We start from the raw sequence: 120,543 nt of genomic DNA, 5'->3' as shown, positions 1-120,543 counted from the left end.
GAAAAAAAAAAACGAAAGGGATACCACTGTCTTTTTTTTTTTGGGTCAATTTTTTTGAGTTTCGATATCTCAGCTCTGGAAGGGTCTAGAGCTTCAATTTTTGTGGCCAGGTTTAAGTCTCATGGCCCTCTATCAGAATCCAGAGTTTTAAGAAGATTGGAGAAACTTAATTTTTCGCCCGAAAAAAAAACAAACGAAAGGGGTACCACTGTCGTTTTTTTTTTCAGGTCGAATTTTTGAGTTTCGATATCTCAGCTCTGGAAGGGTCTAGAGCTTCCATTTTTGCGGCCAGATTTAAGTTTTATGGCCCTCTATCAGAATCCAGATTTTTGAGTAGATTGAAGAAACTTAATTTTTCGCCCAAAAAAAAAAAACGAAAGGGGTACCACTGTCGTTTTTTTTTTCGGGTTGAATTTTTGAGTTTCGATATCTCAGCTCTGGAAGGGTCTAGAGCTTCCATTTTTGCGGCCAAGTTTAAGTCTCATGGCCCTCTATCAGAATCCAGAGTTTTGAGAAGATTGGAGAAACTTAATTTTTCGCCCGAAAAAAAAAACGAAAGGGGTACCACTGTCGTTTTTTTTTTCGAGTCGAATTTTTGAGTTTCGATATCTCAGCTCTGGAAGGGTCTAGAGCTTCCATTTTTGCGGCCAGGTTTAAGTCTCATGGCCCTCTATCAGAATCCAGAGTTTTGAGAAGATTGGAGAAACTTAATTTTTCGCCCGACAAAAAAAAACAAAAGGGGTACCACTGTCGTTTTTTTTTTTGGGTCGAATTTTTGAGTTTCGATATCTCAGCTCTGGAAGGGTCTAGAGCTTCCATTTTTGCGGCCAAGTTTAAGTCTCATGGCCCTCTATCAGAATCCAGAGTTTTGAGAAGATTGGAGAAACTTAATTTTTCGCCCAAAAAAAAACCGAAAGGGGTGCCACTGTCGTTTTTTTTTCGGGTTGAATTTTTGAGTTTCGATATCTCAGCTCTGGAAGGGTCTAGAGCTTCCATTTTTGCGGCCAGGTTTAAGTCTCATGGCCCTCTATCAGAATCCAGAGTTTTGAGAAGATTGGAGAAACTTAATTTTTCGCCCAAAAAAAAAAATGAAAGGGGTACCACTGTCGTTTTTTTTTCGGGTCGAATTTTTGAGTTTCGATATCTCAGCTCTGGAAGGGTCTAGAGCTTCCATTTTTGCGGCCAAGTTTAAGTCTCATGGCCCTCTATCAGAATCCAGAGTTTTGAGAAGATTGGAGAAACTTAATTTTTCTCCCGAAAAAAAAAATGAAAGGGGTACCGCTGTCGTTTTTTTTTCGGGTCGAATTTTTGAGTTTCGATATCTCAGCTCTGGAAGGGTCTAGAGCTTCCATTTTTGCGGCCAAGTTTAAGTCTTATGGCCCTCTATCAGAATCCAGAGTTTTGAGAAGATTGGAGAAACTTAATTTTTCGCCCGAAAAAAAAAACGAAAGGGGTACCACTGTCGTTTTTTTTTTCGAGTCGAATTTTTGAGTTTCGATATCTCAGCTCTGGAAGGGTCTAGAGCTTCCATTTTTGCGGCCAAGTTTAAGTCTCATGGCCCTCTATCAGAATCCAGAGTTTTGAGAAGATTGGAGAAACTTAATTTTTCGCCCGAAAAAAAAAAACGAAAGGGGTACCACTGTCGTTTTTTTTTTCGAGTCGAATTTTTGAGTTTCGATATCTCAGCTCTGGAAGGGTCTAGAGCTTCCATTTTTGCGGCCAGGTTTAAGTCTCATGGCCCTCTATCAGAATCCAGAGTTTTGAGAAGATTGGAGAAACTTACTTTTTCGCCCGACAAAAAAAAAAAAGGGGTACCACTGTCGTTTTTTTTTTGGGTCGAATTTTTGAGTTTCGATATCTCAGCTCTGGAAGGGTCTAGAGCTTCCATTTTTGCGGCCAAGTTTAAGTCTCATGGCCCTCTATCAGAATCCAGAGTTTTGAGAAGATTGGAGAAACTTAATTTTTCGCCCAAAAAAAAAAACCGAAAGGGGTGCCACTGTCGTTTTTTTTTCGGGTTGAATTTTTGAGTTTCGATATCTCAGCTCTGGAAGGGTCTAGAGCTTCCATTTTTGCGGCCAGGTTTAAGTCTCATGGCCCTCTATCAGAATCCAGAGTTTTGAGAAGATTGGAGAAACTTAATTTTTCGCCCAAAAAAAAAAATGAAAGGGGTACCACTGTCGTTTTTTTTTCGGGTCGAATTTTTGAGTTTCGATATCTCAGCTCTGGAAGGGTCTAGAGCTTCCATTTTTGCGGCCAAGTTTAAGTCTCATGGCCCTCTATCAGAATCCAGAGTTTTGAGAAGATTGGAGAAACTTAATTTTTCTCCCGAAAAAAAAAATGAAAGGGGTACCGCTGTCGTTTTTTTTTCGGGTCGAATTTTTGAGTTTCGATATCTCAGCTCTGGAAGGGTCTAGAGCTTCCATTTTTGCGGCCAAGTTTAAGTCTTATGGCCCTCTATCAGAATCCAGAGTTTTGAGAAGATTGGAGAAACTTAATTTTTCGCCCGAAAAAAAAAACGAAAGGGGTACCACTGTCGTTTTTTTTTTCGAGTCGAATTTTTGAGTTTCGATATCTCAGCTCTGGAAGGGTCTAGAGCTTCCATTTTTGCGGCCAAGTTTAAGTCTCATGGCCCTCTATCAGAATCCAGAGTTTTGAGAAGATTGGAGAAACTTAATTTTTCGCCCGAAAAAAAAAAACGAAAGGGGTACCACTGTCGGTTTTTTTTTCCGAGTCGAATTTTTGAGTTTCGATATCTCAGCTCTGGAAGGGTCTAGAGCTTCCATTTTTGCGGCCAGGTTTAAGTCTCATGGCCCTCTATCAGAATCCAGAGTTTTGAGAAGATTGGAGAAACTTACTTTTTCGCCCGACAAAAAAAAAAAGGGGTACCACTGTCGTTTTTTTTTTCGGGTCGAATTTTTGAGTTTCGATAACTCAGCTCAAGAACGGTCTAGAGCTTCCATTTTTGCGGCCAGGTTTAAGTCTCATGGCCCTCTATCAGAATCCAGAGTTTTGAGAAGATTGGAGAAACTTAATTTTTCGCCCGACAAAAAAAAAAAAAAGGGGTACCACTGTCGTTTTTTTTTTTGGGTCGAATTTTTGAGTTTCGATATCTCAGCTCAAGAACGGTCTAGAGCTTCCATTTTTGCGGCCAGGTTTAAGTCTCATGGCCCTCTATCAGAATCCAGAGTTTTGAGAAGATTGGAGAAACTTAATTTTTCGCCCAAAAAAAAAAACGAAAGGGGTACCACTGTCGTTTTTTTTTCGGGTTGAATTTTTGAGTTTCGATATCTCAGCTCTGGAAGGGTCTAGAGCTTCCATTTTTGCGGCCAGGTTTAAGTCTCATGGCCCTCTATCAGAATCCAGAGTTTTGAGAAGATTGGAGAAACTTAATTTTTCGCCCAAAAAAAAAAACCGAAAGGGGTACCACTGTCGTTTTTTTTTTCGGGTTGAATTTTTGAGTTTCGATATCCCAGCTCTGGAAGGGTCTAGAGCTTCCATTTTTGCGGCCAGGTTTAAGTCTCATGGCCCTCTATCAGAATCCAGAGTTTTAAGAAGATTGAAGAAACTTAATTTTTCGCCCAAAAAAAAAAAACCGAAAGGGATACCACTGTCGTTTTTTTTTTCGGGTTGAATTTTTGAGTTTCGATATCTCAGCTCTGAAAGGGTCTAGAGCTTCCATTTTTGCGGCCAGGTTTAAGTCTCATGGCCCTCTATCAGAATCCAGAGTTTTGAGAAGATTGGAGAAACTTAATTTTTCGCCCAAAAAAAAAAAAACGAAAGGGGTACCACTGTCGTTTTTTTTTTCGGGTTGAATTTTTGAGTTTCGATATCTCAGCTCTGGAAGGGTCTAGAGCTTCCATTTTTGCGGCCAGGTTTAAGTCTCATGGCCCTCTATCAGAATCCAGAGTTTTGAGAAGGTTGAAGAAACTTAATTTTTCGCCCCCAAAAAAAAACGAAAGGGGTACCACTGTCATTTTTTTTTCGGTTCGAATTTTTGAGTTTCAATATCTCAGCTCTGGAAGGGTCTAGAGCTTCCATTTTTGCGGCCAGGTTTAAGTCTCATGGCCCTCTATTAGAATCCAAAGTTTTGAGAAGACTGGAGAAACTTAATTTTTCGCCCGAAAAAAAAAAACGAAAGGGGTACCACTGTCGTTTTTTTTTCAGGTCGAATTTTTGAGTTTCGATATCTCAGCTCTGAAAGGGTCTAGAGCTTCCATTTTTGCGGCCAGGTTTAAGTCTCATGGCCCTCTATCAGAATCCAGAGTTTTGAGAAGATTGGAGAAACTTAATTCTTCGCCCAAAAAAAAAACGAAAGGGGTACCACTGTCGTTTTTTTTTTCGGGTTGAATTTTTGAGTTTCGATATCTCAGCTCTGGAAGGGTCTAGAGCTTCCATTTTTGCGGCCAGGTTTAAGTCTCATGGCCCTCTATCAGAATCCAGAGTTTTGAGAAGATTGGAGAAACTTAATTTTTCGCCCGAAAAAAAAAAACGAAAGGGGTACCACTGTCGTTTTTTTTTTCAGGTTGAATTTTTGAGTTTCGATATCTCAGCTCTGGAAGGGTCTAGAGCTTCCATTTTTGCGGCCAGGTTTAAGGCTCATGGCCCTCTATCAGAATCCAGAGTTTTGAGAAGATTGAAGAAACTTAATTTTTCGCCCAAAAAAAAAAAAACGAAAGGGGTACCACTGTCGTTTTTTTTTCGGGTTGAATTTTTGAGTTTCGATATCTCAGCTCTGGAAGGGTCTAGAGCTTCCATTTTTGCGGCCAGGTTTAAGTCTCATGGCCCTCTATCAGAATCCAGAGTTTTGAGAAGGTTGAAGAAACTTAATTTTTCGCCCCAAAAAAAAAACGAAAGGGGTACCACTGTCATTTTTTTTTCGGTTCGAATTTTTGAGTTTCAATATCTCAGCTCTGGAAGGGTCTAGAGCTTCCATTTTTGCGGCCAGGTTTAAGTCTCATGGCCCTCTATTAGAATCCAAAGTTTTGAGAAGACTGGAGAAACTTAATTTTTCGCCCGAAAAAAAAAAACGAAAGGGGTACCACTGTCGTTTTTTTTTCAGGTCGAATTTTTGAGTTTCGATATCTCAGCTCTGAAAGGGTCTAGAGCTTCCATTTTTGCGGCCAGGTTTAAGTCTCATGGCCCTCTATCAGAATCCAGAGTTTTGAGAAGATTGGAGAAACTTAATTCTTCGCCCAAAAAAAAAACGAAAGGGGTACCACTGTCGTTTTTTTTTTCGGGTTGAATTTTTGAGTTTCGATATCTCAGCTCTGGAAGGGTCTAGAGCTTCCATTTTTGCGGCCAGGTTTAAGTCTCATGGCCCTCTATCAGAATCCAGAGTTTTGAGAAGATTGGAGAAACTTAATTTTTCGCCCGAAAAAAAAAAACGAAAGGGGTACCACTGTCGTTTTTTTTTTCAGGTTGAATTTTTGAGTTTCGATATCTCAGCTCTGGAAGGGTCTAGAGCTTCCATTTTTGCGGCCAGGTTTAAGGCTCATGGCCCTCTATCAGAATCCAGAGTTTTGAGAAGATTGAAGAAACTTAATTTTTCGCCCAAAAAAAAAAAAACGAAAGGGGTACCACTGTCGTTTTTTTTTCGGGTTGAATTTTTGAGTTTCGATATCTCAGCTCTGGAAGGGTCTAGAGCTTCCATTTTTGCGGCCAGGTTTAAGTCTCATGGCCCTCTGTCAGAATCCAGAGTTTTGAAGATTGGAGAAACTTAATTTTTCGCCCGAAAAAAAAAAAACAAATTTTTGAGTTTCGATATCTCAGCTCTGGAAGGGTCTAGAGCTTCCATTTTTGCGGCCAGGTTTAAGTCTCATGGCCCTCTATCAGAATCCAGAGTTTTGAGAAGATTGGAGAAACTTAATTTTTCGCCCGAAAAAAAAAACGAAAGGGGTACCACTGTCTTTTTTTTTTTGGGTCGATTTTTTTGAGTTTCGATATCTCAGCTCTGGAAGGGTCTAGAGCTTCAATTTTTGTGGCCAGGTTTAAGTCTCATGGCCCTCTATCAGAATCCAGAGTTTTAAGAAGATTGGAGAAACTTAATTTTTCGCCCGAAAAAAAACAAACGAAAGGGGTACCACTGTCGTTTTTTTTTTTCAGGTCGAATTTTTGAGTTTCGATATCTCAGCTCTGGAATGGTCTAGAGCTTCCATTTTTGCGGCCAGATTTAAGTCTCATGGTCCTCTATCAGAATCCAGAGTTTTGAGAAGATTGAAGAAACTTAATTTTTCGCCCAAAAAAAAAAACGAAAGGGGTACCACTGTCGTTTTTTTTTTCGGGTTGAATTTTTGAGTTTCGATATCTCAGCTCTGGAAGGGTCTAGAGCTTCCATTTTTGCGGCCAGGTTTAAGTCTCATGGCCCTCTATCAGAATCCAGAGTTTTGAGAAGATTGAAGAAACTTAATTTTTCGCCCAAAAAAAAAAAACAAACGAAAGGGGTACCACTGTCGTTTTTTTTTTCAGGTCGAATTTTTGAGTTTCGATATCTCAGCTCTGGAATGGTCTAGAGCTTCCATTTTTGCGGCCAGATTTAAGTCTCATGGTCCTCTATCAGAATCCAGAGTTTTGAGAAGATTGAAGAAACTTAATTTTTCGCCCAAAAAAAAAACGAAAGGGGTACCACTGTCGTTTTTTTTTTCATGTTGAATTTTTGAGTTTCAATATCTCAGCTCTGGAAGGGTCTAGAGCTTCCATTTTTGCGGCCAGGTTTAAGTCTCATGGCCCTCTATCAGAATCCAGATTTTTGAGAAGATTGAAGAAACTTAATTTTTCGCCCAAAAAAAAAAAACGAAAGGGGTACCACTGTCGTTTTTTTTTCGGGTTGAATTTTTGAGTTTCGATATCTCAGCTCTGGAAGGGTCTAGAGCTTCCATTTTTGCGGCCAAGTTTAAGTCTCATGGCCCTCTATCAGAATCCAGAGTTTTGAGAAGATTGGAGAAACTTAATTTTTCGCCCGAAAAAAAAAACGAAAGGGGTACCACTGTCGTTTTTTTTTTCGAGTCGAATTTTTGAGTTTCGATATCTCAGCTCTGGAAGGGTCTAGAGCTTCCATTTTTGCGGCCAGGTTTAAGTCTCATGGCCCTCTATCAGAATCCAGAGTTTTGAGAAGATTGGAGAAACTTAATTTTTCGCCCGACAAAAAAAAACAAAAGGGGTACCACTGTCGTTTTTTTTTTTGCGTCGAATTTTTGAGTTTCGATATCTCAGCTCTGGAAGGGTCTAGAGCTTCCATTTTTGCGGCCAAGTTTAAGTCTCATGGCCCTCTATCAGAATCCAGAGTTTTGAGAAGATTGGAGAAACTTAATTTTTCGCCCAAAAAAAAACCGAAAGGGGTGCCACTGTCGTTTTTTTTTTCGGGTTGAATTTTTGAGTTTCGATATCTCAGCTCTGGAAGGGTCTAGAGCTTCCATTTTTGCGGCCAGGTTTAAGTCTCATGGCCCTCTATCAGAATCCAGAGTTTTGAGAAGATTGGAGCAACTTAATATTTCACCCAAAAAAAAAAAATGAAAGGGGTACCACTGTCGTTTTTTTTTCGGGTCGAATTTTTGAGTTTCGATATCTCAGCTTTGGAAGGGTCTAGAGCTTCCATTTTTGCGGCCAAGTTTAAGTCTCATGGCCCTCTATCAGAATCCAGAGTTTTGAGAAGATTGGAGAAACTTAATTTTTCGCCCGAAAAAAAAAATGAAAGGGGTACCGCTGTCGTTTTTTTTTTCGGGTTGAATTTTTGAGTTTCGATATCTCAGCTCTGGAAGGTTCTAGAGCTTCCATTTTTTTGGCCAGGTTTAAGTCTCATGGCCCTCTATCAGAATCCAGAGTTTTGAGAAGATTGAAGAAACTTAATTTTTCGCCCAAAAAAAAAAAACGAAAGGGGTACCACTGTCGTTTTTTTTTTCGGGTCGAATTTTTGAGTTTCGATATCTCAGCTCTGGAAGGGTCTAGAGCTCCCATTTTTGCGGCCAGGTTTAAGTCTCATGGCCCTCTATCAGAATCCAGAGTTTTGAGAAGATTGGAGAAACTTAATTTTTCGCCCGAAAAAAAAAATGAAAGGGGTACCACTGTCGTTTTTTTTTTCGGGTCGAATTTTTGAGTTTCGATATCTCAGCTCTGGAAGGGTCTAGAGCTTCCATTTTTGCGGCCAGGTTTAAGTCTCATGGCCCTCTATCAGAATCCAGAGTTTTGAGAAGATTGAAGAAACTTAATTTTTCGCCCAAAAAAAAAAAAACGAAAGGGGTACCACTGTCGTTTTTTTTTCGGGTTGAATTTTTGAGTTTCGATATCTCAGCTCTGGAAGGGTCTAGAGCTTCCATTTTTGCGGCCAGGTTTAAGTCTCATGGCCCTCTGTCAGAATCCAGAGTTTTGAGAAGATTGGAGAAACTTAATTTTTCGCCCGAAAAAAAAAAAACGAATTTTTGAGTTTCGATATCTCAGCTCTGGAAGGGTCTAGAGCTTCCATTTTTGCGGCCAGGTTTAAGTCTCATGGCCCTCTATCAGAATCCAGAGTTTTGAGAAGATTGGAGAAACTTAATTTTTCGCCCGAAAAAAAAAACGAAAGGGGTACCACTGTCTTTTTTTTTTGGGGTCGATTTTTTTGAGTTTCGATATCTCAGCTCTGGAAGGGTCTAGAGCTTCAATTTTTGTGGCCAGGTTTAAGTCTCATGGCCCTCTATCAGAATCCAGAGTTTTAAGAAGATTGGAGAAACTTAATTTTTCGCCCGAAAAAAAACAAACGAAAGGGGTACCACTGTCGTTTTTTTTTTCAGGTCGAATTTTTGAGTTTCGATATCTCAGCTCTGGAAGGGTCTAGAGCTTCCATTTTTGCGGCCAGGTTTAAGTCTCATGGCCCTCTATCAGAATCCAGAGTTTTGAGAAGATTGGAGAAACTTAATTTTTCGCCCGAAAAAAAAAAACGAAAGGGGTACCACTGTCGTTTTTTTTTTCAGGTTGAATTTTTGAGTTTCAATATCTCAGCTCTGGAAGGGTCTAGAGCTTCCATTTTTGCGGCCAGGTTTAAGTCTCATGGCCCTCTATCAGAATCCAGATTTTTGAGAAGATTGAAGAAACTTAATTTTTCGCCCAAAAAAAAAAAACGAAAGGGGTACCACTGTCGTTTTTTTTTCGGGTTGAATTTTTGAGTTTCGATATCTCAGCTCTGGAAGGGTCTAGAGCTTCCATTTTTGCGGCCAAGTTTAAGTCTCATGGCCCTCTATCAGAATCCAGAGTTTTGAGAAGATTGGAGAAACTTAATTTTTCGCCCGAAAAAAAAAACGAAAGGGGTACCACTGTCGTTTTTTTTTTCGAGTCGAATTTTTGAGTTTCGATATCTCAGCTCTGGAAGGGTCTAGAGCTTCCATTTTTGCGGCCAGGTTTAAGTCTCATGGCCCTCTATCAGAATCCAGAGTTTTGAGAAGATTGGAGAAACTTAATTTTTCGCCCAAAAAAAAACCGAAAGGGGTGCCACTGTCGTTTTTTTTTCGGGTTGAATTTTTGAGTTTCGATATCTCAGCTCTGGAAGGGTCTAGAGCTTCCATTTTTGCGGCCAGGTTTAAGTCTCATGGCCCTCTATCAGAATCCAGAGTTTTGAGAAGATTGGAGAAACTTAATTTTTCGCCCAAAAAAAAAAATGAAAGGGGTACCACTGTTGTTGTTTTTTCGGGTCGAATTTTTGAGTTTCGATATCTCAGCTCTGGAAGGGTCTAGAGCTTCCATTTTTGCGGCCAAGTTGAAGTCTCATGGCCCTCTATCAGAATCCAGAGTTTTGAGAAGATTGGAGAAACTTAATTTTTCGCCCGAAAAAAAAAAAATGAAAGGGGTACCACTGTCGTTTTTTTTTCGGGTTGAATTTTTGAGTTTCGATATCTCAGCTCTGGAAGGGTCTAGAGCTTCCATTTTTGCGGCCAGGTTTAAGTCTCATGGCCCTCTATCAGAATCCAGAGTTTTGAGAAGATTGGAGAAACTTAATTTTTCGCCCGACAAAAAAAAACAAAAGGGGTACCACTGTCGTTTTTTTTTCGGGTCGAATTTTTGAGTTTCGATATCTCAGCTCTGGAAGGGTCTAGAGCTTCCATTTTTACGGCCAGGTTTAAGTCTCATGGCCCTCTGTCAGAATCCAGAGTTTTGAGAAGATTGGAGAAACTTAATTTTTCGCCCAAAAAAAAAAAATGAAAGGGGTACCACTGTCGTTTTTTTTTTCGGGTCGAATTTTTGAGTTTCGATATCTCAGCTCTGGAAGGGTCTAGAGCTCCCATTTTTGCGGCCAGGTTTAAGTCTCATGGCCCTCTATCAGAATCCAGAGTTTTGAGAAGATTGGAGAAACTTAAATTTTCGCCCAAAAAAAAAAACAAAAGGGGTACCACTGTCGTTTTTTTTTTTCGGGTCGAATTTTTGAGTTTCGATATCTCAGCTCTGGAAGGGTCTAGAGCTCCCATTTTTGCGGCCAGGTTTAAGTCTCATGGCCCTCTATCAGAATCCAGAGTTTTGAGAAGATTGGAGAAACTTAATTTTTCGCCCGAAAAAAAAAATGAAAGGGGTACCACTGTCGTTTTTTTTTCGGGTCGAATTTTTGAGTTTCGATATCTCAGCTCTGGAAGGGTCTAGAGCTTCCAGTTTTGCGGCCAAGTTTAAGTCTCATGGCCCTCTATCAGAATCCAGAGTTTTGAGAAGATTGGAGAAACTTAATTTTTCGCCCGGAAAAAAAAAACGAAAGGGGTACCACTGTCGTTTTTTTTTTCGGGTCGAATTTTTGAGTTTCGATATCTCAGCTCTGGAAGGGTCTAGAGCCTCCATTTTTGCACTCAGGTCTAAGTCTCATGGCCCTCTATCAGAATCCAGAGTTTTGAGAAGATTGAAGAAACTTAATTTTTCGCCCAAAAAAAAAAAAATGAAAGGGGTACCACTGTCGTTTTTTTTTCGGGTCGAATTTTTGAGTTTCGATATCTCAGCTCTGGAAGGGTCTAGAGCTTCCATTTTTACGGCCAGGTTTAAGTCTCATGGCCCTCTGTCAGAATCCAGAGTTTTGAGAAGATTGGAGAAACTTAATTTTTCGCCCGAAAAAAACAACGAATTTTTGAGTTTCGATATCTCAGCTCTGGAAGGGTCTAGAGCTTCCATTTTTGCACTCAGGTCTAAGTCTCATGGCCCTCTATCAGAATCCAGAGTTTTGAGAAGATTGAAGAAACTTAATTTTTCGCCCAAAAAAAAAATCGAAAGGGGTACCACTGTCGTTTTTTTTTCGGGTTGAATTTTTGAGTTTCGATATCTCAGCTCTGGAAGGTTCTAGAGCTTCCATTTTTTTGGCCAGGTTTAAGTCTCATGGCCCTCTATCAGAATCCAGAGTTTTGAGAAGATTGAAGAAACTTAATTTTTCGCCCAAAAAAAAAAAACGAAAGGGGTACCACTGTCGTTTTTTTTTTTCCGGTTGAATTTTTGAGTTTCGATATCTCAGCTCTGGAAGGGTCTAGAGCTTCCATTTTTGCGGCCAGGTTTAAGTCTCATGGCCCTCTATCAGAATCCAGAGTTTTGAGAAGGTTGAAGAAACTTAATTTTTCGCCCAAAAAAAAAAAAACGAAAGGGGTACCACTGTCATTTTTTTTTTTCGGTTCGAATTTTTGAGTTTCAATATCTCAGCTCTGGAAGGGTCTAGAGCTTCCATTTTTGCGGCCAGGTTTAAGTCTCATGGCCCTCTATCAGAATCCAGAGTTTTGAGAAGATTGGAGAAACTTAATTTTTCGCCCAAAAAAAACCCGAAAGGGGTACCACTGTCGTTTTTTTTCGGGTTGAATTTTTGAGTTTCGATATCTCAGCTCTGGAAGGGTCTAGAGCTTCCATTTTTGCGGCCAGGTTTAAGTCTCATGGCCCTCTATCAGAATCTAGAGTTTTGAGAAGATTGGAGAAACTTAATTTTTCGCCCGAAAAAAAAAAACGAAAGGGGTACCACTGTCGTTTTTTTTTCAGGTTGAATTTTTGAGTTTCGATATCTCAGCTCTGGAAGGGTCTAGAGCTTCCATTTTTGCGGCCAGGTTTAAGTCTCATGGCCCTCTATCAGAATCCAGAGTTTTGAGAAGATTGAAGAAACTTAATTTTTCGCCCAAAAAAAAAAAACGAAAGGGGTACCACTGTCGTTTTTTTTTCGGGTTGAATTTTTGAGTTTCGATATCTCAGCTCTGGAAGGGTCTAGAGCTTCCATTTTTGCGGCCAGGTTTAAGTCTCATGGCCCTCTATCAGAATCCAGAGTTTTGAGAAGATTGGAGAAACTTAATTTTTCGCCCGAAAAAAAAAATGAAAGGGGTACCACTGTCGTTTTTTTTTCAGGTCGAATTTTTGAGTTTCGATATCTCAGCTCTGGAAGGGTCTAGAGCTTCCATTTTTGCAGCCAGGTTTAAGTCTCATGGCCCTCTATCAGAATCCAGAGTTTTGAGAAGATTGAAGAAACTTAATTTTTCGCCCAAAAAAAAAAAACGAAATGGGTATCACTGTCGTTTTTTTTTCGGGTTGAATTTTTGAGTTTCGATATCTCAGCTCTGGAAGGGTCTAGAGCTTCCATTTTTGCGGCCAGGTTTAAGTCTCATGGCCCTCTGTCAGAATCCAGAGTTTTGAGAAGATTGGAGAAACTTAATTTTTCGCCCGAAAAAAAAAAAACGAATTTTTGAGTTTCGATATCTCAGCTCTGGAAGGGTCTAGAGCTTCCATTTTTGCGGCCAGGTTTAAGTCTCATGGCCCTCTATCAGAATCCAGAGTTTTGAGAAGGTTGAAGAAACTTAATTTTTCGCCCAAAAAAAAAAAAAAAACGAAAGGGGTACCACTGTCGTTTTTTTTTTCGGGTCGAATTTTTGAGTTTCAATATCTCAGCTCTGGAAGGGTCTAGAGCTTCCATTTTTGCGGCCAGGTTTAAGTCTCATGGCCCTCTATTAGAATCCAGAGTTTTGAGAAGATTGGAGAAACTTAATTTTTCGCCCGAAAAAAAAAAACGAAAGGGGTACCACTGTCGTTTTTTTTTTCAGGTCGAATTTTTGAGTTTCGATATCTCAGCTCTGGAAGGGTCTAGAGCTTCCATTTTTGCGGCCAGGTTTAAGTCTCATGGCCCTCTATCAGAATCCAGAGTTTTAAGAAGATTGAAGAAACGTAATTTTTCGCCCAAAAAAAAAAAAACCGAAAGGGGTACCACTGTCGTTTTTTTTTCGGGTTGAATTTTTGAGTTTTAATATCTCAGCTCTGAAAGGGTCTAGAGCTTCCATTTTTGCGGCCAGGTTTAAGTCTCATGGCCCTCTGTCAGAATCCAGAGTTTTGAGAAGATTGGAGAAACTTAATTTTTCGCCCAAAAAAAAAAAAAACGAATTTTTGAGTTTCGATATCTCAGCTCTGGAAGGGTCTAGAGCTTCCATTTTTGCGGCCAGGTTTAAGTCTCATGGCCCTCTATCAGAATCCAGAGTTTTGAGAAGATTGAAGAAACTTAATTTTTTGCCCCAAAAAAAAAACAAAAGGGGTACCACTGTCGTTTTTTTTTTTCGGGTTGAATTTTTGAGTTTCGATATCTCAGCTCTGGAAGGGTCTAGAGCTTCCATTTTAGCGGCCAGGTTTAAGTCTCATGGTCCTCTATCAGAATCCAGAGTTTTGAGAAGATTGAAGAAACTTAATTTTTCGCCCAAAAAAAAAAAACGAAAGGGGTACCACTGTCGTTTTTTTTTTTTCGGGTCGAATTTTTGAGTTTCGATATCTCAGCTCTGGAAGGGTCTAGAGCTTCCATTTTTGCGGCCAGGTTTAAGTCTCATGGCCCTCTGTCAGAATCCAGAGTTTTGAGAAGATTGGAGAAACTTAATTTTTCGCCCGAAAAAAAAAAAAAAACGAATTTTTGAGTTTCGATATCTCAGCTCTGGAAGGGTCTAGAGCTTCCATTTTTGCGGCCAGGTTTAAGTCTCATGGTCCTCTATCAGAATCCAGAGTTTTGAGAAGATTGGAGAAACTTAATTTTTCGCCCGAAAAAAAAAACGAAAGGGGTACCACTGTCTTTTTTTTTTTGGGTTGATTTTTTGAGTTTCGATATCTCAGCTCTGGAAGGGTCTAGAGCTTCAATTTTTGTGGCCAGGTTTAAGTCTCATGGCCCTCTATCAGAATCCAGAGTTTTAAGAAGATTGGAGAAACTTAATTTTTCGCCCGAAAAAAAAAAACGAAAGGGGTACCACTGTCGTTTTTTTTTCAGGTCGAATTTTTGAGTTTCGATATCTCAGCTCTGGAAGGGTCTAGAGCTTCCATTTTTGCGGCCAGGTTTAAGTCTCATGGCCCTCTATCAGAATCCAGAGTTTTGAGAAGATTGAAGAAACTTAATTTTTCGCCCAAAAAAAAAAACGAAAGGGGTACCACTGTCGTTTTTTTTTCGGGTTGAATTTTTGAGTTTCGATATCTCAGCTCTGGAAGGGTCTAGAGCTTCCATTTTTGCGGCCAGGTTTAAGTCTCATGGCCCTCTATCAGAATCCAGAGTTTTGAGAAGATTGGAGAAACTTAATTTTTCGCCCGAAAAAAAAAAACGAAAGGGATACCACTGTCTTTTTTTTTTTGGGTCGATTTTTTTGAGTTTCGATATCTCAGCTCTGGAAGGGTCTAGAGCTTCAATTTTTGTGGCCAGGTTTAAGTCTCATGGCCCTCTATCAGAATCCAGAGTTTTGAGAAGATTGGAGAAACTTAATTTTTCGCCCGAAAAAAAAAAACGAAAGGGGTACCACTGTCGTTTTTTTTTTCGAGTCGAATTTTTGAGTTTCGATATCTCAGCTCTGGAAGGGTCTAGAGCTTCCATTTTTGCGGCCAGGTTTAAGTCTCATGGCCCTCTATCAGAATCCAGAGTTTTGAGAAGATTGGAGAAACTTACTTTTTCGCCCGACAAAAAAAAAAAAAGGGGTACCACTGTCGTTTTTTTTTTGGGTCTTGAAATTGAGTTTCGAAATTGAAATTGAGATATCGAAATTGAGTTTCGATATCTCAGCTCTGGAAGGGTCTAGAGCTTCCATTTTTGCGGCCAGGTTTAAGTCTCATGGCCCTCTATCAGAATCCAGAGTTTTGAGAAGATTGGAGACACTTAATTTTTCGCCCAAAAAAAAAAATGAAAGGGGTACCACTGTCGTTTTTTTTTCGGGTCGAATTTTTGAGTTTCGATATCTCAGCTCTGGAAGGGTCTAGAGCTTCCATTTTTGCGGCCAAGTTTAAGTCTCATGGCCCTCTATCAGAATCCAGAGTTTTGAGAAGATTGGAGAAACTTAATTTTTCTCCCGAAAAAAAAAATGAAAGGGGTACCGCTGTCGTTTTTTTTTCGGGTCGAATTTTTGAGTTTCGATATCTCAGCTCTGGAAGGGTCTAGAGCTTCCATTTTTGCGGCCAAGTTTAAGTCTTATGGCCCTCTATCAGAATCCAGAGTTTTGAGAAGATTGGAGAAACTTAATTTTTCGCCCGAAAAAAAAAACGAAAGGGGTACCACTGTCGTTTTTTTTTTCGAGTCGAATTTTTGAGTTTCGATATCTCAGCTCTGGAAGGGTCTAGAGCTTCCATTTTTGCGGCCAAGTTTAAGTCTCATGGCCCTCTATCAGAATCCAGAGTTTTGAGAAGATTGGAGAAACTTAATTTTTCGCCCGAAAAAAAAAAACGAAAGGGGTACCACTGTCGGTTTTTTTTTCGAGTCGAATTTTTGAGTTTCGATATCTCAGCTCTGGAAGGGTCTAGAGCTTCCATTTTTGCGGCCAGGTTTAAGTCTCATGGCCCTCTATCAGAATCCAGAGTTTTGAGAAGATTGGAGAAACTTACTTTTTCGCCCGACAAAAAAAAAAAAGGGGTACCACTGTCGTTTTTTTTTTTGGGTCGAATTTTTGAGTTTCGATATCTCAGCTCAAGAACGGTCTAGAGCTTCCATTTTTGCGGCCAGGTTTAAGTCTCATGGCCCTCTATCAGAATCCAGAGTTTTGAGAAGATTGGAGAAACTTAATTTTTCGCCCGACAAAAAAAAAAAAAAGGGGTACCACTGTCGTTTTTTTTTTTGGGTCGAATTTTTGAGTTTCGATATCTCAGCTCAAGAACGGTCTAGAGCTTCCATTTTTGCGGCCAGGTTTAAGTCTCATGGCCCTCTATCAGAATCCAGAGTTTTGAGAAGATTGGAGAAACTTAATTTTTCACCTAAAAAAAAAAACGAAAGGGGTACCACTGTCGTTTTTTTTTCGGGTTGAATTTTTGAGTTTCGATATCTCAGCTCTGGAAGGGTCTAGAGCTTCCATTTTTGCGGCCAGGTTTAAGTCTCATGGCCCTCTATCAGAATCCAGAGTTTTGAGAAGATTGGAGAAACTTAATTTTTCGCCCAAAAAAAAAAAACGAAAGGGGTACCACTGTCGTTTTTTTTTTCGGGTTGAATTTTTGAGTTTCGATATCCCAGCTCTGGAAGGGTCTAGAGCTTCCATTTTTGCGGCCAGGTTTAAGTCTCATGGCCCTCTATCAGAATCCAGAGTTTTAAGAAGATTGAAGAAACTTAATTTTTCGCCCAAAAAAAAAAAACCGAAAGGGATACCACTGTCGTTTTTTTTTTCGGGTTGAATTTTTGAGTTTCGATATCTCAGCTCTGAAAGGGTCTAGAGCTTCCATTTTTGCGGCCAGGTTTAAGTCTCATGGCCCTCTATCAGAATCCAGAGTTTTGAGAAGGTTGAAGAAACTTAATTTTTCGCCCCAAAAAAAAAACGAAAGGGGTACCACTGTCATTTTTTTTTCGGTTCGAATTTTTGAGTTTCAATATCTCAGCTCTGGAAGGGTCTAGAGCTTCCATTTTTGCGGCCAGGTTTAAGTCTCATGGCCCTCTATTAGAATCCAAAGTTTTGAGAAGACTGGAGAAACTTAATTTTTCGCCCGAAAAAAAAAAACGAAAGGGGTACCACTGTCGTTTTTTTTTCAGGTCGAATTTTTGAGTTTCGATATCTCAGCTCTGAAAGGGTCTAGAGCTTCCATTTTTGCGGCCAGGTTTAAGTCTCATGGCCCTCTATCAGAATCCAGAGTTTTGAGAAGATTGGAGAAACTTAATTCTTCGCCCAAAAAAAAAACGAAAGGGGTACCACTGTCGTTTTTTTTTTCGGGTTGAATTTTTGAGTTTCGATATCTCAGCTCTGGAAGGGTCTAGAGCTTCCATTTTTGCGGCCAGGTTTAAGTCTCATGGCCCTCTATCAGAATCCAGAGTTTTGAGAAGATTGGAGAAACTTAATTTTTCGCCCGAAAAAAAAAAACGAAAGGGGTACCACTGTCGTTTTTTTTTTCAGGTTGAATTTTTGAGTTTCGATATCTCAGCTCTGGAAGGGTCTAGAGCTTCCATTTTTGCGGCCAGGTTTAAGGCTCATGGCCCTCTATCAGAATCCAGAGTTTTGAGAAGATTGAAGAAACTTAATTTTTCGCCCAAAAAAAAAAAAACGAAAGGGGTACCACTGTCGTTTTTTTTTCGGGTTGAATTTTTGAGTTTCGATATCTCAGCTCTGGAAGGGTCTAGAGCTTCCATTTTTGCGGCCAGGTTTAAGTCTCATGGCCCTCTATCAGAATCCAGAGTTTTGAGAAGATTGGAGAAACTTAATTTTTCGCCCGAAAAAAAAAATGAAAGGGGTACCACTGTCGTTTTTTTTTTCAGGTCGAATTTTTGAGTTTCGATATCTCAGCTCTGGAAGGGTCTAGAGCTTCCATTTTTGCGGCCAGGTTTAAGTCTCATGGCCCTCTGTCAGAATCCAGAGTTTTGAAGATTGGAGAAACTTAATTTTTCGCCCGAAAAAAAAAAACGAATTTTTGAGTTTCGATATCTCAGCTCTGGAAGGGTCTAGAGCTTCCATTTTTGCGGCCAGGTTTAAGTCTCATGGCCCTCTATCAGAATCCAGAGTTTTGAGAAGATTGGAGAAACTTAATTTTTCGCCCGAAAAAAAAAACGAAAGGGGTACCACTGTCTTTTTTTTTTTGGGTCGATTTTTTTGAGTTTCGATATCTCAGCTCTGGAAGGGTCTAGAGCTTCAATTTTAGTGGCCAGGTTTAAGTCTCATGGTCCTCTATCAGAATCCAGAGTTTTGAGAAGATTGAAGAAACTTAATTTTTCGCCCCAAAAAAAAAACGAAAGGGGTACCACTGTCGTTTTTTTTTTCGGGTTGAATTTTTGAGTTTCGATATCTCAGCTCTGGAAGGGTCTAGAGCTTCCATTTTTGCGGCCAGGTTTAAGTCTCATGGCCCTCTATCAGAATCCAGAGTTTTGAGAAGATTGAAGAAACTTAATTTTTCGCCCAAAAAAAAAAACAAACGAAAGGGGTACCACTGTCGTTTTTTTTTTCAGGTCGAATTTTTGAGTTTCGATATCTCAGCTCTGGAATGGTCTAGAGCTTCCATTTTTGCGGCCAGATTTAAGTCTCATGGTCCTCTATCAGAATCCAGAGTTTTGAGAAGATTGAAGAAACTTAATTTTTCGCCCAAAAAAAAAAACGAAAGGGGTACCACTGTCGTTTTTTTTTTCATGTTGAATTTTTGAGTTTCAATATCTCAGCTCTGGAAGGGTCTAGAGCTTCCATTTTTGCGGCCAGGTTTAAGTCTCATGGCCCTCTATCAGAATCCAGAGTTTTGAGAAGATTGGAGAAACTTAATTTTTCGCCCGACAAAAAAAAACAAAAGGGGTACCACTGTCGTTTTTTTTTTTTGCGTCGAATTTTTGAGTTTCGATATCTCAGCTCTGGAAGGGTCTAGAGCTTCCATTTTTGCGGCCAAGTTTAAGTCTCATGGCCCTCTATCAGAATCCAGAGTTTTGAGAAGATTGGAGAAACTTAATTTTTCGCCCAAAAAAAAACCGAAAGGGGTGCCACTGTCGTTTTTTTTTCGGGTTGAATTTTTGAGTTTCGATATCTCAGCTCTGGAAGGGTCTAGAGCTTCCATTTTTGCGGCCAGGTTTAAGTCTCATGGCCCTCTATCAGAATCCAGAGTTTTGAGAAGATTGGAGCAACTTAATATTTCACCCAAAAAAAAAAAATGAAAGGGGTACCACTGTCGTTTTTTTTTCGGGTCGAATTTTTGAGTTTCGATATCTCAGCTTTGGAAGGGTCTAGAGCTTCCATTTTTGCGGCCAAGTTTAAGTCTCATGGCCCTCTATCAGAATCCAGAGTTTTGAGAAGATTGGAGAAACTTAATTTTTCGCCCGAAAAAAAAAATGAAAGGGGTACCGCTGTCGTTTTTTTTTCGGGTCGAATTTTTGAGTTTCGATATCTCAGCTCTGGAAGGGTCTAGAGCTTCCATTTTTGCGGCCAAGTTTAAGTCTCATGGCCCTCTATCAGAATCCAGAGTTTTGAGAAGATTGGAGAAACTTAATTTTTCGCCCGAAAAAAAAAATGAAAGGGGTACCGCTGTCGTTTTTTTTTCGGGTCGAATTTTTGAGTTTCGATATCTCAGCTCTGGAAGGGTCTAGAGCTTCCATTTTTGCGGCCAAGTTTAAGTCTCATGGCCCTCTATCAGAATCCAGAGTTTTGAGAAGATTGGAGAAACTTAATTTTTCGCCCGAAAAAAAAAACGAAAGGGGTACCACTGTCGTTTTTTTTTTCGAGTCGAATTTTTGAGTTTCGATATCTCAGCTCTGGAAGGGTCTAGAGCTTCCATTTTTGCGGCCAAGTTTAAGTCTCATGGCCCTCTATCAGAATCCAGAGTTTTGAGAAGATTGGAGAAACTTAATTTTTCGCCCGAAAAAAAAAAACGAAAGGGGTACCACTGTCGTTTTTTTTTTCGAGTCGAATTTTTGAGTTTCGATATCTCAGCTCTGGAAGGGTCTAGAGCTTCCATTTTTGCGGCCAAGTTTAAGTCTCATGGCCCTCTATCAGAATCCAGAGTTTTGAGAAGATTGGAGAAACTTAATTTTTCGCCCGAAAAAAAAAACGAAAGGGGTACCACTGTCGTTTTTTTTTTTCGAGTCGAATTTTTGAGTTTCGATATCTCAGCTCTGGAAGGGTCTAGAGCTTCCATTTTTGCGGCCAGGTTTAAGTCTCATGGCCCTCTATCAGAATCCAGAGTTTTGAGAAGATTGGAGAAACTTAATTTTTCGCCCGACAAAAAAAAAAAAAAGGGGTACCACTGTCGTTTTTTTTTTTGGGTCGAATTTTTGAGTTTCGATATCTCAGCTCAAGAACGGTCTAGAGCTTCCATTTTTGCGGCCAGGTTTAAGTCTCATGGCCCTCTATCAGAATCCAGAGTTTTGAGAAGATTAGAGAAACTTAATTTTTCGCCCAAAAAAAAAACGAAAGGGGTACCACTGTCGTTTTTTTTTCGGGTTGAATTTTTGAGTTTCGATATCTCAGCTCTGGAAGGGTCTAGAGCTTCCATTTTTGCGGCCAGGTTTAAGTCTCATGGCCCTCTATCAGAATCCAGAGTTTTGAGAAGATTGGAGAAACTTAATTTTTCGCCCAAAAAAAAAAAACGAAAGGGGTACCACTGTCGTTTTTTTTTTTCGGGTTGAATTTTTGAGTTTCGATATCCCAGCTCTGGAAGGGTCTAGAGCTTCCATTTTTGCGGCCAAGTTTAAGTCTTATGGCCCTCTATCAGAATCCAGAGTTTTGAGAAGATTGGAGAAACTTAATTTTTCTCCCGAAAAAAAAAATGAAAGGGGTACCGCTGTCGTTTTTTTTTCGGGTCGAATTTTTGAGTTTCGATATCTCAGCTCTGGAAGGGTCTAGAGCTTCCATTTTTGCGGCCAAGTTTAAGTCTTATGGCCCTCTATCAGAATCCAGAGTTTTGAGAAGATTGGAGAAACTTAATTTTTCGCCCGAAAAAAAAAACGAAAGGGGTACCACTGTCGTTTTTTTTTTCGAGTCGAATTTTTGAGTTTCGATATCTCAGCTCTGGAAGGGTCTAGAGCTTCCATTTTTGCGGCCAAGTTTAAGTCTCATGGCCCTCTATCAGAATCCAGAGTTTTGAGAAGATTGGAGAAACTTAATTTTTCGCCCGAAAAAAAAAACGAAAGGGGTACCACTGTCGGTTTTTTTTTCCGAGTCGAATTTTTGAGTTTCGATATCTCAGCTCTGGAAGGGTCTAGAGCTTCCATTTTTGCGGCCAGGTTTAAGTCTCATGGCCCTCTATCAGAATCCAGAGTTTTGAGAAGATTGGAGAAACTTACTTTTTCGCCCGACAAAAAAAAAAAGGGGTACCACTGTCGTTTTTTTTTTCGGGTCGAATTTTTGAGTTTCGATAACTCAGCTCAAGAACGGTCTAGAGCTTCCATTTTTGCGGCCAGGTTTAAGTCTCATGGCCCTCTATCAGAATCCAGAGTTTTGAGAAGATTGGAGAAACTTAATTTTTCGCCCGACAAAAAAAAAAAAAGGGGTACCACTGTCGTTTTTTTTTTTGGGTCGAATTTTTGAGTTTCGATATCTCAGCTCAAGAACGGTCTAGAGCTTCCATTTTTGCGGCCAGGTTTAAGTCTCATGGCCCTCTATCAGAATCCAGAGTTTTGAGAAGATTGGAGAAACTTAATTTTTCGCCCAAAAAAAAAAACGAAAGGGGTACCACTGTCGTTTTTTTTTCGGGTTGAATTTTTGAGTTTCGATATCTCAGCTCTGGAAGGGTCTAGAGCTTCCATTTTTGCGGCCAGGTTTAAGTCTCATGGCCCTCTATCAGAATCCAGAGTTTTGAGAAGATTGGAGAAACTTAATTTTTCGCCCAAAAAAAAAAACCGAAAGGGGTACCACTGTCGTTTTTTTTTTCGGGTTGAATTTTTGAGTTTCGATATCCCAGCTCTGGAAGGGTCTAGAGCTTCCATTTTTGCGGCCAGGTTTAAGTCTCATGGCCCTCTATCAGAATCCAGAGTTTTAAGAAGATTGAAGAAACTTAATTTTTCGCCCAAAAAAAAAAAACCGAAAGGGATACCACTGTCGTTTTTTTTTTCGGGTTGAATTTTTGAGTTTCGATATCTCAGCTCTGAAAGGGTCTAGAGCTTCCATTTTTGCGGCCAGGTTTAAGTCTCATGGCCCTCTATCAGAATCCAGAGTTTTGAGAAGATTGGAGAAACTTAATTTTTCGCCCAAAAAAAAAAAACGAAAGGGGTACCACTGTCGTTTTTTTTTTCGGGTTGAATTTTTGAGTTTCGATATCTCAGCTCTGGAAGGGTCTAGAGCTTCCATTTTTGCGGCCAGGTTTAAGTCTCATGGCCCTCTATCAGAATCCAGAGTTTTGAGAAGGTTGAAGAAACTTAATTTTTCGCCCCCAAAAAAAAACGAAAGGGGTACCACTGTCATTTTTTTTTCGGTTCGAATTTTTGAGTTTCAATATCTCAGCTCTGGAAGGGTCTAGAGCTTCCATTTTTGCGGCCAGGTTTAAGTCTCATGGCCCTCTATTAGAATCCAAAGTTTTGAGAAGACTGGAGAAACTTAATTTTTCGCCCGAAAAAAAAAAACGAAAGGGGTACCACTGTCGTTTTTTTTTCAGGTCGAATTTTTGAGTTTCGATATCTCAGCTCTGAAAGGGTCTAGAGCTTCCATTTTTGCGGCCAGGTTTAAGTCTCATGGCCCTCTATCAGAATCCAGAGTTTTGAGAAGATTGGAGAAACTTAATTCTTCGCCCAAAAAAAAAACGAAAGGGGTACCACTGTCGTTTTTTTTTTCGGGTTGAATTTTTGAGTTTTGATATCTCAGCTCTGGAAGGGTCTAGAGCTTCCATTTTTGCGGCCAGGTTTAAGTCTCATGGCCCTCTATCAGAATCCAGAGTTTTGAGAAGATTGGAGAAACTTAATTTTTCGCCCGAAAAAAAAAAACGAAAGGGGTACCACTGTCGTTTTTTTTTTCAGGTTGAATTTTTGAGTTTCGATATCTCAGCTCTGGAAGGGTCTAGAGCTTCCATTTTTGCGGCCAGGTTTAAGGCTCATGGCCCTCTATCAGAATCCAGAGTTTTGAGAAGATTGAAGAAACTTAATTTTTCGCCCAAAAAAAAAAAAACGAAAGGGGTACCACTGTCGTTTTTTTTTCGGGTTGAATTTTTGAGTTTCGATATCTCAGCTCTGGAAGGGTCTAGAGCTTCCATTTTTGCGGCCAGGTTTAAGTCTCATGGCCCTCTATCAGAATCCAGAGTTTTGAGAAGGTTGAAGAAACTTAATTTTTCGCCCCAAAAAAAAAACGAAAGGGGTACCACTGTCATTTTTTTTTCGGTTCGAATTTTTGAGTTTCAATATCTCAGCTCTGGAAGGGTCTAGAGCTTCCATTTTTGCGGCCAGGTTTAAGTCTCATGGCCCTCTATTAGAATCCAAAGTTTTGAGAAGACTGGAGAAACTTAATTTTTCGCCCAAAAAAAAAAAACGAAAGGGGTACCACTGTCGTTTTTTTTTCAGGTCGAATTTTTGAGTTTCGATATCTCAGCTCTGAAAGGGTCTAGAGCTTCCATTTTTGCGGCCAGGTTTAAGTCTCATGGCCCTCTATCAGAATCCAGAGTTTTGAGAAGATTGGAGAAACTTAATTCTTCGCCCAAAAAAAAAACGAAAGGGGTACCACTGTCGTTTTTTTTTTCGGGTTGAATTTTTGAGTTTCGATATCTCAGCTCTGGAAGGGTCTAGAGCTTCCATTTTTGCGGCCAGGTTTAAGTCTCATGGCCCTCTATCAGAATCCAGAGTTTTGAGAAGATTGGAGAAACTTAATTTTTCGCCCGAAAAAAAAAAACGAAAGGGGTACCACTGTCGTTTTTTTTTTCAGGTTGAATTTTTGAGTTTCGATATCTCAGCTCTGGAAGGGTCTAGAGCTTCCATTTTTGCGGCCAGGTTTAAGGCTCATGGCCCTCTATCAGAATCCAGAGTTTTGAGAAGATTGAAGAAACTTAATTTTTCGCCCAAAAAAAAAAAAACGAAAGGGGTACCACTGTCGTTTTTTTTTCGGGTTGAATTTTTGAGTTTCGATATCTCAGCTCTGGAAGGGTCTAGAGCTTCCATTTTTGCGGCCAGGTTTAAGTCTCATGGCCCTCTGTCAGAATCCAGAGTTTTGAAGATTGGAGAAACTTAATTTTTCGCCCGAAAAAAAAAAAACAAATTTTTGAGTTTCGATATCTCAGCTCTGGAAGGGTCTAGAGCTTCCATTTTTGCGGCCAGGTTTAAGTCTCATGGCCCTCTATCAGAATCCAGAGTTTTGAGAAGATTGGAGAAACTTAATTTTTCGCCCGAAAAAAAAAACGAAAGGGGTACCACTGTCTTTTTTTTTTTGGGTCGATTTTTTTGAGTTTCGATATCTCAGCTCTGGAAGGGTCTAGAGCTTCAATTTTTGTGGCCAGGTTTAAGTCTCATGGCCCTCTATCAGAATCCAGAGTTTTAAGAAGATTGGAGAAACTTAATTTTTCGCCCGAAAAAAAACAAACGAAAGGGGTACCACTGTCGTTTTTTTTTTTCAGGTCGAATTTTTGAGTTTCGATATCTCAGCTCTGGAATGGTCTAGAGCTTCCATTTTTGCGGCCAGATTTAAGTCTCATGGTCCTCTATCAGAATCCAGAGTTTTGAGAAGATTGAAGAAACTTAATTTTTCGCCCAAAAAAAAAAACGAAAGGGGTACCACTGTCGTTTTTTTTTTCGGGTTGAATTTTTGAGTTTCGATATCTCAGCTCTGGAAGGGTCTAGAGCTTCCATTTTTGCGGCCAGGTTTAAGTCTCATGGCCCTCTATCAGAATCCAGAGTTTTGAGAAGATTGAAGAAACTTAATTTTTCGCCCAAAAAAAAAAAACAAACGAAAGGGGTACCACTGTCGTTTTTTTTTTCAGGTCGAATTTTTGAGTTTCGATATCTCAGCTCTGGAATGGTCTAGAGCTTCCATTTTTGCGGCCAGATTTAAGTCTCATGGTCCTCTATCAGAATCCAGAGTTTTGAGAAGATTGAAGAAACTTAATTTTTCGCCCAAAAAAAAAACGAAAGGGGTACCACTGTCGTTTTTTTTTTCATGTTGAATTTTTGAGTTTCAATATCTCAGCTCTGGAAGGGTCTAGAGCTTCCATTTTTGCGGCCAGGTTTAAGTCTCATGGCCCTCTATCAGAATCCAGATTTTTGAGAAGATTGAAGAAACTTAATTTTTCGCCCAAAAAAAAAAAACGAAAGGGGTACCACTGTCGTTTTTTTTTCGGGTTGAATTTTTGAGTTTCGATATCTCAGCTCTGGAAGGGTCTAGAGCTTCCATTTTTGCGGCCAAGTTTAAGTCTCATGGCCCTCTATCAGAATCCAGAGTTTTGAGAAGATTGGAGAAACTTAATTTTTCGCCCGAAAAAAAAAACGAAAGGGGTACCACTGTCGTTTTTTTTTTCGAGTCGAATTTTTGAGTTTCGATATCTCAGCTCTGGAAGGGTCTAGAGCTTCCATTTTTGCGGCCAGGTTTAAGTCTCATGGCCCTCTATCAGAATCCAGAGTTTTGAGAAGATTGGAGAAACTTAATTTTTCGCCCGACAAAAAAAAACAAAAGGGGTACCACTGTCGTTTTTTTTTTTGCGTCGAATTTTTGAGTTTCGATATCTCAGCTCTGGAAGGGTCTAGAGCTTCCATTTTTGCGGCCAAGTTTAAGTCTCATGGCCCTCTATCAGAATCCAGAGTTTTGAGAAGATTGGAGAAACTTAATTTTTCGCCCAAAAAAAAACCGAAAGGGGTGCCACTGTCGTTTTTTTTTTCGGGTTGAATTTTTGAGTTTCGATATCTCAGCTCTGGAAGGGTCTAGAGCTTCCATTTTTGCGGCCAGGTTTAAGTCTCATGGCCCTCTATCAGAATCCAGAGTTTTGAGAAGATTGGAGCAACTTAATATTTCACCCAAAAAAAAAAAATGAAAGGGGTACCACTGTCGTTTTTTTTTCGGGTCGAATTTTTGAGTTTCGATATCTCAGCTTTGGAAGGGTCTAGAGCTTCCATTTTTGCGGCCAAGTTTAAGTCTCATGGCCCTCTATCAGAATCCAGAGTTTTGAGAAGATTGGAGAAACTTAATTTTTCGCCCGAAAAAAAAAAATGAAAGGGGTACCGCTGTCGTTTTTTTTTTCGGGTTGAATTTTTGAGTTTCGATATCTCAGCTCTGGAAGGTTCTAGAGCTTCCATTTTTTTGGCCAGGTTTAAGTCTCATGGCCCTCTATCAGAATCCAGAGTTTTGAGAAGATTGAAGAAACTTAATTTTTCGCCCAAAAAAAAAAAACGAAAGGGGTACCACTGTCGTTTTTTTTTTCGGGTCGAATTTTTGAGTTTCGATATCTCAGCTCTGGAAGGGTCTAGAGCTCCCATTTTTGCGGCCAGGTTTAAGTCTCATGGCCCTCTATCAGAATCCAGAGTTTTGAGAAGATTGGAGAAACTTAATTTTTCGCCCGAAAAAAAAAATGAAAGGGGTACCACTGTCGTTTTTTTTTTCGGGTCGAATTTTTGAGTTTCGATATCTCAGCTCTGGAAGGGTCTAGAGCTTCCATTTTTGCGGCCAGGTTTAAGTCTCATGGCCCTCTATCAGAATCCAGAGTTTTGAGAAGATTGAAGAAACTTAATTTTTCGCCCAAAAAAAAAAAACGAAAGGGGTACCACTGTCGTTTTTTTTTCGGGTTGAATTTTTGAGTTTCGATATCTCAGCTCTGGAAGGGTCTAGAGCTTCCATTTTTGCGGCCAGGTTTAAGTCTCATGGCCCTCTGTCAGAATCCAGAGTTTTGAGAAGATTGGAGAAACTTAATTTTTCGCCCGAAAAAAAAAAAAACGAATTTTTGAGTTTCGATATCTCAGCTCTGGAAGGGTCTAGAGCTTCCATTTTTGCGGCCAGGTTTAAGTCTCATGGCCCTCTATCAGAATCCAGAGTTTTGAGAAGATTGGAGAAACTTAATTTTTCGCCCGAAAAAAAAAACGAAAGGGGTACCACTGTCTTTTTTTTTTGGGGTCGATTTTTTTGAGTTTCGATATCTCAGCTCTGGAAGGGTCTAGAGCTTCAATTTTTGTGGCCAGGTTTAAGTCTCATGGCCCTCTATCAGAATCCAGAGTTTTAAGAAGATTGGAGAAACTTAATTTTTCGCCCGAAAAAAAACAAACGAAAGGGGTACCACTGTCGTTTTTTTTTTCAGGTCGAATTTTTGAGTTTCGATATCTCAGCTCTGGAAGGGTCTAGAGCTTCCATTTTTGCGGCCAGGTTTAAGTCTCATGGCCCTCTATCAGAATCCAGAGTTTTGAGAAGATTGGAGAAACTTAATTTTTCGCCCGAAAAAAAAAAACGAAAGGGGTACCACTGTCGTTTTTTTTTTCAGGTTGAATTTTTGAGTTTCAATATCTCAGCTCTGGAAGGGTCTAGAGCTTCCATTTTTGCGGCCAGGTTTAAGTCTCATGGCCCTCTATCAGAATCCAGAGTTTTGAGAAGATTGAAGAAACTTAATTTTTCGCCCAAAAAAAAAAACGAAAGGGGTACCACTGTCGTTTTTTTTTCGGGTTGAATTTTTGAGTTTCGATATCTCAGCTCTGGAAGGGTCTAGAGCTTCCATTTTTGCGGCCAGGTTTAAGTCTCATGGCCCTCTATCAGAATCCAGAGTTTTGAGAAGATTGGAGAAACTTAATTTTTCGCCCGAAAAAAAAAAACGAAAGGGATACCACTGTCTTTTTTTTTTTGGGTCGATTTTTTTGAGTTTCGATATCTCAGCTCTGGAAGGGTCTAGAGCTTCAATTTTTGTGGCCAGGTTTAAGTCTCATGGCCCTCTATCAGAATCCAGAGTTTTGAGAAGATTGGAGAAACTTAATTTTTCGCCCGAAAAAAAAAAACGAAAGGGGTACCACTGTCGTTTTTTTTTTCGAGTCGAATTTTTGAGTTTCGATATCTCAGCTCTGGAAGGGTCTAGAGCTTCCATTTTTGCGGCCAGGTTTAAGTCTCATGGCCCTCTATCAGAATCCAGAGTTTTGAGAAGATTGGAGAAACTTACTTTTTCGCCCGACAAAAAAAAAAAAAGGGGTACCACTGTCGTTTTTTTTTTGGGTCTTGAAATTGAGTTTCGAAATTGAAATTGAGATATCGAAATTGAGTTTCGATATCTCAGCTCTGGAAGGGTCTAGAGCTTCCATTTTTGCGGCCAGGTTTAAGTCTCATGGCCCTCTATCAGAATCCAGAGTTTTGAGAAGATTGGAGACACTTAATTTTTCGCCCAAAAAAAAAAATGAAAGGGGTACCACTGTCGTTTTTTTTTCGGGTCGAATTTTTGAGTTTCGATATCTCAGCTCTGGAAGGGTCTAGAGCTTCCATTTTTGCGGCCAAGTTTAAGTCTCATGGCCCTCTATCAGAATCCAGAGTTTTGAGAAGATTGGAGAAACTTAATTTTTCTCCCGAAAAAAAAAATGAAAGGGGTACCGCTGTCGTTTTTTTTTCGGGTCGAATTTTTGAGTTTCGATATCTCAGCTCTGGAAGGGTCTAGAGCTTCCATTTTTGCGGCCAAGTTTAAGTCTTATGGCCCTCTATCAGAATCCAGAGTTTTGAGAAGATTGGAGAAACTTAATTTTTCGCCCGAAAAAAAAAACGAAAGGGGTACCACTGTCGTTTTTTTTTTCGAGTCGAATTTTTGAGTTTCGATATCTCAGCTCTGGAAGGGTCTAGAGCTTCCATTTTTGCGGCCAAGTTTAAGTCTCATGGCCCTCTATCAGAATCCAGAGTTTTGAGAAGATTGGAGAAACTTAATTTTTCGCCCGAAAAAAAAAAACGAAAGGGGTACCACTGTCGGTTTTTTTTTCGAGTCGAATTTTTGAGTTTCGATATCTCAGCTCTGGAAGGGTCTAGAGCTTCCATTTTTGCGGCCAGGTTTAAGTCTCATGGCCCTCTATCAGAATCCAGAGTTTTGAGAAGATTGGAGAAACTTACTTTTTCGCCCGACAAAAAAAAAAAAGGGGTACCACTGTCGTTTTTTTTTTTGGGTCGAATTTTTGAGTTTCGATATCTCAGCTCAAGAACGGTCTAGAGCTTCCATTTTTGCGGCCAGGTTTAAGTCTCATGGCCCTCTATCAGAATCCAGAGTTTTGAGAAGATTGGAGAAACTTAATTTTTCGCCCGACAAAAAAAAAAAAAAGGGGTACCACTGTCGTTTTTTTTTTTGGGTCGAATTTTTGAGTTTCGATATCTCAGCTCAAGAACGGTCTAGAGCTTCCATTTTTGCGGCCAGGTTTAAGTCTCATGGCCCTCTATCAGAATCCAGAGTTTTGAGAAGATTGGAGAAACTTAATTTTTCACCTAAAAAAAAAAACGAAAGGGGTACCACTGTCGTTTTTTTTTCGGGTTGAATTTTTGAGTTTCGATATCTCAGCTCTGGAAGGGTCTAGAGCTTCCATTTTTGCGGCCAGGTTTAAGTCTCATGGCCCTCTATCAGAATCCAGAGTTTTGAGAAGATTGGAGAAACTTAATTTTTCGCCCAAAAAAAAAAAACGAAAGGGGTACCACTGTCGTTTTTTTTTTCGGGTTGAATTTTTGAGTTTCGATATCCCAGCTCTGGAAGGGTCTAGAGCTTCCATTTTTGCGGCCAGGTTTAAGTCTCATGGCCCTCTATCAGAATCCAGAGTTTTAAGAAGATTGAAGAAACTTAATTTTTCGCCCAAAAAAAAAAAACCGAAAGGGATACCACTGTCGTTTTTTTTTTCGGGTTGAATTTTTGAGTTTCGATATCTCAGCTCTGAAAGGGTCTAGAGCTTCCATTTTTGCGGCCAGGTTTAAGTCTCATGGCCCTCTATCAGAATCCAGAGTTTTGAGAAGGTTGAAGAAACTTAATTTTTCGCCCCAAAAAAAAAACGAAAGGGGTACCACTGTCATTTTTTTTTCGGTTCGAATTTTTGAGTTTCAATATCTCAGCTCTGGAAGGGTCTAGAGCTTCCATTTTTGCGGCCAGGTTTAAGTCTCATGGCCCTCTATTAGAATCCAAAGTTTTGAGAAGACTGGAGAAACTTAATTTTTCGCCCGAAAAAAAAAAACGAAAGGGGTACCACTGTCGTTTTTTTTTCAGGTCGAATTTTTGAGTTTCGATATCTCAGCTCTGAAAGGGTCTAGAGCTTCCATTTTTGCGGCCAGGTTTAAGTCTCATGGCCCTCTATCAGAATCCAGAGTTTTGAGAAGATTGGAGAAACTTAATTCTTCGCCCAAAAAAAAAACGAAAGGGGTACCACTGTCGTTTTTTTTTTCGGGTTGAATTTTTGAGTTTCGATATCTCAGCTCTGGAAGGGTCTAGAGCTTCCATTTTTGCGGCCAGGTTTAAGTCTCATGGCCCTCTATCAGAATCCAGAGTTTTGAGAAGATTGGAGAAACTTAATTTTTCGCCCGAAAAAAAAAAACGAAAGGGGTACCACTGTCGTTTTTTTTTTCAGGTTGAATTTTTGAGTTTCGATATCTCAGCTCTGGAAGGGTCTAGAGCTTCCATTTTTGCGGCCAGGTTTAAGGCTCATGGCCCTCTATCAGAATCCAGAGTTTTGAGAAGATTGAAGAAACTTAATTTTTCGCCCAAAAAAAAAAAAACGAAAGGGGTACCACTGTCGTTTTTTTTTCGGGTTGAATTTTTGAGTTTCGATATCTCAGCTCTGGAAGGGTCTAGAGCTTCCATTTTTGCGGCCAGGTTTAAGTCTCATGGCCCTCTATCAGAATCCAGAGTTTTGAGAAGATTGGAGAAACTTAATTTTTCGCCCGAAAAAAAAAATGAAAGGGGTACCACTGTCGTTTTTTTTTTCAGGTCGAATTTTTGAGTTTCGATATCTCAGCTCTGGAAGGGTCTAGAGCTTCCATTTTTGCGGCCAGGTTTAAGTCTCATGGCCCTCTGTCAGAATCCAGAGTTTTGAAGATTGGAGAAACTTAATTTTTCGCCCGAAAAAAAAAAACGAATTTTTGAGTTTCGATATCTCAGCTCTGGAAGGGTCTAGAGCTTCCATTTTTGCGGCCAGGTTTAAGTCTCATGGCCCTCTATCAGAATCCAGAGTTTTGAGAAGATTGGAGAAACTTAATTTTTCGCCCGAAAAAAAAAACGAAAGGGGTACCACTGTCTTTTTTTTTTTGGGTCGATTTTTTTGAGTTTCGATATCTCAGCTCTGGAAGGGTCTAGAGCTTCAATTTTAGTGGCCAGGTTTAAGTCTCATGGTCCTCTATCAGAATCCAGAGTTTTGAGAAGATTGAAGAAACTTAATTTTTCGCCCCAAAAAAAAAACGAAAGGGGTACCACTGTCGTTTTTTTTTTCGGGTTGAATTTTTGAGTTTCGATATCTCAGCTCTGGAAGGGTCTAGAGCTTCCATTTTTGCGGCCAGGTTTAAGTCTCATGGCCCTCTATCAGAATCCAGAGTTTTGAGAAGATTGAAGAAACTTAATTTTTCGCCCAAAAAAAAAAACAAACGAAAGGGGTACCACTGTCGTTTTTTTTTTTCAGGTCGAATTTTTGAGTTTCGATATCTCAGCTCTGGAATGGTCTAGAGCTTCCATTTTTGCGGCCAGATTTAAGTCTCATGGTCCTCTATCAGAATCCAGAGTTTTGAGAAGATTGAAGAAACTTAATTTTTCGCCCAAAAAAAAAAACGAAAGGGGTACCACTGTCGTTTTTTTTTTCATGTTGAATTTTTGAGTTTCAATATCTCAGCTCTGGAAGGGTCTAGAGCTTCCATTTTTGCGGCCAGGTTTAAGTCTCATGGCCCTCTATCAGAATCCAGAGTTTTGAGAAGATTGGAGAAACTTAATTTTTCGCCCGACAAAAAAAAACAAAAGGGGTACCACTGTCGTTTTTTTTTTTTGCGTCGAATTTTTGAGTTTCGATATCTCAGCTCTGGAAGGGTCTAGAGCTTCCATTTTTGCGGCCAAGTTTAAGTCTCATGGCCCTCTATCAGAATCCAGAGTTTTGAGAAGATTGGAGAAACTTAATTTTTCGCCCAAAAAAAAACCGAAAGGGGTGCCACTGTCGTTTTTTTTTCGGGTTGAATTTTTGAGTTTCGATATCTCAGCTCTGGAAGGGTCTAGAGCTTCCATTTTTGCGGCCAGGTTTAAGTCTCATGGCCCTCTATCAGAATCCAGAGTTTTGAGAAGATTGGAGCAACTTAATATTTCACCCAAAAAAAAAAAATGAAAGGGGTACCACTGTCGTTTTTTTTTCGGGTCGAATTTTTGAGTTTCGATATCTCAGCTTTGGAAGGGTCTAGAGCTTCCATTTTTGCGGCCAAGTTTAAGTCTCATGGCCCTCTATCAGAATCCAGAGTTTTGAGAAGATTGGAGAAACTTAATTTTTCGCCCGAAAAAAAAAATGAAAGGGGTACCGCTGTCGTTTTTTTTTCGGGTCGAATTTTTGAGTTTCGATATCTCAGCTCTGGAAGGGTCTAGAGCTTCCATTTTTGCGGCCAAGTTTAAGTCTCATGGCCCTCTATCAGAATCCAGAGTTTTGAGAAGATTGGAGAAACTTAATTTTTCGCCCGAAAAAAAAAATGAAAGGGGTACCGCTGTCGTTTTTTTTTCGGGTCGAATTTTTGAGTTTCGATATCTCAGCTCTGGAAGGGTCTAGAGCTTCCATTTTTGCGGCCAAGTTTAAGTCTCATGGCCCTCTATCAGAATCCAGAGTTTTGAGAAGATTGGAGAAACTTAATTTTTCGCCCGAAAAAAAAAACGAAAGGGGTACCACTGTCGTTTTTTTTTTCGAGTCGAATTTTTGAGTTTCGATATCTCAGCTCTGGAAGGGTCTAGAGCTTCCATTTTTGCGGCCAAGTTTAAGTCTCATGGCCCTCTATCAGAATCCAGAGTTTTGAGAAGATTGGAGAAACTTAATTTTTCGCCCGAAAAAAAAAAACGAAAGGGGTACCACTGTCGTTTTTTTTTTCGAGTCGAATTTTTGAGTTTCGATATCTCAGCTCTGGAAGGGTCTAGAGCTTCCATTTTTGCGGCCAAGTTTAAGTCTCATGGCCCTCTATCAGAATCCAGAGTTTTGAGAAGATTGGAGAAACTTAATTTTTCGCCCAAAAAAAAAAATGAAAGGGGTACCACTGTCGTTTTTTTTTCGGGTCGAATTTTTGAGTTTCGATATCTCAGCTCTGGAAGGGTCTAGAGCTTCCATTTTTGCAGCCAAGTTTAAGTCTCATGGCCCTCTATCAGAATCCAGAGTTTTGAGAAGATTGGAGAAACTTAATTTTTCGCCCGAAAAAAAAAATGAAAGGGGTACCGCTGTCGTTTTTTTTTTCGGGTCGAATTTTTGAGTTTCGATATCTCAGCTCTGGAAGGGTCTAGAGCTTCCATTTTTGCGGCCAAGTTTAAGTCTCATGGCCCTCTATCAGAATCCAGAGTTTTGAGAAGATTGGAGAAACTTAATTTTTCGCCCGAAAAAAAAAACGAAAGGGGTACCACTGTCGTTTTTTTTTTTCGAGTCGAATTTTTGAGTTTCGATATCTCAGCTCTGGAAGGGTCTAGAGCTTCCATTTTTGCGGCCAGGTTTAAGTCTCATGGCCCTCTATCAGAATCCAGAGTTTTGAGAAGATTGGAGAAACTTAATTTTTCGCCCGACAAAAAAAAAAAAAAGGGGTACCACTGTCGTTTTTTTTTTTGGGTCGAATTTTTGAGTTTCGATATCTCAGCTCAAGAACGGTCTAGAGCTTCCATTTTTGCGGCCAGGTTTAAGTCTCATGGCCCTCTATCAGAATCCAGAGTTTTGAGAAGATTAGAGAAACTTAATTTTTCGCCCAAAAAAAAAACGAAAGGGGTACCACTGTCGTTTTTTTTTCGGGTTGAATTTTTGAGTTTCGATATCTCAGCTCTGGAAGGGTCTAGAGCTTCCATTTTTGCGGCCAGGTTTAAGTCTCATGGCCCTCTATCAGAATCCAGAGTTTTGAGAAGATTGGAGAAACTTAATTTTTCGCCCAAAAAAAAAAAACGAAAGGGGTACCACTGTCGTTTTTTTTTTTCGGGTTGAATTTTTGAGTTTCGATATCCCAGCTCTGGAAGGGTCTAGAGCTTCCATTTTTGCGGCCAAGTTTAAGTCTTATGGCCCTCTATCAGAATCCAGAGTTTTGAGAAGATTGGAGAAACTTAATTTTTCTCCCGAAAAAAAAAATGAAAGGGGTACCGCTGTCGTTTTTTTTTCGGGTCGAATTTTTGAGTTTCGATATCTCAGCTCTGGAAGGGTCTAGAGCTTCCATTTTTGCGGCCAAGTTTAAGTCTTATGGCCCTCTATCAGAATCCAGAGTTTTGAGAAGATTGGAGAAACTTAATTTTTCGCCCGAAAAAAAAAACGAAAGGGGTACCACTGTCGTTTTTTTTTTCGAGTCGAATTTTTGAGTTTCGATATCTCAGCTCTGGAAGGGTCTAGAGCTTCCATTTTTGCGGCCAAGTTTAAGTCTCATGGCCCTCTATCAGAATCCAGAGTTTTGAGAAGATTGGAGAAACTTAATTTTTCGCCCGAAAAAAAAAAACGAAAGGGGTACCACTGTCGGTTTTTTTTTCCGAGTCGAATTTTTGAGTTTCGATATCTCAGCTCTGGAAGGGTCTAGAGCTTCCATTTTTGCGGCCAGGTTTAAGTCTCATGGCCCTCTATCAGAATCCAGAGTTTTGAGAAGATTGGAGAAACTTACTTTTTCGCCCGACAAAAAAAAAAAAGGGGTACCACTGTCGTTTTTTTTTTCGGGTCGAATTTTTGAGTTTCGATAACTCAGCTCAAGAACGGTCTAGAGCTTCCATTTTTGCGGCCAGGTTTAAGTCTCATGGCCCTCTATCAGAATCCAGAGTTTTGAGAAGATTGGAGAAACTTAATTTTTCGCCCGACAAAAAAAAAAAAAAGGGGTACCACTGTCGTTTTTTTTTTTGGGTCGAATTTTTGAGTTTCGATATCTCAGCTCAAGAACGGTCTAGAGCTTCCATTTTTGCGGCCAGGTTTAAGTCTCATGGCCCTCTATCAGAATCCAGAGTTTTGAGAAGATTGGAGAAACTTAATTTTTCGCCCAAAAAAAAAAACGAAAGGGGTACCACTGTCGTTTTTTTTTCGGGTTGAATTTTTGAGTTTCGATATCTCAGCTCTGGAAGGGTCTAGAGCTTCCATTTTTGCGGCCAGGTTTAAGTCTCATGGCCCTCTATCAGAATCCAGAGTTTTGAGAAGATTGGAGAAACTTAATTGTTCGCCCAAAAAAAAAAACCGAAAGGGGTACCACTGTCGTTTTTTTTTTCGGGTTGAATTTTTGAGTTTCGATATCCCAGCTCTGGAAGGGTCTAGAGCTTCCATTTTTGCGGCCAGGTTTAAGTCTCATGGCCCTCTATCAGAATCCAGAGTTTTAAGAAGATTGAAGAAACTTAATTTTTCGCCCAAAAAAAAAAAACCGAAAGGGATACCACTGTCGTTTTTTTTTTCAGGTTGAATTTTTGAGTTTCGATATCTCAGCTCTGGAAGGGTCTAGAGCTTCCATTTTTGCGGCCAGGTTTAAGGCTCATGGCCCTCTATCAGAATCCAGAGTTTTGAGAAGATTGAAGAAACTTAATTTTTCGCCCAAAAAAAAAAAAACGAAAGGGGTACCACTGTCGTTTTTTTTTCGGGTTGAATTTTTGAGTTTCGATATCTCAGCTCTGGAAGGGTCTAGAGCTTCCATTTTTGCGGCCAGGTTTAAGTCTCATGGCCCTCTATCAGAATCCAGAGTTTTGAGAAGGTTGAAGAAACTTAATTTTTCGCCCCAAAAAAAAAACGAAAGGGGTACCACTGTCATTTTTTTTTCGGTTCGAATTTTTGAGTTTCAATATCTCAGCTCTGGAAGGGTCTAGAGCTTCCATTTTTGCGGCCAGGTTTAAGTCTCATGGCCCTCTATTAGAATCCAAAGTTTTGAGAAGACTGGAGAAACTTAATTTTTCGCCCAAAAAAAAAAAACGAAAGGGGTACCACTGTCGTTTTTTTTTCAGGTCGAATTTTTGAGTTTCGATATCTCAGCTCTGAAAGGGTCTAGAGCTTCCATTTTTGCGGCCAGGTTTAAGTCTCATGGCCCTCTATCAGAATCCAGAGTTTTGAGAAGATTGGAGAAACTTAATTCTTCGCCCAAAAAAAAAACGAAAGGGGTACCACTGTCGTTTTTTTTTTCGGGTTGAATTTTTGAGTTTCGATATCTCAGCTCTGGAAGGGTCTAGAGCTTCCATTTTTGCGGCCAGGTTTAAGTCTCATGGCCCTCTATCAGAATCCAGAGTTTTGAGAAGATTGGAGAAACTTAATTTTTCGCCCGAAAAAAAAAAACGAAAGGGGTACCACTGTCGTTTTTTTTTTCAGGTTGAATTTTTGAGTTTCGATATCTCAGCTCTGGAAGGGTCTAGAGCTTCCATTTTTGCGGCCAGGTTTAAGGCTCATGGCCCTCTATCAGAATCCAGAGTTTTGAGAAGATTGAAGAAACTTAATTTTTCGCCCAAAAAAAAAAAAACGAAAGGGGTACCACTGTCGTTTTTTTTTCGGGTTGAATTTTTGAGTTTCGATATCTCAGCTCTGGAAGGGTCTAGAGCTTCCATTTTTGCGGCCAGGTTTAAGTCTCATGGCCCTCTGTCAGAATCCAGAGTTTTGAAGATTGGAGAAACTTAATTTTTCGCCCGAAAAAAAAAAAACAAATTTTTGAGTTTCGATATCTCAGCTCTGGAAGGGTCTAGAGCTTCCATTTTTGCGGCCAGGTTTAAGTCTCATGGCCCTCTATCAGAATCCAGAGTTTTGAGAAGATTGGAGAAACTTAATTTTTCGCCCGAAAAAAAAAACGAAAGGGGTACCACTGTCTTTTTTTTTTTGGGTCGATTTTTTTGAGTTTCGATATCTCAGCTCTGGAAGGGTCTAGAGCTTCAATTTTTGTGGCCAGGTTTAAGTCTCATGGCCCTCTATCAGAATCCAGAGTTTTAAGAAGATTGGAGAAACTTAATTTTTCGCCCGAAAAAAAACAAACGAAAGGGGTACCACTGTCGTTTTTTTTTTTCAGGTCGAATTTTTGAGTTTCGATATCTCAGCTCTGGAATGGTCTAGAGCTTCCATTTTTGCGGCCAGATTTAAGTCTCATGGTCCTCTATCAGAATCCAGAGTTTTGAGAAGATTGAAGAAACTTAATTTTTCGCCCAAAAAAAAAAACGAAAGGGGTACCACTGTCGTTTTTTTTTTCGGGTTGAATTTTTGAGTTTCGATATCTCAGCTCTGGAAGGGTCTAGAGCTTCCATTTTTGCGGCCAGGTTTAAGTCTCATGGCCCTCTATCAGAATCCAGAGTTTTGAGAAGATTGAAGAAACTTAATTTTTCGCCCAAAAAAAAAAAACAAACGAAAGGGGTACCACTGTCGTTTTTTTTTTCAGGTCGAATTTTTGAGTTTCGATATCTCAGCTCTGGAATGGTCTAGAGCTTCCATTTTTGCGGCCAGATTTAAGTCTCATGGTCCTCTATCAGAATCCAGAGTTTTGAGAAGATTGAAGAAACTTAATTTTTCGCCCAAAAAAAAAACGAAAGGGGTACCACTGTCGTTTTTTTTTTCATGTTGAATTTTTGAGTTTCAATATCTCAGCTCTGGAAGGGTCTAGAGCTTCCATTTTTGCGGCCAGGTTTAAGTCTCATGGCCCTCTATCAGAATCCAGATTTTTGAGAAGATTGAAGAAACTTAATTTTTCGCCCAAAAAAAAAAAACGAAAGGGGTACCACTGTCGTTTTTTTTTCGGGTTGAATTTTTGAGTTTCGATATCTCAGCTCTGGAAGGGTCTAGAGCTTCCATTTTTGCGGCCAAGTTTAAGTCTCATGGCCCTCTATCAGAATCCAGAGTTTTGAGAAGATTGGAGAAACTTAATTTTTCGCCCGAAAAAAAAAACGAAAGGGGTACCACTGTCGTTTTTTTTTTCGAGTCGAATTTTTGAGTTTCGATATCTCAGCTCTGGAAGGGTCTAGAGCTTCCATTTTTGCGGCCAGGTTTAAGTCTCATGGCCCTCTATCAGAATCCAGAGTTTTGAGAAGATTGGAGAAACTTAATTTTTCGCCCGACAAAAAAAAACAAAAGGGGTACCACTGTCGTTTTTTTTTTTGCGTCGAATTTTTGAGTTTCGATATCTCAGCTCTGGAAGGGTCTAGAGCTTCCATTTTTGCGGCCAAGTTTAAGTCTCATGGCCCTCTATCAGAATCCAGAGTTTTGAGAAGATTGGAGAAACTTAATTTTTCGCCCAAAAAAAAACCGAAAGGGGTGCCACTGTCGTTTTTTTTTTCGGGTTGAATTTTTGAGTTTCGATATCTCAGCTCTGGAAGGGTCTAGAGCTTCCATTTTTGCGGCCAGGTTTAAGTCTCATGGCCCTCTATCAGAATCCAGAGTTTTGAGAAGATTGGAGCAACTTAATATTTCACCCAAAAAAAAAAAATGAAAGGGGTACCACTGTCGTTTTTTTTTCGGGTCGAATTTTTGAGTTTCGATATCTCAGCTTTGGAAGGGTCTAGAGCTTCCATTTTTGCGGCCAAGTTTAAGTCTCATGGCCCTCTATCAGAATCCAGAGTTTTGAGAAGATTGGAGAAACTTAATTTTTCGCCCGAAAAAAAAAATGAAAGGGGTACCGCTGTCGTTTTTTTTTTCGGGTTGAATTTTTGAGTTTCGATATCTCAGCTCTGGAAGGTTCTAGAGCTTCCATTTTTTTGGCCAGGTTTAAGTCTCATGGCCCTCTATCAGAATCCAGAGTTTTGAGAAGATTGAAGAAACTTAATTTTTCGCCCAAAAAAAAAAAACGAAAGGGGTACCACTGTCGTTTTTTTTTTCGGGTCGAATTTTTGAGTTTCGATATCTCAGCTCTGGAAGGGTCTAGAGCTCCCATTTTTGCGGCCAGGTTTAAGTCTCATGGCCCTCTATCAGAATCCAGAGTTTTGAGAAGATTGGAGAAACTTAATTTTTCGCCCGAAAAAAAAAATGAAAGGGGTACCACTGTCGTTTTTTTTTTCGGGTCGAATTTTTGAGTTTCGATATCTCAGCTCTGGAAGGGTCTAGAGCTTCCATTTTTGCGGCCAGGTTTAAGTCTCATGGCCCTCTATCAGAATCCAGAGTTTTGAGAAGATTGAAGAAACTTAATTTTTCGCCCAAAAAAAAAAAAACGAAAGGGGTACCACTGTCGTTTTTTTTTCGGGTTGAATTTTTGAGTTTCGATATCTCAGCTCTGGAAGGGTCTAGAGCTTCCATTTTTGCGGCCAGGTTTAAGTCTCATGGCCCTCTGTCAGAATCCAGAGTTTTGAGAAGATTGGAGAAACTTAATTTTTCGCCCGAAAAAAAAAAAACGAATTTTTGAGTTTCGATATCTCAGCTCTGGAAGGGTCTAGAGCTTCCATTTTTGCGGCCAGGTTTAAGTCTCATGGCCCTCTATCAGAATCCAGAGTTTTGAGAAGATTGGAGAAACTTAATTTTTCGCCCGAAAAAAAAAACGAAAGGGGTACCACTGTCTTTTTTTTTTGGGGTCGATTTTTTTGAGTTTCGATATCTCAGCTCTGGAAGGGTCTAGAGCTTCAATTTTTGTGGCCAGGTTTAAGTCTCATGGCCCTCTATCAGAATCCAGAGTTTTAAGAAGATTGGAGAAACTTAATTTTTCGCCCGAAAAAAAACAAACGAAAGGGGTACCACTGTCGTTTTTTTTTTCAGGTCGAATTTTTGAGTTTCGATATCTCAGCTCTGGAAGGGTCTAGAGCTTCCATTTTTGCGGCCAGGTTTAAGTCTCATGGCCCTCTATCAGAATCCAGAGTTTTGAGAAGATTGGAGAAACTTAATTTTTCGCCCGAAAAAAAAAAACGAAAGGGGTACCACTGTCGTTTTTTTTTTCAGGTTGAATTTTTGAGTTTCAATATCTCAGCTCTGGAAGGGTCTAGAGCTTCCATTTTTGCGGCCAGGTTTAAGTCTCATGGCCCTCTATCAGAATCCAGATTTTTGAGAAGATTGAAGAAACTTAATTTTTCGCCCAAAAAAAAAAAACGAAAGGGGTACCACTGTCGTTTTTTTTTCGGGTTGAATTTTTGAGTTTCGATATCTCAGCTCTGGAAGGGTCTAGAGCTTCCATTTTTGCGGCCAAGTTTAAGTCTCATGGCCCTCTATCAGAATCCAGAGTTTTGAGAAGATTGGAGAAACTTAATTTTTCGCCCGAAAAAAAAAACGAAAGGGGTACCACTGTCGTTTTTTTTTTCGAGTCGAATTTTTGAGTTTCGATATCTCAGCTCTGGAAGGGTCTAGAGCTTCCATTTTTGCGGCCAGGTTTAAGTCTCATGGCCCTCTATCAGAATCCAGAGTTTTGAGAAGATTGGAGAAACTTAATTTTTCGCCCAAAAAAAAACCGAAAGGGGTGCCACTGTCGTTTTTTTTTCGGGTTGAATTTTTGAGTTTCGATATCTCAGCTCTGGAAGGGTCTAGAGCTTCCATTTTTGCGGCCAGGTTTAAGTCTCATGGCCCTCTATCAGAATCCAGAGTTTTGAGAAGATTGGAGAAACTTAATTTTTCGCCCAAAAAAAAAAATGAAAGGGGTACCACTGTTGTTGTTTTTTCGGGTCGAATTTTTGAGTTTCGATATCTCAGCTCTGGAAGGGTCTAGAGCTTCCATTTTTGCGGCCAAGTTGAAGTCTCATGGCCCTCTATCAGAATCCAGAGTTTTGAGAAGATTGGAGAAACTTAATTTTTCGCCCGAAAAAAAAAAAATGAAAGGGGTACCACTGTCGTTTTTTTTTCGGGTTGAATTTTTGAGTTTCGATATCTCAGCTCTGGAAGGGTCTAGAGCTTCCATTTTTGCGGCCAGGTTTAAGTCTCATGGCCCTCTATCAGAATCCAGAGTTTTGAGAAGATTGGAGAAACTTAATTTTTCGCCCGACAAAAAAAAACAAAAGGGGTACCACTGTCGTTTTTTTTTCGGGTCGAATTTTTGAGTTTCGATATCTCAGCTCTGGAAGGGTCTAGAGCTTCCATTTTTACGGCCAGGTTTAAGTCTCATGGCCCTCTGTCAGAATCCAGAGTTTTGAGAAGATTGGAGAAACTTAATTTTTCGCCCAAAAAAAAAAAATGAAAGGGGTACCACTGTCGTTTTTTTTTTCGGGTCGAATTTTTGAGTTTCGATATCTCAGCTCTGGAAGGGTCTAGAGCTCCCATTTTTGCGGCCAGGTTTAAGTCTCATGGCCCTCTATCAGAATCCAGAGTTTTGAGAAGATTGGAGAAACTTAAATTTTCGCCCAAAAAAAAAAACAAAAGGGGTACCACTGTCGTTTTTTTTTTTCGGGTCGAATTTTTGAGTTTCGATATCTCAGCTCTGGAAGGGTCTAGAGCTCCCATTTTTGCGGCCAGGTTTAAGTCTCATGGCCCTCTATCAGAATCCAGAGTTTTGAGAAGATTGGAGAAACTTAATTTTTCGCCCGAAAAAAAAAATGAAAGGGGTACCACTGTCGTTTTTTTTTCGGGTCGAATTTTTGAGTTTCGATATCTCAGCTCTGGAAGGGTCTAGAGCTTCCAGTTTTGCGGCCAAGTTTAAGTCTCATGGCCCTCTATCAGAATCCAGAGTTTTGAGAAGATTGGAGAAACTTAATTTTTCGCCCGGAAAAAAAAAACGAAAGGGGTACCACTGTCGTTTTTTTTTTCGGGTCGAATTTTTGAGTTTCGATATCTCAGCTCTGGAAGGGTCTAGAGCCTCCATTTTTGCACTCAGGTCTAAGTCTCATGGCCCTCTATCAGAATCCAGAGTTTTGAGAAGATTGAAGAAACTTAATTTTTCGCCCAAAAAAAAAAAAATGAAAGGGGTACCACTGTCGTTTTTTTTTCGGGTCGAATTTTTGAGTTTCGATATCTCAGCTCTGGAAGGGTCTAGAGCTTCCATTTTTACGGCCAGGTTTAAGTCTCATGGCCCTCTGTCAGAATCCAGAGTTTTGAGAAGATTGGAGAAACTTAATTTTTCGCCCGAAAAAAACAACGAATTTTTGAGTTTCGATATCTCAGCTCTGGAAGGGTCTAGAGCTTCCATTTTTGCACTCAGGTCTAAGTCTCATGGCCCTCTATCAGAATCCAGAGTTTTGAGAAGATTGAAGAAACTTAATTTTTCGCCCAAAAAAAAAACCGAAAGGGGTACCACTGTCGTTTTTTTTTCGGGTTGAATTTTTGAGTTTCGATATCTCAGCTCTGGAAGGTTCTAGAGCTTCCATTTTTTTGGCCAGGTTTAAGTCTCATGGCCCTCTATCAGAATCCAGAGTTTTGAGAAGATTGAAGAAACTTAATTTTTCGCCCAAAAAAAAAAAACGAAAGGGGTACCACTGTCGTTTTTTTTTTTCCGGTTGAATTTTTGAGTTTCGATATCTCAGCTCTGGAAGGGTCTAGAGCTTCCATTTTTGCGGCCAGGTTTAAGTCTCATGGCCCTCTATCAGAATCCAGAGTTTTGAGAAGGTTGAAGAAACTTAATTTTTCGCCCAAAAAAAAAAAAACGAAAGGGGTACCACTGTCATTTTTTTTTTTCGGTTCGAATTTTTGAGTTTCAATATCTCAGCTCTGGAAGGGTCTAGAGCTTCCATTTTTGCGGCCAGGTTTAAGTCTCATGGCCCTCTATCAGAATCCAGAGTTTTGAGAAGATTGGAGAAACTTAATTTTTCGCCCAAAAAAAACCCGAAAGGGGTACCACTGTCGTTTTTTTTCGGGTTGAATTTTTGAGTTTCGATATCTCAGCTCTGGAAGGGTCTAGAGCTTCCATTTTTGCGGCCAGGTTTAAGTCTCATGGCCCTCTATCAGAATCTAGAGTTTTGAGAAGATTGGAGAAACTTAATTTTTCGCCCGAAAAAAAAAAACGAAAGGGGTACCACTGTCGTTTTTTTTTCAGGTTGAATTTTTGAGTTTCGATATCTCAGCTCTGGAAGGGTCTAGAGCTTCCATTTTTGCGGCCAGGTTTAAGTCTCATGGCCCTCTATCAGAATCCAGAGTTTTGAGAAGATTGAAGAAACTTAATTTTTCGCCCAAAAAAAAAAAACGAAAGGGGTACCACTGTCGTTTTTTTTTCGGGTTGAATTTTTGAGTTTCGATATCTCAGCTCTGGAAGGGTCTAGAGCTTCCATTTTTGCGGCCAGGTTTAAGTCTCATGGCCCTCTATCAGAATCCAGAGTTTTGAGAAGATTGGAGAAACTTAATTTTTCGCCCGAAAAAAAAAATGAAAGGGGTACCACTGTCGTTTTTTTTTCAGGTCGAATTTTTGAGTTTCGATATCTCAGCTCTGGAAGGGTCTAGAGCTTCCATTTTTGCAGCCAGGTTTAAGTCTCATGGCCCTCTATCAGAATCCAGAGTTTTGAGAAGATTGAAGAAACTTAATTTTTCGCCCAAAAAAAAAAAACGAAATGGGTATCACTGTCGTTTTTTTTTCGGGTTGAATTTTTGAGTTTCGATATCTCAGCTCTGGAAGGGTCTAGAGCTTCCATTTTTGCGGCCAGGTTTAAGTCTCATGGCCCTCTGTCAGAATCCAGAGTTTTGAGAAGATTGGAGAAACTTAATTTTTCGCCCGAAAAAAAAAAAACGAATTTTTGAGTTTCGATATCTCAGCTCTGGAAGGGTCTAGAGCTTCCATTTTTGCGGCCAGGTTTAAGTCTCATGGCCCTCTATCAGAATCCAGAGTTTTGAGAAGGTTGAAGAAACTTAATTTTTCGCCCAAAAAAAAAAAAAAAACGAAAGGGGTACCACTGTCGTTTTTTTTTTCGGGTCGAATTTTTGAGTTTCAATATCTCAGCTCTGGAAGGGTCTAGAGCTTCCATTTTTGCGGCCAGGTTTAAGTCTCATGGCCCTCTATTAGAATCCAGAGTTTTGAGAAGATTGGAGAAACTTAATTTTTCGCCCGAAAAAAAAAAACGAAAGGGGTACCACTGTCGTTTTTTTTTTCAGGTCGAATTTTTGAGTTTCGATATCTCAGCTCTGGAAGGGTCTAGAGCTTCCATTTTTGCGGCCAGGTTTAAGTCTCATGGCCCTCTATCAGAATCCAGAGTTTTAAGAAGATTGAAGAAACGTAATTTTTCGCCCAAAAAAAAAAAAACCGAAAGGGGTACCACTGTCGTTTTTTTTTCGGGTTGAATTTTTGAGTTTTAATATCTCAGCTCTGAAAGGGTCTAGAGCTTCCATTTTTGCGGCCAGGTTTAAGTCTCATGGCCCTCTGTCAGAATCCAGAGTTTTGAGAAGATTGGAGAAACTTAATTTTTCGCCCAAAAAAAAAAAAAACGAATTTTTGAGTTTCGATATCTCAGCTCTGGAAGGGTCTAGAGCTTCCATTTTTGCGGCCAGGTTTAAGTCTCATGGCCCTCTATCAGAATCCAGAGTTTTGAGAAGATTGAAGAAACTTAATTTTTTGCCCCAAAAAAAAAACAAAAGGGGTACCACTGTCGTTTTTTTTTTTCGGGTTGAATTTTTGAGTTTCGATATCTCAGCTCTGGAAGGGTCTAGAGCTTCCATTTTAGCGGCCAGGTTTAAGTCTCATGGTCCTCTATCAGAATCCAGAGTTTTGAGAAGATTGAAGAAACTTAATTTTTCGCCCAAAAAAAAAAAACGAAAGGGGTACCACTGTCGTTTTTTTTTTTTCGGGTCGAATTTTTGAGTTTCGATATCTCAGCTCTGGAAGGGTCTAGAGCTTCCATTTTTGCGGCCAGGTTTAAGTCTCATGGCCCTCTGTCAGAATCCAGAGTTTTGAGAAGATTGGAGAAACTTAATTTTTCGCCCGAAAAAAAAAAAAAAACGAATTTTTGAGTTTCGATATCTCAGCTCTGGAAGGGTCTAGAGCTTCCATTTTTGCGGCCAGGTTTAAGTCTCATGGTCCTCTATCAGAATCCAGAGTTTTGAGAAGATTGGAGAAACTTAATTTTTCGCCCGAAAAAAAAAACGAAAGGGGTACCACTGTCTTTTTTTTTTTGGGTTGATTTTTTGAGTTTCGATATCTCAGCTCTGGAAGGGTCTAGAGCTTCAATTTTTGTGGCCAGGTTTAAGTCTCATGGCCCTCTATCAGAATCCAGAGTTTTAAGAAGATTGGAGAAACTTAATTTTTCGCCCGAAAAAAAAAAACGAAAGGGGTACCACTGTCGTTTTTTTTTCAGGTCGAATTTTTGAGTTTCGATATCTCAGCTCTGGAAGGGTCTAGAGCTTCCATTTTTGCGGCCAGGTTTAAGTCTCATGGCCCTCTATCAGAATCCAGAGTTTTGAGAAGATTGAAGAAACTTAATTTTTCGCCCAAAAAAAAAAACGAAAGGGGTACCACTGTCGTTTTTTTTTCGGGTTGAATTTTTGAGTTTCGATATCTCAGCTCTGGAAGGGTCTAGAGCTTCCATTTTTGCGGCCAGGTTTAAGTCTCATGGCCCTCTATCAGAATCCAGAGTTTTGAGAAGATTGGAGAAACTTAATTTTTCGCCCGAAAAAAAAAAACGAAAGGGATACCACTGTCTTTTTTTTTTTGGGTCGATTTTTTTGAGTTTCGATATCTCAGCTCTGGAAGGGTCTAGAGCTTCAATTTTTGTGGCCAGGTTTAAGTCTCATGGCCCTCTATCAGAATCCAGAGTTTTGAGAAGATTGGAGAAACTTAATTTTTCGCCCGAAAAAAAAAAACGAAAGGGGTACCACTGTCGTTTTTTTTTTCGAGTCGAATTTTTGAGTTTCGATATCTCAGCTCTGGAAGGGTCTAGAGCTTCCATTTTTGCGGCCAGGTTTAAGTCTCATGGCCCTCTATCAGAATCCAGAGTTTTGAGAAGATTGGAGAAACTTACTTTTTCGCCCGACAAAAAAAAAAAAGGGGTACCACTGTCGTTTTTTTTTTGGGTCTTGAAATTGAGTTTCGAAATTGAAATTGAGATATCGAAATTGAGTTTCGATATCTCAGCTCTGGAAGGGTCTAGAGCTTCCATTTTTGCGGCCAGGTTTAAGTCTCATGGCCCTCTATCAGAATCCAGAGTTTTGAGAAGATTGGAGACACTTAATTTTTCGCCCAAAAAAAAAAATGAAAGGGGTACCACTGTCGTTTTTTTTTCGGGTCGAATTTTTGAGTTTCGATATCTCAGCTCTGGAAGGGTCTAGAGCTTCCATTTTTGCGGCCAAGTTTAAGTCTCATGGCCCTCTATCAGAATCCAGAGTTTTGAGAAGATTGGAGAAACTTAATTTTTCTCCCGAAAAAAAAAATGAAAGGGGTACCGCTGTCGTTTTTTTTTCGGGTCGAATTTTTGAGTTTCGATATCTCAGCTCTGGAAGGGTCTAGAGCTTCCATTTTTGCGGCCAAGTTTAAGTCTTATGGCCCTCTATCAGAATCCAGAGTTTTGAGAAGATTGGAGAAACTTAATTTTTCGCCCGAAAAAAAAAACGAAAGGGGTACCACTGTCGTTTTTTTTTTCGAGTCGAATTTTTGAGTTTCGATATCTCAGCTCTGGAAGGGTCTAGAGCTTCCATTTTTGCGGCCAAGTTTAAGTCTCATGGCCCTCTATCAGAATCCAGAGTTTTGAGAAGATTGGAGAAACTTAATTTTTCGCCCGAAAAAAAAAAACGAAAGGGGTACCACTGTCGGTTTTTTTTTCGAGTCGAATTTTTGAGTTTCGATATCTCAGCTCTGGAAGGGTCTAGAGCTTCCATTTTTGCGGCCAGGTTTAAGTCTCATGGCCCTCTATCAGAATCCAGAGTTTTGAGAAGATTGGAGAAACTTACTTTTTCGCCCGACAAAAAAAAAAAAGGGGTACCACTGTCGTTTTTTTTTTTGGGTCGAATTTTTGAGTTTCGATATCTCAGCTCAAGAACGGTCTAGAGCTTCCATTTTTGCGGCCAGGTTTAAGTCTCATGGCCCTCTATCAGAATCCAGAGTTTTGAGAAGATTGGAGAAACTTAATTTTTCGCCCGACAAAAAAAAAAAAAAGGGGTACCACTGTCGTTTTTTTTTTTGGGTCGAATTTTTGAGTTTCGATATCTCAGCTCAAGAACGGTCTAGAGCTTCCATTTTTGCGGCCAGGTTTAAGTCTCATGGCCCTCTATCAGAATCCAGAGTTTTGAGAAGATTGGAGAAACTTCATTTTTCACCTAAAAAAAAAAACGAAAGGGGTACCACTGTCGTTTTTTTTTCGGGTTGAATTTTTGAGTTTCGATATCTCAGCTCTGGAAGGGTCTAGAGCTTCCATTTTTGCGGCCAGGTTTAAGTCTCATGGCCCTCTATCAGAATCCAGAGTTTTGAGAAGATTGGAGAAACTTAATTTTTCGCCCAAAAAAAAAAAACGAAAGGGGTACCACTGTCGTTTTTTTTTTCGGGTTGAATTTTTGAGTTTCGATATCCCAGCTCTGGAAGGGTCTAGAGCTTCCATTTTTGCGGCCAGGTTTAAGTCTCATGGCCCTCTATCAGAATCCAGAGTTTTAAGAAGATTGAAGAAACTTAATTTTTCGCCCAAAAAAAAAAAACCGAAAGGGATACCACTGTCGTTTTTTTTTTCGGGTTGAATTTTTGAGTTTCGATATCTCAGCTCTGAAAGGGTCTAGAGCTTCCATTTTTGCGGCCAGGTTTAAGTCTCATGGCCCTCTATCAGAATCCAGAGTTTTGAGAAGGTTGAAGAAACTTAATTTTTCGCCCCAAAAAAAAAACGAAAGGGGTACCACTGTCATTTTTTTTTCGGTTCGAATTTTTGAGTTTCAATATCTCAGCTCTGGAAGGGTCTAGAGCTTCCATTTTTGCGGCCAGGTTTAAGTCTCATGGCCCTCTATTAGAATCCAAAGTTTTGAGAAGACTGGAGAAACTTAATTTTTCGCCCGAAAAAAAAAAACGAAAGGGGTACCACTGTCGTTTTTTTTTCAGGTCGAATTTTTGAGTTTCGATATCTCAGCTCTGAAAGGGTCTAGAGCTTCCATTTTTGCGGCCAGGTTTAAGTCTCATGGCCCTCTATCAGAATCCAGAGTTTTGAGAAGATTGGAGAAACTTAATTCTTCGCCCAAAAAAAAAACGAAAGGGGTACCACTGTCGTTTTTTTTTTCGGGTTGAATTTTTGAGTTTCGATATCTCAGCTCTGGAAGGGTCTAGAGCTTCCATTTTTGCGGCCAGGTTTAAGTCTCATGGCCCTCTATCAGAATCCAGAGTTTTGAGAAGATTGGAGAAACTTAATTTTTCGCCCGAAAAAAAAAAACGAAAGGGGTACCACTGTCGTTTTTTTTTTCAGGTTGAATTTTTGAGTTTCGATATCTCAGCTCTGGAAGGGTCTAGAGCTTCCATTTTTGCGGCCAGGTTTAAGGCTCATGGCCCTCTATCAGAATCCAGAGTTTTGAGAAGATTGAAGAAACTTAATTTTTCGCCCAAAAAAAAAAAAACGAAAGGGGTACCACTGTCGTTTTTTTTTCGGGTTGAATTTTTGAGTTTCGATATCTCAGCTCTGGAAGGGTCTAGAGCTTCCATTTTTGCGGCCAGGTTTAAGTCTCATGGCCCTCTATCAGAATCCAGAGTTTTGAGAAGATTGGAGAAACTTAATTTTTCGCCCGAAAAAAAAAATGAAAGGGGTACCACTGTCGTTTTTTTTTTCAGGTCGAATTTTTGAGTTTCGATATCTCAGCTCTGGAAGGGTCTAGAGCTTCCATTTTTGCGGCCAGGTTTAAGTCTCATGGCCCTCTGTCAGAATCCAGAGTTTTGAAGATTGGAGAAACTTAATTTTTCGCCCGAAAAAAAAAAAACGAATTTTTGAGTTTCGATATCTCAGCTCTGGAAGGGTCTAGAGCTTCCATTTTTGCGGCCAGGTTTAAGTCTCATGGCCCTCTATCAGAATCCAGAGTTTTGAGAAGATTGGAGAAACTTAATTTTTCGCCCGAAAAAAAAAACGAAAGGGGTACCACTGTCTTTTTTTTTTTGGGTCGATTTTTTTGAGTTTCGATATCTCAGCTCTGGAAGGGTCTAGAGCTTCAATTTTTGTGGCCAGGTTTAAGTCTCATGGTCCTCTATCAGAATCCAGAGTTTTGAGAAGATTGAAGAAACTTAATTTTTCGCCCCAAAAAAAAAACGAAAGGGGTACCACTGTCGTTTTTTTTTTCGGGTTGAATTTTTGAGTTTCGATATCTCAGCTCTGGAAGGGTCTAGAGCTTCCATTTTTGCGGCCAGGTTTAAGTCTCATGGCCCTCTATCAGAATCCAGAGTTTTGAGAAGATTGAAGAAACTTAATTTTTCGCCCAAAAAAAAAAAACAAACGAAAGGGGTACCACTGTCGTTTTTTTTTTCAGGTCGAATTTTTGAGTTTCGATATCTCAGCTCTGGAATGGTCTAGAGCTTCCATTTTTGCGGCCAGATTTAAGTCTCATGGTCCTCTATCAGAATCCAGAGTTTTGAGAAGATTGAAGAAACTTAATTTTTCGCCCAAAAAAAAAAAACGAAAGGGGTACCACTGTCGTTTTTTTTTTCATGTTGAATTTTTGAGTTTCAATATCTCAGCTCTGGAAGGGTCTAGAGCTTCCATTTTTGCGGCCAGGTTTAAGTCTCATGGCCCTCTATCAGAATCCAGAGTTTTGAGAAGATTGGAGAAACTTAATTTTTCGCCCGACAAAAAAAAACAAAAGGGGTACCACTGTCGTTTTTTTTTTTTGCGTCGAATTTTTGAGTTTCGATATCTCAGCTCTGGAAGGGTCTAGAGCTTCCATTTTTGCGGCCAAGTTTAAGTCTCATGGCCCTCTATCAGAATCCAGAGTTTTGAGAAGATTGGAGAAACTTAATTTTTCGCCCAAAAAAAAACCGAAAGGGGTGCCACTGTCGTTTTTTTTTCGGGTTGAATTTTTGAGTTTCGATATCTCAGCTCTGGAAGGGTCTAGAGCTTCCATTTTTGCGGCCAGGTTTAAGTCTCATGGCCCTCTATCAGAATCCAGAGTTTTGAGAAGATTGGAGCAACTTAATATTTCACCCAAAAAAAAAAAATGAAAGGGGTACCACTGTCGTTTTTTTTTCGGGTCGAATTTTTGAGTTTCGATATCTCAGCTTTGGAAGGGTCTAGAGCTTCCATTTTTGCGGCCAAGTTTAAGTCTCATGGCCCTCTATCAGAATCCAGAGTTTTGAGAAGATTGGAGAAACTTAATTTTTCGCCCGAAAAAAAAATGAAAGGGGTACCGCTGTCGTTTTTTTTTCGGGTCGAATTTTTGAGTTTCGATATCTCAGCTCTGGAAGGGTCTAGAGCTTCCATTTTTGCGGCCAAGTTTAAGTCTCATGGCCCTCTATCAGAATCCAGAGTTTTGAGAAGATTGGAGAAACTTAATTTTTCGCCCGAAAAAAAAAATGAAAGGGGTACCGCTGTCGTTTTTTTTTCGGGTCGAATTTTTGAGTTTCGATATCTCAGCTCTGGAAGGGTCTAGAGCTTCCATTTTTGCGGCCAAGTTTAAGTCTCATGGCCCTCTATCAGAATCCAGAGTTTTGAGAAGATTGGAGAAACTTAATTTTTCGCCCGAAAAAAAAAACGAAAGGGGTACCACTGTCGTTTTTTTTTTCGAGTCGAATTTTTGAGTTTCGATATCTCAGCTCTGGAAGGGTCTAGAGCTTCCATTTTTGCGGCCAAGTTTAAGTCTCATGGCCCTCTATCAGAATCCAGAGTTTTGAGAAGATTGGAGAAACTTAATTTTTCGCCCGAAAAAAAAAAACGAAAGGGGTACCACTGTCGTTTTTTTTTTCGAGTCGAATTTTTGAGTTTCGATATCTCAGCTCTGGAAGGGTCTAGAGCTTCCATTTTTGCGGCCAAGTTTAAGTCTCATGGCCCTCTATCAGAATCCAGAGTTTTGAGAAGATTGGAGAAACTTAATTTTTCGCCCAAAAAAAAAAATGAAAGGGGTACCACTGTCGTTTTTTTTTCGGGTCGAATTTTTGAGTTTCGATATCTCAGCTCTGGAAGGGTCTAGAGCTTCCATTTTTGCAGCCAAGTTTAAGTCTCATGGCCCTCTATCAGAATCCAGAGTTTTGAGAAGATTGGAGAAACTTAATTTTTCGCCCGAAAAAAAAAATGAAAGGGGTACCGCTGTCGTTTTTTTTTTCGGGTCGAATTTTTGAGTTTCGATATCTCAGCTCTGGAAGGGTCTAGAGCTTCCATTTTTGCGGCCAAGTTTAAGTCTCATGGCCCTCTATCAGAATCCAGAGTTTTGAGAAGATTGGAGAAACTTAATTTTTCGCCCGAAAAAAAAAACGAAAGGGGTACCACTGTCGTTTTTTTTTTTCGAGTCGAATTTTTGAGTTTCGATATCTCAGCTCTGGAAGGGTCTAGAGCTTCCATTTTTGCGGCCAGGTTTAAGTCTCATGGCCCTCTATCAGAATCCAGAGTTTTGAGAAGATTGGAGAAACTTAATTTTTCGCCCGACAAAAAAAAAAAAAGGGGTACCACTGTCGTTTTTTTTTTTGGGTCGAATTTTTGAGTTTCGATATCTCAGCTCAAGAACGGTCTAGAGCTTCCATTTTTGCGGCCAGGTTTAAGTCTCATGGCCCTCTATCAGAATCCGGAGTTTTGAGAAGATTAGAGAAACTTAATTTTTCGCCCAAAAAAAAAACGAAAGGGGTACCACTGTCGTTTTTTTTTCGGGTTGAATTTTTGAGTTTCGATATCTCAGCTCTGGAAGGGTCTAGAGCTTCCATTTTTGCGGCCAGGTTTAAGTCTCATGGCCCTCTATCAGAATCCAGAGTTTTGAGAAGATTGGAGAAACTTAATTTTTCGCCCAAAAAAAAAAAAACGAAAGGGGTACCACTGTCGTTTTTTTTTTTCGGGTTGAATTTTTGAGTTTCGATATCCCAGCTCTGGAAGGGTCTAGAGCTTCCATTTTTGCGGCCAGGTTTAAGTCTCATGGCCCTCTATCAGAATCCAGAGTTTTGAGAAGATTGGAGAAACTTAATTTTTCGCCCAAAAAAAAACCCGAAAGGGGTACCACTGTGGTTTTTTTTTCGGGTTGAATTTTTGAGTTTCGATATCTCAGCTCTGGAAGGGTCTAGAGCTTCCATTTTTGCGGCCAGGTTTAAGTCTCATGGCCCTCTATCAGAATCCAGAGTTTTGAGAAGATTGAAGAAACTTAATTTTTCGCCCAAAAAAAAAAAAACGAAAGGGGTACCACTGTCGTTTTTTTTTTCGGGTCGAATTTTTGAGTTTCGATATCTCAGCTCTGGAAGGGTCTAGAGCTTCCATTTTTGCGGCCAGGTTTAAGTCTCATGGCCCTCTATCAGAATCCAGAGTTTTGAGAAGATTGCAGAAACTTAATTTTTCGCCCGAAAAAAAAAACGAAAGGGGTACCACTGTCGTTTTTTTTTTCAGGTTGAATGTTTGAGTTTCGATATCTCAGCTCTGGAAGGGTCTAGAGCTTCCATTTTTGCGGCCAGGTTTAAGTCTCATGGCCCTCTATCAGAATCCAGAGTTTTGAGAAGATTGGAGAAACTTAATTTTTCGCCCGAAAAAAAAAACGAAAGGGGTACCACTGTCGTTTTTTTTTTCAGGTTGAATTTTTGAGTTTCAATATCTCAGCTCTGGAAGGGTCTAGAGCTTCCATTTTTGCGGCCAGGTTTAAGTCTCATGGCCCTCTATCAGAATCCAGATTTTTGAGAAGATTGAAGAAACTTAATTTTTCGCCCAAAAAAAAAAAAACGAAAGGGGTACCACTGTCGTTTTTTTTTCGGGTTGAATTTTTGAGTTTCGATATCTCAGCTCTGGAAGGGTCTAGAGCTTCCATTTTTGCGGCCAAGTTTAAGTCTCATGGCCCTCTATCAGAATCCAGAGTTTTGAGAAGATTGGAGAAACTTAATTTTTCGCCCGAAAAAAAAAAACGAAAGGGGTACCACTGTCGTTTTTTTTTTCGAGTCGAATTTTTGAGTTTCGATATCTCAGCTCTGGAAGGGTCTAGAGCTTCCATTTTTGCGGCCAGGTTTAAGTCTCATGGCCCTCTATCAGAATCCAGAGTTTTGAGAAGATTGGAGAAACTTAATTTTTCGCCCGACAAAAAAAAACAAAAGGGGTACCACTGTCGTTTTTTTTTTCGAGTCGAATTTTTGAGTTTCGATATCTCAGCTCTGGAAGGGTCTAGAGCTTCCATTTTTGCGGCCAGGTTTAAGTCTCATGGCCCTCTATCAGAATCCAGAGTTTTGAGAAGATTGAAGAAACTTAATTTTTCGCCCAAAAAAAAAAAAACGAAAGGGGTACCACTGTCGTTTTTTTTCGAGTCGAATTTTTGAGTTTCGATATCTCAGCTCTGGAAGGGTCCAGAGCTTCCATTTTTGCGGCCAAGTTTAAGTCTCATGGCCCTCTATCAGAATCCAGAGTTTTGAGAAGATTGGAGAAACTTAATTTTTCGCCCGAAAAAAAAAACGAAAGGGGTACCACTGTCGTTTTTTTTTTCGAGTCGAATTTTTGAGTTTCGATATCTCAGCTCTGGAAGGGTCTAGAGCTTCCATTTTTGCGGCCAGGTTTAAGTCTCATGGCCCTCTATCAGAATCCAGAGTTTTGAGAAGATTGGAGAAACTTAATTTTTCGCCCGAAAAAAAAAAACGAAAGGGGTACCACTGTCGTTTTTTTTTTCGAGTCGAATTTTTGAGTTTCGATATCTCAGCTCTGGAAGGGTCTAGAGCTTCCATTTTTGCGGCCAGGTTTAAGTCTCATGGCCCTCTATCAGAATCCAGAGTTTTGAGAAGATTGGAGAAACTTAATTTTTCGCCCGACAAAAAAAAACAAAAGGGGTACCACTGTCGTTTTTTTTTCGGGTCGAATTTTTGAGTTTCGATATCTCAGCTCTGGAAGGGTCTAGAGCTTCCATTTTTACGGCCAGGTTTAAGTCTCATGGCCCTCTGTCAGAATCCAGAGTTTTGAGAAGATTGGAGAAACTTAATTTTTCGCCCGAAAAAAACAACGAATTTTTGAGTTTCGATATCTCAGCTCTGGAAGGGTCTAGAGCTTCCATTTTTGCACTCAGGTCTAAGTCTCATGGCCCTCTATCAGAATCCAGAGTTTTGAGAAGATTGAAGAAACTTAATTTTTCGCCCAAAAAAAAACCGAAAGGGGTACCACTGTCGTTTTTTTTTCGGGTTGAATTTTTGAGTTTCGATATCTCAGCTCTGGAAGGTTCTAGAGCTTCCATTTTTTTGGCCAGGTTTAAGTCTCATGGCCCTCTATCAGAATCCAGAGTTTTGAGAAGATTGAAGAAACTTAATTTTTCGCCCAAAAAAAAAAAACGAAAGGGGTACCACTGTCGTTTTTTTTTTCGGGTCGAATTTTTGAGTTTCGATATCTCAGCTCTGGAAGGGTCTAGAGCTCCCATTTTTGCGGCCAGGTTTAAGTCTCATGGCCCTCTATCAGAATCCAGAGTTTTGAGAAGATTGGAGAAACTTAATTTTTCGCCCGAAAAAAAAAATGAAAGGGGTACCACTGTCGTTTTTTTTTTCGGGTCGAATTTTTGAGTTTCGATATCTCAGCTCTGGAAGGGTCTAGAGCTTCCATTTTTGCGGCCAGGTTTAAGTCTCATGGCCCTCTATCAGAATCCAGAGTTTTGAGAAGATTGAAGAAACTTAATTTTTCGCCCAAAAAAAAAAAACGAAAGGGGTACCACTGTCGTTTTTTTTTCGGGTTGAATTTTTGAGTTTCGATATCTCAGCTCTGGAAGGGTCTAGAGCTTCCATTTTTGCGGCCAGGTTTAAGTCTCATGGCCCTCTGTCAGAATCCAGAGTTTTGAGAAGATTGGAGAAACTTAATTTTTCGCCCGAAAAAAAAAAAAACGAATTTTTGAGTTTCGATATCTCAGCTCTGGAAGGGTCTAGAGCTTCCATTTTTGCGGCCAGGTTTAAGTCTCATGGCCCTCTATCAGAATCCAGAGTTTTGAGAAGATTGGAGAAACTTAATTTTTCGCCCGAAAAAAAAACCGAAAGGGGTACCACTGTCTTTTTTTTTTGGGGTCGATTTTTTTGAGTTTCGATATCTCAGCTCTGGAAGGGTCTAGAGCTTCAATTTTTGTGGCCAGGTTTAAGTCTCATGGCCCTCTATCAGAATCCAGAGTTTTAAGAAGATTGGAGAAACTTAATTTTTCGCCCGAAAAAAAACAAACGAAAGGGGTACCACTGTCGTTTTTTTTTTCAGGTCGAATTTTTGAGTTTCGATATCTCAGCTCTGGAAGGGTCTAGAGCTTCCATTTTTGCGGCCAGGTTTAAGTCTCATGGCCCTCTATCAGAATCCAGAGTTTTGAGAAGATTGGAGAAACTTAATTTTTCGCCCGAAAAAAAAAAACGAAAGGGGTACCACTGTCGTTTTTTTTTTCAGGTTGAATTTTTGAGTTTCAATATCTCAGCTCTGGAAGGGTCTAGAGCTTCCATTTTTGCGGCCAGGTTTAAGTCTCATGGCCCTCTATCAGAATCCAGATTTTTGAGAAGATTGAAGAAACTTAATTTTTCGCCCAAAAAAAAAAAACGAAAGGGGTACCACTGTCGTTTTTTTTTCGGGTTGAATTTTTGAGTTTCGATATCTCAGCTCTGGAAGGGTCTAGAGCTTCCATTTTTGCGGCCAAGTTTAAGTCTCATGGCCCTCTATCAGAATCCAGAGTTTTGAGAAGATTGGAGAAACTTAATTTTTCGCCCGAAAAAAAAAACGAAAGGGGTACCACTGTCGTTTTTTTTTTCGAGTCGAATTTTTGAGTTTCGATATCTCAGCTCTGGAAGGGTCTAATGCTTCCATTTTTGCGGCCAGGTTTAAGTCTCATGGCCCTCTATCAGAATCCAGAGTTTTGAGAAGATTGGAGAAACTTAATTTTTCGCCCAAAAAAAAACCGAAAGGGGTGCCACTGTCGTTTTTTTTTCGGGTTGAATTTTTGAGTTTCGATATCTCAGCTCTGGAAGGGTCTATAGCTTCCATTTTTGCGGCCAGGTTTAAGTCTCATGGCCCTCTATCAGAATCCAGAGTTTTGAGAAGATTGGAGAAACTTAATTTTTCGCCCAAAAAAAAAAAATGAAAGGGGTTCCACTGTTGTTGTTTTTTCGGGTCGAATTTTTGAGTTTCGATATCTCAGCTCTGGAAGGGTCTAGAGCTTCCATTTTTGCGGCCAAGTTGAAGTCTCATGGCCCTCTATCAGAATCCAGAGTTTTGAGAAGATTGAAGAAACTTAATTTTTCGCCCGAAAAAAAAAAATGAAAGGGGTACCACTGTCGTTTTTTTTTCGGGTTGAATTTTTGAGTTTCGATATCTCAGCTCTGGAAGGGTCTAGAGCTTCCATTTTTGCGGCCAGGTTTAAGTCTCATGGCCCTCTATCAGAATCCAGAGTTTTGAGAAGATTGGAGAAACTTAATTTTTCGCCCGACAAAAAAAAAACAAAAGGGGTACCACTGTCGTTTTTTTTTCGGGTCGAATTTTTGAGTTTCGATATCTCAGCTCTGGAAGGGTCTAGAGCTTCCATTTTTACGGCCAGGTTTAAGTCTCATGGCCCTCTGTCAGAATCCAGAGTTTTGAGAAGATTGGAGAAACTTAATTTTTCGCCCAAAAAAAAAAAACGAAAGGGGTACCACTGTCGTTTTTTTTTTCGGGTCGAATTTTTGAGTTTCGATATCTCAGCTCTGGAAGGGTCTAGAGCTCCCATTTTTGCGGCCAGGTTTAAGTCTCATGGCCCTCTATCAGAATCCAGAGTTTTGAGAAGATTGGAGAAACTTAATTTTTCGCCCGAAAAAAAAAATGAAAGGGGTACCACTGTCGTTTTTTTTTCGGGTCGAATTTTTGAGTTTCGATATCTCAGCTCTGGAAGGGTCTAGAGCTTCCAGTTTTGCGGCCAAGTTTAAGTCTCATGGCCCTCTATCAGAATCCAGAGTTTTGAGAAGATTGGAGAAACTTAATTTTTCGCCCGGAAAAAAAAAACGAAAGGGGTACCACTGTCGTTTTTTTTTTCGGGTCGAATTTTTGAGTTTCGATATCTCAGCTCTGGAAGGGTCTAGAGCCTCCATTTTTGCACTCAGGTCTAAGTCTCATGGCCCTCTATCAGAATCCAGAGTTTTGAGAAGATTGAAGAAACTTAATTTTTCGCCCAAAAAAAAAAAAACGAAAGGGGTACCACTGTCGTTTTTTTTTCGGGTCGAATTTTTGAGTTTCGATATCTCAGCTCTGGAAGGGTCTAGAGCTTCCATTTTTACGGCCAGGTTTAAGTCTCATGGCCCTCTGTCAGAATCCAGAGTTTTGAGAAGATTGGAGAAACTTAATTTTTCGCCCGAAAAAAACAACGAATTTTTGAGTTTCGATATCTCAGCTCTGGAAGGGTCTAGAGCTTCCATTTTTGCACTCAGGTCTAAGTCTCATGGCCCTCTATCAGAATCCAGAGTTTTGAGAAGATTGAAGAAACTTAATTTTTCGCCCAAAAAAAAAACCGAAAGGGGTACCACTGTCGTTTTTTTTTCGGGTTGAATTTTTGAGTTTCGATATCTCAGCTCTGGAAGGTTCTAGAGCTTCCATTTTTTTGGCCAGGTTTAAGTCTCATGGCCCTCTATCAGAATCCAGAGTTTTGAGAAGATTGAAGAAACTTAATTTTTCGCCCAAAAAAAAAAAACGAAAGGGGTACCACTGTCGTTTTTTTTTTCGGGTCGAATTTTTGAGTTTCGATATCTCAGCTCTGGAAGGGTCTAGAGCTCCCATTTTTGCGGCCAGGTTTAAGTCTCATGGCCCTCTATCAGAATCCAGAGTTTTGAGAAGATTGGAGAAACTTAATTTTTCGCCTGAAAAAAAAAATGAAAGGGGTACCACTGTCGTTTTTTTTTCGGGTCGAATTTTTGAGTTTCGATATCTCAGCTCTGGAAGGGTCTAGAGCTTCCAGTTTTGCGGCCAAGTTTAAGTCTCATGGCCCTCTATCAGAATCCAGAGTTTTGAGAAGATTGGAGAAACTTAATTTTTCGCCCGGAAAAAAAAAACGAAAGGGGTACCACTGTCGTTTTTTTTTTCGGGTCGAATTTTTGAGTTTCGATATCTCAGCTCTGGAAGGGTCTAGAGCCTCCATTTTTGCACTCAGGTCTAAGTCTCATGGCCCTCTATCAGAATCCAGAGTTTTGAGAAGATTGAAGAAACTTAATTTTTCGCCCAAAAAAAAAAAAACGAAAGGGGTACCACTGTCGTTTTTTTTTCGGGTTGAATTTTTGAGTTTCGATATCTCAGCTCTGGAAGGGTCTAAAGCTTCCATTTTTGTGGCCAGGTTTAAGTCTCATGGCCCTCTATCAGAATCCAGAGTTTTGAGAAGATTGAAGAAACCTAATTTTTCGCCCAAAAAAAAAAAACGAAAGGGGTACCACTGTCATTTTTTTTTTCGGGTCGAATTTTTGAGTTTCGATATCTCAGCTCTGGAAGGGTCTAGAGCTCGTGAGCTTAGAATTATAAGGTTCTATCTCCGTTTAGGGTAGTTCTGAGATATTGAGCATCAAAGTTTTTACATCCCAGCTGGCAAAACTGTTATGTAGTATAATCTTCTATTATAGCTCAACAAGACCATCACCCTACAGGTACTTTGTGAATAAAATATCAAAATCCTGGCACATTTGGAAATGGGATTTTTTAAGATGACCCCAATGGAGATAGAACCTTTTAAGTCTGAGAGCTCTGATTCTGTTTGAAATTATAATGTTCTATCTCCACTTTTACAAATAAAACCCCACATTTCAAAGAATAATTGTATAGAACCATTGATCATATAATATAATAGTATAGTATCAAAGCCAAACAAGCAAGTTTGTAAGAAAAAAAAATATTTTCAAAGAACATGGACATGGAGTAATTACACAATACTACACCTCACTCCTCTGTACTGTAAAAAAAAACATTTAGGAAGCATCTTACATTAAAAACGTTTAATTTAGTAGATTAACACAAAATATTGTAACATCATGAAAATTATGTTTTCATCTCTTATTATTCTGTATGTCTGTTTTGTTATGTATGATGTACTTCGTTATGTAATTTATGTTGTCATGACTCTTTCCAACCTTCTATCTTTACTTTCTAAATACTGCCTTGTAGTAGCCTATGCTTTGTCAACTGCAGGCATGTACTTGAACATGGATAAATATTAGACAGATTAGACAATGGGACCCACTGAGGCACTGTCCAGGACTCAACAGGATAAACAGTCACAGTTGCATTGCTTGGATATTGAATCTACTGGAGATAGAACCTTATAATCCCAACTTGGTTAATGTTTTGTGAGATGGAACCTTTGTATTTTATTAATAACTACTAACAATTTTTTTTATTTTTTTTACAAAAATAACACCACACAGGCATTAATAAACACCTAATACCTGACAATTGCATTGCTTAGTACCTGCACAGTACTTCCTAAATTGAAGGGTGTTTTTCGTATAAAATTATTTTCTCTGTAGTTGTCTTTATGCCACATTTTCTATCTGTGCCGTTGGTTTCAGATACTTTTCCAGTACCGCAAAACAAAGCAGTGTTTATACAAAACACAATCTTACTCACAATCTTGTCAGGCTACAGAGCTAAGAGGTGGGTTTTGATTGGTCCGTCCGTGTTCATTCAGGGTTTTGATTGGATATTGAATCTACTGGAGATAGAACCTTATAATCCCAACTCATTTTTTTTTTTGTGAGATGGAACCTTTTTATTTTATTAATAACTACTAACAAAATATTTTTTTTTTTTTACAAAAATAACACCACACAGGCATTAATAAACACCTAATGGATCAGATTATGTCAAAAACTCAATTTCGACCAAAAGTGGAGATAGAACCTTATAATTCTAAGCTCACGAATTGTTGATTTTCACTAATCTTTAATGAATTGATGATTGAAAGATGACCAAGTGCTTTGAGTGGTTGTGGATGGAAAGTTTTTTTTGCCATTCCAATAAAACACTTTGTTCATCGCGCCCTGTTCGGTGTAGCTTGTACATTTAATCCAGTCCCTTCAAATTCAGAGTCAACAGAACAACCAGGGAGTATTTGGACCCAAAAGCTGAACCAAGCACATCTAAATCACTCACTAAAGCACTGAATTTGAGATGAAATTGAAGGCATCCTCCTCCATGGTGACTCCAATGTGCAGTGGCTACCAAAAATATACATTAAAGTTGCATCTGCAAACAAATAATGCTAGACATTCTTTCAGAACTAATTTCTTAAAGTAACCACAGGAGTCATTTGTCACATTAATAGGATATTTCCCAACCTGAAAGTGTATAAATACCTTTTACAGTTTATGTATCTTTGATGCCTCTGTATACATTTAATACAGTATAATATATTTTCCTGTCAGTGGAGATCATTGCACAAATACTAAAACACTAAAACTTACAGTATTTTTAGCTAAACTCAAATGTTGTAGACCCTTTTTCTGATGTCTACATTGACAACAGGCTTTCAAAGATTTGAGACTGGACAGAAAAAAACATTCATGGACATAAATGGTTTATACATTTCCAAAGTTTATGCATTACAAAAATAAGCAATGCACAAAAGGCACAACTGATTTATAAAGAGTTTATTACCAATACTCTCTCTCTCTCTCTCTCTCTCTCTCTCTCTCTCTCTCTCTCACACACACACACACACACACACACACACACATATTCACAACCATGCTCACTCACACTGAACTATACAGTACACGTTCTTTTCTTTCTCTCCCCCAGTCCATCTTTTGATCCAAAATATTCCTAGAAGTGTATTCATTGGCTTTTGTATCACCCAGCAAATAACTTCTGTCCCCTGATTGGTCAGCCCTGATCTAAATGTTGATCAATACACCCTACAAGACAGACGATGATTGAAATGAGTCTTGCAAAATGTCACAATCTTTTTGAATGTACTAGGTAAGAATTAAATAATAAAAAATAAAAGGCTTTCACTGATTCATATTGACAGCTAACTTCCTCTGACTGGCTCAACTGCCATCCAATCACTGATATGGTTACCCAGTGTTCAGTGGCACCGTGAGAAGAAAGCTTTAAATCCTACATGGCTGGCTAATTAAGGCCACCAGTGAGATTTGCCTCTCATGTATTAATAAAACAATAATAATAATCATACCTAAGAGGCAAACAATCAATGTTTACAGGATACAATTTGAAATATGTCCCACAGGTCCAATGCCAAAAGCATTTTTATGCTACGAGCAACCCTTTGACTGATCTAGAGTGCCACCAGCTCTTCTTCCCTCTATACGATTTAAGTTCATAGAGAACAAATATCAGCCTTTGTAAAAAAACAACAAAATTTTTTTTGATCTTATCAATAACTATTTATAAAGTCATATAAAATTAAATAAAAACATTTCTTCCTTGAATTTCCAAGGCAATTACTCTGAAAACACTAATTTGAAAAGGCTGCTGTCATTTAAATAATGCATTAGTCCATTTCTTTTCTACCGTTTTGCTTCCCTGGTGCTGATTGGATACATTATCGCATGCCAATCACAGTGGTCTGAAATGGCTACTGAATGCCACAGGTCCCCTTTCGAAAAAAAATCAAATTCCACTCTGTGAAAAAAAAAAACTAAACCGGTGACCATATTTTCTCTATACAGAACAATTTACACATTTATGTCAGATAAAAATCTTTTTTTAAAGGCAAATCCGGTCCTTTGCCGTCACACCAGTTATGTGTTACAGCTCCTTACTGATGAAGAGTCTTGAAGTTCTATTATGTCATGGCTTGAAAGGCCCCCCATGATCCTCCTCCTCATCCTACATGTCATATCCAACCAAAACCTGCTGGTCAGCATTGATTTCTATTTTGAAAAAAAAAAAAAAAAAATCCATATCTTTCCCTTGGGCACCAATGAGTCTGCCACACGTGATTTTCTCCGCTATGTTGGTGAAGAAAAAAAGTCCAACACCAGCTCTCTCACACCGATATCTCATAAGTGGTCCCTCCGACGCCCGTCACCTTCTTCACCCCACCTCCAGGCTTGTGAGCGGGGCTCTGAGAAGAGCCAGCACTGGAATATGCCTGACCTGGGCGAGTCGACACGCTGGCAGGATGAGAGGGGGACGAGGGGTTAAACGGTGGCTTCGGCTGCCCGTTCGTCCGGCTATATGACTTCATCTGAATCTCGTCCCTAAAGCAAAGAAACAGAGAAAAACTTGGAAATTAGAGAAGTGTTTGCATTAGTATGTACATTTGTATAGTAAATACACTACTGTTCAAAAGTTTGGGATCATAAAGTTTTTATATTTTTTAAAGAAATGACAAGTTTTATTCAGCAAGTTTGATCAAATGCCAGTGCTGGCTTTATAGCCACTTAGTTAGCTATGCTATTTTGTGTCTATGACAAATCCGTACAAACATTTTGGACCTGAATTTGTATATAGAGCCAGACCGATATATCGGCAGGCATTTTCCAAACTATCGGTATTGGCAATTATAATGGCCGATAAATGAATATTTCAAAAATAAAATAAAAAACGGAGGAAACACACTTGAACCATGTCATGAGTGTTGGAGTTGTATACTTTGTCCACCAGAGGGCACTCTACACAGTCCCTGTTGGCAACACTCGTTGAGTTGGTCACAAGACATAAATTGCTTAAATACCAATTAAAAGAACATCTGCATCAGTTCTCTTAACTCAAACAAAATTTGTGACTATCATGTCCAGTTTTGCTGCTGTTAAATAAGCCGAGAGTGAAGCGGAATTAGCTAGTAATAGTTTCGTTATGTTGTTACGGAGTAGTCCTTTTAAATTTTGACAATGTGACTGAAGTATTTCTTTAATAGCGCGTGACAGCTATAGCAATGAGACGCATCATCTCTCCTTGGCCTGTTATATTGAAAATGTATGTTTTACAATTTGTTGCGCATTTCTGAAATAATAATTAAAAAAATATCGGGCGATATATCGGAATATCGGATTTTAAAACCAATAAATATTTGTATCGGTATCGGACTTCAAAATCCTATATCGGTCGAGTTCTATTTGAATATGTACTAATGTTGTAAATTTATTTTTCATGTATATATACTTAATGAAATAATTTTTCGATTTGATCAAGAACATAAACCAGTGCCAGCGCCGTTTGTGTATATAGTAGCCAGTTATTTGGATGCTATTTTGTCTAAGACAAACGTGTATAAAGTAAAAAAAAATAAAAAAATATAGGCTTTGTAATTGCAGCAAACTTCAGCTGCTGTTATCAGTGTACAGTATGGTTTTAACACAGTTGCCACATGTAGGGTTACACCTAAATAAAACGATACACTGAGTAAACTAAGTTTTGTGAATAGATAAACGGCTGTTCATCATATCAATAAAACAACTTTAAAAAACATTTATTCAGTTATATTAAATGTTTAATCAGGAGAAAACCGTAATACCATTCAGAAAACCATTCTCGTTTTTCCAAAGCGCTAGGGCGGTTGCGCTCCAGTTGGTTCTTGTCACGTGACCTACTGTGCGCTTATGGTGTGCTTGCGGCATTCTGAAAAGTTGAGATGTTTTTATCTCGATGTGGCACGGACGCGACCGTGTCGCTTCCATTATGAGCGCGCATACCGCGAGCCTACATTTGAAATAACGAACTTGAGCGCGCAAAAGACACGATATGTGAACAGGCCTTTAAATTGCGGGAAAAAAAATGACGAATTTGACGATTTAAAAATAAACTTAATTCATCAAAGAATCCCAAAATGGATCACAGTTCCACAAAAAAACATTAATAATCATAATAAATGTTCAAATAAAGAATCTTGATGTTAAATGTGTTGTTTAAGAGTGATCATAAGTCATCATAAGAGTGTCATTTGCAAGTTTCACTGCCACACAAAAAAACGAAAAAGAAAAAAAAGATTAAAGCGCTACAATACAAAATTACAATCAACAGTAAATCACAACACACAATAAAGAACTGCAATGGTAAATCAACAAAGAAATGCATCACAGGATATTTCAAATTCCCGTGGCTATGACAAACAAATTATAGTTAAAAGCCTCCCAGAATAGGTCTCAGTTCAGAAAACAGCGGTAAAAATAGTTTAGCTGAAGTGGCAAATCCAGCCACGCCTGCCAGTGAATTTCAATTTCTCTGCCGCACAATTTGGAAAGGAAATCATTATCTCAAGCACCGAAGCACTGCAGGTTTATTATAACCATCAGCTCTGCCTATCAGGATGCCACTGAAATGTCTGTAAATGATGAGGGCTCACTGTCTGTGCCTTGGTTTGTTTCCAAATAACAATAGATACATGCTAACTTTGGTTAATTAATTAGATTCCTTCTCTGCTTCTTAGTGGAGACCAAGTCAATTATGTTGCCTTTAAAATGCTGACTATTAACTAAGCAAAGCATGCTTTTTCCAGACCTCTATAATGAGCAGAGTGATGAAGCACTCTGTCTGGCTCTGGTCATTTTGCCAGTGAAGAAATTGGGTTTGATTATTCTAGTGTAGACAATATCCAGTTTTATCTTCAGAAGCAGCAGCATAATGTCAGGACACTTCTAGTTTTCTATCCGCTCTTTCCATACAGACGTGCTTTATTTGTTTCTTGGCTCACATCTTGCCAAGGCACTGAACTTAAGGTATATGAGACAACAGAGGCATTACTGTATTTTAAACATGCATACATTAGTCTGAACCGTCACTCATTCATGACGTTAGTCACATTCTGTCAGTCCAAATCCACTTATGTGTGTATCCGATTGGAATCTGATCTAAAATATTGACGGTCCACGCTGGCTACGCTCACATGCTTAACCAAATAATCGGCCCAGTCGGACTGAAAAGCCTTCATATAAACACCTTTACTGATCCAATTTTGGTGTAGACCTTTTATAGTCTGATCTAAAGGACATGTAAACACTTCATCAGAAAACCGAAATTAGAAATTACTGCGCATGTGCAATGACGTAGAAATTGTGTAATGACGTATGGAGCGAGCTGTTGTCATTTTGAATGAAGTGTCATAAATGATTGTCGTGTCATTCTACAAATTCTCCTACCACTTATTGTCTGTGAAGTGCTGCAGGACAGTGTTGTCCCATCAGCCCTCACTTCACACTCTCATTCACAGATGCTTGTTTTCGGCTTGGGAAGAGGCGTTTTTACTGCTTGATAAATATAATCCCACGGCACAACGGTTCATTTGTACGTTGTCTCTTAATCAGGACCCGAAACAGATAAATATTAAATCAGTCCTTTAAAACAAAGAAAAACAGCAATGCAGGAGAATAGAATAGTATGTGCAAACAGAGAGAAACTGTAGTGAGCGCATGTCAAAAAATCAATTCCGATTTGAAGCTAGTGACATATAAACGCGCATATCAATCACTTTATTTAGCGTTCATGTAAACACTACGTTCAGATTCATCAATCGTAATGAATGAATTCCGATTGAACCAAAAGGTGTCTATGTAAACGTAGATCTAGTGTATCGCGATTCGCGACTGTTCGGATCTGATTTGTGCGTCCCGTGGCCGTGGTGCTCTTTCGTTTTCCGGAATATCTGCATTAGTTTCTATGGCAATGACTTTGCGTTTATTAGGTATAAGGTAAAAACCACAACAGCAGCAACATGGAGGTGTTTGCAATACAGATGTTGTCTTATTTACAACGGGACAACGTATAGCCGCCGCACTGGGCTACCTTGATTCAGCAGGAACTTTCAACAGGTTTCCTATAACAACGTCTAACACATTTATGGTTTATGTGGCATGAGAAAGTCGCAAACCCTGCAAAATCAGACCGGTCAAACTAAAATGGATTTCCAGAAATGTAATTTGAATAGGATTTCAGACAATATATATATAGCTTGAAATATATGTAGCACGAAACCAGTGTTGGGTAAGTTACTCTAAAAAAGTAATTAATTACTAGTTACTAATTACCTCTTCAACAGTGTAATTAGATTACTGTACTAATTACTCTCTCTAAAAAGTATTTAATCACTAATTACTTTAAAACCCCATATCCATCTCAACCAGCTGAATAATACAAGGATAGACATGAATTTGTTTAATTCTTTCAAATAAATACTATAAAATAACATGAATTACCCTAACACTGACCAAGATGGAGAAGGTTACATTATAAAAACATACTTTTTAACATCAGACAATACATTTTTGATGTTAAACTCACTATTGTTTTACGTCTGATCTCATGACATTTCACACTTTTTTCATACATATTTTACAAGATGGCTAATTTATATTTGTACGAATTTCGACACCTCATAAAATGCATACGAATCGCTGTGAGATCGGATTGATCTTTACCTCAATTACATCACAAGTAACTGTAATTAAATTATAGAAAAATTAAGAGTAATCCCTTTACATTAATTACATTACATTTTCAAGGGAAAAGAAATTAAATTACAGTAACTAATTACTTAGTAATTAGTTACACCCAACACTGCTCGAAACTGATCTGTAAATTAAAAATAAATCACATTTTATGTGACATTTTGCTAAATACAATCGGATTCCAATCGGATATGAACAAAAAAGATTTGGACTGAAAGTCTGGCCGAGGCTATAATGTCCTGAATGGAATTTAGAATGGAAAGAATTGTATGCTTAAATTTTGATCAACAAACATTCAACACAAAGAAACCAAGTAGCAGAAAGTATAAAATTACTGAAGGAGTTTAGACTAGTGGGAAAAAGATGTAGGAAGAAAGAAGTGAAAGAGATACACTCACAGGAGTCTGGGAGGAGGAGGAGGAAGAGTAGGAGGAAGGAGGCAGTGCTGCGCAGAGCGTCGTAAGGTTGTGGGGGAGTTACTCACTTTGGCGCCTGTATGCCCCCTCCCCCGACCGAGGCCGAGGCTTTGCGGACCAGGCGGTACTGCATCTCTGCAGCGGCAGCGCTAGAGTAAGACAGGGACTTCCCCAGTGGCGGGGGGTGTGGCGAGAGTGGAGGGTGGGTGGTGGTTGGCAGGGGCGTGTCAGTGGAGCGTGTGCGGTATGGATACGAGGGCTGAGACGGGCCCGAGTCAGAGAGCAGTGGAGGTCGAGAAAAGCGAGGAGGCCGGTGGTGATGGTGGTGATGGTGGTGGTGGTGGTGGTGGTGGTGCGGTTGCGAGTCGTGCAGCAGGCGTTCTCGCTCGCGTTCAGGCGGAGCGGGAGGGGAAGAAGTGGAGCCATGTAGATAGACGGCATGCTGTGGAGAGGCGAGGAGGACGGTGCTGGAGGCAGACGGCTGGTGGAGTTCAGCCTCCCGTTGCTGGGAGATCTGTGCTGACAGGAAGGGCGAACTGTATCCAACTACTGGCGCGCGCGGTCGCCCTGGCGTCATCTCTGGTGCCGCGGATTCAAATTCTGGGCTTTCGGAAGGTGTGAGCAGACTATCGTACGAAAGACTGCCGTTCCGATGAGCCGGTGGTGGCGTCTGATTGGCTAAGCTTTTGTAGCTGGTGGAGGTGGTAGCCTCAGATGGTGGGGCATTGTGGGAAGAGCGAACACTGGAGGACCGAGAGGCCCCTCCGGCGAGCACCGTAGGATCAGAGAAGGAGGGGTACGAGCGCCCTCCTAGAGAGTATCCTGGGATCCCTGAGGATGGAGGTCCTCCAGGGCCCCCACCTGTTCGCTCGGCCCCGCTTCGCTCCGCTCCGCCCACCTCACACCCATCCAGACTGGGCTCAGAGCGATAGCCTGACTGCTGACTGGACTGGAGGAGAGAGGAAGAGGACTCTTTAAGACTGTCCCCACGACTCATCTACAGAGAGAGCGAGAGAGAGACAGGAAGCAGAAGAGTTTATAAAGTTACAAGAGAAATCTGAAAGCCAAATTCAAATGGGAGATATAGGACAAACTCCATTATAGGATCATGTGGGCCACTGGGGACAGATGATTTGGTAAAGTGTATTCTATAGCTATAATAAAGAGCCAGCATTACAGAAAAGCGAGGCTAAGCTTGGAAAGCAGGGAACACTGAAGGATTGGCAACGAACTTGGAAGCACTAAGGGCAGAGCACTGTACACGTCATTTTTGCCTTTTGTCTCAACAAGGCACACCACATGAGCAACCATAAAAAGTCAAAAGACCACAACATCTACTGGGAGGTGAATAAGCCCTAAGGCCTCATGTATAAAAGATGCAAGCAAATTTGACATTTACCCTGTTGTTGTTTTTTATTTTAGACCTGAGTGACTGGATATTTTTTTATCCATTTAACTCGCAGGTATATTATTTCACTAGGATTGGGTACCGAAACTCGGTGCCAATAGGGAACCGGTTCTGACGTAAACGGTAGTAACCAGACCGAATTAGAATGAACATTTCGGTGCCTGATTTGAATGCCTGAGTCTGTGGCATGAGGCGCAAACACGCAGTCTCTCGCTGTCTCCCTCACCGACGTACGCGCACTATACGGAAGCTTGTCGGCAGCGCGAGATATTTGGCAGCGAACGCAGCCTCTCGTTCCCTATTCAGAGAACGTGGGTTACACAGAGACGTTCTCTTTCATATGTTTACTCAGCCTACATGACTAGTTAAAGCAGACAAAACATGGAAACCTTTAGCCATGTCAATATTATATTACCCTGGTAGTAATCTCTATTAATCTCCAGGATAATTACATTGTTTAATATAATATTGTTTTATTTGATATTTTGTAAATATGAACTTTTATTTTATGTTGGTTTATTTATTATTACCATATGTTACTTGTATTTATATTCTAAGTTAATATTGTGTCCAGTTTGGCCCTGAAAATAAAGGGGTATTATTATTTTTTTTGACAAAGTGTGTGCGGTTTCGTTTGAAAGTACCGTTTCAAGAACCGTTTAGGCATCGGAACCATTTAAAAAATACCGAGTAGGTACTGGTATCAGATAAAACCCAACCGATACCCAACTCTATATTTCACAGAACATAATATAGTTCTGCACATTAATTTCAAGTTTGTTTTACTACTAAATGCTCAACCAAAATGGAACCATTTAAACGAGTAGTTAAACTTTAAAAAACTTTTGCTGATAATTCACTCACCCCCATGTCATCCAAGATATCCATGTCTTTCTTTCTTCAGTCAAAAAGAAATTCAAAGGGCTTTAAACAATTTCAGACAATGAATAAGGGTCTTATCAAGCGAAACGATCGATCATTTAATAATAAAAAAAAAAAGTTTACGTTTTATAAGCTCAAATGGTCGTCTTGCTCTGTTCTGTGATGCGCGTTCGTGACTCTCCTGTTCGAACTCGTTGATCAAAATGAACAAAATTTTCAACTCGTTCATTTCGTTCATTGACTGAACCAAATGACACGAAAATAGATTCCTTCATTTTGATGAACGAGTTCGAACAGGAGAGTCACGAACGCGCATCACAGAACAGAGCAAGGCGACCATTAGAGCTTATAAAACTTATGTTGTTTTTTTTTAAATGAGCAATCGTTTCGCTTGATAAGACCCTTATTCGTCGTCTGAAATTGTTTAAAGCCCTTTGAACGGTTTGCAGTTTGCAATGAAACTGTCTTTTGGACCTTGAACCATTTGGTTACCACTGAAGTCCATTATTTGGAGGAAAACCCTGGAATGTTTTCATCAAAAACCTTAATTTCTTTTCGACTGAAGTAAGAATGACTAAGAAATACTATTTTATAAATCTAAACTATGTGCACACAAACTTTTAGAATGGAATGAAAGCTCACAGTAAATGTTTATTCATGAGGCCTCTGGTCTTTCAGAATCAATTAAATTCACATTACGTAGTGTGTTTCTTATCTAATCTATCTTAATCCAGCACCACAGTGCCAAAATTGACACACCCTCAGAGCTAAAACTAGCAAAACGTTTTGCACAGCCACTCTGTGAGGACAGATGGGTTGCTTGTGTTGGGTTTATTAACACTACTTGAGTTTAATCACACAAATGGGACAGATTACATTTATTATTTTGTTTTAGAAAGGCAATATTTGACTGTGCCAAATGTTATGTATATGCTGTGGGCTTTTGAGAAAGTAGTATCTTTATATAATATAACCCTAGAGACATGAAATCCATACTATGATGATAAACTAAATAGTTGGAGAATCAAAATACAATTACAATTAAATAGAAAATTAGCAAGATTAACAAGCTGCATTTATAAAATTAATTGATGTGTACAAAAAGACAAATATTAGAGAAAGGAGAAGAACATTAACAATAACACACACACACACGGACACACACAAACAATGAAGTACAGTGTAAACTTACTGATACTGTTCAACTGAAAGCCACTGAGTCAACCAAATTGAAGGGGAAAAAACAATATAATGGATTGAATAAAATGTTAGAGGAAAAAGAAAGGTTTAAAATATGCGGTAAAATGAAAATAATAACGGTCATGCAAAAGAATGTGAATGACGTCGCATCAACAAATTAAATGCAGTGAATCACCACCACCACCACAGACTGTGAATGATTAAATTTGGATAAACAATACATACATCCACACGGAAAAGTTACCTGGTTGGCATATGCATGTGTAAGAGCTGTGTGGTTCTTTCCCGGACTGCTGTAGGTGGGTCTGTACTTGAACATGGTGGGGGTGGGCGGAGCTTTATTCAACAGACTACTCTCTGCAAACAAAAAAGTAAAAAAAAAAGTCCATGAGAAATCAGATTCAGAGTTTTAAACACATTTTAGGACACATTAAGCAGATTAAACCAGCAGGCAATTGCATTCTTATAAACCATTCCAAAAATTAATTCTTTATTCCTAAATGGCTAAATATAATCACAATTCAGCATGAAAATACAATTATGACATCATTGCTGTTACATTTTGAAACCTTGAATGAACACTATTGACTGCTAGTCAAATAGTCATTTTGAAAATTGTAATCAGAAGTTAAAAGAATTAGCTAAAAGAGTTTAATAAATAAGGCAGAAAAGATAAATGTTAATGATAATGAATCAGAATCATGCTGGTTGGCTCTAACCCTCAGGGTGTCCGCCAGGTCCTCGTGACAGGCCAGGGTATCTGAGCTCTGGTTTAGGTGGAGGCGGAGGCTCGGCGTCAGCAGATTGACTTTCCATCATCTCCAAACTGCTCTTAGACTGAAATATTGCAAGAGAAGGGATAAAGCACCAGTGGCAGTGGTTAATTAAATAAAAGAAACAGACACAACAGCAGACAACACACTAAATGTAGAAACAAGGACTCAGATACAGCATCCAAACATTGGAATTAAGGAAGGAGTTGTGCTTCTAATGGTTATATCTAAATCTAATATAAGAAAAATGGAAATGTAGCCAATGTAGTCTTCAATGCTTTTCATCATGCTGAAGAAAAAGGTTCAAGATTTGGGGGAGTATTAGAATACAAAGTCTTTTATGAACGACGTCACTTTTTAGTTTGAGGCCATTGATTTGGCACTGGGGTAAGATTGATACAGAATTTTTGGGACAATATCACCAACTTGACCAGATTATATATATATATATATATATATATATATATAATATATTAGCAGTAGTGATGGTCGCGTAATGCAATTATTCATACTTTTTTTGGTAACATATTCAGTGAATCCCAAACATTTATGCTTCAAAGTTGCATTGCCTGAACTGCCAAACTGAACACTGTACTGGTCAGGTGACGAAATTTGCTAAATTATATATTGTAAATATTTTGGTACTAAGGTACTTGCTTTGTATTGGTGTACCATGCAATCCTACTTGGTATAGTTAAATATGTTGCTGGGTGTAGAAACATGAACACACTTTAGTCTCTGGACCATTTGTCGTGCCAACTCTCTATGAGTTACTAGTTGCAGCAGAGACATCTCCAAAAGATTCAGCAACCTTATCAGAGATATAAAACCAGGACTTCTGAAAAGTGATTGCACATCTCTTTTACTTGGTTACTTTCGTTTCTGCACAGTGGATCAAATTTATCAAGCAGCTCTCTCTGCCCCACTGTACCTTCGTTCTCCCACTTGCTATCAGAGCTTACAACTCAGCAAGCTACAAGTTGAGCCTCTCATTTTAGAAATCATTAATGCAGAAACCCATCTACTGCCAAAAATCGAACACATTTTTCTCATAACTGCATGTTACAATGTTAAAAAATGTCAGAACCCTGTAATAAAGTGCTCCAAACAGATAGAAAGTTCCTGTAGTTCTTCAAGAACATAAATCAAAAGACATTTCAGAACACAACCTTTCATTAAATGAACAAGAAATTATTTTTGACGGTTTAAAAGCCGGTCTACATATCTGCCATATTATTGCAAGCCTGTCTGTGTCAGCTGTCCTCAATCACAAGGTAAATGGCACAAACAGATATTTTTTAGCTTCATCTGCCAGAGAGCGGGAATTGGAGCCAGTTGCTTGCAAAATAGTCTAGTGCACTCTCTGACCTAGGGATTTGAGCAGCGACAGGAACATCTGCATCTAAAAAGGCAGTGGTAATGCTCATGGCCAAATATTCCTGAGTCATTTAGAACAATATGTGATTCTGTTTGACCAATTTGATAGAAAGAACAAATCTGTGGTTCTGTGGGAGGAAAACGTTTAACGTGTAATTAAACGTGTTGCGGTCATATTCTGGGCTCATCTGCTTTTCTGTAGGCTGTATAGTATGCTTTATTAATAAGGTGTGTACAGAATTTGATCTTTAAACATAACTGTCTTAGGACATTAAGCCGTTAAAACGCTTTTCACGTTAAGCATTTTAGAATGTATTTTATCCAATTTGAAAAGACTCAAATGGACACAGGCAGAGTGAAAGACTGGATTTTGTTTCTCGATCAGGTATGGGTACAAGTGACAGAACATTTCAGCTGGTTCTAATTTGGATGCTGTAAACATGTTTAGCTAAAAAAGACTGCCGCTCCAGTTCATTGTTGTTTCTGCAGTTAAAAAGACAAAGTTGACAATTCTGGCTATACTTTCGTCATTTTAATTTTATTTATTGATCAATCAGGGTTATCTAATTTAACTATTTGTGGCTTGTGTTTTGAATATATGTTCCCCTGCACTTTTGCACACATTTGTTCTGTATCTTGTGACTTGAGTCTGACTTATTTAATTTTGCACTTTTATTTATTACAAAGGTAGGCTATGTTCTGGATAAAATGAATTCTGTAAATTAGTTGTTTCTGTAAATTTTTTCAGGGCATCAATGTGGCGCTGTACTCGCAGAGGCAATTAAGCCGATTCAATTGATTTGCATGTGAAATGCTAATCCTGTCTGCAGTTATTTATGTTATTTCCTAGTTTTATTGATCCGAAATGTTTTTTACATTTTCTTCAATATCTTTGTGTGATGTCATGTACATCACAGCTTTAAAATGTTAAAGACACACTACAAAGACTCATTTATATGCAAAAACCATATAAAAGTGAATTTTGCATCCGATGACCCCTTTAAGGTTGGAGAGAAGCAGACAGAACATTGAAGATAAGAAGTAAACTGGGATTATTTCCTTTACCCGGTGTAGGTCTCCATGGATTCCGTTGTCGAGCACCTTGGCTGCCAGTTGAGCCTCTGTAAGTTGCGGTCGGAGAAAAGGAGGCTGAACAGACACCGTCTGAGCCTTCTTCTTTCTACCCAGATATCTGAATACAACACTGAGTTAGAACCTCAATCAGAAAATACAACACAGCTCAAAGTTAAGAATGTAGTTGAAGACATACCTGGGTGCCTGTGAGCTGCACAGAACATGCGAGACGTTCCTGAAGCAGCCATTTGTGAAGGGGTTCACACCTCCCCTGAACTTCCCCGTCACCTACAAACAAGGAGTTGACCATTAAACAATAACCTTAAAAGGTTACTTTATCAGTTATTTGACAGTTGAAATTTGGCACTAGAGAAAAATAGTGAGACAATAAGATACAAAAGTGTGGTCCACACAAAGAGGAGGAGAGGTGGGCAGAAAGAAAGCAGCAAAATGATTTGGGAAGAGGATTATGATGAGATTACAATCTAAAGGAGGGCTGGGAGAAGGTCATATTTTGTAGGATTATAAAACTGCTTAATATGGATTTTAATCCCAGTTCACCACCACCAACATGATTATTGACAGGAAAACAAAAACAAACAAGGCAGCATAAGATTATGATTGCACATGTCACAACCTGCTCATTGGTGGTTCTGCCTCTTGCCACCAGAACGACATGGAAACCAGTGAGGCCTGCTACTGGAATGAAGAAAAGTCCGGCGACACACATGACAGCCATACTGATAAAAAGTCAAGGAAGTAAAAGCACAATACAAATTGTATCAAGTAAAGCTTTCAATCTAAAGACACTGCACAGAGTGAGATTACTGTGCTGAATTCTTCCTCAAATGTTTGCCAAATTTCGATAATCGATTAATCGGATGATTTTTCTTTTCTTATTTCGATTAATCGAACAATTATTTTTCTGATTAATCGGATGAAAAAAATTCTGTTTGCTTTTAGGTTTATTATAACTAAATAAAACCCTAAATCAGGGTTGTGTCGAGCAGGACGAGGCAGAGTCAAGCCACCGGCCTCGCGGCGCTCTCTCACATCCATCGGCCTCGTCCTGCTCGCCACAAGGGTCTTTATGTGTAAAAGACGTACTTTAAAAAGTGCAAAAGCCACAAATTGAGTTTTACTAATATCAATATTTGCATTGTTTTTAATGAGAATTGCTGATGACAAGTTGACAACCACGATTAATGTAATATATATATATATATATATATATATATATATATATCCAACATATTATGTTTTAACATAATTTTTGTTAAAACAAATGTATACATTAACAAATTTACACATTCAGATGTGAAGATATAAACTAAAAACATCTCAAATTTATAATTCATTTAATTTTTATTTAAAATTAATTTAATTATTAGGATAAATTGATCAAATAAATACAGAAAAACTGAAAACAAGCACTTGAACGTAGAGCCGCAGTAAATCGCGTTTGAAAAACAATTCAAACTTAAGACAAATGCAATAAAAAGAGAACGAAATAGAGGTAATTTATGCATCAATCTAACACGCTTGATTAAAAGGACAGGAAAAATTATGCATTAGTGCAAAAGCATTCACTGAAAACCACCGAGTACAGTGACTAAAAAACAATATTTTACTGCTGCTGTTATTAACGGCCTTTATATTTAGTGCTTCACATTATAAACATTGTTTTAATTTAACCTATTTCTGCGGTGGCGCTATTTTAATCCATCACTTAAGTTGCGAGAGTGAACTGATTGCCCAACCTGATGCTCGAAACAAAATACAGACATCCCAAGTCTCCTGGAAGTTCCGGAAGTCTGCCGCATTTTGATAGCGGCTCCCTGATGCCCACAAATTGGTTAAAACTCACAGAATCAAGAGCGAGCTTGCGAGACAGACGATAATGTGCTTCAAACCGTCCGTGTAGCGCGCGAGTGAAGTGGCAGAGATTGGCCCGTTTCAACCAATCACCAGTAAACAATATCTGTGACGAAATCAGACCAACTAATCAATAATGACATTTTTTTCATAATCGAATATAATCGATTTTATCAATTAGTTGTTGCAGCCCTAAAATAATAAAAAAAATGTTTACGTGGTTTTAAAAGGATACGTGACAGCCGAATGCACTCTATCCAGCTGCTGGGTGTGGTAGAGAATGAAGAGCAGGCCGAAGCCAAACACGCCCATTATGTGAGCCGTCAAAGAGATGAGGAACAGGAAAAAGTAACGGTAGTTTCTCCGGCCGATACAGTTGTTAACCCATGGACAGTGATGATCAAAATCCTGTAGGGGGAGAGATAGATAGAGTGAGAGAGAGAGAAGCTTAAGGGTGTCCAAAGCACACACACTTCTCTACTTAATTAACACAAATCGATAGGTTTATTCAGCAAAGCATTAGTCAGAGCAAGAGTGGACAGACTGATTAATGACAAAGATTGCCCTATAGAGAAAAAAAAAATACAAGACCGTAAAAATAAATGCAAAGATGTCACATTTTTATGTAAATGGAATTGCTATTTATTGTAATGTTTTGTTTATTTAAGGCTCACATTGAGGTCACAGCTTAACACAGTCACTAGAATAAGGTGTGTGTACCTCTACACAGTTGTCACACACGGAGCAGTGTGAGCAACGTGGGGGTCTGTAGAAACGGCATGTGGAGCACCACTTCATCCGTACTTGAATGCCTCGAATCTCCACAGTCTTATAGAGAGGAGCCCGGAAATCATCCTCTTTATCTTCATCCTCCTCAGCTACAACACACAGACAGACACACACAGTGTTTTACATTCCTTCCACAATGGATAAAATTAAAGATATGAGCATATATACACTATGAAAGCAATCCGTTCAAATGTGTTTTCGACTACTGGAAGTGATCGAAAATGGACAAGCTCAAAACGTTTTAACCCTAAAACTGTATTCTGGACAAATGTGGGCAAAATAGTTTTGATATATTTAAAAAAAAAAAATACTTCCCTTGATCTGAGTGGTACAAGACTTGGCTACTTTTCCTAAGTTTGCCTCCTGAACACACACAATTGTTTTTGACTCAATTCCACAATGTTAAGTGGGTGAAAAAAAAACTCCTTAATCTTGTATTTGGGTCAAAAATGGGCAACCATACAGTAGAAATGAATGGGAAAAACTGTAATTTAGAGCATTCTAAAATAAGCCAAAATAAGACACCAGGTGATGGCAAAGTCACTTCATCTTTAGGTTTTAGCTCTAAGAACTTATTGGAATGATATTTTAATGTAGTTAAAAAAAAAAACTTGTTATGTACTTTTTGAAGTAAATAAATTCAAAAATACCCCCAAAATTTAAAAAAAAAAAAAAAACACCATAAATGGATAGACAAAACTTTATCGAAGACAGTGATTACATTTATAATAAATAAAAATTAGGATCACACCCGAGTCCTCTGTGCCCACATTTGTCCACAATTACAGGAGTAAGGGCTATAAAGTGAATACAGTTTGAGGGCTACACCCTGTTTACTTCTATATTTAGCATCATCCAATCTGAATACTATGTGTAAACAGGGCCTAAGAATATTAGGATAGTAAAATGCACTTGGTATGTTTTCACATGAACTTTATGATAAGTTTTATTATAGTATCTTTATATATTATAACAGTATTCATTAATATTTCAAAATTATCCTTTAGTTTTAAATTGTCATTTTTATTAGTTTTGTGTCTATTTAGAACTCATTTATTTTCATTTCAGTTTAAGTAATTTTACTATTTCATCTTCAAATAATTTTATTTCAGTTAGTTTCCAAGGCAACATCATTTTTCATCAAATGTTTATATTTCATTTTAAGTTAAACTATACTTTTAGCTGGGAAAGGGGAAAAATACTCAAATTCAGTTAAATTCCTGTATTTCTGCACTCAAACAGTCTGGTTTGTTTTTCCAATAAAGCAGCCACTAAGCCCACATTCTACTAAAGCTGTAATATTTAAGCACATAGATACATCATATTGTTTCACTACCTCTGGGGAAGATGCCAGGATCCATAAAGGTGGCCATACAGAAGTTGGCCAGAACAAACAGAAACATAATGCCATTGTATATCGGCACAGCAACAGAAAACTGCTCGGAAAGCCAAGGGCACCTGAAAGAAAGAAAGGTATTAATGGGACACAGGATGAGACAAATCACACACATCATGTTTGCTTCTATGAAGGCACATACGGATCAACTATGATCCCTATACTTGACATTGCATGTCCTGCAATGCGACTCTCGCATTGTGCACATCGCATTATTGATGCTTATACTATATATCGTTCAGGCCTATTGTCAACCTCATAATTCTGCTCATTCTCAGGCTATAGAGAATCGTTACAGTGACAGGATTTCGCGAGTAGCCTATAAACAGTGTTTCATGCGCTGCTGTAAATGACAGAATTAGACATTAACTACACTAAAGAACAGCTTTTTGTGCTCGTTTAGCTCTTTATTAATAACATTTTTATTGACATTAAAGTGAAATTACTAAACTAAAATATAGGAACCTGATACAAATGCTAATTTAAAAAGAAAAAATGTCAGACACACTTAGGTTTTTGCATTTGAAGTCTTCATATTGTACATTTTCTGTTAATTTAAGGACTGTTTTAGAAGCATGTTTTACTACTATACAAACTATATAATCAAATGCAGATTACAACACAATTTCACAAGGTTACGACCAGAAAACCTGCAATGTAGGAAGACAAAAAAAAATGGAGAATGGAGAAATGAAAGAAAAAATTGAGGAAGGTAGTACTTCATGACAGATGTTGGCCTATTTTCATTGCGTTTCATTGTTTAATCTGAGGGGTTGGTGAGAAAAGAGGGATCAGAAGGGGCAAATGACACGAATGAACAGACGTGACACAGCATCTGACTCAAGCCCCCCATATTTACTCTTGTGTGCCAACTGGAAGGACTGTATTTTGGCATGATGACCGTTTCTGTTATGTTCACAGGTCACGACTTACAAAATCCAGAGCACAAGAAGTCAACAGGAAGTTAATGTGATTTCTCAACAGCTCTGACTGACTTAAATGATGATACTTTATAAACCTTACCAGTTTGTGCGCACAAGCAATTCTGCGCAACATTAAGGAGCTTATCATGTGAGATTTACATAAACATCAAACTCATGTCTATTACAGCTTCCCTAGGTCAATCTATTAACTCCTTGCAGAAAGACTTATGTGAGGGTTTTGCTGTAAATAAAAACTACATAGGTCTGATGCATGCCTGCTCTGCTATTTTCTTGTAACTTTGTACACTAAATTGTAAGTCACATTGGTAGGAAGTTATGTGACTCCTAAAACCAGAAATGCTGTATTAGATTTGCTAACTATGTGCTTTCCAAATGCATCAATCATGAGTAGAAAAAATATTTGATGTTGCCTCATCTAAGACATGACCTAGGGTGTTAACTTAAGACTGCAAAAATTTAGATTAAATATAGATAGATTATTAAGCAGAAAAGCCTTTAAACACAGTACAGCAGCCAAGGTAAAATGTGATATTCTAAGCAGTGTGAAAAATCCTTCTGACATTCAAGACAGCCCGCTGTATTAAACATTAACATATTCTGAACTGAGGATATTATTAGACGTGCATTCTTTAAAAGCAGGCCGTCAACAATAATAATAAAAAAAGAAAAAAATGAGCCACATCTAAGAATGTAATAGTCTCAGTATTAAAATAACTGGAGTAATGCTAAAAAGTGACAGCAGTGACATTCACTATACTGCTACTACACTTGCAACATTGTCGTCATCATCAGACAACAAGAATTTGCAATTTTCTCATGTAATTTTATGGAACTTCTGTTCCGAGTAGATTTAGATGTACAGAAAGAAACTAACCATATAGCGTAATGTTGCTGTTGTTTAGCAGTGATAACATGAAATACTAAATACCATGTAGCTATTGGTTTCTTGGATATCTTTTATCAAAAGAAACATAACTTTTCAACATCAAAATATCTTTATACAAATTTATTTTTTGCAAAAAAGCAGAACTGTTGTGCTTCTTCGAGCATGCAAATTTGGTTCAGTCCGTAGATTTGAATTTGAATTAATACAATACTGCATGGCTTTGTGATACTACTTGGTTTCATGATAAATCAGCTGGTAGTACTTTAAGATGCGTTTATGGTATTGTGTCAACCTTAGTTTACACAAAAAAACTTATGAACTAGAAAAGATTAATTCCACTACACTACTTTTCCATTTTTTTTAATGTGCTAGACAGACGCCGCTGTGTTAGCATCTTTTACGGCTCAAAGAACACCAACATTTGTTCAAACTAATGTTACCTCATTTAAGTTTTGATTCGGGTCACAGACATACTCCTAGAGTAACGCATATGCAAAGTAACAATACCAAACATTTACAAAAATGTATTTCATTTATTAACATTATTTCACTCTCAAATGGTTGTATGACGCCTGAAATGAATAATGTAAAAACATTTGACTATTTCTACCTCAATACCACGGTTACACTTAGCATTACTACATTAAATCAATGGTGAAAGTTGGTGATTTGAGGACTGGAAAAGCTATAAATTAAATAATGAGAAAGTTTTTCCTGGTTTCCACATTAGCGCTACTTGATCTGATATGGTTTGACATTTCTGCTCTGAATTTGAATGCTTCTCACAAGACTCACAGTGATGTTATTAATTCGGCAGCTAATTTAAATGCTCTCTCACTGGATCTCCCAGCGTTGTGTAGTAACCTTATCAGGTGATCAAAGATAGTCCAACCTATTACAAACCTATTTGTGAGCTCGAGCTGCGCTGTCTATTATTGCTCCGAACTGATAAACGGTCCATGCTGCACAGCTCAGAAGAGAGAACGGTTTCGTTCTGCTTTTGTTTTCTTTGCCGATTGAGGTTTCTCATATGCAACAGAAACAGCAGCTCCTATCAGTTGTGCAAAATTTAGTTGCACCGACTGGGAAAAAGGTCACAAAATGCAAGCATTTGGTCATGGTCAGCAGTCCAGGGAATGATAGAATATCGTTAACTGCTCCAGTGAAGATCAGTCAAGTTAAAAAGAAATTGGGAATTATGAGCGGGTTCTAGAAAAACACATGGCATTGTTCAATCCATTGTGCAGCAACACACTGTTATTCATCAGGTCCTGTTGACTCATACATCATAAATGATTGCAACAATAAATGTTAGTGAATGTGTGTGTACTCACGTGAAGCAGAAGAAGAGTGTGGTTGATCCAACCAAGAAGGCCGTTGCCGCTGAGACTGGCACGTAGCGACTAGGCCGCAGAGGCCTGGATGGAACGGTGGGCTGGGGTGGGGATGTGGGTCCAGACACGCCCCCACTCATGCTGCCGCTCGGCATCACCCAGGGGGCAGGATGGCAGCACGCCCCGGAAAATTATCCGTTTGGGAGTGTGTTTGTGTTGTTGAGACAGCAAAAATGCAAAGAAAGACTAAGGGAGAAGTCGTTGTCCTTTTAGCAATATAAAAAAAGGCCACAAGATGAGCATTGTTTTAACAGTACCATAAAAAAAGAGAAATCCTTAAAAGAGAGAATTTGGAAAAAGTTAAAAAATAAATATTTCAAAAAGAAATTTTGGGTTTCAGCAAATTCTTGAATTAAAGTTTATGATGTTTGGACGCTTATAAAATATTAAATGTATAAAGCCAATTACAGAACAAAATTTGCTCAAAATTTCTATATTTTCTCAAGTCTAAATATTACTATTTTGATCATGTAAAAGAATTATTGAAAAAGCAAACTTAAAAGGCTTAGGGAAATGCCAAGAAAAATGACTGGAATATGGGAATTGCTTCTTTTTTTAAAAATCCTCAAATGTCTAACCACTTCGAAGGTTTAAATCTTCAGTAATGCTTAAAAATGTAACAAAAATTTCAGAAAGATTTGGTGGTACTGTATGAAATAAGAGGTAGAGGAGAGTAATGTTTATGAACTTTTCTTTTTGTGATGCTAATAAATATTTTAAATATATATTATTTGAGTTTGATGTTTTGACACCCAGCCCTGTTGTCAATTTAAGGATTTCAAAAGTTGGCAAAATGTTTTCTTCTGCTGTGAATGAGAGTTGAATAGATCACCAAAATATACATAAAAAATGAAAAGGTGAGAGCCAAAGAAAGGTACAAGAGGATGTGTCTCAGTTTTGGGGTAGTTCAGTTTTGAAGGGAGCAACGACAATGAAGAAATCAGACGGCAGTCACAACCTTTAACAGTTTTCCCCCACCGTCCACACTTTCAGAAAATATAAAAATGTCTCTCCTTCATTTCAACCAACGTGTACTACACTGCATCTTAAGAAATGGAGCCCCGTGTGTCTCTGAGTCGAAGCATTGCTGATCCACAGGATAGTTATAAAGAACAGGCCAGTATCTTCAAGTAAACAGGCTCACACCTGCATGGCTGATTAGATCAAATTCTCGCTCTTTGAAGAATGGTCCGGCAAAAACACCTTCCTTGATGGAGCTTGCAGAGACAAAAACAGGTGAGAAGAGCAACACTTCACTCACACACCTCAAATCTCCAGGGAATTGATCCAGGTCAGTAGAGCAATTGTGAAATGAAAATGTTGGAGCGCGGAGGAATCCCAGGATGTACAGGTGCTTATGTGGGGATTGTGGGAGGAGGGGTTCAAAACAATGGACAAGAGTTCAACTTCTCTCTTGGGACAGTTCAGGGACTTCCGTAATCGTGTTTATGTGTGTGTATCAGGCCCAGCTGATATCTATTAGCAGATGAGGAGGCATTACATAAGAATCTCAGGGGGGCGCGGCCTCAAGGGAGTGCCTTGAGCCATGTCGACACCTCCTTTTCTGACTCTGTGGAGTTATCTCCTCTTTCAGAAGACCATATGCACACTCACACATCCAGAGGGTGTGCTGGAGAATGAAAATAAACTCCACCTGAAAAGAACAAAAGAGGGAAAAAATTGATTTGAGAGCGAAAAAAAGACTTGAGCATCAAATTTTAAAAAGACAAATTTGGCAAATAATGTGCCTAAGGTTTATTTATAAAATGAGAACATGTCAGTTTATTTCATTTATTCTATAAGTTGTGGGTGAAATGTACATGAAAAAGGTTTGGTTAATGTAAAAGCCACAAATATAAAGTGGAAATTAAATAAGATTATCAATTATAAATAATTACATTTTAGTTGTCCTCGTGCTGCACACAAAAATAAACAAACCATGTGATATATATACAAAACGTAAATTCGTAATTAATTTTGCTATATGGATTATTTTCTCATCCAATTTATTCCTCGGAAGAAAAGCCCCTGATGGGCCCTTATGTAACGTTATCACCACTGCGTACGCACAAAAACACAGCATACACCAACTTTCACGTTCACGGCCAGATGTACTAACAGTAAAATTAACGTAAGAATGTGCGTTCCTCCATGCAGACTTCATGCCTGGCAGTGGCATATGTACATTTGTTGTGATTTTTGTCTGTTGGCCGCTCAGAGGCAATAAAGTGTGAAGTGGAATAAAGTGAATCGGCAAATATTACACTACGAATTGTTCTATTGCACCACCAGCTGTCAGATATTGCTTATAATTTGTAATTGATAAATTATTTGACACATTATTGTCACATGAGTCTTATTAAAATATTCTATTAATTATGCAATTAAGTAAGAACATATATAAAGCATGTGCAAATGGGCTATATGCACGCATAAGTTCCGCATTTGACGCAAGGATGCTCGTCCATTTCCGGTTGTGGAGATTAAAGCGGAGGAAATCCGAGGAAAACGGGATTATGGCAGAGTCTTCAAAATTTACTGTCCTCCCATCTTTGAAACAAAACGTGCATACGTTTAGATGTAATTTTATATATAGTTATGTTTATTTAATATAATCTTAAAAAAGAAGCATTAACACAACAAGGGGTGTCTGTTTTATCTGTTTTTGTGCCTAACGTTTCTTTAGTATAACCATGGAGTATAAAATTCAATATAAATTCTCTGTATTGCATTGGACTCTACGATCAGCGAGTATACCGCCGTGCATAGAGCCCATTGATACAACCCGTCTAGCAATGGCAGTGTTGGCTTTATTAGAGGACATTTTCAATGGACGAATCCAGAGAGAACGATTTTTTAGGGACCACAATGATGACTGGCTTATCAGCCGTTTCAGATTTCCAAGGGCTCTACTCTTGGAGCTCTGTGCTGAGTTGGGACCGAATATTGAAAGAGAGACAGTAAGGAGCCACACATTACCCGTTCCATTACAGGTTCTTACTACACTTGGTTTCCTGTCAACTGGTTCTTTCGAAAGAGAACTGGCAGACCGCTTGGGAATTAGCCAGTCATGTTTGAGCTGTGCAAACGCAGCTGTATGGCACGGGATCATCCGCTTGTATACCAGGTATTTAACGTCTCCATACGATGCAGGTGACCAGCCAAAGAGCAATTTGCAGCAATAGTGGGTTTTCCTAATGTAATCTGAGCGATCGACTGCACACATATTGCTATAAAGGCACCATCTGAAGAAACATTTGCATGCGAATTGGAAACATTTTCATTCAAATAATGTGCAGATTATATGTGATGCACAAATGCGCCTAACAAATATTGTGGCAAGGTGGCCCCATAATTCATATATCCTTACAAACAGCATGGTTGGGATGAGACTCCAAGCTGGCAGGGTGCACGATGGGTGGCTACTTGGTAAGTTATGCATTTAAATGTATGGTCCTATCTAAACGTTAAATTTTTGTGTGTGTAATTATTCAACTGCCCATCAAGAGACAGTGGTTATCCAACTAAAGCCTTGTTCACACTACATGATTTTTTAAACGTCAGGCTGAACTGTGCGGTTCACACTACATGACTTGCTCGAGTGAAATCAGGAGTGTTCAAGTTGTTTAGCTGTTCACACCACACAACACAACGTGATTGATCCACAACAGGAGGTAACCCACTACGCGAGTTGACAACGCACTACATAGAGCAGACTGATCTCATGAAGTAGCGTGTGTATGACACGCCAATTCGTATTTCCATTTTTGGCGTGCTATCAAGATGCATAATCGCCTTTCAGCGTGTTTATGAACACCGTTGACTTAACGTTATATAAATATATGACTTACCTCAACCCCGTCCCTAAACCTAACCGTCACTGGGGTTAATGGCATTTATGACTGTTCCCTTACCATCCTAGGTATAAAAAAAAAAGATATGACTTACCTCAACCCCATCCCTAAACTTAACCGTCACTGGGGTTAATGGCATTTATGACTGGAGATTTGACTGCGTGTACAGACACGCGGAATGACGCGGACGTTAATGGCGTAGACATATACGCATACACACGGATAGCTCAAAATGCGTAGAGATAACACGCCACCTGACTCGAAAGTGGCGTATATGTTTACGCAAAAGTCATGATGTCGTGTTGCATAGAGATACAACCACGATCGGATGATAAGAGCAAATCATTTATGACTCAATGAGAGCTGTTTCAGTACTATGTTACGGTCTAAATCCTGAAAATAATCAAATAAATAACGAGTTGACAACAACTGTCACCCAACGATTCTATCTTGTCTACACACCACGTTTTGTCACAAAAAAACGTGCAATAAAATGAACCAGAAATTACGTGAAACAGCACATGCGCCAATACCCAGTGAAGAAGAGAACACAACACGTGAATATGGACGTCAGACAGAAACTAGTCCTGCACACTGTTTGCGCGACGATCTGCTCTGACAAAAAAAAATGCAAAAAACTAAGATTTACCTGGTGTCCTCAACCCATGTGTTGCTATGTTTGGCTTTACTCATGACATCACTGAGTTTGAGCCGCGCGACAGCTCTGAATATCTAGCAGGGTAGATATTTTTCTGGGCTCTGCGACGCGTCTGCGAGCGTTTTCACTGCGTTTTTGGCTCTTTCATACTAACAGATTGGCAAGCGTACATCGTCTGCTAATCCCCCGCGATAACACCCTGACCTGTCGGCGAGCTCAACGATTTGCAAATCGGGCATAAATCGGGCTTAAAATCCTGTAGTGTGAACTTGGCTTAAAGACGTGGCTGTTAACCCCCCTCACCAACCCACAAACAGACGAGAGCGCAGATACAATGATGACCATTCTCACACTCGGTCAGTTGTGGAGCGGGCGATTGGACAGCCGAAATGTCGGTGGCACTGCCTTGACAGGACCGGGGAGATTCTGTTATACCGCCTTGACAAGGTTTGCCGCATCATACTGGCCTGTGGAGTGCTGCACAATGTCACGCACAGGCATGGCATACCCCTTGGTGAGATGGGGGCACCGCCAGATGACCCTGACCCAGGACCAGTATATGTGCAGCACAATCAACAAGCCATTCAGACCTATCAACGTGTAATTGCGACATTATAAAGGTACTCAGACATAGTTCATTTTTTGACCAATTCCTTTAATGAGTTGCTTATTTCTGTGAGTGCGTCATTTACATTTTTCCAGCGACTGTTAATTTCTCCAATGGCCCTAACAATTTGCTGTTGTGGCTCCAGAACAGCAAGTGTCAAGACGCGGCCAGAAGCATTTGAGACATCGGAGACGCTGGACTGAATGGGCTCTGGCTGCATGGGTGGTGCGGACCCTGAATGCGTGCCAGTGGACGTTCCTGCAATGTTTTAGTATGAATTCAACGTAAGTCTTTGTACATGAGGCCCCTGATCTGTAGGGTAATCCTCAACCAGTTTCTGTTTGTTAACCAAACAGAAATTTGTTGTAGAGATGACATTACATAAGCTTTCACTAGCAAATGTAATGTTGAAAAAGGTGTCTGGATGTTTTCAAAGCCTCAAGGTTTTGTCTCTGTGTGTTCATTCTGTGCATAATATCATAACTGAACTGTGTGCACCTGTACAGATTGTATTGTCAAGTAAAACCTTTGATGTCATGGGTCTTGATTATCCATAAAACTAAACTTAGTCGGTCTGACAATGACATTGTTAATTTTTAACTACACAATCACAACAGAGATGTGACACTGCAAATGAAGATGGGTGAAAAAAGGAGGAGACGTTAAAAGTAACAGCAGTTAGGTGGTGGTTGACAGATGTCCTCATTAATTAATGAATAAAGGGGTGAAGGTGCAATTCAGAATTGAAATTTAATACCGTAAATAACTCTTCCAGCGAGACACCTGTTACTGCGTCTAATCTTAAAAGGAGTTAAAAATTAAAAATAAGATATCTTGTGATGATTTTTATTTTTAGGCAGGGCAGGGTGGTATATAGAGTTTGTACGATATTTCGATTTATTTTTTAGAAACGATATGGAATGAGGCAATACCGTTTATATCAATACAGTAGTTTGATACAAGCACTTCTGAAAAATAGCAGAGGTTGCAGTGTGAGCTGCTGCAGTGAAAGTAGCTACATAGTACAATTTATCTTAAACATGACACAATCTTATATTAAGGGATTCAAAATAACTGGTAGCCTAAGATATAGTTAACAAGTTTAAAGCAGCTTGTCCTGTCAGATGCTCTGCCAGATACTGTTGCTGACTGACAGATAAATACTTGCGGTTTAATGCGTTTGAGATGTAGTGCCTTCCTCAGTGTTCAACTTGCATTTCACAAGTATATTCTCCATCTGTAAATGTTAGAAAGTAAAACAAATGTGTCCATTTTACTGTCAGGAGAGGACTAATTGAATCTCCGTTAAAATTCAAGCTTCCGCGAAGGAGAGCCACCGTGCCCATGCACACCAAACAGAGGGAGCACAATTGAATAGTAGCGCAATTCTGACTAAAATAAACATATTGCTAAAATATTTGTTGTTGGAGACAATAAATGTGCCATATGTGGAACTTTAAACCTACAATATTTTTATTTAAGTGATTTTATTATAATGGGTTAATCAAATGCAGGCTAATATAATTAGTTTGTGCTTTTGTTTTTATTTTCATTTTTAGTTTAGACAATAGTCAATATAAAAACAAAATCTTTTTGCACATAATATATTGTATAGTCTATATTACATTATATATTTGTTTCCATATCCTTCAATATCATGTTTGTAGGATATCGTTGGGCAGAATGTGAATTTTTTTAAAATATACAGATTTACAGATTATTAAATGCCTAAATTACCATAACTGAATTTCAGCTCCAGAGGCTTAATTTCGTTAATGAAATCTATTACGAAAAATGTTCGTTGACAACATTATTTTCCCATGACTAAGACGAGGCAATAAGATGACACCAACAACATAAAACGATAACTGTGTGACTATATCAACATGCATTATTGTTGATGGAAAGAACGAGACTAAAATTTTTGGTAAAAAATAAAATCGCCCTAAATAACTCTGTTTTTGTCGAATAAAAGGAGACAAAATATATCACAATGTTTTTAACAAGCCACTATAAGCTTTTATGCTTACAGTTGCCAGATTTCAAGAATTGAAATCCCCCAATCAGAGCTTTTCTGTTAAAAGAATGCGCAGATGATCTGAAAACCAACAAATGAGCCACTTGCACTATATTTGAGATTGTAGTTGCTGAAAAAATGCACTTACTTATACACCTTCTGTGGGGTTTCGTTCATGTAATTTGGAATATTGGATTTCTAGGAATTTCACTGAGAAATTTCATTTTTGAGAGAAGTTTCTTGTACATAGGAAGCAGCCTAAGTCCAATTCAGAAAAAAAAAAATATATATATATATATATATATAACCTAAAACCGTGACAAACCAAACCTGTGAGTCCTTTAAACCATTACACATCTAAAATATTTGATGACAGCTCAGTGACATTTTGACATTTTATAACATTCAAACAAGTCTTTCACTAGGCTATACCTACATACAAATATGTATATAAAATTATGGGTAGCATTTTGTTAGTCATATAATTGATGCACCAATCCTGATGTATTGTTATACCCCTAGAAAAGATACATTTGATCATGTGTTGCATTTGGTTAGGACATGGTGTTACAGACAATCTGGCGGTTATTCAACATGCATAGGTCAACATTTGTGACATCAAAATTACAATAATTGTGACAGAATAATAATAATTTCATATAACCTGGTTTTGTTGCAATGTCATTTTTAGAATATGTATGAGCTGATTTTTGTAAACATGTTTATGAATGAGAATTCATTTAGATTTGCTCCAAATAGATTTTTCTCTCCTGACACTTTTGGATTTTACAAAACCTAAGAATTAGGTGAAATAAGGCATTGCGGTCTGACACGTTTCGAAATGCAACAGCGCAAAATCACGCTTGCATAGGGATGGGAATGTTCAATTATGTGAAAGCATGTTTCTGGTCTAAGTCAAACACACAGTGTACATATTCTTTCCTCCACTTCATTAATCCCTTTTTATGTGAATTCCCTCTCTTCTCCTCCTCACTGTCCGCTAACACAACAGAATGATGAAACCTAAAGCCATGTGGCATTACACTCCCTGCCAACTGAGGCAACTTGCATTTCTTACAATCCAATAAATGCCTGCCAATTTCACATGGTGAGAGTGAAGCAAAGCATCTCTTTGATTCTATAAGGAGAGAGGGAGAGAGAGACATCTGTCACCCTTTTGAACTTTTCTATTTTCCAGTCTTCCCTGACACACCCCTCTGCACTTAAAATGGAAATAAAGATTAACACCAGACCTAAACTGGCACACCTTTATGCGTAATAGTAGAAAAACAGACAGACTACGGCCAGAAAACATTTGATTTTCACGTGCACAGCTCAAATTCAGCACGTTTTCATTCATACGTGAGTCACTGATTGTATGTGACACGGTTTGTGCACGGTCTGAATTTACAATAGGTGATCTGATGAAGCAGAATGACTCCCGTGTGACTAAAATACAAAACGTGCAGAACTAATAAACATGATCTCATTATGCTAAGGTGGCACGATTAAATAGCTAAAAGGAAATTAAAAAGCAGTGCGGCGTTGTCTTACACACTTTGAGGCGGTGAGTGTATCTTTTTGGGTGTGTTTCGCTGCAGCTGCACTGTTTAGGCCCCGACATGAATCCGCACGACGCCGATACCGAGCGCGCGGTCAAGGCTTTGGCGTCGCGCGAAGCACAACGGGGCCTCGATCGATTACCTCAGTAAAACCGAATCGAAAATGCCATTTAAAACACACATTCCAGGCTTTAACCTTAACACTGCAGCGACTACATGTCAATATAAAGTCAGTGTGTAGTCACACCCTTGAAAACACGACTTATTCTGCTACACGGGGAATGACAGCAAATAACATGCACAGAATAAATTACTCGTGCTTAAGGAAATCAATAAATAAATAACATGGAAGCGTTAGATTGACATTATCCTAACTAGTTGTAGCACAGCTGGGCAGGTCTATTAGCATGACAGCTAGCATTATATAGCTTCTTTTTCAAAACAGTGTTTACGTTGAAATAAATGTAACACCACTGGCGACCTACCTGTCAGTTCATTGGCGTCGCTGCTTTAGAGGATTGGTGTGTGTGACATTGGTTATCCTCTTTAATAGATTCGATGATGGCTTTAATCTCCGTTTCAATCTTTGGGTGGTGGGGTCTTGCCGACGGCTCACTTAGCCAGTTAGCCTGCGTCCAAACTATGAATCTTTTGCCTTTTTTTTACACACTCGAGTTATTAAAATCTGGGCGTTCTCGATAAGCGTTTAAATCTATATTCTGTCGCATATGACTTGATAAAGCTCGCGTAGCTTAAAGCTAACGACAGGTTTAACGTATTTTCACCTCGCTCAGCTCAGCGCAGCGGCACGAGCTCCAGTCCACATCCTCGAGCCTCCCAGAACAGTCTGACGTCCCCGCCCTCCTGTGAGCTCATTGGCCGAGAGCTGCTGTCGCTCCATCCGGAGCTACCAATGAGAAGATGCAAGGAAGCGTTTGACGGGACTTGTCAAACTCACTCTTTCGAATCTCAGGTGTTTGGGTGTTTGTGAAAGAGCGTGACCTATATGAGTGTGACGGACACTTGAACAAACGCTGGTGTATAGGGGAGAAGCAGTGGTAGGACTTCCAAACGGTTTATATGTTAATAATTTTAGTAATGAACTGACATACATAAACAGCTTAATGAAGGATAAAAAGTGACACAGTGACATATTAAATACGTGTGTCTGAGAGGGAGGCAGACAGACAAGACGCTTGTGTTGCTCTGAGGATTAAAGGGACAGCAGGAGTTTTACAGATAAGCGTCTCCCCCACCCACAATAATATCCCCACAAATCTGACCAACATCTGTCACACCACCTCTTGTAGACCAAATAACACAAATCTACTGCTCAGTGAACAAAAACATATTTCACAAGAGTAGCCTGACAGATGCTGGGGTTAGACTGTAATTTACTGGGAAACATACAGGAAAACATCAACTCTCTGACATGCATAGATATGGCCTAAATGACATAAGATATGGTAAAAATAAAGTAGCCAATAGAATACAGTGTCTGGCAATGGAGAATGCACACTATATCCTACATGATGTGAGACCTTTCAAACAAATTCATCATAACAAATGCTGATCTTTCAGTATTCCTGTAAACAGACTCTGAATTTGGGCGTTCATTCAATTTTATTTCATGATCCCCAAGTTGAACAACAAGGCAATCCGTAATGTTGACATTCTGGACTCACATAAAGAAATTATAAATTCATTATTACTTTCAGAGATATTTACATGCACATCATGAGATGGTAACTCCTGTCCATAACCTTTTAAATACTCGACCTAGTTCCATTGCTTAGCAACGGGAAGAAACTCCAGTAACTTCAGTGCCCAACCCGTATCACGACAAGACGTGAAATAATCACGTTGGTCCAATTTGGAAAACGTTTAGATGTCACGGTTTAGTTTAAACTCAGAACCATAAATAGGGCTATACTGCCCTCTTGTGTCAAATTATTTTTCTATATTTATTTTTCCAACAAATAAAACTAAACCCGCAATAGATGCAGTGGCTCAGTTGATAAAGCGTTGGCCTTTAATCAAGAAGATCTGAGTTCAATTCCCATATTTGCATTAAATTGTTGTGATTATATCAAACAAAGTGCCCTAAACAAAATTTTTCAACCCGTTTTTTTACAGTCTATGATCTAGACGCATGACTTAAACGCAGGCAGACACAGCAACAGATGTAGGCTAGTCTCGCGTAGCCAGACCTTCAGACTGACGGCTGAAGGTCTGGAATTCATAGCAGCTTTCTTTGGCCAAGGCCCGCCCATAAGGCCGTTTGACCGACATGTCAAACAACCAATTACAGTTCGTTTCATTCAGCGTCACGTTTCGGGGCGTGGAAATGTCCCCACAACATCAGACCGGCGTGCAACAACAAGTCAGTCACTCAGCAGCAGTCACCGGAGGCGCTCGTTAACAACGGTCCGCGTTATTAAATTCACCCACGAACTCGCGCTCATGTCCATCTTATGCCCGCTTTGTCACACGGCCAGTTCAACCTCGTATAAATCAGGTTATGTGTGTAAATCACGTGCTCACGAGCGCTCACTCAGACACACTGTCCCCGGCGCTGCTCGTGCGTCACAGTTATGTTCATAAAGCGTTAGCTGTTAACGTTAGCTGTCAGCGAGCCGCCGCACATTGAATACTCGCAGTCAAACGTTTGACTCTGCAGTATCTTATGCACCTTATAATCCAGTGTGCGCCCTATGAATACTGAATCTCGGCCAGCTGCGATGTCAGCGTCTGTTGTTTCATGTTTGCCCACAAACGCGGCTGATATCCCCTTCGCAATTAAGTACTTCACTTGATCTTCCATAATTGATAGGAGGGGACATACAACTACGTTTAGCTGATCTTGATTAATGCTCATTGTCACTCATAAACACAACAGTTTTTCTTCTGCAATCACACTTCTGCGCTTTGTTTCCCGGCGGACCGAAAATAAACGCGACACTGACGCCCCCCGGAAATCCGATAAAATTCAACCAATCAGATGACGACTTCGACATTCCTGAAGTGTTTCCAGTTAAGTGTACCATATGCATCAGACGTTTAGCCAACGTTCCGTGGGCGTGACGTCTGAGGCTGAGACTAGATGTAGGCTAACTTGTAGGCAGGCAGGTATATTGATCATTAAATCAGAGTTTTGTTGTCTTGAATGATTCATTCAGTCATTTTCATTCATTCATTGATTTATGTCACTTGTTTAAGTAATCTAAAAAAAAATAAAAATAAAAATAAAAAATAACCCCGATTAGGGGGCCCCCTGGTGGTCAGGGGGCCCTAAGCGGCCGCTTAATTCGCTTATGCCTCGGGCCGGCTCCCTGAGCTAATGTAATGCTAAGGTGAGGTGAGCACAAGGAACTAGATGAATACTAAAGACAGAATGTAGAATCCAAGTGTGATATATTTGAATAATTGGAAATCCAATGAGGATAATCAAAATTCAGTGACTAGATCGAAATACAGATGACTGATGTTGATCACAGAATATAAAAAAAGCAAATAAAAGGAAAAAATTTCACATTGACAAAGAACCTCATGATTTTTAAACAAGACATGAATGAGACTTGATCAAATAGGACAAAATAACAACAAATTGGGGTGCTAATCATATAGGGCAGGAGCCTGGAAGCCAGCCGAATTCGGTGTGGACTTGATCCATTGTGAAGCAAGTATCCCCAAACCAAAGCTATTCGGACCAATCAACCATAACGTAATCATAAAGAGTGCTTGGGTTGAATTTGTTTACAATAAAGAAACACAGTTGTTTATATTATATTTACATTTATAATATTTATAAATTTGTTACAACAAACAGTTGTCAGAATTCATACAATTTCAATTAGACCCATTTACACAACACATTCCAAGACATCCATAACCTTGTTTTGTCATTTCATGAAGGAGATTTAGTTTGGTGAAAAAGTTGTCATGTAAAAAGATACACCCTGAAGGAACTTCCTCTTGTTCGGCTAGCCCTCTATGGGCTAGACCAAGGACTTTGGCCCTGGACATCAAGGAGATGTTTGTGTGTGTGTCCACTCATTCAGTGCACTGAAGATACTTTGTAGAAAGGCTTGTTTGTGTGGGGCACACCAAATGGTTCTCATGAACGTCTGCCTCATCCTCTAGATATTTCACCTCTGCGTCGCCATTCAATAATCCACCTGGGCAAATATAGACCCTCTAAAGAATATACAAATTATGATAGTTCTATCTGTTAATTAAGGTGTTTCACATACTACTTTTTGTCTAAAGGAAGAAATCTTCTTTATGTGCAAGCAGGAAGTAAACTGATCTGTTCATTTGACCTTTCACACTAGGCACATGACATACATTTTAATCAAGACAATTTATTTTTCATTTGAAAGTTGAATATCTTGCCCAAAGCCAATTACAACACTTTTAGAGCTTCCAGAAAGAAGAAAAAAGATGCAGTCACAATTGTGACCAGTGGGATTAAACGTAAATATGTTCAACAACGGTGTGCACAGGTGTGCTATGGGTTTGAGATACGTTTTTGGTGGGTGTGTCAGAACTGCCGTCCAATCAACAGCAACATGTATATGAAGCACGGAGTATTGAAGTAAAGTTTTCAAGGAAAGTAATTTACAAATGTAAATTACATGTTTGATGCAGCTCGGTAGCCTATATGCAACAACTGGATATTAGGGATTATTGTAAAAATATAGGATATCAACATGATGTAGCTGTTTATGTTTAGCTTCAATGCAAGTGTATGACATTTGGTATAGAAATAAACAATGGTACTGTAATTAAGTGATTTTCCAAAAAATGAGAAAGAAAATACAGGGTATTAAAACACTACAACAAATAAAGTCAGTATATGAGGCTAAATAGAATGTGTTTTAGTCTGAATTAGGTAAAATGTGTGCTCCCAGTTTCCACAAATCCCTTCACTCGATTGGGATGTTCGATTGTGTAGTAAGTGCAGTAACTGTAACATCAGGCATATTTTGTAGCAAATACATAAACACATATTTATACCGACTTCATCATGCTCCGAAAATTCTTCACAAAGAATGGCCTTTCCAGCTGCCATAGTTGCAACTCTTGCGTCATCAGAACAGTGTGTTCAACGCATTACCGTTTCTGTTTAAAAAATGTTGTGCAACGTTTTGTCGGGGCTGAACGCAGCCATGGCCTGTGTTTTGGACTATGTGTTTGCGTTGTCTTGTGTTTACCTTTTTACCACACCCCCCTGTTCTCCTCGTTGGTCTTGATTGTTCATCGGTGGTGTCACCCTTGCCCTGGTGATGATGATGTCCCTTTTAGGCCCCATTTACACGACAACGATTCCGGTGAAAACGTAAAAATATTTTATCGGATGTGCCTTTCGTTTACACGGCGACAGTGTTTTTGAGGCTTAAAAACGCAAAAAAGTGAAACCACCCTACAGAGTGGAAATCTTAAAAACGCTCCACCGCCGCGTTCCAATGTAAACGGTAAAAACGCAAAAGTCTGCTTGACAGTGAAGGTTGTACGCAGGCGCATGGACTTGGTGTTGTTGTAGTATGCACTCCCAGCCCCCTAAAGTGCATACTGCATTGAATTTCACACACTTTTGCGTCACCATTTGCACGCGGATTTCCCACCCAAAACGCTCGTCTAAACGCAGAATAAAAAGTGATGACGCAACGCCACTTTTGTGTTTTTTCTTCAGAATCGTTTCCGTGTAAACATTGCCTTTGGTAATTTGGGGAATGATGTCCCAGGTAATTTGGGGAAACCACTTGAAACATTTGTTGTGCTGAACTATGAACCAGCCCACCAACTGGCTGTGGTTGAGACGGAAAGATTCTAGCTGGCTATGTACAGGCCGACACCTTACGTTTTCATAGAATTCTTGAAGAGTCTGTTTGTATAGGTTGCACTGAAATTACAGTCATTACGTTCCTGTGTATATTGTTTGAATGACGGTGGTTGGCCAGATATTGTGGTTTGCGGTAGGTGGTATGCCATACGGAACCGTTTGCCACTGAAACTGCTTTATAACGCACCAGTGGGGTTCGACAGCCATTATCAAACGGGTTGGCGCGTATGGTTGGGTTGTGTGCGATTGTGGTTAGGTCTCTTTAGAGGTCAGTAAGCTGGCCTGAGTTGAGTGGGGGACGGAGGGGGGTGACTCTAGGACGCCAGGGTCACTGTCGAGCCCTCTTGAGGTGTCGTGGGCTAGTCGACGAAAAACTGAGGACGGAAGGTGCCCACTTGAAGACCCTATGTCCCCTACTAGGCTCAATCCAGACGGTTGTCGTGCTGGTCCACTAGGGAGACCACACTGTAGTTGCAGCCGTCGTGTCTGCTGACGCGGCAAGTACACTGCAGCCGTTAACGCTGGACAGAAGGGGAGTCACACCACCATATGGAAAGAAGCGTAAATGGATGGAGAAGCATAGTTTACTATAAAGCTACGTCTTAGCTTACCTTGGCGAAAGCCAAGTATAAATCAGCATGAAGTTTTAACATCTACTTTCGTGTAATGGAAATAATTCCAAATTACTTTTGTTTGATTTGACCATTGCAAACTGCTGAAAGTCTGTAAATTTTGCCAATTTTGATCACAACACTCATCTAAAGGCTTATTAGGAACACCATAGTAATACTTTGTTGGACCCCCTTTTGCCTTCAGAACTGCCTTAATTCTACGTGGCATTGATTCAACAAGGTGCTGAAAGCATTCTTTAGAAATGTTGGCCCATATTGATAGCATCTTGCAGTTGGTGGAGATTTGTGGGATACACATCCAGGACACGAAGCTCCTGTTCCACCACATGCCAAAGATGCTCAATAGGGTTGAGATCTGGTGGTTATTTGAACAATACTGCCTTCTGGTGTCCAGAATTTGTATCTCATTTTGTGGGAAGGTATATCACAGATTTTTGGGGAGGAGAAGCAGCCACTCTCAGATTTTTTTTTCTAAAAATTGTACCTTTACGGGTCACTTTATCACTGGAGCTAAAAGGTTATTTCACAGTATGCTACTCCAGTACAAATATTTAGGGTAAAAGAAGGTACAAAGATGGCTTTTTAAGGGTACTGCCCCAGTGACGAGCTGATTTCCCCCTTAAGGTACAATTATTTACACATCTTTTCTGTAAGTGTACTGTATTAATTCCAATACGGATGTGCTTTCCCCACAAACCAGTTAGGGTATAGGTGGGCAGGGTTAGGCAAGTTCAGTCGTAGAGAGCCGCTGTCCTGTAGTAGAGTTTGGTTCCAACACTGAAAAAACCTCACCTTTCTATAGCCTTAGTTATCCTGAAGACATTGATTAGCTAGTTCAGGTGTGTTTGATAATCAAATCAATTTATCAATGTATTAATTTAACAAATCAATTTAGTTCCAACTAAATTCTGCAGGACAGAATTCTCTTGGACCGAATTTGCCTACCCCTGGTTTAGAGCTTAGTGTCTGTTGTAGCATTAAATAGGCAATCAACACTGTGATTGAACGGAGTAATGCAATTTTAGAACAGAGTGGGGAATAAAAAAGCATGCGTCCACTACGTATTGGATTTAATGCAGTACGTCATCACTATCTGGATACCAGCCAAACTTAGCCCCGCCCATAACATTTGAGGTCGGGAAGTTCGGACTGGACTTGAAGCAAGAATGCCCGAACCAAAGCTGTTCGGACCAATCAAATTGTCAGGGCGGGCTCAATACGATAATGGACAGATGATCAACTGTAACGTAATCAGCCACGTCACCAAAAAGCAATTAATCTGAAACTTAAAAAATATTTTAACCTTTTATTGATAAAACCATCACTGACAATGATAATCTGTACAAATAGGAGTCTTTACACTTTAGCTAAAACTTTTATATGCCATCAAAATTTGAGTAGCCTATTTTTATTTAGTTATTATAGTTGTTGTTGTTGTGATTTTAAATCTCGTTATAGGCAACACAATTATTGGTTATGGAATAAACAGACATGCAGATTATAAACAGCCAAAGCATTCCCATAGACCTAATCAACAGATTATTATTAATAGAAGTTATTATTAATAAAAAACAAACTGAGCAGAGGCAAATCTGAGTCATTGGATAACTCTGTTGCAAACCTTTACCTCTTGAGGGCATCAGAAGCCCACGGAAACTACAGTGGTCAGGATCAGATGCTGAAGCAAAAGGATTCAATGTCCTAAAAGTATGCAGTACATTTTCAAGGTGTCTACATCTCCTGTCTCAAACATTGGGTGTCTGTCTGTCTGTCTGTCTGTCTATCTATCTACTGTATGAAGAAGATTGCAAAGTCTGGCAGGCAGATGATTAGAGAGGCAGCGGATGACTCATTATCGTCGGCCATCTTGAGAGGGATGATAGGGGATCCGCAAGTGTCCCAGGGCACAACTCTGCATCTGTCCTGGTTTATTTTTGACTCACTGAGATCCTTCTACGCACTGCCGAGACAAGCAAGAGCAAAATTGACTCACTGAGATTCTTCTACGCACTGCCGAGACAAGCAAGAGCAAAAATAGGATGAGGCGGGAATTGGAACAAAGAGCGAAGGAGTTTGAAGAAGACACGTGAGAATGGGTGTAAAAGGAGAAGAGGCATGAATTTAAACAAAAGAGATTAGAATGACGAAAACAGCAGTAGGGAGGACGTAGACAAGATGATGCAGAGAGCGACAGTGTGCGTGCATTGAAAGATGAGGGACAGAAATTTGAGAAGACTTGATAATGAATGCAGGAAGGAAGACATAAATATGGGCATAGACATGTGATTATTTAAAATGGAAAAGTTTATTTATTTATTTATTTGAACCTTTCTTAAAAACATTTTTTGTATCATATTTTTTGAAATATTTGACACAAGTGTTTTATAGTGTATATGCTATAAGAGAACATGTATGTAATAAGCTAAAATATGTGATTTATGGCAGTTGGATATTTATATGGTCAAAAAGTAAGAAGAAATTCTGATTGTTGGTTATATAAATCAATAAGACCTTCATTACAGTATAGCTGATGAGATTACTTGCATAAAATGCATCAGTTGTCACTCTATCTCCCAATAAAATGCAAGATGATATTTAAATGTTTAGTTTCATGAAAAAAAAGCTCTGTAGTTTTTATTGTGGGGGCAAAATGTTTGTAACTGAAGCAGATGCAGGAAGCGGGATCCATGTGCAGCAGTGATTTTAATAAATAAACTAGAAATTAAAAAAATACAGACATGGTAACAAGACTCGGGAACAGGACAGCCAACATATCACGTTACGAACCCATAGAGGTGAACAGGCCAGTAAAAGAGCATGGACAAGATGTTTTCCAAAACTCCAGCTAGGATGATAAAATGGCATAAGGGAGTTGAGTGGCTCGGATAGCCCTCCATGGAAAAAAAATTATATATCTGTTAAATCAAACAGCCAAATGTGCCAGTACTCTTCAATGGGCTTGTCTCCCTGATGGAGTCACATTATCTGATTCTGTACTGGGTCCATGTTTTGATGGGTTCTTTTGTAATGATGTCATGTTGTTGAATAGGAGGAAGCAGGATCAAAGTGCAGCACACTCTAATTAAATAAACTCAAAACTTCTCAAATTCAGACATAGACTCAGGAACAAAACAACCAACATTACAACATCAAGAACTCACCAAGACTTGAACTACACAGGGCTTAAATAGACAGGAAAACAAGATAACTAGGGGGCGTGGCTAATCAGGAACAACTGGAAAGACTAATAAACAAGAAAAACTACAAAAGACTACAAAACATGGCACAGAACAGGAAATAACTTAAGTCCACACAAGACAACGGGAACAAAAGACAGGAATCACAACACACACACACACTCATCTAAAGGCTTATTAGGAACACCATAGTAATTCTTTGTTTGACCCCCTTTCGCCTTCAGAACTGGCTTAATTCTACGTGGCATTGATTCAACAAGGTGCTGAAACCATTCTTTAGAAATGTTGGCCCATATTGATAGGATAGCATCTTGCAGTTGATGGAGATTTGTGAGATGCACATCCAGGGCACGAAGCTCCCATTCCACCATGTCCCAAAGATGCTCTATTGGGTTGAGATCTGGTGACTGTGGTGGCCATTTTAGTACAGTGAACTCATTGATGTATCGTATTTGATGCTCACATTTTAACATGACTTTTCTGAAAATGATGTATGGATATCAACTAAGCCTATTACTAACAATATAAAACTTATTCTTAAGTTTACATAAAAATCAGTAAAGACTTCACAGCAAAAACGTCCTGGTTGCACCCCTGAAGGAGTGAACGGAGGATGTCGTTGACGTCGACTGAATGGGGATTTACCACATATCACAAAATTATAATAAATGACCTTTTACCTAGTAAAAAAGTAACTATCAACCGGATGACATAAAGTCAGATAGAAGATTGTGTACAACAGGTTTTTCATTAATATTTTGATCATGTTGATATATTTAGAGGCCCTAAATATATTCTGTATCAAATATGATAAGCAGCAGTACAAATCGCTTTTATTTAAAACTAGCTTGAATATTCAAATAATTGTAAGGATGCAAGCAGTGTCATTTCAGAAATTCAAATAAAGGTTATTATTATGTGTGCAGAAGTGCAGCAGACAAACATCTAGCTTCTGTCTTTTCTGACTGTGACTTTGGTCATCGATGTTGTTGCTGCAGATGATATTGTGTCTCAAACTTAATATCACACAAAATTAGAGATTACAAAAAGCTCTGAGTGTTCAAAGCACAATAAGAAAGAAAAGAAGCTGGGCGGATGTTCATGTTATTTTTATTGAGTGCATTAGTGGGTGCCGGGGTCTGACTGATGATGACTCTGGATGCGGAATCAAAGGATTGCCAGGAAAAATGGATGACGCTTTATTTGTTCGTATGTTTCGTCATCAACTGTCTGGAGAAAATGTATTAATAGTGTATGTGGGTCGATGGGAAGCAAAACTAATACTCTTTTCACAATACTTTTCTTCTCACCTGATATAGTCCAAAATATATATGCCGCTATTAAGAACAACAACAGCACTAAACTGTTAGAATAAATGTCAAATTTCAGGGACTTATGGGTACTCTTTCAGTAGCATGCAGCGAAGAAAGAAATAGGAATTTGAGAAGTAACATTTGTCTCTTTTTATTTTTTCCCCATTAAGATTTATGTTTACAATTTATATGGATATAACAGAGTGCGTTTTTTAGGTGCTGTCTGTGATATTTTTCTTTTTTTTAGCGTCCTCTGCCATGTCATAAGATGTCATGTCAAGTGAAAAATAGTTCAGCTTTTAAAAATGTCTGACTGTCTCTGTGTTCTGCTCTGTCTAGCTGATTTGAATGCAAGAGCACATATGAACAGCCCCTGAGAGATTAAAGTGTGCATCTTATCTCCACTGGTCCATCTTGAATCCTGGTAGTTAATGCAAACAAGTGTGCTTGATCCAGCTCTGCAGAAATACGTGTGCATCACAGTGGCAGCAGGCTAATTTCATCACATTTGCATCCATTTTAGCCTGTATTTCACATAATATTTCAAGCATGATAAGACCTCAACCTTGATATGTCAAGTCAACTACCCAAAAACTTCACCAAATGAGTCAAAAGTTCCAGATGATGGAGTTGCGTAATGGATGTCATTGAGTAAACCTCACTCCCTGTCCTCAAGAGGCGCACTAGCGACTGATGCTAGAGGTTGCGGTCTTTAGTGCCCTTGTTAGTGTGCCCGCCTCCCATGCTGTTTCAAATCCTGCTTGCTGCAGAGTGCATAGGTGCTATTGCAACCATTTTTCTCACTCTTAATCTGTCTTCAGTGTGCACACAAAAAAGAGACACACTCACATACACACCTTGTGTCCAAAAATGCATATCCCTGATAAATAATATGCAAAAAGCCGTATGCTTTTTTTTAATGAAAAGCTCACAAGGAACAATGGCAAAGAACTGTAAAATTCTTCAACTTTTTTTTAGTTTTTTATAATTTTGCTACTAATATAGGCCTATATTTAGTTAGTAAGTTAGTGTACCTGGTTGCCAGTGTCAGTGTGCATGCATGCTTGCAAAAAACATGATGGTTATTGTCAAAGGCTAGATATGTCATCCACGCTGCTGGCCAATGGAGGTCGACGTCTGCACTTGGCGGCCATCTTGTCACAGGTAAATCGCTCAATCGTAACATTGTGTTAATTGTACATGTACTATTTAAATGACCATAACTTGCTCAATTTTCTACCGATTTTCAAACGTCAGAGATGTAGCTATGACACTGCATACTTATGAATAAAAAGTGTATAAATAAATAATCATCCAGATAATTATAGCCACGTTAATAACGTTTGTAAGAAACCAAACCGTTTGTAAATCCGTCAAGATTTCAACGAGATAAGAGTATTTGTGTTCCTCTGACCACTCATCTTACATCAGCTTGTCTGTGACAAGATGGCCGCCTTTGATGACGATGGAAACTCCGCCGTAACACATCTAGCCTTTATATACATATCTATGGTTATTGTAGTTCTAGACTAAATGTGAACATGCATTTACTCATCTCACTTGCGAAAAAAAATTAGTATTCCTCCAAATTAATAAAAACAGTGAAATGCAAACTCAGAATATTACAGAAACCTGGAACCACTCAGGCATGATCCCGTAACGTTACGATTATAACGTAAGACTATAGAAACAATGACAGACATTATTCTCAGTAAAGTTAGCTTCATTCATTGAGAGAAAATGTGCGCCTTTGGGGTTTGTAGTCTTTGTAATTACGTATTTTCACAGTCTTATACCTGAACAGTTTTACATCAAACTGCGACTTTCTTTACTTTAAAATGTATATTTTAAATTGACAAACATCATATGTGCAATTCAAGATCAAAATATTTGTTGTCTCTCGCCATTGACTACCATGCAATATTTTTCCGAAATAAGGTCCCATGGTGGTCGACCGGAAGGGGAGGGACTTAGGCTCTCTATTGAATACTATATCCACAAGTTTCCGAGGGGCGCTCCGGAAAAAAATAAAGTGGGTGAAACTTCCGGCAAGGCGGCGGAAGTAGCATTCCAATGATATTTTGTGTGTTAGTTAGCGAAGAGGCTAGCTGTTTTTCGGAGAATTATTTTAGTATTTAAAGACGCAAATCTTTATGAGAGATTTCGTTACGGAGCTCAGGGACAACATGTGCTGTTCGCGGTTGTACGTATAACCAGACTAAACTAATTCAGTGACTTAAACGTGATTGTTTTGAACATAAGCCGAAAACAAATTCAGAGTGATCCTGCCAACGACTGTAGTTTCCATCACCTCCCAAAAGACGACGAATCTTCCTGTGTACATTTGTTTAAATTCTTAATATTCTATAAACTCTCTCAGCATGTGATTGAAATGCTAAACTCGGCATTACCTAAACTCAGGATCAAAGCCTGAGTTGACAATACCAAATGTGCCAGTTAATTCAAGTAGCACATTCATTTATAATTTTGAATAAACTCCAAAGCTCAATGACTAAGTGTGTATTTTTTTATTTTAATTGTTTGTCAGCTCACACAACTGTCTGTCACCATGCCTTGATGAGTATTGATTATTAATAATGTTATTATAATACTCCCAACCAACTACTGCGGAGGGTAAAGGTACTGTTATTTCACCCTTTTTAATTTCGTTGAGGTTGTGTTCCCACATCGTTAGCTAGTTTGGATCGCTATAACTTGAATGAATGTAAACTGTTGAATGAACGAGTGTCAAGCATGTCAAGTCCATGGTCAAGTCGCGCTTTGTTTACTTCGACGCGCTCACTTTTGACGCAAGGCCTCATGGGGCGTAGGAAACTTGTGGATATTTTAAAAGTATGCATAGCAATATGCTAACATCCAAGTCGTCTCACGAGTTGAACGAGTTCTAATGAAGTTCCATTTTGATATTTCCCAATACCATCTTGTGGCAATTCGTAACGATGGTTTGGTGAATTGATGGTTAATTTGTTTCTAATCTAATTATGTTTAGGGGTTGGTTGGGGTCACATCTGAAATCAAACTAAATTGGCACCTCATAAAATAGTTGTTTTCCTTTGAGATTGGGTTGTGTTGCCTCATTAAGGCAGACACACACACTTAAATAGCTGCAGTGAATGTGAGTGTTAAGTTTCACATGAAATCAGTATCGTCAGACAGTTGGTTGAAGGTATATGTGTGAGATTGATATGCAGGCATTGGAGGCACGTGAACTATCTGTCCACTGAGGAGAGCGATGACGCACTCCATTTGAAAACCGTCTGCCTCACTGCAGGAAGAGTGCAGCGCTCTGCGAAAGTGTGATTAGAGATAAATGACTGTGAATGTGTGCACCCGCACAAGTGTGCGACTTTGCATACGCAATTCATAAACTCTCCAAATGTCTGTGGCGCCAGAATCTGCCAAGAATGTGACTCAAACATCTCACATCTCCTCTCAATCCTCCCTGCATTTTATTCACCGCTTCGCACACTATTTCAGCCCTGCTGATGTCTCTTGCAGTCTGTCTGATCTCTCTTTCTCTCTCCTTTTGGTACCCTTTCAAGTTTTAACGTCATCCACTGTCTCTTTCATCCATTTGCGCAGAGAAATACGCGTTTAACGATGCTTATACTTTGAAGGCACATCAAAACATACAAGATGAAAACCTGTCAATGTGTTTAAGGTATAGAAATGGGAGTTGACACACCCTCCCCACTCTTTATTTTCATCACTCAACAGATAGTCTCACTGGTAATGAAAACATCATTAAATGTTGGGCATTAATTATAAATCCATATTTGGGTTCATTGTTAAACAAAGCACCTGTCTCTGAACACCTAATTAAACCTAAAAGACAGAGAAAAGAGAGGAGTGTCAAGGGAGACAGCTGATGTGAAGATAAAGGTGACATGCTCTTGTCAAGAAGATGTTGGTGAGGGATGGGTGAGAGAGGAGCTGATGATGACACGTAGAGCGGAAAGACCGAAAGAAGAAAGAGTGTGAAAAAACAGAATGTGTAATAAAGAAAGAGAGCTTTGAGCTGTGCTGAACTGCATGCTAGACAGAGATGTGGGAATGTATTAAAATTATTGATAATTTATACTGAATGAAATCCCAGCGGCAGCTAGAAATGAGAAATGTGTGATAAGTTTGTAATCATGTTTGTTAGGGAGAAAATGCGATTTCAGCTCTGCAAAAGTGTGCACCTTTCTGCATAAATGAACTAAGCGTTTGTCTGTTTGTAAATTTCGAGATGTACCAGGAACTTTATTTGACATTTCTTTCTCGCGGGGGCGATTATCAACACTTCCAAACACTCACTGTGATGAGCAACTTCCGGTAAACTGATTTGCACACACACAAACACACACACACTCACGTACAAACACAAAGTAAGTCGTCGCTCCTCCCATTTCTGTCTCCCTCACACATATCCCCCATCCAATGACTCATTCTTGAAATAATATTTAGTGACATGACGTGGTCGCCACCCCTCCATTGCTAGCCAACTCGTTGTGTCTCATTGTTAAGTAGCGTGGCTGACAGCCAATGTGAATGCAGATGGTGGGTGGGATGGTGAAGGGACAATTTGCGCAACTGTACTTCGTCCAATGGGGCATCGAGATTCTGATGTCTTGCAATCAAAGGCCAGATTCAAAAAATAGCCCCATGCATCATAATTGGCCATAACCAGTTTACTCAATTGATGGATGATTGAGTTGAATACAGTAATCGTAGGCCACAAAAGCATCATTTACAAGACACTGACATATTTAATCTGCAATCAGTGCTAGATGTAACGCAAACAGGCTGAAGATTAAGCATTGAGAAATGAAACAGCCTTCTGGCAGTAGTTTTTATGGACATTTATGTGGAATTGAGAGAAAAGCACTTGAGCCTCTCACCGGGATCGTGTGCGCGCGTTCACGTTTGTGTTAAGCACAGCCTGCCTTAGCACATGGTGGGAGACCGAAGCAAGCTTTCTGCATCTTGCTGCTCTTTCAGTAAGACCCATCTGCTAAAGACAGTACAGCTTTAGAAAAAAAGAAAGAAAGAAAGAAAGAAAGGCTTTCTGAGTCTTAATTTACAAAAAACCCAATTCAATAGTACAGCTGGGGTGCTTTGTAATACCTTTTCCAATAACATCATCATTTTGCATCTTCATTTTGAAATGAATTGAAGCTCTGAATGGTGGCCAGTGCGTTGCATGGTAACTGCATGATATAGTGAATGATGTTGCCTTCAAAGAACTTTACAAGCAGTGAGGAGTAGATGTGTGTGCACCAGTGTCTGTCTATTTGTCTGTCTGTCTGTATGTGTCAAGGGAGGTCAGACTGAAAGATGCGAGGGAGAGAAGGCACATGTGAGATTGTACTGTAGAGTCGTAGCCGTTGGACGAAGATATAAAGAAAGTACGCCCACACCAAAGATGTTTCGTATCCACAGATAAGCATTTATTCATTTATCATGCTTTCTGTCCGTCAATTTGTGTTGTAGTGAAAAGATTCAGCAGCTCATTTTTTTTTCACATTCTTACATTCAACTGCATACATTCTGGGTATAAAGGTATAACTAATGCTTTGGTCATCTATGAGCGACCTCACAAACATGGTCGCTGGAGAGCACCTCAAGGCAGTTTGACCTTTCCCAACCAGCTGAGATATACATTCCTACGTCATAAAAACAATCATAAGACATACATTTGTCATGGAAACATCTGTGGGACAAAAAAAGCAGTATTATCTGCTTCTCTACTGTCTCAGGGTAAACACAAAACAGGATATTGCTAGAATTAACAGTTGACCAAAAAAAAAAAAATCTTTTCCTATTTATTAACTTTAGATTGCATTTCTCCTTCTTTATTGGCATGTCCATCCTTTTTCATCCATATCTTCGCCTCTACCGCCCACATCCACCCCTGCTCTCTGTGCTTTTTCTTTTTCTCTCCTTTTCCTTTTCTCTCTCCTCTTGTCCTTGCTCTCTCCCTTAAGCCTTTCGATTCTTTATTGCAGTTTGAAAGAGGGAAAAGGGAATAAGTGAGGAACAGCAAATAAAGCCATTGTCTTCAGCATGCCCACAATGAGCAGCCCAAACAGTCTGTTTTTGCACCTGCTCTCATCACAACAGTGACCAATGGTAGACATAACTCTGAATGCCGACCAATCTGTCAGTTAGCGCGTTTTACTGATATTCCAATTGGCTTTGGCCCAAGTAGTCAATTCCCATTAAGAAACACATCTTTCCACAGTGTCCTCAATATACTGCCTCGTCTTGGATTCAGTCTTAGTTTTAGCATTTTGCTAATTCTTTTTTTTTTGACTAACTACAAGCTGTTGATTGATTGGTTTAGTTTTAAATCAACACTTTAAATGAAAAAGGATGGAATTTGCTGTCATCCAGATTTGAACAGAACAATAAAAGAGCAAAAGTCTTGTAACAATGTAGGTTGTGTATTTTACAGTAATAACATGTTAACAGTATTTTGACAAAAATAAAAAACATTCGCACATTCTCGTACCATTGATCTTTCCATTCACTGACCATTGCAATAATATCACAGACATTACTCACAGTGGCATCCTTGGCCATTCAGAACAGTGACAAACATAAGGCCTTTCATAGCGCTATTTACAGCTCCCTCTGCCAACATGTCATATTTACACAAGTGATAATTGCTGTCATAGCTAGTTGGTGATGTAATGAAATCTCTCGCCTTCTCTTGTGCATACTCTCTGTCTCTCTCTCTCTTGCGCGTGCTTTCTCTCTCTCATCTTGATTTAGCTGTGTTGTAACACTTTCAAACTCCTCACTCCAGTATGCTTCGTCTATCTTGCTTTGTTGCTGCACGGCGTTCCTTTGTGCCTTTCAAGCCCTGAATGGTTTTGAGACCCTTCTGTTATAATAGAGGAAATATTACATTCGATCACTCCCAAGGGGAATAAAAAGATTTGCTCATTATTCTATTGTTACCAGTAACTACTGAAAAAAATCGAGCTGTGGCGTTTATTGGAAAGAGGGTGTCATGGTGACATCACAAGCGATAATTACAACTATCATAGAAGCACAGAGTGGCTGAAAAGTCTAAAAGCATACAAATATTGTACGTAAACATAAGATGGAAATTTCTATCCTCTGTCTGCACTGACTGTGACAGAAATGGCTTAGAATACACTTGTCCTTAAAAAAAGAAGGACCGAGTATCTGCTTAACTAGCCAAGCCCTGTGAACAGTTTTCATTACTTTCCATTAAGGCCCTGTACTGCCCAACGTTCCCTGCTGACCCGCTGTATCCTAAATCAGTGTAGTGCCCTCTAGATACCAGGAACTAGAGGCTCAAACTGAACAGAACAAAGATACAGGTGAGGTTGATGGTAAACAGGAATCAAGGCATTGAAGAGTTAAATCGAGCAAACGTGATTTTCCCTCCTCCAGAGAGGAGAAAAAATGAAGGGGAAGAGGGTTCTTCTGACACATTCAGCCAAACAGAAGATGGATGCAGACAGTCAAAACAGACATAGAGAGTAGCAAGAGAACAGAAGACGAGGAACGAGAAGAAGAGGAAGATGGTGGCAGAGAGTCAAATTCGGGAGGGCACTCAAGCTCGAAGCAGCGCAGGGAGGTGATGCCCGCATCTTCATTGCCGTAGTTGGCCCAGTACTCTTCCGGGTCAAGCTTGGGAAGCAGAGCCTCTTCCTCCCCGAGCTCGTACTTTGTGGATGTAGATGTGATAGAGGGAAGTTGGGATTTTCCTCCATTTAAGGGGTACGCCCTGGTCTCTGAGCTTTTCTCATAGATACCCTTCGAGGTGCTGACGGGCTTGTTCTTGGAGAACCACCAGCGGGTCTTGGTGCTGAAGGTGGTGGTGGTGGAGCCAGCGAGGGAGCCGGGGTCGGGTAAGGGGCACAGGGCGAAGTCCATCTCCCTCAGGAAGCGCAGGTCCTGTCCACGACGAGGAGCTGGGGAAGCGCACAGAACCTCTGAGCTGGACAGACGGGCACCTCTGAAGAACTCCCACAGGGGACGAGCCTCGCAGCCGCATGCCCAGGGGTTGTTGTTCAGCCGCAAGAACTCGATGGAGGAGATGTCGCGCATGGCCTGACCGGGCAGCTCTGCCAGGGAGTTGTTGAAGAGAAAGAGCATGGTCAGCCGGCCCAGGTCGCGGAAGGCGCGGCGATTGACCTGACGGACCCTGTTGTCGTGCAGTAGCAGGCGATCGAGGTTGACCAGGCCATGGAACACGTTCTCGGACAGAGTGCGAATGCGGTTGCCGTGCAGGAAGAGCTGGCTGAGGTTGATCAAGTCGGAGAAGAGATCGTCCTGGATGAAGTGGAGCTGGTTTTCCTGCAGGTAGAGGAACTGCAGGCTGTAGAGCTTGTGGAAGATGTCATGGGGAAGGGCGGCTAGCCGGCAGCGGTGCATGTGGAGGCTCTGAAGCTTCTCCAGGCCACGGAAAGCTCCACCCTCAAGGCGGTGCAGGTGAGGGTTGTCACCCAGATCGAGCTCCTCCAGATCGCGCAGCTCGCTGAATGCACCAGCCTCAATCCAGGTGATGTTGTTGGAGAAAAGCCACAAAACCTGGAATGGGATGAATTGGTGGACAGAAAGTAAAGGAAAAGGGTAGAGGGAGATGTTGAGAAGGAAGACAAAATTAGTAAATTGAACAACTAAAAAGGACTGTTACCTTTGAAATGTATATTTACAAATGTAAATATTAAATGTTCTGTTCTGTCCCATATATAGAGCCCACATACACTTCCTTACCTGTGTGCCAAAAGCAAAAGACCCCACTCTCAGTTCAGTGATGCGGTTGTTCTGCAGAAAAACACGCTGGGATTCTAAGGGCATGCCGTGGGGAACAATGGTGAAGTTCTGCGCCTGGCAGCTCACAGTCATGGGGGTCGGGTAACACACACACCGGTGAGGGCAATTCTGCGCAGGCACGGGTTTTACCACGACCAGCCAGACCACCAGCCAGAGCGAGAGCGCGCCTGAGGGAAAGAGAGGAGCGCGTCACATCACAAAGTCTTATAAGGGCATGTTTCCTGCTTAATGTTTAGAATGGAGCTCTTCTAGTACGTAAGTCTCATTTTACAAACATGAAAATAAAATACAAACGATAACAACGACTACTGATTTTTGAAAAATGTTCAAAATGTATGAATCTCAAAACGAATTTTCTACAAAATTAACTAAAACGTTTTCTCCAAATACAACGTATTTGTTTCATTTATGTAAATTGTGAAAATCATTTCTCTATTACGCGATATAATAAGTTTCAATTCCTAAATTGAAAGTTAATTTTCACGTTTTCATTTTAAATTTATCACTGCAGATTGTCACTTACAAAATTAATACAACAATTTAGATTTTTTTTACATCCAAAACATAATTCTCTCCATATAAATGTATTTCCAAGTTTAGAAAACATTAATACACGTACACTTGGTACAAATCAAATATTAATCTAAAGCACCAAAACATTAATGCAAAACATCGCAGCACCAAAGAAAAAAAAAAAATATATATATATATATATATATATATATATATATAACAACCAATTGTCCTTGCATAAAGCCATGCACATTTTCAAATGTGGTCATATTCTAAATTCTTGAATTATTTTAAATGCATTCATTTCCATTAGAACGGCTAAGAAAGGTAAGCATTTATAAAGCACAATCAGACTAAAGATGAAAATTAAAGAAGCAGAAACTTACTCTTAAAGTTGTGCGCAAAGGAGCGTTGGCTCCGCGTAAAAGTTGATGTTTCCATTCCGAACCAAAGCCGAGAGCGAGTTAGCCTAAGGAGTTTAGCCACTGATTCCTTGCTATCTCCGCTGATGCTCTGGTTCCTGAGTCGGAGCGACTGAGAGAGTGCCGAATGATGGGTCCTGGGCCCATTTTATACTCGAGCAGAGCGCGCGCCTACGGCTGTGGGCACCACGGAATCTCTCTACGTCACTAGTCAGGTCAAGCCCAAGCGAGGGTGGCAAACGGAAAAGGCGGAACGGAGACAGGAGGGGAGGGCTCTCGCGCACCAGTTTGGACCGAGGGAAGTTCGACGTCTTTGCTCAGAGTTACGATTGTGGAGACGTAGTTTGGAAAGGGTGGGGGAGCGCAGGCACGGCGCCCGGCATGCGAGGACGAGCGCACGAGGCACATGAGAGAAACACACAGCTCGTTTCTTGGCTTTGAAAAATCAGATCTGCCTCTCTTTGGATTATGTTGTCCTCCGCATTATTAATGAAACAAACGCATTGTTTGTGCTCTAGAGACATAAGAGTCATGACTTCAAATATAAAATATAAAGCTTTAACACTGAGATAATCGTTAAGGGATTTATGGAAGAATAAAGCAATTACTGGCATTTACTGCTGAAAGGAAAGAAAAAACTATACCAAATTTGGTCAACAAATGGGCAGCTTCCTGGAGTCTTAAGAAACGTTATTTACTTCAAAGCTTTTTTGTAATGCATGCACAGGCCTGTATGGTATCCTATTAGATTCATTAAACGTTTATACCGTATGTGAAAAGTGCTTCTTATGCTCTTGCATTCCAGTATATTGCTCCAGAATTAACCCAGACAAGATAATTAGGACCCTGACACAAAATAAACAAATAGATGGACATGAAATATTGATTTGAAATTATATGTACAAAGGTGTGTCCAGGAAAACTGAACTCAGTCAGTATTGAACAGCAATTGTTTAAGTTATATTGCTTCTTAGGTTTCTCATAAAGACCACAAAGAGAGCAAACACGAGCACAGTTTTGTAGGTAACAGAGTTTTAGGGAGAGTGGTCAGTTATACAGTACTGCCCTAGCCATTATTAGAATACCATGACTGACCAACCAGAATCAGAGAGCTTGGTAATAAACAGACAGACAAACTGAAAGACGGTAGACCCGAGGATGTCCATGTTGTTGTTTAGCGCCTCCTCCATTCGCTCATGTTCTGGACACCTCTCTCTTTTCCTCCCTCCCTCTCCACCTCCACAAAAACTCAAGATGACTGGACGAACAGGCTTTCCCCGCTCCACCTACACCTACCAGCTGGACGTGTGAGTGTGTGTGAAGGTTTTCATGTCTCATGTATATTATCCTATCGCCAACAGTAAGCCAAGTGAATGCCATGACTGACAGCATCTGGGTCGTGGTACAGTCGTCTAAGAAAATGAATGAAAAGGCAACAACAAAAAGACAGTGCCGGGGGAAGAATAGGATAAGGAGGAAGTACAGAGTGTGGTTGGAAAGGAGGAGTTTGTGGAATTAAAAAACATGGGAGAGAAGCAACACATGACTCATTGTGGAACAAGAGTGAAATGGGACTGCACTTAGAGGGATGTTGCGCATAAGGCTTGATTATTGTGCGGGCCAGCAGCCTAATGCATGAAAGCTGTATCCCCTGTAGTGTTCCAAGAGTGGCTTTGTAGTGCCCTAAGGGAGTGCTCTACAGAGGCAGCCCACATACAATGACAGATTTGCTTTGCCCTTTTGCACAGAGATAGCAGAATAAAATCAGCACGGATAACTTTAGAGACCTGCGTCACGACCCTCATTGGTTTTCTACGTGTTATAGAAGCAAATTTGGGGTGGTTTGGAGGTGTCTGATCCCCAAATTAGGGGAACATTTTCCCATAAAATAAAAACTCTGCAATCATTTATTAACTCTCATTTTCTCCAATGAAACTATAAATGGGGTTGAATGTTGTTTGGATTCTTAAAAAAAAAAACTTTTTTGTGTGTTTTGCAGAAGATGTAAACTCGGACAGCTTTGGAACAACAGAAGGGTGAGTAGACATTTGTGCGTTAACATACTTTTAAGAGTTAATGGAATCAAATAAAAAGGTTTACATTTACTAGACAACATAAGTAAATGTTACTTATGGGAAGAAAACCGGAAGTGTCGCTTTTAATCATAGGAGAGTCACGGATTTAATGGTGTATTTTTGTGTTTATTGTAGAAATTAAGTTGTTCTAAAAATTACATACATTTCTTTCATACTTTAGATTAGACTATATACAATGAAATTCATTTATAAATAAAATATTTTTATACATATAATTCAGAACTTAAATAAGCAGGAACAAACTACTGTATATCAACGCATTTTCATCCTAGGGCATCATATAGTGACGCTTTTGACAATGCGTAGACATCCAACGCACATGGCACCCTTTAGCGTCAATAATGCTTCGGTTATGGGTAGGTTTAGGTCTGGGGTAGGGTTAGGGTTAGACCACTAGGAGGCGCCTTCTGGCCCATATATATCTGGGTCTCATATTGACGCTAAAGGGTGCCATATGCGTTGGATGTCTACGCTATGGCAAAAGCGTTACTATGTGACGCCTTGGGATGAGAACGGGCTGACTATATCCTATATTGGATATTAACATCCAATAGTGTAAATCGCTATAGCAGCTTAAGGTTGGTAGTCCAAGGCATTTTTGTCTATCTGTAGCCTACTTCTGTGGTTCGAAACTTCGAAAGACTCGATTTCGATTTCAAAATGGCGGCTGCGTGAAATCAGCGTATTCCCACTATTACTGACTTTCGAGGCGGGGGGATGACACTGGAAAACTGAACTCCACACTGGAAATCGAAATATATAGGAATGAGGACAAAGTAAAATTATTTAATTTCAGCTAATTAAATATATTGAAGTTCCTTTAGTCTATCAAGTAAATTGAGTCGCAGCGAGGCTATGTACGTACTACTATCAGCATGATTTCATATACCGAGCCATCACTGTTCTGTTCCTGTGTACAGTAACTCGTCAGCAAGGGTACAAGAATAGTTACAACAAAGCCAGTTTTAACCAGACTTCAGGAGAATCTAATGATGCACAACCACAATCAAATGTTAAAATTCCCTGAGGTACCTTTCTCTTTTTTTCCCCTCGCTGGCTCATTATTTCTTCCTTCCTAAACTCTTTAAGTCTTGCTGCTTCTAGCACCTACCAGGAGTGTGTTTCAATCTTCATCCTCCTGTTTGTGGTTATATCTTTATAATCAATGTTTCACAATTGTTTATTTTGTTTTTTGAAACCTTATCTATAAATTCTGATGTGGTAGTATCAAGAGCCTACTTGCTAATGTAAACTGTCATTACACCTAATACACTCGTGACTCGTCAATTAATACCATGAATATTTATGCACATATGCAGTCTATAGGTGTAAATAACTTCTAAATGTGTCATCTGTGTGTTTTAGAATGTCTATGGCAGACGTAAATGTGAATTATGTCTTTATTAGATTGGCTTATATGTCTAGGCCCTCTGAAAATGTGCTTTGATTGCTCTGATTAGATGAAATCCATTTCAGACACTTTTGCAGGGCTATTCAAAATAAAGTGTCCACTAGAGATTGGGCAGAAAATTGATGCTGTTCTTTTTTATAGCATTGAGGTTTGCTTAAGTAGATCATCTTGAAGACTGTAAAACATAATGAAAATACTGCCATGTTTACAAAAGAAACAAGAAGTTATTTGGCTTCACAACAATCCCAGTTGGATCATGGCACCAAAATAATGTGACACACTTGTTCAGTCACACAGAAAGACCCGAACCTTAAATTCAAGCATTTGGGCGCCTTTGGCCAAAAATGAAACCCATTTACAACACTTTTAAAACACACTAGTTGGATTTTTCTACTATCACTGTCAACCTGTGAACATTTTGTAACCCCCCTCCCAACCCCCACAACCTGTAATGGACAAATTGCTTTTTCATCTCAAACCACCATTAAATGCACAATTAATTTTTTTAAAACCTTTTTTATTTAACAAGGCTACAGCTTTATTTGATATGACTCACAGTGAAAATATTCTGCTCGCAAGTGATATTTCCTGTGACTTCTTCACAGATCACATATTTCTCATACCATATTTTCACATTTCAACATATTCTTGTACAGCACAAGTAACCTTGGTAAACAAGGTTACTTCTTACCTTTATTAGTATCAAAATTTTGGGTTATGGTATCAAACCAAAACTGAGGGACAGGCATAATCTGTGTAATGATAGATATAAAATTCACACAATAAGTGCTTTGATTTTACGTATATTATAATGATTCTACAGTACATGCAATAATTCATATTTTTAGGAATATCACATTGAAACTTTTTACAAATTAATTGTTTAATGTGAACTTACAATTTTTTATTTATTTTTAAAGTTGGATTTAAAAGTGCCCTATAGTTAAAGAAACATCCATTTGCATCTGGAAAGTTTTTCAGCGTTTTACATCACTACCTACTATGACAACACAAGATTATAATTAGTTAGAGACGTCAAGTCACGCTTTAGACAAAAAGAGAACGACAAGCTGTCAGACTTTTCCTGTCTGTCTTGACAGAAGCATTGTATTTAGTTAATCGTTGTCTTTCTTTCTCCTCTGCCTACTTACAGACCCACTTCCGCTCTGTGTTTCTCATATTTGTTCACGCTCTCTTTAAAACAACTTTCATGCACTCTGCATTGGCCATGATTTACTGATTTCATCAATTTATGTTACTATAAAGAAATCGATCAAACTAAATCTAGTGTTAAGTATTTGGACACTTAAGAGACACTTAGAAATGTATGGATGTTGCCTTAAAACAACATTCACATAAGGAAAGATCATAAAAAGAAGTTTAGGTTCAGTTTCAATTTCTGCACACGTAATGGAACATGTACATAGTAATTATGAAGAACTACGTCTGAAGTGGAACTCAGCTCAAGGAAATATTAATAATCAATAACTTGTTATGATTAATTATGCATATGGGTCCGTTAATTGGATTAACTTGACATGGCTAAATTAATCTTACAATAAATTAATCAGTTCGTCCAAACTCTTTTGATTATTAATTTATTCTAAGAAAAGGGTATCTTCCATGGCCACAGAAGAATAATTATTAGCATGTACAGCGCTTTGAACAAGTAGAACTCAAGTAGTGAGTCATTAAATGAGGATTAATTAGGTAGGAGGCATGATACAGAAGTTACATTGACCGGTAGCTGGTTGTATAATAAAATACATACCATACATAATAGTACACAACAAGACAGTAAATCATTTACACACGCTATGTTGCATGTTCATTTATAGATCAGTTAGTCTAATGCAGCAAAGTCTGTATTAAAGATTGTTTCTGTCTTCCCATTGTCTCTCTGTCTCTCGCATGTGGCCCTTTGGAATGTGGACATAAAATCTCCTTCTCAGCCGTATAACGTGACACTGTTTGATCCCTAGTGTTCATTTGGGATGTTAGTTTAGGAGTTTCATAAAGCTTTGTATATAATGAATAATTAGTGTGTGTCTGATGGGTCCAGACCCTAGAGAAGTGTAAAAAATAATAACGGTCCCTTAAACACATTCAGTTGACTATAAGTATTGTGGCGTATATTAGGCCTACTCAAGTGAAACCAAACAAACAAACAATCAATTAAAACGCCACAGCAGGCTGAAACATGAGGATTCACACTGAAGACGTGTTACGCTGAACCTTTGTATGTATTGATCAATCTCTTTATTACGCTATTTCACAAAAATAAACAACCAATCACTTACTTGAGCGATGCATGGTGTAAGCAGTGCAAAGGTACCCCAGAGACATCTATAAAGGATGTTAGTAATGATCACATTGATGGGAAAACAGTGGTAAGGCCAGCGGTGACGGTCAACAGAAAGTTTCTCCCCATAATCACCCTGCAGCCATGATCCAAACCCAAGCTTGCGCACAGGTGAGCACACTCACACATTAATACAGACATCGCAACCCCAGTAACGCCCACAGTCACCGATGACGTCACCATGCGCGTGCATGTACACAACAGTGCAAGAAAAAGAGAAAACATAATAAAAGCCCAAAACCCAGTGTATGGCTCCTACAATAAGTAACATTTCACCTACATCACTACTAACTTTCACTAGAGTGTTAGTAGAGTATAGGTAGACTGGATTTAGGGATATAAGTTGACATGTAGTTGCAAAGTTAGTTATAGTCTGTTTAATGTCTTTTGGAGGAGCAACACAATAAAGAGTTAACAGATTTTAAGCAACATGCAGTCAACTGATACTCTAATGATACTCTAAAATAAAGTGTCACCAAAAATGTATTAATATGGTTATTCTGCTATGACATCTTGGGGACAAAATTGCAAACGCATCTTGTTTTGATATTTTGTAATGCACTTCTATTCAGTATACTTATGTGTTTTGGCGGCTAGAGGAAAACAAACGGTAAAGGTACAAGGTTAAATACAGTAAGCTGACTGTACACATAATACACTGTGTCACACTTTCTTTTAGTGTACTGTATGTGATGACATCAACCAAGCAAAAAAAAGAACAAAACACAAAGCAGCCTAGTTGCGCATTCAGACGCTTTGTGTTCAAATGCCTGATGCCTGTGACTTTGAATTCTTTGAAAAGCTTTTTTTTCCCCCACGTATAGCGTACTGTGATTTGTATTGCAAAGTGCAAAATGCGTCTCTATTACACTAAGAAGCTGAATGTCACTGATGTTTTTCTTAAAGCATATCTCATTAAAGCCTGTCACTGACTAGTGGTTTTCATCCTCAGTGTCGCATGGTCTCATGGTATAACAAAATTATTTATATACTCAAGCTGTTCTATCTAAAATGCTAAACTGGAGCTTTAAGTTGTTACTACCATTGTCTTTATATATTTTTACTGCAGTTTAATGATATACTTATTATATGTGACAATTGATGATATGATGCTTTAAATATGCTAAGATACATCTACAGATGCATAGGCCTATATACGTACACTCGCCTAAAGGATTATTAGGAACACCTGTTCAATTTCTCATTAATGCAATTATCGAATTATCTAATCATCCAATCACATGGCAGTTGCTTCAATGGGTTTAGGGGTGTGGTCCTGGTCAAGACAATCTCCTGAACTCCAAACTGAATGTCAGAATTGGAAAGAAAGGTGATTTAAGCGGATGGGCCACAACAGCAGAAGACCCCACTGGGTACCACTCATCTCCACTACAAATAGGAAAAAGAGCCTACAGTTTGCAAGAGCTCACAAAAATTGGACAGTTGAAGACTGGAAAAATGTTGCCTGGTCTGTTGAGTCTCGATTTCTGCTGACACATTCAGATGGTAAAGTCAGAATTAGGCGTAAACAGAATGAGAACATGGATCCATCATGCCTTGTTACCACTGTGCAGGCTGGTGGTGGTGGTGTAATGGTGTGGGGGAGGTTTTCTTGGCACACTTTAGGCCCCTTAGTGCCAATTGGGCATCGTTTAAATGTCACGGCTTACCTGAGCATTGTTTCTGACCATGTCCATCCCTTTATGGCCACCATGTACCCATCCTCTGATGGCTACTTCCAGCAGGATAATGCACCATGTCACAAAATTCAAATCATTTCAAATTGGTTTCTTGAACATGACAATGAGTTCACTGTACTAAAATGGCCCCCACAGTCACCAGATCTCAACCCAATAGAGCATCTTTGGGATTTGGTGGAATGAGAGCTTTGCCATCAACTACAAGATGCTATCCTTCAAAATGGGCCAATATTTCTAAAGCACAAAATAACACTGGGATTTAAATACACAGAGGGTAAAAAGCAAACCAGATACAACTGGGAATAATCACAGAACTATTCAAGTAGGAAAACTACAAATGACTGCAAAAATGGCACTCAGGACAGGAAACAGGAACAGGGTAAATTGCTATAACTAAAAGTCCAATGAACAAAACGGAGAACACAAAGCAGAGAATACAAAATATCTTTCAGTATCGTGTTCACTTTTAGAAATAAACACTCTTTATTGTCATCTGTGGTTCCATGAAGAACCTTTAACATCCATGGAACTTTTACATTCCACATTCTTTACTAGAAAATGGTTCTTTAGATTTTCAAAATGTCCTTGGAAATCTACATAGACATATACACTAGACTTCACCTGGGGGTTCTAAGCATGCGTCAAAACCGCCGCCATCTTGGAACAGGGGTCTTGTCATAGGAAGTAGCTAGGTAACGCTGCTATCTCTGCCTTTACTTCGAATTCATTGATGATGGCGGACTTTTGTGCAGCGTATGATGTTCACAGATGAAATCTGAACTAGGAAGAGTGTTTTTTTTGTTTTTTGTTTTTTTAAAAAATTTCTTTCTGGAATCAATGATAAATACATGTCTGACCGTTGGAAAAAAACAAAAAAACAAGAAAAATCGCATTCATGATGATTTATGGTGATTTTATTTGCGTTAGACCTGTGTCTACTACATTGACGCTGATGCATTAAAGTGGAAGCGCTCCCCTGTTTCAAGATGGCGGCTCTATTGACGCATTCGTTCCAATGAACTGCCGTAGCCAAGGTGTGGTCTAGTGTATATGACTATGGGAAATCTATAGGCATCTCTCTTTATCCATAGGCTCTCACAGTATCTTTAAAATTACCAATGAAGTACCCGGAACATGATAAGTGTTTGATGCCTTCCTTATCCAAGGGATAACCCTTGAGAGTTGAATCAGGTGTGTTTGATTAGGGAGACATCTATAATGGTGTCTAGGCACCTATAGTTACATATATCTACACCTACATACTGTATATGCGCAACAAACAAAGCGTATGTTGTTGCATAACCCTGACCCACATCCTTCAGTCCATTTCTGTTATTTTCTCACTCATCTGTTTCCTCTGCCATTGATGATCCACCGTCACTGAGTGTCTCCCTTCATTTTCTCCCGTATATTTCTCTCCAAAAGCAGGCTCTCTCGCTCTCTTCTGCTTTTCTTTTCTGCACAATTCTTCTCTTTAGCTCTTTCTGACAAATCCCTTTTGTGATTCTTCCTAACTCTCTTCCTGCCTCATTCTTTCTCACTTTTTTTCTGTTTTGCTTTTTCATCTTCTGGTGACATCTTCACTGTCCTCCTCTACCGTGCTGTTTTCCTCTCTCACTCATTCTTTTCTTCCTCACCTTCTTTTCTGCACTGACTCTTTGTGAGACTCAAAGAGAGGGATGCAAGTGTTAGTTTGCTCACTGCCTTCTGTGTGTGGGCAAAGTGTGTGATATCTTTGTGTACAGACACAGCTAGAACTGTACGACCCTGTGTGTGTGTGTGTGTGTGTGTGTGTGTGTGAGAACAGCTAGCATTGTGGAACTGTGCTTGTGTGTCACTCAGCTTGAACCACTACATTGTGTTTATGTGTCTCTCTGTGAATGTGACAATGTGATCATAGCGCTGTCATTTCCTGTTTTTTTTTATACAATAGTCAGTCTCAGCCCTTTAATTTGATTGGTCGAGTCATAAGTGATATCGGTGACCAAAGGAGGAGACAGACCACAAATAGAAAAATGATTGGAGGAATCTTAACGCTCAATACCCCTTTTCAGAGTGTCCTTTCAAATCCGTTTTTTTTGCGCCTATCAAATTGGAATTTCACATGCCACATAAACATGAACATATTTGATGTCGTTGCTGAACTTGCTTGTCCTGATGAGCAAGAAAGGGTCGTAGATGAGTTGATCAGGGTGAGTAGCAACTTAGATGAAGGGATGTGGCTGTCAAACTTTAGAATAGACACTTTCACAATGATTTGTAAAAAAAAAAAATGTATAAATGCGACACATGATTTAAGACAACATCTGTTTGTTTTTTGGCATATGGAGATTCCTGTCTTGTGTTTCCCTTGTCTTTTGTGGACTTTTGTTCGTTATTTCCTCTTCTGTGCCATGTTTTGTTGTCCTTTGTAGTTTTTCTTGTTGATTGGTTCCTTATTGTTCCCAAGTATTTTGCCAACAAAAATAGTTCCAAACAAAGCAGAAAAGTTAAGTCTCTCCGCAACACATAGTAATGTTTCATTCTTAAATAATACACCGTTTTTTTTACTAATCGGGTAATTCAATGATTCAATTTCCCATTCATGAAGTTGACATATGAATGAATGATTCTATGATTCACTTATTATGACTTGCCACCACTTCCTTGTGGTTTAGTAAGTGGTTTAAGTCATTATCATTTCATTTCCCCAACATTTCATTTTTTTGTATTCAAAATGTGATATTTAGAGCATTCATCTTGTAACATTATTTAGGCAATTGTGGCAAATTTCTTTTTGATATATAGTAAGATGGATTTTGTTTATACTAGTTTCAAATAGTGTAATTAATTATAAGATGATTAACAATGTACCTTTATTATAAGTAATTTTGATTAAATCAAATATATTTCTCATATGTATTTTCCATAAATTGATGATATCCGTGCATCATTAATTGTGAGCGAATGTTTGACTATTCTAACTCTTGAATGAAAATAAGAATAATCAATTCTAGTCAATAATCAAATGTAACCATTTTTTACGTCAGGTAAATGTATCATGCCAATTTTATAATCAGTAACCAAATATAAT

General features: G+C 39.3%; 2 protein-coding genes across 3 annotated transcripts; both read right to left on the bottom strand.

The window, feature by feature from the left end:
- Nucleotides 1–60,193: 60,193 nt before the first annotated feature.
- Nucleotides 60,194–90,013, bottom strand: zdhhc5a (zDHHC palmitoyltransferase 5a). 2 transcript variants are annotated; one of them, XR_005625320.2, is made up of 12 exons: nucleotides 89,645–90,013; nucleotides 80,402–82,115; nucleotides 77,178–77,299; nucleotides 75,773–75,930; nucleotides 75,288–75,460; nucleotides 73,815–73,917; nucleotides 73,374–73,465; nucleotides 73,169–73,295; nucleotides 70,673–70,790; nucleotides 70,198–70,310; nucleotides 66,446–67,460; nucleotides 60,194–61,865 (listed from the first exon to the last, which is right to left on the bottom strand). XR_005625320.2 is itself a non-coding variant. In XM_039689761.2 (12 exons), the coding sequence occupies exons 2-12, from the start codon at nucleotides 80,554–80,556 to the stop codon at nucleotides 61,652–61,654; spliced, it is 2,304 nt and encodes a 767-aa protein (XP_039545695.2). In that variant the 5' UTR covers nucleotides 80,557–82,115; nucleotides 89,645–90,012; the 3' UTR covers nucleotides 60,194–61,651. The 2 variants fall into 2 exon arrangements, 1 of the variants encoding a protein (XP_039545695.2); XM_039689761.2 differs by having other exon boundaries at nucleotides 66,532–67,460; nucleotides 89,645–90,012.
- Nucleotides 90,014–107,516: 17,503 nt separating this feature from the next.
- rtn4rl2a (reticulon 4 receptor-like 2 a) lies at nucleotides 107,517–110,031 on the bottom strand. Its single transcript, XM_039689760.2, has 3 exons — nucleotides 109,866–110,031; nucleotides 108,907–109,133; nucleotides 107,517–108,720 (listed from the first exon to the last, which is right to left on the bottom strand). The coding sequence occupies exons 1-3, from the start codon at nucleotides 109,918–109,920 to the stop codon at nucleotides 107,620–107,622; spliced, it is 1,383 nt and encodes a 460-aa protein (XP_039545694.1). The 5' UTR covers nucleotides 109,921–110,031; the 3' UTR covers nucleotides 107,517–107,619.
- Between the last annotated feature and the right edge of the window lie 10,512 nt (nucleotides 110,032–120,543).

The sequence above is a fragment of the Pimephales promelas genome, chromosome 6 (assembly GCF_988280905.1).
Source record: "Pimephales promelas chromosome 6, fPimPro1.hap1.1, whole genome shotgun sequence".
NCBI classification, from domain to species: domain Eukaryota; kingdom Metazoa; phylum Chordata; class Actinopteri; order Cypriniformes; family Leuciscidae; genus Pimephales; species Pimephales promelas.
Note: the sequence above shows the minus strand (reverse complement) of the source record. Positions and strands in the feature narration are given on the sequence as shown.

Coding starts and splice junctions, on each gene's coding strand:
- rtn4rl2a (XM_039689760.2), bottom strand. CDS start 109,920: ATGGAAACATCAACTTTTACGCGGAGCCAACGCTCCTTTGCGCACAAC. Junction 109,134..109,865: donor CTTTGCGCACAACTTTAAGA/GTAAGTTTCTGC, acceptor TCTTTCCCTCAG/GCGCGCTCTCGCTCTGGCTG. Junction 108,721..108,906: donor CTTTTGCTTTTGGCACACAG/GTAAGGAAGTGT, acceptor ATCCCATTCCAG/GTTTTGTGGCTTTTCTCCAA.
- zdhhc5a (XM_039689761.2), bottom strand. CDS start 80,556: ATGCCGAGCGGCAGCATGAGTGGGGGCGTGTCTGGACCCACATCCCCA. Junction 75,931..77,177: donor TCCTGGCATCTTCCCCAGAG/GTAGTGAAACAA, acceptor TGTGTGTTGTAG/CTGAGGAGGATGAAGATAAA. Junction 70,311..70,672: donor ACCTGGCGGACACCCTGAGG/GTTAGAGCCAAC, acceptor TTTTGTTTGCAG/AGAGTAGTCTGTTGAATAAA.